At 40.5% G+C, this 144,179-nt stretch overlaps 3 protein-coding genes across 5 annotated transcripts in view; all 3 read left to right on the top strand.

Moving 5' to 3' along the window:
* BCAP29 (B cell receptor associated protein 29) overlaps positions 1-16,338 on the top strand; it is a 48,174-nt gene extending 31,836 nt beyond the window's left edge. For both annotated transcript variants that reach the window (XM_035020363.1, XM_035020364.1), the window contains exons 7-8: positions 9,246-9,346; positions 15,201-16,338. In XM_035020363.1, the coding sequence (XP_034876254.1) occupies positions 9,246-9,346; positions 15,201-15,236 (137 nt within the window). In that variant the 3' untranslated portion in view covers positions 15,237-16,338. The remainder of the gene's footprint in view (positions 1-9,245; positions 9,347-15,200) is intronic.
* Positions 16,339-38,198: 21,860 nt separating this feature from the next.
* Positions 38,199-86,996, top strand: SLC26A4 (solute carrier family 26 member 4). Its single transcript, XM_035020354.1, has 21 exons — positions 38,199-40,076; positions 40,176-40,357; positions 41,826-41,965; positions 48,670-48,780; positions 50,415-50,599; positions 51,166-51,330; positions 58,051-58,203; positions 58,775-58,857; positions 62,041-62,188; positions 62,828-62,941; positions 66,840-66,917; positions 67,059-67,154; positions 68,348-68,454; positions 70,507-70,576; positions 72,133-72,225; positions 73,158-73,253; positions 73,864-74,094; positions 77,483-77,537; positions 78,600-78,745; positions 81,157-81,240; positions 84,581-86,996. The coding sequence occupies exons 2-21, from the start codon at positions 40,194-40,196 to the stop codon at positions 84,602-84,604; spliced, it is 2,343 nt and encodes a 780-aa protein (XP_034876245.1). The 5' UTR covers positions 38,199-40,076; positions 40,176-40,193; the 3' UTR covers positions 84,605-86,996.
* Positions 86,997-117,568: 30,572 nt separating this feature from the next.
* CBLL1 (Cbl proto-oncogene like 1) lies at positions 117,569-136,012 on the top strand. Of its 2 annotated transcripts, none has more exons than XM_035020352.1 (6): positions 117,569-117,720; positions 124,438-124,605; positions 127,948-128,048; positions 128,444-128,527; positions 132,229-132,302; positions 134,571-136,012. In XM_035020352.1, the coding sequence occupies exons 1-6, from the start codon at positions 117,672-117,674 to the stop codon at positions 135,604-135,606; spliced, it is 1,512 nt and encodes a 503-aa protein (XP_034876243.1). In that variant the 5' UTR covers positions 117,569-117,671; the 3' UTR covers positions 135,607-136,012. The 2 variants fall into 2 exon arrangements, with proteins under 2 accessions (XP_034876243.1, XP_034876244.1); XM_035020353.1 differs by lacking the exon at positions 117,569-117,720 and adding an exon at positions 118,604-118,703.
* The last annotated feature ends 8,167 nt before the right edge of the window (positions 136,013-144,179 follow it).

Raw genomic sequence — 144,179 nt, 5'->3', positions numbered from 1 at the left:
TCCTAGTGACTAGGATATAACCAGGCTTCTAACTGAATCTGGCCAGTATTCTCATGAAATATCTCAGCATTCCCATAAAGCCACCAGCGAGTGATAGCAACTCATTTTTTGCAGATGAGAAAATTGAAATAGTGACGTAGATATATCACCTCAAGCCTCTTTGTTTAATAATGTCTTTCCTATAAATGCTGCTTCCAAAATAAAATGGCTCAAGATGAAATAAGCATATGCAAATGTCAGATAACAAGTTTATATAATCCCTTAGTCACGAAGGCAGTTCCAGAAGGAGGTGGAAGGCATCCAAAACAGAATATTATAATTTTTATAAAACAAGAGGTAGAGAAAGGACTGGGAAACAGTCCAAAAGGCTCCTAGACAATAACAGCCTCTCTTAATTGGAGTGAATTAAATAAGATAGTAATCATTAGGTTTACTAATATCTACTAAGATACAAAACAAAATAGGAAACACAGCTCATACCTTGGCTTGATAAGTGTCAGAAAAATAAGATTTGCCTGCATTTGTTTTGCCATACCTTCATACCAGTAGTGATCAGGAGAAATTTCTGGATAGTCTGCAAAGTGGTTTTCCATCTTCTTTTATAGATATGTAGGACCTTCTGACTCATTCTATCTCCTAACAGTTCATATCTTTAAATAAGGAACTAATGAGTTGGTATCTAAGATATATTGAATTTCCCAAATAATTCCTTCATCTCAGAAATTTAAGTATAAATCATTTTTAACATTAAGATCAACTCCTATTCAATATAAGCTCCTGGCCAATATTCTTTATTTTTAAGAATAATTGACATACAATATTGTATGAGTTTCAGATGTACAACATAGTGAATTGATATTTATATACATTATAAAACAGTCACCACAGCAAGTCTAGTTCTGCCATCTACCACCATACAAAGTTGTTACAGTATTATTGACTATATTCCCTATGCTGCACATTACATCCCCACATCTTCTTTATTTTATAACTGGAAGATTGTACCTTTTAATCCCCTTCAACTTTTTCATCCATCTCTCCCACCCACCCCTCACCTCTGGCAACCATCAGTTTGTTCTCTGTTTTTGTTTTGTTTTGTTTGTTTGTTTTTTAGATTCCACCTATGAGTGAAATTATATGGTATTTTCCTTTCTCTAACTTATTTTACTTAGCATAATACCCTCCAGATCCATATATGTTGCAAATGGCAACATTTCATTATTATGGCTGTGTAATGTTCCATTGTAAATATATACACCACATTTTTTTTATCCAGTCATCTATTGATGGACAGTAGGTTGCTTCCAAATTTGGGCTATTATAAATAATTCTGCAATGAACATAGGGGTGCTTTTGTCTTTTCAAAATAGTATTTTCATTTTCTTTGGATAATACCTAGAAGTGGATTACTTCATCATATGATAGTTCTATATATAGTTTTTTCATAGAGGCTTGAATGTTTTCTATATATAGTATCATGTCACCTATAAATAGTGACAATTTACTTTTTCCTTTCCAATTTAAATGCCTTTTTTTCTTTTTCTTGCTTAATTGCAGTGGCTAGGATTTCCAATACTATGTTGAATAAAAGTGGTGAGAACAGGTATCCTTGTCATGTTCCTGATCTTAGAAGAAAGCTTTCAGCTTTTCACTGTTGAGTGTGATGTTAGCTCTGGGTTTGTCATATATGACCTTTATTATGTTTAGGTGCATTCTCTTTGTATCCACTTTTTTTTGTTGAGAGTTTTATCCTAAATGGCGTCAAATGCTTTTTCTCCATCTATTGAGAGGATCATATGATTTTTGTTCTTCATTTTGTTAATGTGGTGTATCACATTGATTGATTTCAGATATTCAACCATCCTTGCATCCCTAGAATAAATAAATCCTACTTGATCATGGTGTATGATCACTTAAAGTATCGTTGAATTCAGTTTGCTAATATTTTGGTGAGGGTTTTTCTATCCACTAGGAATATTGGCCTCTAATTTTCTTTTTTTTTTTCTTGTAGTGTCTTGGGTTTTGGTACTAGGGTAGTGCTAGCCTCATAGGATGAATTTGGAAGTTTTTCATCTTTTTTTTTTTTTTTTTTTGGAATAGTTTGAGAAGGATAGGTATTAACTCTTCTTTAAATGTTTGATAGAATTCACCTGTGAAGCTGTCTGGTGTCCTGTATTTTAATTTGTTGGGAGTTTTATAATTTTATTAATAGTAAGTGGTCTATTTAGATTTTCTGTTTCTTTTTTTTTTTTTTTCAGATTTTCTATTTCTTTTTTTTTTTAAAGATTTTTTATTTATTTATTTGAGAGAGAGAATGAGAGAGAGAAAGAGCACAAGAGGGGGGAGCGGGAGAGGGAGAAGCAGACTCCCTGCTGAGCAGGGAGCCCGATGTGGGACTCGATCCCCGGACTCCAGGATCATGACCTGAGCCGAAGGCAGTCGCTTAACCAACTGAGCCACCCAGGCGCCCTCAGATTTTCTATTTCTGATTCAGTCATGGAAGATTGTATGTTTATAGGAATTTATCCATTTCTTCTAGGTTGGCCAGTTTGTTGGCATATAATTTTTCATAGTGGTCTTTTATAATCCTTTGTATTTCTGTAGTATTGTTTATAACTTCTCCTCTTTCACTTCTGGTTTTATTTGAGTCTTCTCTTATTTTTTCTTGATAAGTCTGGGTAAAGGTTTATCAATCCTATTTATCTGTTCAAAGAACCAGCTCTTAGTTTCATGGATCTTTTCTATTGCTTAGTCTCTCTTACACTAATTGCACTCTGATCTTTATTATTTTCTTCCTTCAACTAACTTTGGGCTATGTTTGTTCTTTTTTTTCCTAGTTCCCTTAAATTTTTCTTTTTTTTTTTGAGGGAGGCCTGTATCACTATAAACTTCCCTCTTAGAATTGCTTCTGCTGCATCCTGTAGATTTTGGAATGTTGTATTTCCCTTTTCATTTGTCTCAAGTATTTTTTTATTTCCTCTTTGACTTCTTCATTGACCTGTTGGTTGTTTAGTAGCATGTTATTTAGCTTCCGTGTATTGTGCTTTTTCCAGTTTTTTTTTTTCTTGTAATGTATTTCTACTTTTATACCGTTGTGGTCAGAAAAGATTCTTGATACGATTTCAGTCTTCTTAAATTTATTGAGACTTCTGGGGTGCCTAGGTGAGTCAGTTGGTTAAATGTCTGCCTTTAGCTCAGGTCATGGTCTCGGAGTCCTGGGATCAAGCCCTGCATCAGGCTCCCTGCTCAGCAGGGAATCTGCTTCTCCCTCTGCTCCTCCTCCCCCAACCCCAGCTTGTGCTTGCTCGCTCTCTGTCTTTCTCTGTCTCTCTTTTTCAAATAAAGAAAATCTTTAAAAAAATTTTATTGAGACTTCTTTTGTGGCCTAACATGTAATCTGTCCTGGAGAATGTTCCATGTATACTTGAAAACAATGTGTATTCTGCTGGTTTTGGATGGAATGCTCTGTATATATTAAGTTGATCTGATCTAATGTGTCATTTAAGACCGTATCAGGCTCTGTGCTCAGTGCAGAGTCTACTTAAAATTCTCTCCCTGCAAAAAAATAAAATAAAATAAAATAAAATTCTCTCCCTCTCCCTGGGCCCCTCCCTCTCCCCCGCTTTTGTGCTCTCTTTCTCTAAATAAAAAATAATAATAAAATAAAAAATAAAGTCTGTTGTGTCTGATAAAAGTATTGCTACCCCAGTTTTCTTTTCATTTCCGTTTGCATGAAATACATTTCCCGTCCTGTCACTTTCAGTCTGTGTGTGTTTAGATGTGAAGTGAGTCTCTTGTAGGCAACATATAGATGAGTCTTGTTTTTTAATCCATTCAGCCACCTATGTCTTGATTGGAGCATTTAGTTAATTTATATTTAAAGTAATTATTCATCGGTATGTACTTACTGCCATTTTTAAAATTGTTTAATGGTTTTGTAGTTCTTTATTCCTTTCTTCTTGCTCTTTTCCCTTGTGACGTGATAACTTTTTTTAGTGTTATGTTTGGATTCCTTTCTCTTTATTTTTTGTGTATCTAATACAGGTTTTTGATTTGTGGTTACTGTGAGATTCATGTATAACAACCTGTGTACATAGCAGTTTATTTTAAATTGATGATCACTTAAGCTTGAACAAATTCTAAAAACACTACATTTTTACTCTCCCCACCCCCAATATTTTATGTTTTTGACATCATGGTTTACATCCTTTTATTTTGTGTATCTTTAACTAATTATTGTAGTTATAGTTTATTTACTACTTTTGTCTTTTAACCTTCATACTAGCTTTATAAGTGGTGGTTGATCTACTACCTTCACTATATGTTTACCTTTACCAGTGAGATTTTTTTCTTTCATATATTTTCTTAGTTCTAATTATGGCCTTTTCTTTTCCTCTTAAAGAAATCCTTTTAATATTTTTTGTAAAGCTGGTTTAGTAGTGGTGAACTCCTTTAACTTTTATTTGGCTGGGAAACTTTGTATTTCCCCTCCAGTTCTGAATGATAACATTGCCAGTTAGAGTATTCTTGGTTATGTTTTCTCATTTCAGCACTGTGAATATATTGTGCCACTCTCTGCTAGTCTGCAAAGTTGCTGCTGAAAAATCAGCTCATTGCCTGATGGGGATCCCCTTATATGCAATTAATTGCTTTTCTCTTGCTACTTTTAAGATTCTTTATCTTTAGTTTTTGACATTTTATTTATAATGTGTCTTGGTGTAGATCTCTTTTGAGTTCATCTTGTTTGGGAGCTGTGCTTCTTAGACCTGGGAAGGTCCTCAGCTTAGGGAATTTTTCAGCTGTGATTTCTTTAAATAAGTTTTATGCCCCTTTCTCTTTGTCTTCTCCTTCTGGGACCTCTATAATGTGAATGTTAGTACTCAATGTTGTCCCAGTGGTCCCTTAAACTATCCTCATTTTTAAATTCCTTTTTTTTTTTTTTCTTTTTTTTCTTTTCTTCTCTGTTTTCTTTTTCTTTCTTTTTTCTTTCTTTTTCTGTTCCATTTGGGGGATTTTTTTTTTTTTTTTTTTTTTTTTGAGAGAGAGTGAGAGAACGCACGAGCAGGGTTGGGAGGGCCGTTAGGGACTGAGGGAGAGAGAGAATCTCATACAGGCTCCATGCCCAATGCAGAGCCCAATGCAGGGCTCAATTTCCCAACCCTGAGATCATGACCTGAGCCAAAATCAAGAGTCGGATGCTTAACTGACTGAGCCACCCAGGCACCCGCAGTTTGGGTGATTTTCATTACCCAGATCACTAATCTTTTCTTCTGTATTATCAAATCTTCTGTTTATCCCCTCTAGCGTATTTTTTTTATTTCTGTTATTATATTCTTCAGCTCTCATTGGTACTTTCTTATATTTTCTCTTTGTTGAAGTTCTCACTTTGTATTCACTTAGTCTTCTCCAGAGTTTGATAAGCATCTTTATGACCATTACTTTGAACTCTCTATCGGGTTGATTGCTTAACTCCCTTTCATTTAGTTCTTTTTCTGAGGTTTTGTCTTACTCTTTTGTTTGCAACACATTTCTCTTTCTTCTCATTTGGCCTAACTCTGTCTTTGTTTTTAGGTATTAGGTAGTTCAACTACATTTCCCAGTCTTTTTTTTCTTTTTCTTTTTGAAGTTTTTATTTAAATTCTACTTAGTTAACGTACAGTGCAATATTAATTTCAGGTTTAGAATCCATTGATTCAACACTTACATACAACACCCAGTGTCCATCACAACATATATTTCTCAGTCTTGAAGGAGTGGCCTTATGTAGGAGATGTCCTATGGGGCCCAGAAGTACAATCTCCTCTGGTCACCAGAACCAGGTGCTCCTGGGGTGTCCCCCATGTGGGCTGCATGTAACCTCCTGATGTGACGGGGCAGTACTGCCATGGGCACCTTGGTAGGTGGGTCTGGCTTCCAGCCCACCTGGCTGCATACCTGACCTTGACAGCTACAGATGTACTAGTGAGCAGAACTGACCAAGACACCAGTGGTTTGCACCCCCCGACTTTAGCAGTCTACAGGGCGGATTCCAGAATGGTGTCCACCAGTGCCAATCAGCACAGCAGAACAAGACAGCAGAAATGGCTGCCGCCAGTGTCTAAGTCCCAAGGAGAGGCCCAGCTACCTCCTGTCTCTCCGGCAGGCATTTCAAGTTTAGTGAGTGGGTCTCCTTCACCTGTAGTCCATGTAATTTTGATCTGGTGTTTTTGTGCTTATTTCTGGGTCAAGTAAGTCTACATTAGAGCTCTTTAAGAGGATTTCCCCCCCCCCCCCCGCCCCGGCAATTCTTTTTCATGGACATATTCCCTATTGGTTTGCAAAGCCAGGTATTTTGGAGGCTTGTCTCTTCTGTGCAGGATCTGAGGGTTTGCATACCTAATGTGGAGTTCAAATCTCTTACTCCTCAGGAAAATGTTCATTATATTTGAGATCCCTCTGTATCATAGAAAGCCACACCTAGAATGTGGCTTTTTTCCTTAGTGAGACTATATCTCTGCTCCTTCTACCCATCTCAGTGCTGCCCCTTGTTGTAGAGGGTCTGTTCATCCTGTTTCTAGGTCCCCTTCAGAGGGAATTATTCCACATGTGGTTATAGATTTGTTGTCCATGGGAGGAGGTCAGCTCAGGATCTTCCTTTCTGGCAGGACCCTCTTGGACCCATGTTGGACCACCATTGGAGGCTAGTCAGATATTACTAAGTTGTAGAATCTTCTTTGTTTTTTACATACCAGAAATCCAGGCTTTTAAACATTTTTGGTAAGGTCTTGAAATTAACACTGTGTTTCATATTTTCAAGTAGGCTCTAGGAAATGCCTTATAGATAACCCAAATTGAAGACTAATAAATAAATCTTCATGCTGTGGCTGTGGTTCCAGTGAAATCTAACCAGTATCAAAAATCTCTCTTCCATACCTAACCTATACTTTTACTAAGTGGCACATTAAATTTGTTAAATTTAGCCTTTAATACCTAACTTAGAGTTACAGATCTATAAAAGTAACATGGAGGAAATCATAATGTAGAGCTATCCAGTATAACTACCCACTAGCTACACATGGCTATTTAAATCAAAATTTAATTATAATTAAGTATAATTGGGGCACCTGGGTGACTCAGTTGGTTAAGCATCCAACTCTTGATTTCAGCTCAGGTCATGATCTCAGGGTCCTGAGATCAAGTCCCACAACAGGCTCTGCACTCAGCATGGAATCTGCTTGAGATTCTCTCTCTCCCTCTGCCCCCCTTGCACTCTCCAAATAAATAAGTTAATTAATTAATTAATTAAAATATGTTTAAAAATTAAATTAAGTATAATTTAAAATTCAGTTCTTCAGTTACACTAACCACATTTCAAGTGCTTAATAGCTGCTTTTGGCTAGTGGCTGCCATATTACACAACACAGATGTTCTACATCTGCATTGTCCAGTAAATGTTCTACAGTATGGGAGTTTAATTTGACAACATTGTCTAGAAAGTGCTTATACAAAAGCCACTTTAGTTGAAAGTGACTTATATATAAAAATGCCCATATGGTGGCTTTTCAAGAGGAAAGGTAACCAGATTGTTTATAAATAGAGCCTATAATTTCATTCCATTATGCCTAAAAAGTGACTCTTACTTTATAAATCCCACTTTCTTTTACTAAAACTTCTACCCTAAAAGATTTACAAATGCAGAATTTCTTAAGACTACATATGCAGAATTATATGTAGAGTTCGTTCAAGAGTCCCAGAATTTTTCCAGTCCATCTTGTGCTGATCTTCCTTTCTATACATTTGCTGACTTAAATGTTCATGACATATATGTATATTTTTTAAACTTCTATCTAATCTTCTGTCTTAGACTGTAGCTCCTTGGTAGACAGGCTAATATAGAGCCATTTTTGTGTGTCATATTGAGGTAAAGCCTTTAAGTGTCACACACCCCTATATTTTTCAACTTTGTATAAGAAAGTGATTATCTTTGCTTTGAAGGAAATATGGCCAATCATCCCTTGGTGAGAATGATAAAATATTTTTTTCTCCCTCAATTTTTTTCAAAAGCATACCCTTCTAATAAATTCTACACTGTAATGCTTGAATCCAGGATGAATCTGGGAAAAGTTGGGAAGAGCCTAGAACATCTTATGCCAGAAAGTAGAGTACTCAAAAAATGATAGGGGCCTAGTCAGAAGATGTAAGAGCCAGCCTGACAGCGTTCCCACTAGCTGTATCTGGGAGGAATTAAGTATAATAATGAATTATAAACTGTTGAAAAAATAAGAACCTGTGAGTTCATACTGATGATATATGAATTAATAGATAGTTGGATGGATGGATAAGAAAGGAAGGCCCTTGTTTATAGTAGAATGCTGACTGATAAATGTGGATGAAATGGTGAAGTTGGAAAATCACCATTGTGCAACCATCACAATAAAGATTGATTTAGGCAAGAATTATCAGTGGATGCTAACTATAAGGGGAAAGTTTTGACAAGGAGCAAGATACTTACATAGTCTCGTCTTCCCACATACTGCTTCTTAGTTATAAGGAAGAAAATAAGTTTAAATTGGAAAAACCCGTGAGAGGCAGATTGGCCTCTGATTGTGATACCTTGACAGACATTCAGCATCACTTATGTCATATTTGTATGTAAGTCGGATGCATAACCTGAATTTAATCATGAGGAAACATCAGACAAAACCAAAATGAAAAACATTCCATTTAAAAAAAAATGACCTGTATTCTTTGAAATGTCAGTGTTGCGAAAGAGGAGAGGAATGCAGGGGGAAGGCTGAGGAACTATTCCAGTTTAAAGGAAACCAAAGAAACATGACAATTTAATGTTAATCTTTGATCTAGGGCTGGATCTAGACTCGAAAAAAATGATAGAAAGGACATAATTGGGACAGTAGCCAAGATTGGAACATGAATGGTAGGTTAGATAAAAAGTATTATATTGATGTTAAATTGCCTACATTTGCTAACGATGCTGTGGTTATGTTAGAGAACACCTTTGTTCTTAGGAAATACACAAGTATTAAGGAGTAAAGGGGCATGAAGTCTGTAACTTATACTCAAATGGTTCAAGAAAATAATTGTGCGTGTGTGAAGAGAAAATACAGTAACAAATTTACCACATCTTAACAGTTGGTGAATTTGAGCAAGAGCTACAAAGGAGTTTTCTATTTAAGTCTTGCAACTTTTCTGTAAATTTAAAATTATTTCAAAATAAAAATTTAAAAATTCTATTCCATGTTTTCTAGCCCTCTCTAAGGCACAGAATGATGTGATGACAATGAGAATGCAATCAGAGCATCTTTCAAAAGAATATGACCGACTCCTGAAAGAACACGCAGAACTTCAGGTGGGTGACCTCAACTTTGGGGATCTAAGTTTTTTGAAATAATAATTACTGAGTAATTATTTGGGTTATTTGCCCTTCCCAAATCAAGAGGATGCACTCAGTCCTGGCTTCTTAAAAATGATTAAGGAAACCAGATTTTTACCTAGATGGTGAACGTGCTCGCTTCGGCAGCACATATACCTAGATGGTGAAGATGAGGACATTGCATGAAAATACAAGACAGTCATAGCATAGAGAATTACTGACATGCTAACATACAGCGTTCTAGTTTTAGTGAAATTTTAAGCCAAAGAATTGAGCCACAAAAGTGACAGCAGTGAAAAACAGACTGGTTCTGTAAACATTTCATTTTGTCATTGGCAGTGTTTGCTCTATTCGTGACAGAATATAAGGTCAAAATTTGAAGTCCCACCTCACACTACTTCTGTCCCAGTGTTTTAGACATCTTGGGTCAAAACCTATGGCATTCAAATGCATGATTTGCTTCCAACATGGATTTAAAGACAGAAATGGAAAAAACTTTTTTGTTATTAAAGTCACAGAGTCAAGGGATATCTATAGGTTTTCTTTCTCTTCCCCTCCAGCCCAGCAAGAGCCCGTGGCCTGCATTCATCCATGCTAAATGTGACTGTCGCTTCCCTCTTAATTTGGCAGCCCCTAATCTGAATTGATTTCCCAGCCACACTTTGACCACATGTGGGGAGAATTTGGGGGAAAGACCATTCCAGAGGCAGTCCTGCCCCCCCCCCCAGTTCCTCCTGAGATGATAGGCTGTGCTCTGCTGCTTTCAGTTTGGGTTTATCCTGAGAATTTGGCAGCTTTTGTGGCTTTCTTTTTTTTTTTTTTTTTTAAGATTTTTATTTATTTGCAAGAGAGAGAATGAGAGACAGAGAGCATGAGAGGGAGGAGGGTCAGAGGGAGAAGCAGACTCCCTGCCAAGCAGGGAGCCCGATGCGGGACTCGATCCTGGGACTCCAGGATCGTGACCTGAGCCGAAGGCAGTCGCTTAACCAACTGAGCCACCCAGGCGCCCTTTTGTGGCTTTCAATCAGGGCTTTTTAGCAATTACAGTTCTATAGTTACTTCACTATAGGAGAAGCCCTGGTCCCAGGACTCATTTGTGCCTTACTGGTCATTGTATCTCCAGGGTCTTGCACTGTGCCTGGCAAAAGGCAGGCAGGTACTATACTGATAGACCTTAGAGTCAGACCGACCTGGAATAACTCAAACTCTCATACTAACTAACTTAATGATCCAAGCAAGTTATGTTACCCCTCTGCAGCTCACTTTTCTTCATCTGTAAAATCAGAATAATAATAACACCTGGCCCACTGGGTTTTCAGTAGAATTAAATAGAATGTGTAGGGTACTTAGCGTTGTGCCTGGCTGGTAGGAGACACTCAAGAAATGATACCTATTAGAATTATCATTGTCATCATCAGCATACGTGCCTCTGTAGAACTTGTGCTGGAAGAATGACTTATTCTCAACCAGCCACTTTAGCCTTGATTTAGAGCCAGCCAAGAAGCAATCCAAAACACATTTGTAATCTAGTATCTTAGCTGAGTTGCATGTTTAAGTTAACTAACCTACTTTGACAATAGGGCAGTCCAGAGAAGGGCAGATACCCTGTGTGCTCAAACCTAGGACACCAAGAGCTCAGTTCACATGTTCTAGAGTAGGTGGTTAGATGTTCAGCAAGACCACCCTTTCCCCATCTCTGAAACACAGGTCCTGAAATTGCTGACTTCACCATGGCCTGATGAGAATTACTCCAGAGCATGCTTCAAGATCCGCCCTGGAAAGTGAAGGAATACTTCAGAAGCCTTTGGCCTAAAAATAGAACTTTTTCTCCCTTCCATTGGTGAGGTCAGGGTGTACTCAAAAGGATGATTGTCTCCCTGAATGGAGAAAAAAGAAGCAGGAATATTCCCTCATTTTCTTATGGCCAGTGGCCATCACTGAATGTCCCCGTTGTGGTAACAGCTAATGATCTCTTAATCCCTGAAGAGTATATGTGACAGTGAGACTCCCTCAACCCATTTTCTTTCCCCTCCCAGAAACCCCTTCTGTTGGGAGCTTATGCATTCTTGATAACAGATGTTAAAAAGTTGTTCGGAGTAACTCCTTCCCCAGAAAGAAGTTGTTACACCTGTTTCTTTGAAAAATGACGTGTCCCGGAAATGCCAAGTGCCACACTGAGAGTTGGGCCTTGATCACCAGTGCATTTACTTTCTTCTTTTATTTTTGAGATATGTAATGGGTGACATTTATTGAAGATGTGCCCTGGACCAAGCACTTCATTAATGACTTCATATATGTTACTCTGTTTACTGTCATCATAGTCCACTAAGTTAAAATATTTTAATACCCAATTTTTTCATGAGGAAAACAAGACCCAGAGGTGTTATATAATGTACCTAAAGTCACTGAACTAGAAGTTGGTAGGATTCAAAGCTGGATTCAAAAATCAGGAAATTTTTCTCCAGATCCCCCATCATTAAGAACTTTGCTGCTCGGCCTGTTCTGGTCATTGGACTGTGTTCTTGGATCCATTGTCTTCCTACTTCTGCTCTACTTGATCTCAGAGGGCTACATTTCCCAGCCCCCTGGCTCTCTTCTGAGCAGGTTCAGCAATGGGAGCACCAGTAGGAGACTGAAGGCAAGAGGGACAAAGCCAGGGATTTTTCCCACTCTCTCTGTTTCAAGTGGCATCTGCAGCAGCCCCATTTCTTTCCATGGTCCCAGTACCCACTGGGCAACTTCCACATGGTGACCCTAGCTCCTGGGTCCATAACACTATCTCCTCCCTTGTCCCTCCAGCCCAAAGAGTGGTGGTGGTTCTGTGCTAATCATTGAGATGTCTTACCACACTGCCCCATGTGTCTACTCTTTCATCACCTGTAAAACCAATTTCCCATAATAAATATCTGTTTGAAGAAAAAAAGACCTCTCAGCTCCATAGTTTGCCAGTTCTGTAAACCTCGGGTGGATGCTTTGACATCCATGCACCTTGGCTTCTTCATTACTTAAATGAGGGTTATAATACCTTATGAGTATTAAACCAGATCCTGTACAGTACAAGAAGGCACTTTAAATATTTTTAAACAAGAAAAGCTCTATGTTCCCATAAGATGCTAGTAGTTATTTTTGATTGGACACATTTTTTCCCTCTCACCCTCCATTGTCCATTGTGAGACCTTGTAGAAGATTCTGAGATTTAAGTGTCATTAAATGACTACCATTTTCTTTTTTTTTTTTTTTTTAAAGATTTTATTTATTTATTTGAGAGAGAGAGAATGAGAGAGCACATGAGAGGGGGGAGGGTCAGAGGGAGAAACAGACTCCCCGCTGAGCAGGGAGCCCGATGCGGGACTCGATCCCGGGACTCCAGGATCATGACCTGAGCCGAAGGCAGTCGCTTAACCAACTGAGCCACCCAGGCGCCCCAATGACTACCATTTTCTTAAAAGCGACTCATACACTTTGATATTCACCTTCTGAACTCTACTTAAGAACCAAAAAAATTGCTGTAGACCGTCTATAGTAAAAAGCTGTATCAACTTGCGTTTCATGAATTTTACTTCTGTTGTCAAACCAACCTTAATAATTGAATTTTATCTTTAAAGTTCCTTGGGAAACTGAGCTTTCTCAATTTTGCACAGTTGATTTGCTTTAAATAAAATAACCATAAAATGACCATTAAACTATTAAGGAAATAAAGGTGAAAGAGGGGAAAGCTGGTTTCCTTACCATAAATGAATCCCACTTTGCATTTTTAAAATCTGTTTGGATTTCCCCATCTGATCCCCTCCCTGTTATAAGCACTAAATAAATATTAGAAAACAATCCCTTCAGGATACAGTCTTTGCCTTTCCTTGTTTGCCCTGGCTCTCTTCTAGAAAAGAAAAAGCAAAACTAACTGAGGATTATGGGCAGCACAAAGCCATCAGCACTTGCCAGTTTTCAGATTTCATTTTGGAAAATCACCCTTCACTTAAGGGACTTATCCAGAATAACAGCTCCATTAAAGCAGTGATTTTTTTTTTTAATCTTCATGTCCACTTTTATTTTGGATAAGTACAAGATTATTTCCTTGTTTTTAATTAAGTATAATTAATATACAGTGTTATATTAGTCTCACACACAATATAATGATTCAACAATTCTGTACGTTTCTCAGGGCTCATCACAAGTGTACTCTTAATCCCCATCACCTGTTTCACCCATCCCCCCACCCAGCTTCCCTCTGGCAACCACTGGTTTGTTCTCTGTATTTAAGAGTCTGTATTTTTGTTTGTCTCTTTTTTACTTTGTGCATTTGTTTTGTTTCTCAAATTCCACATATGAGTGAAATCATGTGGTGTTTGTCTTTCCCCATCTGACTTATTTTGCTTAGCATTATACTCCGTAGCTCCACCCATGTTGTTGCAAATGGCAAGATTTTGTTCTTTTTCATGGCTGAGTAATGTTCCCTTACACACACACACACGCACACACACACCATCATCTTTATCTTTTTGTCTATGGATGAACATTTAGATTGTTTACATATCTTGGCTATTGTAAATAATGCTGCAATAAACAGAGGAGTACATGTATCTTTTTGAATTAGTGCCTTTGTATTCTTTGGGTAAATACCCAAAAGTGGAATTACTGGATCATATGGTAATTCCATTTTTAATTTTTTGAGGAACCTCCGTACTGTTTCCACAGTGGCTGCACCAGTTTACATTCCTACCAACAGTGCATGAGGTGTTTTTTTTTTCTTCACTTCCTTGCCAACACTAATATTTCTTGTGTTTTTGCTCCTAGTCATTCTGACAGATGTAAGGTGATACCTCATTGTGATTTTGATTTGCATTTTCCACAATGTGATGATAAGCATCTTTTCACGTGTCTGTTGGCCATTTATAGGTCTTCTTTAGAAAAATGTCTATTTTGGTCCTCTGCCCAGTTTTAATCCGATTATTTGAGTTTTTTGGTGTTGAGTTGCATAAGTTCTTTATATATTTTGGGTATTAACCCCTTGTCAGATATATCATTTGCAAATATCTCTTCCCATTCGGTAGGCAAAGCTGTGATTTTTACCTAAAGTGACAAGATACATACAAACATGTGAAAGTGGTACCTTATTCAAAATACCTCCTCTAATCCTGTCTTCTGATTTGGTTAATGTTAATATTGTTAAAGTTGCTCTGAAGGCATTACTGCTCAGCCTGAGCAAGAGCTTGGTGAACCTCTCATGTGCAAGCAGTAGCACTTCAACGCCATTTTATGAGGGTTTTTTTTTTTCTCAGTGTGGACTTTTGCTTTCTTAAGTGCAAATGATCTCTGAAGGTTCATTTCTATCCCATTTTCCTCCAGTTTTAAATGATATATTATAATCATCTTGCGATCAGCAAAGAGTATAATCTGAGAAGTCAGTTCTATTGGCAAATATCTGAAGACAAACACACAAAAAAGGCCATCCCATCTGGGGTTTGGGGGTCCCTTTGTTCTTTCCTTGCCAAAAATCTTAATTGGGTTTGTAAGAGGAGAATTTGAGAAATTTTGTTTTCCTGGTATAACCTGTGAAACAAAAGCAAAATAGATTAAGGCAGGGAAATAAATGAACTTATCAAGAGTGTTATTTTTCCCCTCGACTTTTTTTTCAAATAAAACTCACAAACTTTGTAGTTTTTTTTAAGTTTGAGACTTTCTCAATCCATGTTTTCACATTTGATTATCCTCATAATTAATAACCATACACAGAAAAGATCATTTTTAAAAAATTCCTTGTCATATCTATGAATCTGTTTTTCACTCTTTGTTGTAACTACTTACCTAAGTCTTTTTTTTTTCCCCCCTGCAGAATTTTTCAGGGAAAGACAGTAAGAAGGGCCTGTGAACTTTGAAAGAAGATTGTGTGACGCCATGTGAAGATCAGTTTGTTATCATGTTAGCCTCTAGAACATTTAAAATTCAGTTCGGAAAAAGGTACTATTTACAACCAGCCAATAATATTTTTAATGACACATATAGGCTATTATCATAACAGCATGGTAACAATATTTGATGATGTTTCAGATCTATTATAAAGTCTGTATTCCAACTTTCATGTAAAATGTAAGCATGATAAGCACGCTATTGAGATATCTCAGTTGAGAGTAACACTGGTGTATGGTTGCTGTTTACCAATAAAAGGACAAATTTATAACCAGTTACTTCCAAAACTAGATTTTCAAGTTGATGAAACCATTAATAGCCTTAAAAGTTTTGATGAGTTTTCAGTAATGATAATAACCTATTTAATGAGATGATGATAATGCTGATATATTTGAAAATAGTATTCAGTATCAGCAAATTTGTTCATAGGGAGATTAAATAAGGTTAAATGATCAGAATTAACCACTGTATGTATAGGGAAGGGTCATAATGAGCAAAAAATAAAAACAGTGACCTTAATTGTTTTTCATAAGCCTGATGATACTAGTTTACTCTTATAAGACAGCTATATTGATAATTATATTTTTGTTACTGTGCTTCTATATCTGTTGGACTGTTTTTGTTGACATTTGTGTTAATAATACATAATTCGTAGGTGTTACACCTTTTTGAGGTTCCTCTGGTATTGAAGTTTACATCTATTTGCATAACTGCCATACATTGAACTTAAAATTATTTTACAACAATGTGGAATTCTTGACTTAGAAAGCTAATGTACAACATATGCAAAGAGCAATGTTTCCCATCGCCATGAGAGTTACTAGTTATACAAATATTACCTCAAATATACATACAATGGGGTCACAGTTTCTCTGAGGTGTATCTGTATTCTGAAAACTAAATCTTAAATGCTACTTTTTCATTCATATTCCTTTAGAATCTTCTCTAGAACATGATAGTGATTGTAATAGTATTAATATGATTTAGGTTGTTCCAGTGTTTAGACATGAAAGTCATCTTCCTTGTCTCATAAAGACCTAAATATAAACAAAAATGGAAAATAATGACCAGAGTTTTTACTTTCCCAGTATCTGTTTCATCCTTTGTTGTTTATTTTCATTTTAACACTGACTTCATGCACATCTAATTTTGGTCATTGTAACATAGATGAAATGAGCAAATACATAAGAATTTTATTTCAGATAAAAGTCAGGAGCTGCTGCTAGAACACAGACATGCAGGAGACATTTAACAGGAGTGAGCTCTGGAGTGAGACCATATGGGCTGACAGTGCTCTGAATAACAAGGAAGGGGAGTGCTCAAGTAGGGAACTGAATAGGGACAGCTCAGAGTATTGCCTCAGAAATAACAGAGTGGGTAAATATGAAGGTACTGGGCGTTTGTGATCCTGGCCTCCCAGGCACAGAAATCAAGTCTAGTGACAAAATAATAGAGAAGGAGAAGATCCATAGCTTTAGAGTTGGCAGAACTAAAATCGAATCCCAGCCTTACCACTAATGTAGCTGTGTGATTTTGAACAAATTATTCAAACTTGCTAGACTTCCATTTCCTCATCTCCAAAATAAGAATAATAACATTTAGGTCAGGATTATTATGTAAACTAAGATGCCACAATGATCCTCATAGTTTTTCAGACTATGCAGCAAGGGGAAAGCCTGAGCACCCTTTGAAGAGCATGAGGATTTGAAAGATTACCAGAAAGCACTTAAGCTTTAAAGTGTACATTTAAGGGGCGCCTATGTGGCCCAGTCGGTTAAGCGTCTGCCTTTGGCCCAGGCCATGATCCCAGGGTTCTGGGATTGAGCCCCGCATAGGGCTCCCTGCTCAGTGGGGAGTCTGCTTCTCCCTCTCCCTTTACCCCTCCCCCCTGCTAGTGTTCTCTTGCTCTCAAGCTCTCTCTCAAATAAATAAATTAAAATATTTAAAAAAAAAAATAAAGTTTATGTTTAAGTAACCTTAGATCTCAACCCTCCTCAACCCAGCCGCTTACATGCAGCCGCTCTTGTTGTCTTGCTCTACTTCTGTGGGTTGGTCTGGTTCTGCATTCTCATTCCATTGTCCACTGCCTTCTCGCCGTCCCTCCCTACTCTGCCCCACCACAGCTAAATGGCCCGTGGCCAGCACTATTGACAAGGCCCGTGGGACACACCATGCATTCGAATGCCTACTTTATACTGTGCAAATATAACGGTCCCCAGAAGCACTGACTTCAATATCTAGAATGGATTTGTCTAAAGTCCATGAAGCTCTTTTTCTGAACTTTCTTATCCTTTGGCCTATCTTTCCTAGAATTCTTGAAAACTCCATTTACAAAAATTCAATTTTCTTTTCTTTTTTTTTTGCATTTCTTTCTCTAATCAATTTACTAAGTGGCATTTTATTATTCCACAGTAGTGCTTTCCACCTTATTCGCTAAATAAACATGTCTTCCTCAGGAAAGCCAAAGTGATTTCTAACACTGCAGTCCTGAAAGACAGCCCCCCAGAAATTATCCATGCCCTAATCCCTGGAAGCTGGAAATACTCTCTTCCATGGCATAAGTGAGTATTACTTTATATGGCGAACAATGTGATTAAGGATCTTGAGGTAGAGAGATTGTCCTGAATAATCTGGATGGGCCCTAAATATAGTCACAAACACACTTACAAGAAAGAGGCAAGGAAGATGTCCCCACACAGAGGAGAAGTCACTGTGACCACAGAGGCAGAGACTGGAGTGCTGTAACCACCAGAGCTAGAGGAGGCAAGGAACAGATTCTCCCAGAGCCTCCAGAGGGGACATGACCCTGCAGACACCAGTGAGACTGATTTTTGGACTTCTGGCCTCCAGAACTATGAGACAATAAAATTTTTTGCCACCAAGTTTGTGGTAATGTATTACAGCAGCCTTAGAAAGAAACTAATACAGAACAAACAGCACAGATCTATAGTGGGCTGGACTGAACTTCACAATGTGTGGGAAGTAGACCCCCTTTAACACCACTTGGCCTCCCCAGTAGCTATTTGGGTAAATCAAAGATTGCCATAGGCAGCTGCTATCTTCGTTCTTTTTCTCCAGCAATTTTATTTCTCACTATTTCCACTGCCAAACCAAGCCATCATCCTTTCTCACCTGGATGACTGTGACAGGTTCCTACTGGTCTCCCTGCGTTCTCTCTTACTCCTCTCCTAGTATGTGCTCTTGTGAATCATTATTCCCTGCTTAAAGATTCCATTACCAAGACCTCACCAGGGTCCCCATTTCCTTCCAATCACACCTACGCTCTGATTCTTCTTACGAGAAGCCAGCATCTTTTCTTTCAGGGCTTTTGAGTCCACAGTACATCCTGCATTCCAACCTGATCTGTCTTGACCTTATTTTATTTCCATCATAGCTCTTATCACTGTTTGAAATTATTTCACTTTTGGTTTCGTGTTGTCTCCTGCACAGTGACGAACATAGTTCCTACGCACAATAGAACAGTGTTTCTCAATTGGGAGTAGGGAAGTTGTTCCCAGGGAAGCATTTAGCAATGCTTCAGGAGGTTTTGGTTGTCACAAGTAGGGGAATGGTCTGGTGGGTAGAGGCCAGGGCTGCTGCTAAGCCCGCTCTACAATGCACAGGGCAGCCGATACCCACCAAAACCACCCAAAATGTGAGTGTTGCCAAGGTTGAGACACCCTGCAATAGATGCTTATGGCCAGGAGTACTACCTGTACCGCAATATCCATTCTCTCATTCATCTGTGGTAATAGATACCCCAGTATTTTTACACACAGCTACCAAGCACAAAGATGATATTTTCCGGTCTCCTTGTAGGCAGAAATAGAAAGGAATGTCACGTGATAGCAATTTCTTTTTTTTGCTTCCTCCATCTGCTACATGAAACACAGATGTCGCCATCTTAGACCATGAGCTTAAGGCCATACAAGCGAAAGCAACAAGGTAGGGCACCTGGGTGGCTCAGTCAGTTAAGCGTCTGCCTTCTGCTCAGGTCATGATCCCAAGGTCCTGGGATCAAGTCCCACATCAAGCTCCCTGCTCAGTGAGGAGTCTGCTTCTCCCTCTGCCCTTCCCCCCCACCCCGTTTGTGCTCTCTCTCTCTCCCCTTATCTCTCACAAAAATAAATAAATAAAAATCTTAAATTAAAAAAAAATAATAAGCAACAAGGTAGAAGGATATTGTGTCCCTGAGATGTGTCCCCAAACACCATACCTCCCCTGGTTTGCTGCTCAGTAAATAGTTGAATAGATGAATGACATCCGATATTTTTAATGCATTGTCTGTAGACATGAATAAAATCCGTTTGTTGGATATAGCACAAAACCATCAACTTTTTTCTTTCTCTTTCCTACTTGCAGAGTCTCATCACCCCTGCCTTTTACATTAGGATGATTTTAAATCATATCCTCTACTTTCTCTGCGTGTTTAACTTCATTAGTCCAGCGGTAGCTTGCAGTGTGCCCCCACAGCATCTGTGCATTTCACTCTGATGGTTTACAAGAGAAACAAACCTCTGGTCCATTCATGTCTCTTTTCTCTACTGTGACTCTTGCCACAAGGTGAACAAACTCCACAGAAACAAGAGCATTCTGCTACATCATGGATACACATGTAGCACATAGGGGCTTGAGGTATAATTATGGAAATTAGGAAAAATTTAGGTTCCTACAGAGAGTTCTGTTCTTGGTGAGCACCCCTTTTCCTACATTTGAACAAAGAGCATATTCGAAGTTTTGGCTTTGCCCACCCCACCCCCCCAAACCAGATGCCTTCCTGGTTAGCCAGGTTTCTCCAGAAAGTTATCGCTTTTCCAGAAATCTTTGTTCTCCCTGAAGCACCACCCATGGTAAAGAGTTTTATTGTCATTCTTCCAAGGGCTGACAATTTCCTGGAACACAAATAACTGCAAGACTATCACTTCTAAGCCAATGGCTCCCTGAAATAACCCTCCCCAGGGGTTTGCTTCCTGAACATTGTTTTTATTTAAGTTTGCTTGTTTTCTCTTGAAACAAGATAGATGGCAAATATAGAAAGCATGAAGATTACAGTTAGCAGTTTGGTTAATGCTCTTCCACACATATACCTACATATGTTTACCAAAATGAGATTATACCATACATACTATTTGGTGACCTGCTTTAATTCTGCATACCCCCCCCCCCCTTTCAGTGAGTATTCTAAACAACAGGATTCTCCAACAGGACCTTTATTTTTTTATTTATTTATTTTTTTTTTTTTTTTTTTTTTAATGAGAGAGAGAGCACATGAGAGGGGGGAGGGTCAGAGGGAGAAGCAGACTCCCTGCCGAGCAGGAAGCCCGATGCGGGACTCGATCCCGGGACTCCAGGATCATGACCTGAGCCGAAGGCAGTCGCTCAACCAACTGAGCCACCCAGGCGCCCCTCCAACAGGACCTTTAATAGGTCATATAAACATCACTTGAGGGGTCAGGGTTTCTTCAGACTACATCAAGTCATACTCCTACCACTGAGAATTGCTGACTCGGAGGTGCCCAGCTGGCTCAGTCAGTAGAGCATATGACTCTTGATCTCTGGGTTGTGAGTTCAAGCCCCATGCTGGGGGTTGAGTTTACTTAAAAAGAGAGAGAGAGAAAGAATTGCTGACCCAGGCAATGAGTGTCAGTGGTGGGGCCAGGCAGGAAGTACCCAGGTATGAGGGCCCCAAATGGGGATGAGACCCACTGTCTTATGACATAGAGCATTTAACTTACCCACTCTTGTTGGCCATTTCATGGGACTCTTTATTGGGAGGAGATACTCTAGAAGCAGTAGAGCATCATGACTACATGCATAGACTACCTGGGATCAAATCCCTCCTCCTTTGTTACCCACTTTGAGTCTCAGAATCTCCACCTGTAAAGTGACACCAAGACTCCACCTCCTGAACTGGCCAAGAGAAATAAGTGAGATGAAGCACATAAAGAACTTTCTCTGGCAATAAGCAACTCTGAACATCATATAAAAACTGGTACCTAGTGGTAAATTGCCCCCATTTAAAAAAAAAAGGATACTGTGAAAGAAGAATTAATAAATACCTTTTAAAAGTGGATGCCCTTGTTCTACGTATGACAAGGTACCATGGGGCAGTTGAGGACGCCTTTTCCTAACAACTAGGAGCAGCCGTTCCCCTGCCGCCCCAGACAACACAGGCTGCCTATCTGCTGAGGAATGCAATAAATATTTGCTTCTTTGGATTGATTTCATTTCAATTCTAATGTGTCAGATTCTCTTCCGATGACTCTTCCCATTCCCTCTCTTTAGAGTGTGTCCTGTTATCTTAAGATCATGACAGAATCAGCTACAGTTTTGACCAACTTTTTTAAAATATTAATTAGTAAGTCCCTATTCCTGGGCACTAACATACTTCCCTTCGGATCTCATTGGCAGAGTTGATGTAGAAGGTCCTGGTGTAGGGGGTTCATCAGCCTCTTGAACCTTAGCTACCACTCCTTTCTTTTTTCCCACTGATTAAAGTGTGTGTGTGATGTTTTTAACTCTTCTTTACAAAAAAAATGACAAAAGACACAGGTGGATCTAGGGTTTTGGGGGGCCTGGAGCAGATACAATTTGGGGAGTTTTCTGTAAGAAAAAGAATATAAAATTACCAGAGCAAAATTAGGTTGAACATGAGAATTTATTCAGAATGAGAACAGAAATCACAACAAATTGCTTGAAACTTGACAATCTAGATTGCCTTCTTCTAAGGTCTCTGGGTGATTTAGGAATGCTTCCTGGATGCACACCAGCTCTTTCTACCTAAAACACTCTATAACTTCAGTGTCCTGAGGATTCCTATGTACTTTAAAAGACCCAAAGCTTAAACTTCATTAACTCTAAATCTAGGCATAAATCTACCTCTAGTAAGAAATGGGAAGGCAAAAATAATGTAATCAGCTTGCTGAAACTGTCAAAATTTAAAGGCTATAAATGACAATCACTTATTTTATAAGAGGTATACCAGTTTCCTGTTACTGCTGTAACACATTACCACAAATTTAGTGACTTGCAGCAATAGCAATTTATTCTCAACAATTCTGGAGGTTAGAAGTCTGGAATGAATATTATGGGACTCAAATCAGCATCAGCAGGGCTTGTTCCTTTTGGGGGCTTTAAAGAAGAATCTGTTGCCTTGCTTTCTCCAGCTTTACGGTCCTCTGCTGCCTGCATTCCTTTGCCAACGGCCCCTTCCTTCACCTTCAAAGCCAGGAATGGCCAGTCAGTCTTCCTCATCCCAGCTTACTCTGACATTGACCTTCTGCTTCCTTCTTTCTCATTTAAGAACCCTTGTTTTATTAGGGGTGCCTGGCTCGCTCAGTCAGTAGAGTGTGCGAATCTTGATCTCTGGAATCTCTGGGTCATGAGGTCAAGCCCCATGTTGGGTGTGGAGCCTACTTAAAAAACAAAACAAAACCCTTGTGATTATATTGTATCCATCCAGATAATCCAGGATGATCCCTTTATCATAAAGTCAGTTGATTTGCCAATTTAATTCTATCTACTACTTTAATTCCTCTTTGCCCTGTAACTTTACCTACTTCCAGTTTCTGGGGATTAGAATATAGTCCTCTTTGGGAGGCCATTATTATGATGTCTACCACAGTGAGGAAATTATTTGAGTGCCAAGTACTTTTTTTTTAAGAAGTCCCGAGGCCCAATGTGGGGCTCAGACTCGCAACCCCAAGATCAAGAGTCGTGGGCTCCTCCGACTGAGCTATCCAGGCGCCTTGTGAGTGCCAAGTACTTTTGAAAATGTATTTTTGCAATCAGATTCCTGTAGCTTTTTATTGGTTCTCAATTTGGAGAATTTTTACTTTTCATTAGACGATCTGTGAGGGAAGCCAGAGCACAATTGTAGGTTTCCGAATGAAAAGGGAGCTGGTACTCGAAGCTCAACACGCCCAGAAGTCTGCTGCTTTTGGTTTTTCTCCAGTTGAAGGCAACTGCAGAACTCCCCAAATACTAGAAAATACCAGATGTAGGATTTTCACCTAAGAAAGCAGCATTGCAAAAAGATAGCTGATTGCACACATGCTTTTACTCTCTCCTACACTGCACTGAAACTATAGTAAAGGGTTTTTAAGGCATAAACCTACAGGGATAAAGTGAGCATGACAAGAAACTTTGTAAAGGCTGCAGAGCCGATAAACAAGTGGGACTGAGGTACTGGCTATACTGGAACTCAGGAAGAATGAATTCTGCTTCCTCAGGGGGGAAAGCTGAGAACAGAGTACGTTGAAGCTACCGAATAGTCAGGGCTTGGGGATCGGCCCAGCTGGTTCTGACAAAGGAGGGCAGATCCCTAGTAGATGCCCCTCTCTCCCTGCAGACTCCTGTGTGACGAGCCTCCCTCACCCTGGCACACAACAGCTTTCATCTTCAAAGAGGGGAAAGCAGAACGTCTGTCTAATCAGTGGAAAGCAGAGGAGTTAAGAAAATGACGTATACATGCTGTATTGCAGAACTTGTTCAACCCGGCACGACAGGAGCCAGTCTCTTACTTCCAAGCAGAAGACCAAACAAGCCTTTCTCCAGATGGGCATGTTAGACGCAAGATAAAGACCTAACGATGTCGACAAGGGTGACGACGTCAGGGCTTCCCCACCCAGCAGCGGCCAGCTCACTGGACAGGATATCACACCCACTCGGAGCCCCCAGGCAGCTCTGGAGGCCCCAACTTTGAAGTAAGAGCAGGCACTCAAGCATGAGGAGAATCTGAGAAAAGCCCCTAATATGAATACATAGAGACCAAAAAACGAACAGGAAAAAAATGTGGTGAAAATAGAAAACGTACAGGAAGAAGAAAAGTACATTTAAAAAAAAATAACAACTAAACCCTTAATGTCTTCAGAGAAGACATGGTTCTTATTTCATTACCCTTATGAAATCAGAATTGGAAGCTATAAGACATTTCTTGAAGAAAGTAAAACAGAGTCCTTAGGAAAAAATAGAAAAAGGGCCCACCAAATCCCTAGCATGGTGCCTGAAAATAGACCCACACCACTGAACCGAGTTCAAAGGGAATATTGTATACGTTTCCAGTGAAAAAGCTGTTTAAAAAAAAAACACAGGCCCAAAATGGTGTCACTTAGGTTAAGGCCCCAAACCTGTATACTAAGACTTAATACCTAGCCTAACTGCAGTTTCGACTCCACAGAAATGTAACCTTTAACCAGTCCACCTGGGAATTTCCTGGTCAGCACTAGAAGTTTACTGATAGACCCCTCCCCCTCTGCTCCCCTTAGGAGGGGGACCTTGCCTAAAACAATGGATCCTTTGCTAATAATTTTCTTTTATCTGCTCCCTCTCTACTTTTAAAAACCTTTCCCTTCCTGTAGCCCCTTGGAGCTCTCCTCTACTTGCTAGTTGGAATGCTGCCCAACTCATGAATCGATTAATAAAGCCAATTAGATCTTTAAAATTTACTCTGTTTAATTTTTGTTATTGAACAAATTAAAGGTGAAAGGGTCTGAATGTGTTCAGATTTCTCCAAAGGAACTCTGGAAGAGAGAAGACAATAGAGCAATGCTTTCAAAATTCTGAGGGAAAATTATTTCCAATCCAGAATCCTATATTCAATCACATTACAAATCAACTATAAGTAAAGAATAGAGATATTTTCAGGCTTGCGAGTTCTCAAAAACTTTACCTCCCACACATCCTTCATCGGGAAGCTAGTGGATAGAGGATGTGCTCCACCTAAAGGATGAGTAAACCAAGAAAGAGGAAAATGGGAAACAGAAGAAGATGAGCACAGGGGACAGACAGAGGGAACACACAGGATGACAGGAAAGGCAGATTTCTAGCTGTGAAGCTGTTCAGATGACCCTGGGAAAGGGTCTGTTTTTCAAGATGAAGTTAATCAAATGCTTGATGTGAATGAACATATGGAACATAATGAACATATTGAAAGGAAACTCCCAATTACACTGGAGGAGGGTTTGGGGTTACATTAGTGATATGTGTTAGTGGTCATAGAAAACTAAGCAAATAACACAAGATAAACAGAAAACCAAGACAACTGAAATTAAGGGATCACCAGAAAGAAAAAAAAAAAAGTCCAGGAAGTAAAAAGTAATAGCAGCTTACCACATAGCTCCTTTGTGAATAGAAAACATAATTTTAATAACGTGAATAGTCACTATAAATCTAGCCAAAATTATGGATAGGTGGAGAAATGCGGTATGCAGGGGTTTGGCAGTAGTGGGAACAGAGGAAACAGAGCTAAATCTTCATCTCACCTGGTGAGAAAACTGGAAAAAACAAAACCAAAAAACCAGAAATGCATGAATACAATTTAGAGATGTGGACATACACATCAAAGCATCAGCTACAGGATTTGAAATGTGGTCACCTTTGGGAAAGAGAACCTGGCAGAAGGAGCTGAGGATTGCTATTTATCTTATTCACCCTGTAAAACGAGTTGATTCTTCCCACTGTAACACTGATAAAATTAAAATTAAAAAAATGTTTTTAAAAGAAAGCAATATTACTGAGTGAAGAATACTATTCTACTTTTCTGGAAATACTTAGATTCAGATTAATGAGATGGTTTATAAAACATTACGAGCTCTTTAGAAGAAAAAAGCCTTATTTAGATTTCTTTATATCGGTCCTCAGCTCGTATTAGCATTTCCATTTATCCCCAGTGTAATTATATTAACATTACATTAGCATATGACTGCCTTTTCCAGAACTCTAATTAAGATTTTAAATAAGATGTATACCGGTGGGAATCTCTCATTCACCCACGTTAAACACCTTTCCTATTTGATTATAATTCCACTTACTAATTCCTTCTGGCTTTTGTCTTCTAAACAATTTTTGATTTTTATGACCCGAATGCAATTTGAACTGGTCCAGCAAATGGTTTACAAGGCCCAGGTGTAAGATAAATTGGCAAACTGAATAGAAAAGAAGACAGCCATTGGGTAGCGATCAAGGTTACCCCAGCTGATCTGTTTATTAAAAGAACCGTGCTATGAATTTTTTTCCAATTCATTCTAAGTATTTTTTAGGCACCTACTCTACACTGAGCATTATGCCAATAATAACGGCCAACATTTGTTAGTCCTCACCATGTGCTAGGTTCTAATTGCTTTACCTTCTCCTCATCATTTAATTACTGCAGGAACCCTATGAAGTAAGTACCATTATTATCCCAAATTTGCAGGCAAGGAAAATGAGACATGGAGAGATGAAGTATGTTTCCTGAATTCCTTAGGGAATGGCTGAGCAGGGACTCAAACCCAGAATCCACACTCCCAGTCAGTGCTGCATATCCTCTCCCATGGAGGAGACCACAAAACCAAAGAAGAAAGACAAAGAAATTAACCACGGAGCACTTTACTGTGGTCTAGAAAATTCTCTTACTATACTTAATTATCACAACAATGTGAAGAATGATTATTACTTCCTTCTATTTGTGAGATTGATTAGGAAACGTGCTCAGAATCACAGAGATAAGCTTCAGCCCTTAAGAAACTTATTTCTACTGGGGGTTAAACACACAAACACAGAAGGAATTGGCACAACCACAAGATGATGTCAAATGTGTGCAAGGAATGAAAGTATAGAAAGAGCTCCACGGAAGGAGCATTTAACCCAAGGGAGATGCTGGTGAGGTATCCTAGTGAAGGCTTGATGTGTTGATTTGGGGCAGACACAGGAGGAGTGAAGAGCATTGTCCCTGATTTTTGTTCTTTGCTGTAGTTGCAATTTTCCTCTTTTTTGTAAATGTTTATTTTTTTACAATATATTGGCTTTCGTGTTGACAAAAGTCATTTCCAATCGATTGCCCTCTTTTTAGAAGAGTTTCAAAGCAAGAACAAATCCCTATGTTTAGGAATGGTATGAATGGGTGAAAGAACAGAATATGGGAACTCAAGAGGAGGGAGACTGTTCTCTGCAGGTTAGAGAAGGCGAAGGAGGGGAGATACTGGGAGGTAAAGAGATGAAAGGAAGCTAAGCGTAGTTTAGGAAGGAGAGTGATTTTCCCTGAGGCGAGTCTGTTTTAAGATAGGACCTGGATTCAAGCCTTCCGGGGCCAGACCACTGACCAGTATGCTCTTGGAGAGGCTTTCATAAATAAGATGCTGCCACTTGCCTTTTTTTTCTTTTTCTTTCTTTCTTTTTTTTTTTTTAAAGAATGTCAGAGGTGTAGGTGAGAAGAAAGAAGAAAAGTCTCTTAGCCAAGACTTGTGCCAGTCCCCTCAGATAAGTGGCACATTGTCTCAATCCAGGGAAGTATTGCTACTGCTTAGCATTTGGGACAGAGCCAGTGGTGACACTCAGCAAATATGGGTTCCATCTACTTGCGAATAATTGCCTCTACATCTTGTGACATCTTCCATGGACTCTGCAATGAAAATCAATTATAATCCCTTTTGGTGGGAGAAACTAAATTAGAAAGAAAAATGATTAGAAACAGAAGGCAGCTTGATGCTTGTGATGCCAGATTTGTTCAACATGTGATTCAAAAGCCGTGGATAAGTTTTTCCTGGCCGTTCTCCCAATCAACAACCTTTAGCTTACTTAAAAGCCAAAATCCGTGACTCAAAAGAGCGTGCTAGGAAGAAATTTTTGACAGATAAAATTAGCTATTCCTGGCAACATCAAATAACATATATACATACACTCACGTACCTTTTTTTGAAATGAAGCTCAAAATATACCAAGATCTAACTCAATCTACTCCCTAGCCTCCAAAACTCAATTATAATAGCTAACGTTTATCAAGGGCTTACTATGTGCCAGGCATTGCATTTAATTCTCACATCAACATTATGAGTTAGGTACTATTCTCATATACACTTATTTTAAAGGTGAGGAAATTGAACCAAAGGGAAGCTAAGTAACTGCCCACAGGTAGAAAATGACAGAGCCATTTTCAGTCTGGACGACTGCAACTTCAGACAGTCTGACTCCAAGGCACTCCTGATAAAGTCTTTGCCTTCCAGGAGGTTATAGCCTAGTAGTGGGTTCAGACAAGCACCCTTCAGTGTGGTAAGTGCATGCATATTAAGAGTGCTAAGGGGCGCCTGGCTGGCTCAGTCGGTCGAACAAGCGACTCGTGATCTCAGGGTCATGAGTTCAAGCCCCACAGTGGGCGTGGAGCCTACTTAAAAAAAAAAAAAAAAGTGCTAAGACCTATGTAGGAAGAACATCAACCCTGGCCTTTGGCTATTAGGGAAGACTCCAGGGAGGACTCCATGAAAGGGGCACCTAAACCAAGACAGAAACTAGGCATGGTGAAAAGGGTCCCAAACAGAGGAAGAAGCAAACCTCCAAGGCAGAAAGAGCTCACTCGGTACCATGGGTGCATAAAAGAAGAGGGTGATAGAGAGCCATTTTGAGAAATTTTAAGCTAAGGACAAACCTGACCAGATATGCATTTCTAAAACTGTTACTGGCTGGTTTGAAGGATATCTTGTGAGTAGAACAAGAAGAGAAGCAGGGAGAACTATTAGGGTGCCTTTGGGGTAATCCTGGCCTAAACCCAGGCAGTAGCAGTAGAGATGGAGAGAACCAGAGGAACTGGAGAGTTATTTAAAAAGTAGACTTGACAGCAGAATGACATCAAAGGCATCAAAGAAGACTGAATTAGGAGGTGTCCTAAGTTTCTGCCTTAGGCAACTGAATGGATGGGATGCCATTCACAAAGATGGGAAATTCAGGAAGAGCAGCAGATGAAAAAATGGGGTTGAAAGAAGATCATTATTTCCATTTTGACCATGTTGAGGTACTCATGCAACATACAAGTTCATAGGGGGATCATTCTTTATGAAAGAATAATTCACGTGAGTCCTTTTAATCACCCAGTTGCCCTAATATATTTTTCCCCTAATATATTTTTAAAAGCTTGAGTCACAAAATTTTTTTTATAAAGATTTTATTCATTTATTTGAGAGAGAGAAAGTGAGAGAGAGCACAAGATGGGGAAGGGTCAGAGGGAGAAGCAGACTCCCTGCTGAGCAGGGAGCCCGATGCGGGACTCAATCCCGGGACTCCAGGATCATAACCTGAGCCGAAGGCAGCCGCTTAACCGACTGAGCCACCCAGGCACCCCGAGTCACAAAATTTTTAATAGAACTTTTTCACCTAGTAATCCACAACTATTAAGACATATATATGTGTGTGTATATATATATACAATTTATATTATCACTAGGGAATTTCAAACATCATATTAGTTCTTTTTAAATGATTGACAAACTACCATATGGCTATTATTTAAAAAAAATAATACAGTACAAAATAGCGTACAACAAAAATAAGTCTCTTTATTAGTATGAACTTATGTTAAGCTTAATAGAGATACAGATGGTTACATACAGAAGTACTATAGGTATGTTTATATACATATTTTATAATATGTAAAATGTTACCTAATATTATTTCATAATACACACATGTATTTCTTTGCTCTATCAGCAATGCCATCCCAGCAGCAATGAGCCCACCGACTGCCCCCATCTTGGTTTCTAATACTGTTTCCCAATAAAAGAAACCGGGTGGGCTTCCTTAGAGAAATGGCAGATTCAAGGACTGATACAGAAAATATACAAGATAAGCCTGGAGGGGCTCCTGGCTGGCTCAGTCAATAGAGTATGTGACTCTTGATCTAGGGGTTGTGAATTCAAGCCCCATGTTGGGTGTAAAGATTACTTAAAAAAAAAAAAAAAAAAAAAGATAAGCCTGGAGCATCTTACAGTGCCAGAAAGTAAGGAAGTGCTCTAAAAACCAAAATGAAAACCACCCTACGTTGATGGGGACATGTCAAAGGGGCATAGGAGCCAAATGAAAGAACTTTCAAGGCCAAACCTGGAGTAATTTGATGAACAAAATAAAGTAGTATTAGATTCTAATACAAAGGATAAAAGAGTCATGATTCCATATGGACATAAATAAATAATTGAATAAATGAATAAATGGAGGGGGCTGACACAAATCTCTGTTACAGAAGAACTCTAAGTAATCTATGTAGATACTCCACCCTCACGGAGATGGAGGTTAACTCCCCTCTCTTAAGTGTGGGCTGCATATAGTGACTTCTTTTCAAAGAATACGGTTATAGAAAAGGGGGTAGGGTAGGAGAGAGTCACTTTACAGTGGAGAAACCTAATAGGTGATCAAGCTCAATACCCTATCAACAATGATAAGTCATATTGAAACTGTGTATCCTTGATATGATAAGATAAAAATGTCTCTTGCCCTGTATGGTTTTCCTCCCCTCAGAAGCATAACACCAGTCTAAGTATGAGAAAAACCGGATAAATGCCAGCTCGGAAGTAGCCTACAAAATACTTAGTCAGTACTCCTCAAAACTGTCAAGGTCATGAAAAACAAAGGAAGTCTGAGAAACTGTCACAGCCAAGAGGAGCCTAAGGAAACAAGAAGACTAAATGTAATGTGGAACAGAAAACTAACGTTTGGTAAAAACCAAGGAAATCTGAACAAACTGTTGACTTTAGTTAATAATAATGTATCAATATTACTTTTTCATTGTGGCAAAAATACTATACAAATTTAAGTTGCTAATAGGAAAAACTGGCTATAGGGTACATGGGAACTCTCCATACTATCCCCTCAATTTTTCTGTGAATCAAAAACTATTCTAAAAATAAAATGTATTTTTTAAAAAGTCTCTTGCTTCCATCAGAACCTTGTTTCTGATGGATCTTTCTAGAAATACTCTGTTTATCTGCAGAGATATTGTTAGTTCACCCCTCACTATTCCTTCTCCACCTTTCTCTACTCTGCTCTGTGCCCTGAAGACTGACCTAATGAGCAATGGAAGAGCTGTCTGGCTTCTTCCAGTAGAATTTGGGCAATGGAGAAACAGAGGGGTGGGGAAGATCCAACCAGCAGAAGATGAGAGGTTAGGAAGGGGAGCAGCTTCTTCCTTGTTGGGCCCAGAGTTAGCCATGCATCCATTCTTCTCTTAAGGGCTACAGCTCCTGCTGAGCAGCCCCGTCCAACCGCTCTGGGTTGTGGTAACAGCTCCCACCCCCTCTTCCCGCAGGCTAGAATTGCTACCAGCAGTCTTCTCAGACGGTAGACGGCCGACAGCTCCCCTCAGCTAGCCCTGAGGTGCTTCACCACTGTCTTGTTGGTTTTCCTTGATCTGCCACACTTTTTATAAACAGTCCCCTTATTAACTCTCAGGGTCTTACCTCTTTCTTGCTAGGACTCTGATTAATATCATATACAAATGTATATTCCTTTCCTTTATACAGCTAGGAGCATGCTATACACACTTTTTGTACCTTGCCCTTTTTTCATCTATGATGCATTTTGGGTTCCCTTCCATGTCCATATTTATTGATCAACTTTGTTAGTATCCCATAGTATCCTATTGTCTTTAAAATATTATATCAAAAGAGAGGAGTTAAAAGCTGAAACCTAGCATAGGGACCATGAATGAAGCCTGGGATGGGGGAAGAAGATAGGACTAGAAATTCCATGATATTGTGGTGAAGAGAACTGACACTGCCAAAGCCTGGAGAGGTGAAGAAGGGGGAAGTTAAGAAGGTGGGCTCTGGAGTCAAACTGCTTGGGTTCATATTCCAGTTCAGCCAAACTATATGACCTTGGGCAAATTACTTAACCTTTCTGTGTGTACTTTCTCATCTGTAAAATGGGAATAACAATATCCACCTCAAGGTAATCCTTACGCTCAAAAGCAGTTAAGTTTTCAAGTTAGCTTTCAAGTCATACCACACTGGGTAATATGGGTCATCCAGTGGAAATAATGCCATGAACTTCCATCCCAGTCTCTCATCCTGGTCCCAATCCTTTGATTCTTTCTCCTCAACCTCCTTCAGCTTCTTCCTTCTCTGCTCTTCACACCAATCTCTCTCTTTATGCATGATAGGCTTTCTTTCTCTTGATATTGAAGATTTTGCTTTTAAATGAAGACTTCGTAGATTCTAGGATTAATTGTGTCGTTACTAATTTATAGTTCAATAGAGGTAATATAAATAATTTTAAAAACCATTTTTTAATAAAGGAAAATAGCTGTCAGCCAGCCAAAAAAAAAAAAAAAGGAAGATAAACTGTCTCAGATAATATGCCATTGTTTTCTACCAAAAGCTGTTAGAGTTGTTGTCTGGATCAATGTCTGCTCAGATCTAACACAAATTACCTTAACTACTAAGGAGAACTTACTGAGTGTAAGGCACCACCAGTCCCAAAAAAGTAAAGTTATTAAAGTTATTAATCATACATGGGATAATTAGAAACAATTGAATAAATTCTAAATACTAGAAGTTTTTCCTTTATATGTGTCATTTAAAAACATAGCTACCAAAAAACTTTATTCAGAAAATAGTTCTCCGTGATGAATCACAGACCTGTACCCCTGAAACAAATAATACATTATATGTTAAAAAAAAAAGTTCTCCAAAGAGTTCAAAGTATTGTATTTTATTTTATTTAAATTCAATTAATTAACATATAGTGTATTATTAGTTTCAGAGTTGGAGTTCAGTAATTCATCAGTTGCTTATAATAGCCAGTGCTCATTACATCATGTGCCCTCCTTAATGCCCATCACCCAGTTACTCCATCCCCCCCAGAGTTCAAGGTATTTTAGATTTTCTTTTCTCACCACCTGAATTCAAGGGTCATCTGCATTTTACAGAAGAAAAGAGGTCTTTCATCCTCCTTTATGACCTCTCAAGGGCTTGGTGCTGGCCTTTTTATCTGTCTACCCCGCCCCCCTCCCAAAATGCCTGGGTGTAATTGCTACATACAAATGTACGGAGGGCTCCCAGGTTGCTATCTCTAGATCTGACCTGAATTTCAGCCACACTACCTTCCTTTTTCTCAAGCACAGCCTGCTCTTTCTTGACTCAGGGTTTTTGCATTTGCTATTCCCTTTTCCAGGAAGGCTGTCTCCTCATCTTTCAGATCTCTCTTCCAAAGACATACCCCGTTTAAGGCAGTCCTCCCACTCTCCTTGCCATACATTTTCCCCACCAGCAATTCACGTGACATCGTTCTGTTTATTTCTCCCATAGATTTCATCACAACTAGAATATTATCTGATTTATTTCTTTGCTTGTAGTCATTGTCCCCCACGGGAGTATGATTTCTTCGGGGGCAGGAACTTTTTCAAACCTGCTCATTGCTGTATCCCTAACACTTAAGACGGGGTCTGACACAAGGGGTTCAATAAAAATTCACTGAATGAATAAATGGATGGATGGATGAATGCGTGAATGGAATACCTAAATTACCAACTATGACAACAAGGCACATTCCTCAAGTTTCCCTTTTCTCCCTCCATTGCTAACTTTAAAACTTCATGCTAGTGAGAGACAAATTTCCAGACCACATGTCAAATTTGCATTCATATTAAAGAATCTGATGCTTCCTCTACTATCTGAGACATTATTGAATTATATAAAAATACATTTTTATTGACACTGCAAATTGTTTTAAATTGGAATTCATGGCCGCATAGTTTTAGAAAGAATTCTTTTTTTTTTTTTTTAAGATTTTATTTATTTATTTGACAGAGACAGCGAGAGAGGGAACACAAGCAGGGGAGCGGGAGAGGGAGAAGCAGGCTTCCTGCTGAGCAGGGAGCCCGATGCGGGGCTCGATCCCAGGACCCCAAGATCATGACCTGAGCCAAAGGCAGACGCTTAATGACTGAGCCACCCAGGTGCCCCAAGAATTCTTTTTTTTTAGTGATTTTTTTTAAAAGCATGGGTTCTCAGTTTTTTTAATTAGTTTCATTCTTACCTCACAATTTCTCAAGATTCCATCATTAAAGATCAACCAATCAGGGGCGTCTGGGTGGCTCAGATGGTTAAGTGTCTGCCTTCCGCTCAGGTCATGATCCCAGGGTCCTGGGATCGAGCCCCACATCAGGCTCCCTGCTCAGTGGGAAGCCTGCTTCTCCCTCTCCCTCTGCCTCTCCCCCTGCTCATGCTCTCTCTCTGTATCTCTGTGTCTCAAATGAATAAATAAAATCTTTTAAAAAAATAAATAAATAAAGATCAACCAATCAATAATTTAACAAGTGTTTCTTCAGTACCTGTTACATCATCATGATTTGCCAAGGTCTTATCTGGAGACACAAAAGAAGACTAGCATTATAATCTTACAGATAGAAAAAAAAAAAAAAAAAGACAAGCAGGAAATAATCAAAAAGCTTAACAGTGGTTATCTGGGTAATGAGATAGGAAGTGAATACTGTTTTATATTTTAATATATTTTTTAACTCATCTGCTTATAGGCATGTCTTATTTTTAAATACCATAAAAGACATGTACAATATTATGTTATTTCTGTCGTCAAGCAGCATATTTTGTATCTAAGAGGGAAAAAAGTAACATACAGGAAACAGAGAACTATTGAATACAAAATTGTATGGTTACTGAAAAGAAGCCCAATCAGTTGTTCAGAGGAGAGATGGGAAAAGGTGAGAGAAAGTTAAGGTTCTTTTTGTGTATACTTATGGCAGAAATTTAGCATCTATTGTCTTGAGAAAGTCAACAAGCAAAATGAAAATAAATGCTCAGGATTAGAGTTGATTTTCCCAGTGAAAATGACCACTTCCCCAGGCAGCTGATTTTTCAGAATTTCTACTGATCACCCACACCAGCTTGAGATGTGAACAGTGTTTCTGTTTGAAATGTGGACAATAGTGAGTTCCAAACACTGCCTCCAAACAGAAGTGACTCAATTCAGTTCTAGAGAAAAAAATAATAAATGAGCTACACACATGACAATTCAAATGTAGAAGATGATAAACATCAAAGTCTAGGTTGCTTTTGAAAACAGATTGGGGCATTACTTGCACATTTCCATTAGTTTGTAGTTCTTCTGATTGGAAAACTTTTAAGTTGTTTGAAAAGAAGAAAGTAAAAATCTACACCATAAATTTGCCCTCTAGACCAAAAAAGAATAAAAAACTGCAAAAAAAAAAAAGGTTAAAAAATGCCTCTAAGTAAACTCTAGGATACCATCAATTGTAGGATGAGTCCCGATAAAAGGTGAAAAATACGCATTTTAGAATCAGTGAAATAGTGTATATATTTTGCGACCACTTGATGAATGTCTGCTGCCCCCACAGATAAGAACCAGTGTCCATGCCGATTTTGTTCATCATTATACCATAGCCGGCACTAATCAATTCTTAATAAATCCTTGAATGAGTGAATGAATGAATGAACGAGTGTGTAGATCGAATAGTGGAGTTTGTCTTACACTCCAAATACGTAAATGATAAATACAAAATGCATTTTAAATCAGCATTAATGGCTAAAGCAGTGCTGGAAAGTAACAACAACATTGTCTGACATTTATTTTGAAGTGACACATTATCTCTTTGGAAAGAAGTCCTTTTAGAAAGGATTAAATTCTGATAAATAAGAACCTCCCATCTCTACGTGAGCCAGGTGAAGCTTGATTTGTAAAGCCTAAGTGAGTAGTTTGAGGTGTTTAATATAACAAGTAAATTGGACAGGGAGAGCAACCTGTTATCACATCCTACTCTTCTCTGTTTTTAAAAGACAGCCAGATTCAGACCTATGAGAAAAGCAAGTCTCTACTTTTATAGAAACTTGTAAGGGAGATGTCATTCTGTCCGTGCAACATTTCTTTCTTTCTTAGAAAAGGCTTTTAAAGGGTGCCTGGGTGGCTCAGTTGGTTGGGCCGCAGGCTCTTGATTTCGGCTCAGGTCAAGATCTTGAGGTCCTGGGATCAAGCCTCCCCTCCCCCTACCTCCACACTCAGCGGGGAGTCTCCTTGAGAATTCTCCCTCTGCCTCTTCCCTCCCCCCTCAAATAAATAAATACATCCCTTTGTAGACAACCTCTTCTGTTTCAGGGTCAAAAGCCCTCAACACAAGGGTTTGTTAAAAAAAAAAAAAAAAAAAGGAAAAGAGAAGGAAAGAAAGAAAAGAAAAAGGTAAGAAAGAAAACGAAAAAAAAATCGTGAAGAAAGAAAAGGCATTTAACAGAAGAAAACAATATCTTTAACCGGGTACATAGAGCACTGTAATATTACAGTGTGATAATTATTAAACCAAATTCTTCTATAGAAATATGCAGTTCAAAGAAAAATTCTATTCTCCAAAGGAAGTTACCCTCTTGCCTTCTAGTGTAAGTTGATAGTCTATTTTCTCCTCTGTCCTTCTGACACCTCTAACCCACTCCTTATTCTGTTGATCTCTACCACCACCACCAAACCACCATTAAGTTCTGACACAAGTGGTCCACAGAGCTGACTGGCCCAGGTTACAGTGTTCAAAATCGCAAGTAACAGGGAGCAGAAGTTCTAGAATGGGATGTGGGTTATATATGTATTTGCATAGAGCCTCCACATTAACTCAACTAAGAATTGTGAATCATCTAGGTGAATGACTATGGAACCAATTAAATGAATTGACATGAAATCTTAGGCAGCCATTGGCAAAAGTTAGGAAAAATCCATATGTACTCACCTGGAAGATATCAGTGACATAGACTTAATTAAAAAAAAAAAAGTTGTAGACCAATATGTAATTTAAGTTTTAGTTTTTAAAAGAAATATGTTGGGCTCTAAGTATATCTGTTTAGAAAACATTATAGAAGGTAATGATGGTTGAGGGAGGCATAGTACTCTCCTTCAAAAAGTTTTGGTCTCCAAAAAAAAAAAAGTTTTGGTCTAGTGAGAGAGATAAGATTTGTATGAAAACAGAATTAGGATATTAAGGTAGATAGTGAAAGGCATCTTGAGAGAATCAGATAAGGGGCCAAGAGAATTCAGAAAAGGAACTGGATTAATTCTGACTGAGAGCATCAAGGAATGTTCCTGGAGAAGATAGTGTTTTAACTGGAGCTTGAAGCTATGTGTGAGGGTGTATAGAATGGAAACATTCAGAATCTACTTTAAGACAAATATTTGCCTCTATTTCAGTGTAGTTGAGTTACACATCCAATAATGTGTTACTTAACAGAAAATGCCTATACACTATATACACACTATGTATATATATGGAGAGAGATTCGTATGTTCAGTACATGTAGCGATTTAGAAATAGATGTACATTTTAAGTAACATACAGAACCTTAGAGGACTTTGAACCCCATCATAGGATGTTTAATAGCATCCCTGGCCTCCATCCACTAGATCTCAATAGCATACCTTCAGGCGTGACAACAAAAATGTCTCTAGACATTGCCAAATGCCCCCCTGCACCCAAGGGGCAAAATAGGCCTTAGTTAAGAACCACTGGTTTATACAGTTGACCCTTGAACAATGTGAGTGTTAGGGGTTCCAAACCCTGTGGAGTTGAAAATCCTCCAATAACTTTTAACTTCCCACAAACTTAACTACCAATAGCCTACTCTTGATTGGAAACCTTACCTGTAACACGATCAATTGACACATACTTTGTATGACTTATGTATTATACACCGTATTCTTACAATACAGTAAGGTAGAAAAAAGAAAATGTTGGGACGCCTGGGTGGCTCAGTTGGTTAAGCGACTGCCTTCGGCTCAGGTCATGATCCTGGAGTCGCAGGATCGAGTCCCACATCGGGCTCCCTGCTCGGCAGGGAGTCTGCTTCTCCCTCTGATCCTCCTCCCTCTCATGTTCTCTGTCTCTCATTAAAAAAAAAAAAAAATGTTATTAAGAAAATCATAAGGAAGAGAAAACACATTTACAGTATTGTACTGTACTTATGAGAAAAATTCCACCTATAGGACGTCCTGTGCAGTTCAAAGCTGTGTTGTTCAAGGGTCGACTGTACAAGCTAAACCTCCCCTGGGAGTGGGTAAGAATTCTCAGGTTCATGACCTGGATTTTTATTTTTGGGTCCCTTCTTCAATGGTTCTTAACTTTATTTAAAGTTTATTTTATTTAAGTTATCTCTACACCCAACATGGGGCTTGAACTCAGGACCCCAAGATTAAGTAAGAGTTGCATGCTCTTTCCACTGAGTCAGCCAGGCACTCCTTAACCTTAAGAATCAAGTAAGTTTTTGAACATCTGTTGAGAGCTGTTGACTCATTCATTTATCAGGAAAATGCACATGCTCACACCATGTGGAATACAATTACAGGGAATTTACACTAGGGTTCTCCGCAGAGGAGTTTTGTTTCCTGGAGCTTAGAGAATTTTCATGGTCTGTATTTTCCAGCTAAACAACTGAAGGCTGGTGTCCAGAAGGTCCATAGTCTCCTTTGGAGTCTCTTCTGTATTTACTTCAGAACACTGATAATCGGGCGAGAATCTTCCTGTTTACCAAACTCTCCCCTCCTTCATCTTCACCTACATTAGTCAGTGAGATTCATCCCAGCAGGAGACGGAACCCTGCTGAGGTAGGATAGATCCGACTGCCCCTCACTTCTTTCTAGTCTCCCTTCCTGTGGAGTCCAGCTGATTCCTTCCTTAATTGCCCAGCTGACTGAGAAGAAAGAAAGAACCAAAGAGTCAGCAGGGTAAGAAAGCCAGCCCCCTGGACACTTGGTTTTGATTGTGAAATATAACACACACAGGCACACACAGAGAGAAAAGTGAATTCACAATGTATCTAAAATTTATGAATAAATTATGAACTCTCTATAACCACCACCCACTGAGTACTTCCGAAGAAACACTTTCTAGAAATACAGAGCGTTATTAAATACAAAACTGGCCACTGCTCCCTTCCTCCTCCCCCCCCCCGGAGCAGTATGAGAGCTGTGTCCTGACTGTGGAGCTTCTTCATTCACACAACCTAGGAGCCAAGGTCAGCGCTCCAAGCAGTCGTGTTTTTCACGCAGGGCGGGGCTCTGCTCTCCTGTAACAAGTTTCCCTTTCCCAGCCCCTGACCTCGCAGCCCGCGTTAGCAATCGCGAGGTGAGCGACGATCCCACTGGCCCTTACGTGACAACCAGTAAGAATCTCGGCCTTCCCGGTTCGGGAACGGTAAAGAATGCGGGAGGAGTAGCATTTCTTTCCCAGTAGGATAGGTGGAGAAAGACCGCTGCCTCTGTATCCCTCTTTTCGACTAAGGTGTCTCTGTTGTTCCATAAATAAAACGTCTCACTGCCTTCTGCGAGCGCTATAAAGGCAGCGGAACGGCTGTCCCCGGGGGCATTCCGGGCGGGCCACCAGCCGAAACAGGTGAGCTGGCCGCTGAGGATGCAGCTTACTCCCCCAAGCTCTGGCTTAACTCCCGGGAGGCATCGCTAGCCGCAGATGGGACTAGTGTGGGGACACGGAGCGGGCGGGCAGGGGGCAGTACAGCCTTCTTTTTGAGAAGCTGAGAGCGAGAAGGAGGCCAGCAAAACAGGCCCGGGCAAGAGGTCTGCTCCACCTGCCCAAAGTTCTGCCCCCGGGAGAACTGCGACCCGCTGCTGGAATTTGCCTGTAGTGCATGTAGCCCCGGGTAACGTGGCCTGAGGTTTCCACGCCCGGCCCGGGGGCCAGTGCTTCTCTCCTGGTGCGCGCCTGGGGCTGTGCCCTGGGTCGGGTGCGACGCGAGAGGAGCGCTCCCAGGGTCCCCTTCCGTCCCCGCACGCGCTCGGGCTCCAGCCGGGATTTGGGGAGATTTCAGGATGCGGACAGCGCCCTGGCTGCCCGCGGGTGGGGACTGGGTCGAGCTGCGGAAGACCCCAAGGCGGGCCTCACCCTCTTCGGAGTCCGGGAGCCCCGGGCAGCAGGTGCAGGCTACGGGACCCGAAGGTCCTCACGTGCCCGGGTGCAGCCGGGTGGTGCGCGCCCGGGGGCGGCGGCCTGGAGCACCCGGGACGGCGGCGCGCGGACCAGGCGCTCCGGGATCGGCTGCAACAGGTGGGGCCAGGCGACAGCTAACGGGCGGTCGCCTCTTCCTGTCCCTTCCTCTTGGCCTCCTCTCCCTCCTTCCCCGCTCCATCTCCTCCCTCCTCGTAGTCCTCCGCCTCGCAGGTCATGGAAGCGCCCGGCAGCAGGTTGGAGCCGCCACCGCTCCCGGAGTACAGCTGCAGCTACGTGGTGTCGCGGCCGGTCTACAGCGAGCTCGCCTTCCAGCAGCAGTACGAGCTGCGCCTGCAGGAGCGCAAGACGCTGCGGGACAGCCTGGCCAAGGGCTGCAGGTAGCGGCCGCGGCGGGCTGGGCGCGGGCAGCAGTGGGGCCGGGCGTGTGGGCGCGCGGACCCGGCGTGGGATGGCGCGCCCCCCTGCCGGGTCGCCTGGGCTTCAACCATCCGCACTGCTGTCCTTCCTGGTCGCAGGGTGGCTCCATCATTCTCGGCCCGAATTGAGGTTAGCCCCGGAAACTCATCTTTGGGCAGAGTGTGTTCCGGGTGCCCCATCTCTCTTTTCATCCTCTCTTCGGGACATCTGGAGTGCGCTTTGGGGTACAGCACATCCCTAGGGTCTCCTCGTGAAGGTCAGGCTGAGGAGAGTGGAGAAGAAAGGGGCTCGATTGAAAAGACAGGATGGGTAAACCCATCACCTGGCCAGTCCTTGAAAGCCCCAAGTTCATCTAGGCAGGATGCCACTCGGAGACACGGAATAAAGGCTAGAACCCCGGAGAGTGTACTCCAAGGTCTTCCCTCTCTGGCAGTGGGACCCCCAGGGAGACCTGCATCACTCTCTAAACCCAAACGGGCCGCCTGTAATTAGATACCACAAAAAAGAACTAGAGAATTGTCAAGTGCTGCCAGATTTTCTTTCTTAAGAATCTTTTATTACAGAACGTAAGTATATACAAAAGTAAACGTAGTAGAATAATGAAGCCCCCTCCAAGTTTTTACCCACCACCCAGCTTCAACAACCAAGCTCTATCTATCTCCACCCACTTGCCCCCATTCCACTATGGAAGCAAATCCTACATAGTGTATCTTTTTGTCTGTATATATTTCAGTATATTTCTCTACGGACTCTTAAAAAAAATAACCACAGTCCCCTTATCACACCTAAAAAAATAATTCCTTAATATGAAAAACATCAAAATTTCCAAGTGTCTCATAAATATAATTTAAATAGTTCAGTTGAGTGAGAAGTCGGATAATGTCCACCCACTCTTAACATTTTTTTTCTTTTATCTATAGGATGCTGAATTAAAAAAATACTAAGTAGCAACGTACAACAAAGTGTACATTTATCATATTAAGATTTTTGCATAAACTGGCTCCAAGCTTGTTGTGCCAAAATAAAGAGAGTGTGTTTATTTTTCTTTAAAGAAAAAGAAGTAGTAAAAGAAGGTGCCTGGGTTAGAAGTGTGAAAATTAATCTCCTTTTGGAAACTCCACATTGATCGTTCTGTGGCTGGTCTAGAAAATGGGTCCGTGTGTAGGGATATTTTCTCAGAGGATTACAAAGGTGGGAGAGGGGAGGGAACACTTAATCCTGTGTTTTCTAGTACAGCGCATTTAAAAGGGTAGATAGAGTTCTTGGCAAAAGCATGGTAAACACTTGAGCGTTTGTATTTGCCAGGCAATTCTTATTCTTTTTCTAAATGGTTATAAAGATCAGCAGAGCCCAGCTCAAAACTTTGTGCTTTGCAACTGGTTGTGACTGAGATGGTATTGGAAACCCAGTTTTCTTGCCTTTTGACAGTTGTTCAAGAAAGAGAGGCCTTGGTGTGCTGAAGACTCTCCTGCCCATCTTGGACTGGCTCCCCAAGTACCGAATCAAGGAATGGCTGCTTAGTGACATCATTTCGGGAGTTAGTACTGGGCTAGTGGGCACGCTGCAAGGTAAGGTGTTGGTGGATTGGCTCCCAAGTGATTGAGAGTCACCATCTCCAGCAGCAGTTCATAACTTCCTCCTGAGTCCCAGGAGTCTGTACCAAATGTTTGCTTACCCTTCAAGAGCTTCATCTTCCTCTAGAGCCCCTTAGTGGACAGATTTGCCTCTTTTTTCCTCTTCCTTAGAGTTCTTTTGCTGGGAAACCCTGCTGCTTCTCGAGCTGCATGGCTTCAGCTAGAGCCCTAGCATCTGAGCAGTGGCTCCCCAGCTTCTATTGACCACAACTCACAGTAAGAAATAGACGTTACATCATGATCTGCACATGCATATCTCAAGTTCTGTGAAATAATATTAACCCCCACTACAAGTGATATACTCAGATAGTTTCTATTCCGTCCTCCTCTATTCTGCTTATATTTTTTAAATGATGATTGCAGTCCATTACATTATTTTGCATCCCACACATGGGTCTTGACCTGCAATTTGAAGGTGGCTTAAGGGAAAGTGAAGGAAATGTTTTAGCCTGGAGTGTTGTCCATAAGCTTTTTTGTCTGTCCTCCTTCCTTTTTTTAATCCATCCCCTCATTTTAATCTCTGGCAAAATGTCTTAACAGTGGTGTTTTGTTTTGTTTTCCTTTGTTTTGTTTTAAACAGGCTTTATATTATATTTCCATGAGCATCTTAGAAATCTGTCGCATAGTTGGTGAATCGCAGTATGGGCATTCTCCTCTGTCCGCCATCCCCATTGTCTTGCTTCTGCTATCCCCCCAACTCTACAAACCCCTGGACCATGAAAACAGAAGTCTCATTTATTTATTATAACTTGATGGGGCATCTAATTATAGTGCTCCAGGCACTAGGTATGCTGACGTGAATGAGCTGTACCACCTGCTCTCAAGGATCTCATGGTCCATGGGAAAGTGCATAATAACAATTCCACAAGGGCTGTGACAGGGGTAACAAGGCCTCGGAGGTGAGCTTGCACAGATGCTCACAACCCAGCCTTAGGGGACTGGGACTGGCTTCCTGGAGGCTGAGTTGTCAGATGGAGTTTCCGTGAAGGTTAAGTCTGAGACTGCCCAATGATGAGAAGTAGAGTCGGGTGGGGATGTGGGTAGAAAGATGGCTTGAAAATGGACTACTTCAGAAGTTAGTAACAGTTGTTGAGCAATGTCCAACCTTTGCCCATAGAGCTCTCAAGATTACTCAGAGCAAGCCAGGTAGACTTCCACAGAGGAGGGTATTCTGCGGCCTCAGTGTGGAGCCCCTGCCTGACCAACCACGGTTTCCACCACAAAGGTGGATGGGAGAGGAGGTAGGGCTGGGCAGTGCATTAGTTTGATGATGCCACGTGCCCATAGGGGACTGTGAAAACTATAACATAGCAACACTGTGTGACTCCTAGAGGACAGGAACCATCGAATTAATGGTGTTTAGCTAGTGCCTGACATGGAGACTGGCACAAAATAGATGGCTTCATAAACACTGAGTGAAGAGGACTGAATTGCTTTTCTGCTGATGAATCATCTTTATAGGTAAAAAAATGATATTTCAAGCTCTAGCTCCCAAATTTTCATAGACAAGTATCTTATAAGAATTAATCCTACTTTTAATTTTGTTTATTAAGTATCAGACACTATGCTTAAGGGCTTTGGCCAATTATCTTGTTTAATCCTCACAAAAATAATTATTAACTCCTTTTCAGTAGATGAGAAATCCGCTAAATCTTTTTCTATCTCTATAAAGTTATCTTTGTAAAGTAAATTTCTGGGAGGTCAACCTGGTTCATTCGTGCATTCATTCATCCTTCATTCACTTAATACTATTTATAAACCAATTCTGTATGCCAGGTGCTCAGCCATGAAGATTCAGTGGTTTATTGACAAGCACAGGTACTGACCTCACGGAGTTCCTTTCAAATGGTGGACGTTAATTTAATTAAATTATTAATTAAATAAATAAAGAGATAAAGCAAAAAAATAAATACAGATTGTAATAGATTTAATCCATTGTGTTGGATTAAATACTCTGTACTAAGGATTACTTTGAGGAGGGAGAATTTATTTTAGATAGAATGGTCAAGGAAGGCCTTGCTGAGGGGATGAAATTTAGTCAGCGATCCAGAGGATGAGGAGACGCCATGGAAGAGCAGAAAGGAGAGTGTTACTAGGCAAAGGCCCAAGGCCAAAAGGAGTTCAGTGTGTTTCCCAGGGAGTTACAAGAAGAATTCTAGTGTGGTGGGTGCAGTGTGTTTGGGGGGAGGGTGAACAGAACGAGATAAGATTGGGCAGGGCTGGGTTAGGATGGGGCAGTGAGGCACTTGCTCTCAGAAGGCTTCCTTACATATTGTGCCTCAGGCACCTGACTTGCCTCACCCTCCTCCCAGCCCCGGAGGACAGTTGTGTCAGCTTAGACCAGCTCGAGCAGGACACAGAGAGATCGGCACAGATCTGAAATGTACCTTGGAGCAACCATCACTGGTGTCTACTGATGGATTTGGCATGTGGATGAAAAATCCCAGATGGCTCCAGAGTTGTTGGCTTGAGCAACCGGGTAGATGGTTATGTTACTTATTAAAATGGCAAAGACGGGCTAAGGAGCAGGTTTGGGATGGAAAGTGAAGAGTTTCCTTTTGGACACGCTAAGTTTGAGATGTCTGTGAGACCTCTAAGTGGAAAGGCCAAATATGGAGTTGGAGCTATTACAAGTGTGCAGAACAGAGGAGAGGTCTGGGCCAGGCAGACATAGCAGGGAAGCATCCCTGTAGAGGCGATCTTTATAGGAGTGGGAATGCCTCAGACTACCCAGGGAGAAAGGTCAGAGGCAGAGAAGATGGCTGGACCATTCAGAGGTCAGGAAGAGAAGAGGAGGGCCACAGAGAACTGTGAGAAGGCTCAGGAGGTTGGAGAGAAAGAGCAATTGGAGGGATGTGGGGTCAGAAGCCAAGAGAGGAGGTTGTTTTTAAAAGGATTGAGGGGCGATAGTGTCATACTCTTCAGGGGAGAGTTTGAAGATGGAACACAGACAATGCTTTTAAGAACATTTGCTGTGTGGGGCGCTCAGTCAGTTAATGTCTGACTCTTGGTTTCGGCTCGGGTCATGATCTCAGGGTGGTGGGATCGAGCCCCACACCAGGCTCCGTGCTCAGTGCAGAGTCTGCTTGAGATTCTCTCTCTTTCTGCCCCTCCCCCTGATTCCACGCATGCTCTCTCTCTCTCTCTTTCTCTAAAATAAATAAATAAATCTTAAAAAAATAAAAAGGTTTTCTGTGAAGCAGAATAGAAAAATGGCTGTAACCAGAGAGAGGTAAGGGATGGAGGTAGAATGAGGGAGGATTTAGGTTTCTTTCAATAGAAGAGATACTAGAATATATCTGAGAACTGGTGGGAATGTCCTTGTAGAGAGAAAGGCGTCTATGGCCCCCGAGGTGGAGGAGAAACTGAAAGTGGCAAGAAGGGGGGGAACTGCAGCTGGGGCTCAAGGACAGAAGTAGGCGGGTTGCTTCTTAAAGACAGGAGGGATATCTCCTCCATTTTTAAAGGAAGAAAGAACAAATGGTACAAATACAGAGGGGTTTGAAATTATGGTGAAAAGCAAATTAGGAACATTTCTATGGATTCTTTGTTTTAGGCGGAGTCTAAGATTCATCTCTGAACCGTGTCTGTGTGCAAAAGGGGGAGGGGCAGTTTGAGGAAAGTACGGGAGATCTGAGTCTTTTTCAGAGCAACGGCATGGAGTTGAACCACCAGGCAGTCCTGGGGACACCAAGGATAGGGACAAAGTGAATGAGTTAATCCTTTAGAAGCCCCACAAGAACAAAGAAATGTTGCAACAAGGATTCTGGAGTAGGTAAGCTGAAAGGCTGGGAGGCTATAGTTTGAGAGAGGGAGCTCAAAATTGAGATTTCAGGGGCAGTCCATAGTCTCTAGTGGTGGCAAGATCCATGACCCATCTCTGGCTGGCGGGGCAGCTGAGGAGTGTGGGAAGAACTCACCAGAGAGTGCAGGCTCAAGTTACTGAGAAACCACTGGCTGCTAATGATAATGGGATCTTTTTGACTTTTGTTATTAAAAAAAAAAAAAATGTTACCACCAGGCAGCAAAAGGTCAATGCAGGCCTTTTAAGCTATCTTCATTCCCAACTGCAGGGAGACTGCTCTCCAGTGTCTACTTTTGCCTTCTAGAGGCTTTCAAATGTCTGTTAGCACCACCTTTATCAGCATATGCCACCGTCCTACACATGAAGGGTCTCAGCACAGAAGTTCTGTGGCTTAAATCAGTGGCTTAGATTTCCTTACAAATTGTGTAATTTCAAAATTGTTGCACCCAAATCCTTTATAAATAGAGGTGATTAGTCTATTTGAGTAGCAGTTGTCCCTAAGTAGGACACTGTATGGAAACAGACAAAGTCCCCATTTTCTCAGGCCGGTAAAAACTGCACAGTTTAGGGAGGTGAAGTTTGAGAAGGACTTGGAAAAGAACATAGAAAATAGGTTGTTTTTATTTTCTGCTCCTTCTTTGCTTGTCTTCCCTTTGGGGAGTTACCTTTCCACTCCAAGTTCTTGGGACGAGTGATTATTGCCATTTCTTGTTGTAAGTTATAGATTAAAACGATTGCATCAGTAATACAGATCATTCTAGAATGCAAATTCTGTAAGGGCAGACACTTTCTTTTGTCCACTTCCATATCCTCCCAAACCTAGAACAGTGCAGGCACATGGTAGGTACATAATCAACAGTTGTCAAATGAATGCCTGAATGCTTATTGTAGGAAACCAGAAAATACATATAAGGAACATGAAAAATACCTCCTCCACAAACTAGAAGTCTCCTTTGATCCTACCACCTAGACAACCCATTAATATTTTAGTAAATATCCTACTAGGCACATAAATGCATATCTTTTTTTTTAGATTTTATTTATTTGTTTGTCAGAGAGAGAGAACACAAGCAGGGGTAGTAACAGGCAGAGAGAGAAGTAGGTTCCCTGCTGAGCAAGGAGCCCAATGCAGGACTCGATCCCAGGACCCTGGGATCATGACCTGAGCTGAAAGTCAATGCTTAACTGACTGAGCCACCCAGGCATGCCCACATAAATGCATATCTATGTAAAAGAATAAAACGTCAGAATGATAAGCACTAAATTCAGGATAGTGGTTGCCTTCTGGGAGTGGAGGGTGGAAGGATGACGTGATTGAGGAAAAGTACACAGAGTTGCAACTTTACTGGCAATTTATTTCTTAAGCTGGACGGTGAATACATGGGTGTTTATTAATTATATAGTCTTTTTGTATATGGAAATGACTTTGTATAATATTGAAAACCTTTCCAGATTTTTTTGTACATGCAACATCTATGTTTACTTTTATAAAAGTAAGTGTGCATACTACCATGATTCTTTTAAAAGATTTATTTATTTGGAAGAGAGAGAGCATGAGTGGAGGGGGGAGGGGCAAAGGAAGGGGGAGTAGACTCCCCACTGAGCAGGGAGCCCCGCATGGGGCTCCATCCCAGGACCCTGTGATCATGACCTGAGTTGAAGGCAGATGCTTAATGACTGAGCCACCCAGGCACCCCCTTACCATGATTTTTTTTTATTATTATGTTATGTTAATCACCATACATTACATCATTGGTTTTTGATGCAGTGTTCCATGATTCATTGTTTGTGTATAACACCCAGTGCTCCATGCAGAATGTGCCCTCTTTAATACCCATCACCACCTTACCATGATTTTGAATCCTGCTTTTCCTTACTTTTTCCTCTGTTCTTTACATATCTCCATGTTAGCAAATGTATTCCTATACATCACGTCCATTTCATTTTACAGAATTACAGTATGTAAAATATAATTCAGTTAACCACTTTTCTGTTTTGAGACATTCATTCAATAAATAATTGGGGGCACTTGTGAGCCAGCATATTTAGGTTGTTTTCTGCCCTTTTTAAAACTGCTATAAAATGTAATCCTTTGTTAAGAACCCAGTGATCAAAGGGCTTGATTTTTCTCTCACTGTGGGTGAAGTGTGAGGAGGCAGTATGTAGTAAGATGTGCTGACTACCTAAGAAGTATTTAACCAGGGAAAAGAAGGCATCGTTACGGTCTTCCAACTCCCATGTACATGGAAAAGTTGAGATTTCTCCACACTGCGCCGTGTGGCCCCAGAGGCTGCTTGGGATGGACAGCCCCAGTGGACGAGCTACGCTCCTCGAGGAAAGCCTAGTAGAGCTGTCTCACCTGCTGCCGTGGACAGTTGTCATAGTTTCCTTTGTTTGGATCTAACTTCTGTTCCCCAACAAGGAAGGAGGAATCACAGTGCAACAATGACTGTGTCCCTCCAGACACAGAGAAACATGGCATTCACACGGAACGTCTGTGTACACACTGCTCTGAGCCTTTGGACTGAATTGATGAAGCTTTTCACCAATTGACTTGACTTCGTTTTTCCACTCGTCTAATCAGTGGATAATTGGATTACTGATCAATTCAATCAATCTATTTAAGCAGGTGTGCGTGAGGATGAATCATTATCTCAGCTGATCCCGATCATGTTCTGCATCCTAGCATAACCCCGGACTATACGCAAAATAAGGAAGACCATGCAGGGCAAGCTGCAAACTGGGGATATCTATGAAAAGGCCTTTCTTTGCACAGTAGAAAGAATACCCTAACTTTTGTTTGTGAATTTAATCATTTTGGATGTACTTTCAGGCATGGCGTACGCTCTGCTAGCTGCAGTCCCTGTTGGATATGGTCTCTACTCTGCTTTTTTCCCTATCCTGACATATTTTATCTTTGGAACATCAAGGCACATCTCAGTTGGTAATTATAAGCATATATTGCAATTGTATTTATTCACGTTTAATGTGTTTTAGCTATATATATATATATATATATATAAGATGTTTCCGTATCTTTCTTAATGTTTTCTGGGAAAATAGGCCTTCAGTGTTTTGCGAGATTATCCAATTCAATGATGCATGGTTCTTAGCTTTCAAAATACCATCTCTTTGGTATTAGGTTTATACGTCTCTCTCTCTCTTCTTTTAATAAAAAAGGATAAAAATGAAAGATTGTCAGAATTACAGCCTACCTTCAAATTCTAGCATGTTTTCATTTTAAGAAATGTAATAAATTTGACTCCATATTTAGAAAGCGTTGTCTTCCAAAATACAAAATGACAAGGGAAAAAAATCTTCAAGAGGTCCTCAAACCTACTGTTTTACTAGACTAACTTATCTTAAAATTACTTAAATTTACTAAATTATGTTCATCAAATACATATTCATCATTTCATTAAAAACTGTACTCATTTTAAGTCACTAATATTGGAAGACTGGCAAAATTGTGCCAAAACTATTTAGAAACTAAGCTTGGCTTTCTTTCTTGGTATGACTCAAAATAGGCTTATTTTCTGCTGTTCCTAAAATTTGAATTCTCTTTTGCTGGAATGTTCTAGTAAATGAATGTTTTAATGCTATTTTGTGACTCTGACATTTATACTTGAGATAATTTTGCGCCTACATCCATCTGTTGGCTAGACATGTCTACCTGGACAATCCTCTTCAGACAAACACAATCATCTCCAGCCCATATCCTCATCCTTAGCCATATTATCCCCAGTATCTAGCATATTGCCTTGGCTATGGAAGGAGATCAGGAAGAAGCTATTGACTGAAAGCATTTTCTCACCTGGGAGAATCAATCAGTATCAAATGCTTGACAACGTGAAGAACATAGGAGCTGATTTTTTTCTCTTTTGTATTCTATACATTTAAACACTCCAGGTTACTGGATTTGGGTACTGAGCCCTCCCAACTGTTAAGGCCTTCCATGAACAAAAGATAGGCTCACCATCATGGACAAAAATATCAGGAGTGATTGGGAGAAAAGGAATACTTTTAAAACACAGAATCTTATAGACTGGCATATGATATGAAAAAATAATTTGTCTTGAAAAGAGAAAAAGAGAAACTACATACTCTCTTTGCTGTTTCTTTATCCTAATCTGGACCTTGTGATATTGATCAAGGTACTCAGCTCCACAGAGATCAGGGCATTGGATGCTCTAGGAAATGAACTTATATGGAAATAAGATAGAACAGGTAAGGATTCAGCTTGTTTGCCACCTCTGTCAGGAAACCCTTCCTAGCAACTCCCCACACCCCTGCCCCAATACGCATGAAGACCTCGCAAAGACAGGCTAGACAACCTTCCTGTGAATTCACAAAGCATCCGGAGTGCTGTATTATAATTGCTACCTACATGTCTCTCTTGCTCATTTCTGGGTCACGAATGCCTTGAAACGTCTGCTTTGTAGCTTCCTTTGTGAACAAACAAGATTTTCCCAATCACAGCTAATAATTTCACACATCTTTCTAATCCTACGTAGACATGTTGGACCTAAACATTTGTGATGAATAATTATTAATCGGTAGAGGCTTTTTTTCCCCCAGGGCCGTTCCCAGTGGTCAGTTTAATGGTGGGATCTGTTGTGCTGAGCATGGCCCCGGATGAACACTTTCACGTATCCAGCGGTAATGGCACTGCCTTCAATGCCACCGTGATAGACTATGTGGCCAGAGATACGGCAAGAGTATTGATTGCGAGCACCCTTACTCTTTTGGTTGGAATCATACAGGTAATGGGATTACAAGTACAATATGGATCGGCATGATTTTTATTTGAAATAACTGCGTGTAAAGCATGTGGACTTCAAGATTCATTTAAACGCGAAACCGAGCAATTTATTGGATCCCCAAAGTTATTTTCTAAATTATATTGTTTTAGGTCAGATGCTGAAATAGTCAGCAAGACCCCACTTATGAAGGCTCAAGTATCATCAAAGTCAGAGACAGAAAAAAAAATCAGAATAACATGTGTGATTCAAATGAGGATGAGGGAGGGAAGTGTGCAGAGCCAACAAAGGAGGAAACAGTGTCCTGGTGAGCAGAGCCATGGGATCTGAAAGGCACAGAAATAAGCCACATGATTTTTGTTTTTCTTATTACATATCTAGAAATACTTCAAGGTTCAGATTACCACAGTTTTCAAATTTCAGAGTGGTGGAGGGGCATTCCTACAAGTATTTTTGTGTTATTAGCAGGCTAACCAGAGTTTTAACTGGTATTAAGTTTAACTCGTTAATAGTTCAAGAGAGTTGGTCCTTCTCTCAGGCAAACGTTAACTTTTCCTTTCTTATACTAGTTGATATTTGGAGGTTTGCAGATTGGATTCATCGTGAGGTACTTGGCAGATCCTTTGGTTGGCGGATTCACAACAGCTGCGGCCTTCCAAGTGCTGGTCTCACAGCTGAAGATAGTTCTCAATGTTTCCACCAAAAACTATAATGGCGTTCTCTCCATTATCTATGTAAGTGTGGCTTCTTATCCCAGGCATGGCTCACTGAGAGAACTCTCCTCTTTTCCTCTTTAACCTGCGTCTGGAGAGCGTAAGTTCCTTCTCCATCCCCTACTTTGGGATGCCATGGAAAACATTCTTCTTTGAAAGCAAGCAATAGAATCAGGAGTAACGCCGAAGACGGCACATTTTACAAATCATCGTTCTCAGCTGGTCAAAATGGTTTCAGAAGTGTCACTGCACTTACAAATATTAATGATAACAAAGGGGTATAGTGAAGTGAAGTCTCGTCTGGGAGGCCACGGACCTGAGTTCTTGTCTCAACTTGGCCTCTGATAAGTTGAGTGACCATAGACACACCATGGGGTATAGTGACTAAAAGCGTAGGTTTGGAGCTGAATGACCTGGAGTCATGTCCTCACTCTACTGCTTACTAGTTATATGAGCAAATCACCATGCCTCAGTTTCCTTCTCTGCCAAATAGAGTTGGTAATAGTATCTGTATTCATAGTTAGGTTAAATAAGGGTGTAAGAAAAGCATTTGGCCCAGAGGCTGGCACATAAGTACGCAGAAAAAGTAGTTAGGTTGGAATTATTATCTCATATCTCAAGGCTTCTTTCTTTTTTTATTTGTAACATAAAATGACTGGAGATGTAGCTCTAAAGCCCTTTCTAACTGCGAGAGTCCGTAAAATGCATAATGTAAATGTCTCAGCAATTATAGATGAAAAGGAACATTAGATTCGGAGATGATTCAACATGCAAAAGAGATGCAAAAGAAGGATGTAGATCACACTAATTAGATTTGAAAAAGTTCTTGGATCTAAATATATGTTCTATATAAAGCATGCTATTGATGCTTGAGAATGATAATGATAGTAACGTGATGTCATCTTAGCTTGGGGAGAATGAAACTATGCAAAAATAATGTGCTAGCCTTAGGAATGGAGTTTAAGTCCTTTAGTGACCCACGGATTAGCTTTTAAGACAACATAAGGCCATGCATCCATATGTAAAAGTTAGCGAGGTGGTCAGGAATTTGCTCGGTTTCACGACAGTGCCGTAATCCCACGTTGCCCTATCCATTCAGCAAATACTGCCCAGTGCCTGTGGCCACCTACCATGCTGAGCAGTGGGAACAGGTAGAGGAGGCAGTCTAACAGTGATCAGTCAGGGGCTTTGAATTTCAATAGAGCTGACTTGGAATCTGGGTCCCACTACCCACTACCTACGTGATTTGGGGCATGTCCTATTTAACGTCTCTACACCTCAGTGTCCTTCATTGTCAAATGGGAATAATAACAGTAGCTGTCTCTTAGAATTGTGAGGATTAAAAAGGAAAATCCGTATAAAGCACCTAGTACACTATCTGGCTCATAGTAAGAGCTTAGTTAATTATTGTTATTGTTATTTTCATTACTAAGGTGAATAGACCTCATGGAGCTTACTGTTCACTTCCCAATTAATGCAGGCTGTTTTTTGATTCAGAATTATTTTCGTCATTGTTGCTTTTTTTCCTACCGAGTGCTTGGTTCATTTTGAAACCTTCTGACTGCCTTTCTTGGACAGGGCCTCTCACCTTTGCTGTCCTTGGCACGTTTGGCTTTTTCTTGCTTTCCTACTTTTCCTGTCAATCGTTCATTCATTTATTCCTTCATTGTCATTCATACAATTCATCTATTCAACAGGTATTTATTGACTGCCTCCAATGGGCTAGGAACTATTTACTCCCCATACAAATCCACTGACCCCTGAATCCACCAAGAGACCCCTTACTGAATGTATTCACCTCTTCGTGAACATTGCTTGACTTGCATCCACACAGATCACAGGAGACTTAGGCCAATGGTTAACCTGGTTCCCTGGCCATTGGGGGACCTCTACAGATGATAATAGTTCTTCTGCTCTCCTAGAACTATGTTGGGTTTTTTTTAAGCTTTTATTTTAACTCCAGTATAGTTAAGATATGGTGTTATATTAGTTTCAGGCGGACAGTACCGTGATTCGGTACTTCTGTGTATCACCCAGTGCTCATCACAAGCGCATTCCTTTGTCTCCTCACCTATTTCCCCCAACCCCCACCATTTGCCTCCCTTCTGGTAACCATCAGTTTGTTCTCTATAGTTAAGAGTCTGTTTCTTGGTTTGCCGCTTTCTTTTTTCTTTTGCTCTTTTTTTTGTTTCTTAAATTGCACATATTTGTGAAATCATATGGTTTTTGTCTTTTTCTGACTGACTTATTTCACTTAGCATAATACCCTCTAGCTCCATCTACGTTGTTGCAGATGGCAAGATTTCATTCTTTTTTTAAAAGATTTTATTTATTTATTTGACGGAGAGAGAGAGACAGCTAGAGAGGGAACTCAAGCAGGGGGAGTGGGAGAGGGAGAAGCCGGCTTCCCGCAGAGCAGGGAGCCTGATGTGGGGCTCAATCCCAGGACCCTGGGATCATGACCTGAGCCAAAGGCAGACGCTTAACACTGAGCCACCCAGGCGCCCCAAGATTTCATTCTTTTTGATGGATGCATAATATTCCATTGTATATATATACCACATCTTCTTTATCCATTCATCTGTCGATGGACATTTGGGCTCTTTCCATATTTTGGCTATTGTGGAATTGCTGTAATGAACATTGGGGTGCATGTGCCCCTTCGAATCACTATGTTTGTATCCTTTGGATAAATACCTAGTAGTGCCATTGCTGGGTTGTAGGGTGACTCTATTTTTAACTTTTTGAGGAAACTCCACACTGTTTTGCAGAGTGACTGTACCAGTTGAAATCTGGAACTGTGGTACCTCCAGTTTTATTTTCTTTTTTCAAGATTGCTTTGGCTATTCAGGGTCTTTTGTGGTTCCATACAAATTTTAGGATTGTTTGTTCCAGTTCTGTTCTGGAACAAAATGCTATTGATATTTTGATAGGGATTGCATTAAATGTGTGGACTGCTTTGGGTAGTACAGACATTTTAACAATATTTGTTCTTCTAATCCATGAGCATAGAATGTCTTTCCATTTCTTTGTGTCTTTCCTAGGACTATGTTGAAGACAAAACTTGCTGCAAATGATCCCACTTTCAAATGGGGACAAAAGTAACCAAGAAATACTAGAGCAAGGTCAAAAAAAGTTTTGAAACCAAACACAATTGTTCTGTGACTGTTGAACATTATTCTTGAAATCTTAGGTTAAAATGTGTCATAGAATTTTATGAGAAATTCCTCCAGAGCACTCAGGTTAGATGAAGATATCTCAGTCTTCCCTGTGTCATCATGACTCTAAGCTCGTTCTTCAGAAAATTAAGGATCAGCAGGTTTGGAAAGGATTGCATAAGGGTTGAATGAATCCCTCAGTACTTGAACAGAGAATTTTGTTTATGACATAACCAGATGCAATCATTCGTGAAAGAATCCTTCAACAAATGCAGAGTAGTAGTGGATTCCTCCAGGAAAAATTGGAAGATTGTTGTAAGATACTTTCCCTGGCATGTAGCAGTTTAACATCTCTTTTGTTGTAAGGTTGTACTTTGGATTGTTTCCCTCCCCCAACTCCTCCCAAAAAAGAAAACAATACAAAGAATTGGAGGAGGAAATATCAGGACAGTAAGAAAAACTAAAACTTTAACTAACAAATGCCAGAGCCACTGAGGATAGGTTGCAGAAGGGGGAATGACAGGGTGTTGGCAGAATTCAGAATTCCGAATTCAGAATAATACTCCTCATGCCACCATGTAGCTGCTCAATTACGTAAGTAAATCACATAGCGCATTGAAGGGTGATTATGTTTTCCTGTCATTCACTTTGAATGGCTTGTCTCAATAGGCAAAGCAAGACTTACTGCTTGCTTACCGAAATTATGCCACCTCCTCATTTCTTCCTCTAACGAGGAGGAAGACCACACTGAAAAGTTCTGCCCGGATGATGAGAGTTGTGCAAGCCACTGTTAGGCTTGATCAGACACTCTTTTGAATCTGTTTCAGTTTGTAAAAATTAAACTATTCTAATAAGGAAAGTAACACTTTTAGGGTTGATCTACGTATGGGCAAAAATTGTTTCTGGTAAGAGGAAATGCCTGACTGCAAGGGGTGATTATAAAGGGTTTTCTCTATTTATAAAGATGGATTAAAATAAATTTGGCACCAGAAGTTAGCTGATAAGTTTCCTCAAATGTAACAGCAGGTATATATTTGTTTCTTATGGCTTCGTACCCCCAGGTAATGCTAGGCAAAGAAGGAAGAAATTATCTTAATGAAACGGTCCTAAACTTCTCCAAGCATGGTAGGAAATAGAGTAAAATATTTCCCATCACTGAAATGGTCATTATTATGATTTAGGTTAAAATATGGATTCATATGTGTATCCACATTTTAAACATATTTTAGTAAGTATTTTAATAGTAAACTAAATTAGAATTAGTTTTCAGTGCTTTCTTAGAGCCTTGTTTCTATTATCTTTGAGTACAATCTGACTACTTCAGTTTTATTTCTACATAGACTAAACTTTTTATTGTAGAACTTTACACAGGAGATACCTCAGTATATAAGCAACTAATATATTTATATGCTTGTTTAATGCAATTGTGTAATATAAACTGATTTTGTTTTTTGCAACCCATATTACATTTTTAATATACCAGAGGTGCATTTTATTCAAAGATTTAAGTGACTCTCATAGATTAAATGGGAATCCTGGAGTGATCATTTTTGTAAGGTGAAAATGTTTTTATGATTGGGAGAGTTATCTGATTGTTTATTTTCAAGTTTGGATTTTTTCCTCTTGAGTTGAAAGTAACCTTTTACTGTATAGACAATTAAGTGAAATATTGTATCCAGCCTGTGAATTAATGAGGCTCGTCATCAGAAAATTGATGATGGGAAGGACCGGACAGCAATACCATCATGACTCTGAGGCATGTAGGACTGTTTGCGCCTATGGCAGATGCCCTGAATTCTTGAGTTATTGTGCCCACTTGTGGTCCTCCTCCATTTTCTCTCTCTCTCTCTTTTTTAGAAGATTGTTTATTTTAGAGAGAGAGAGAAAGGGAGGGAGAGAGAGAGAGCACGTGAGTGTGTGAGCAGGGGAGGGGCAGAGGGAGAGAGAGAATCCCAAGCAGACTCCCAGAGTGGGGAGCCCCATGCGGGGCTCAATCCCATGACCCTGAAATCATGACCGGGGCTGAAATCAAGAGCCAGATGTGTAACTGACTGAGCCACCCAGGCGTCCCCATTTTCTCTTTTTCAACCTGCTATCATTTGCTTCATCTCTTGTTATCAGTGTAACTGCTTCTAGTAATTTTGACTGACTCCTGGAAGGCAAAGTAAATTTGTTGGTATTGGGTTTAAAGCAAGAGCAAAAATACTCTAGAGTCCAAGAGGCTTCCTGTAAGTCAAACGCTTGAACTTTAGTTCAGCATTTGGTGGATGTCTTCTGCTAGCATGAAAACTTCTCCTGTCATTCCCTTACTCTTGAATGTTTCCAGAAAGTTGGAGTTGCTGGCAAAATGACTGCTAGACCAATTCAGGTTCTTTATACACAACTGTTACTGGATTGTCATTGTAATTACTTTAAATATAGCTTGTCTATAAAATTAAGATACATGTTTTAAACAATAAGATGCTCCATCCCTTTATTTTCATATAAAGATAAATCTATAAAAGGACTCATTAAAAAAAAAGGTAACCTTCACTGAGAGATTATTACCTTCTTTTTTTTTTTTTTTTTTTTTTGATTATTACCTTCTTAAATCATGCCTTCTACAGGACTGAAGCTGCTGGAACAAAGGTATTAGTGTTCTTCCCTGGGATTCTCCCTTGCTAATTAATCTCCCTTGATTCCCAGAAACCTCCTATTTACAAAACAAGATGAGTTTATTCTTGAGTTGGCTTGTCTGCCCACTTAGAAAGAGTGGCTTTTTTTTTTTTTAATTTTTTTTTTTTAAGATTTTTTATTTATTTATTTGACAGAGAGAGAGAGAGACAGCTAGAGAGGGAACACAAGCAGGGGGAGTGGGAGAGGGAGAAGCAGGCTTCCCGCCGAGCAGGGAGCCCGATGCGGGGCTCGATCCCAGGACCCTGGAATCATGACCTGAGCCGAAGGCAGACGCTTAACGACTGAGCCACCCAGGCGCCCCAAGAGTGGCTTTTATTTAAGCCATCTCAGTTCAAGTTTGAACTAAGTACCAAATTAATTTCCAAAAATTTATATTTGAACTATGTTATCAGTTCAGTAGTTTTTCTTTGGCATGAAGAATGGATCAGTCCCTATGTATCTACATGTGAAGTATTTAGGTATTTTTATTACCACCCGTATCATTCAGGTTGGGGATGAGTTTTACCTAAAATACTGGCTAACTGAGACTTTTTGGTTTATCAGTTTTTAATCTCAATAATACCACATCAACATTGTGAAGTTGGGTCACTTAATAGTCCCTGTAAAACCACTTTAAGATATAAACTTTTAAAGCTTTTCTGCAAGTATAATTCAGTATGTAATGATATTTTTTCTTTTAAAACATCTCATTTTTATTGTAAAAAATGGAGATAAACAAAAAAAGTAGAAATCACCCATGGTTTTACCACTCCAATTAGCCATCATTAATAACTTGGTATGTATATTGCCAAGACTGGATGTTTTTAATGGTCTCTGTATTAGCCAACAGTTTTTTATGATTTTACATGAAATTTTTAAGTGCTGTTTGATGATGCTGTCATGACTTACAATTATTTTCTTTTTACAGACTCTGATTGAGATTTTTCAGAATATTGGCAACACCAATCTTGCTGATTTCATTGCTGGATTACTCACCATCATCATCTGTATGGCAGTTAAGGAAGTGAATGATCGATTTAAGCACAAAATTCCAGTCCCTATTCCTATAGAAGTAATTGTGGTAAGTAAAACGTGTAATTAGAAAATTTAGCATTAATGAGTTTGACAAGAAAGAAGTTGCAATATATGTGGAATATTACTCAGCCATAAAAAAGAATGAAATCTTGACATTTACAACAACGTGGATAGAGCTACAGAGTATCATGCTTAGCGAAATAAGTCAGTCAGAGAAAGAGAGATACCAAATGATTTCACTCATATATGGAATTTAAGAAACCAAACAAATGAACAAAGAAAAAAAGAGACAAACAAACCCCCCCAGATTCTTAACTACAGAGAACAAACTGGTGGTTGCCAGAGGGGAGGTGGGTAGGGGGATGGGGGAAAGAGATAAAGGGGAATAAGAGTGCTCTTATCTTGATAAGCACTGAATAATGTATAGAAAAGTCGAATCATTTTACCATACACCTGAAACTAATACAACACTATGTGTTAATTGTACTTGGATTAAAAAAAGAGAAAGAAACCAATAGGGTGACCTTCCTAAGGAGGAGATAAAAAAAGGGGGGGAGGGAGTGAGTTGTTAAAACATGGAGTTTTTTATTTTTTTAACCTCTTTTGTTTTATTTCAGACAATTATTGCTACTGCCATTTCATATGGAGCCAGCCTGGAAAAAAATTACAATGCTGGCATTGTGAAATCCATCCCAAGGGGGTGAGTGTGGAGTTCCTCTTAGGCAATACGAATATATTAAGTCAGTATTTTCTATTTAAAGGAAACCTTCTATTACAAGCTTCATTTCATTTGTGCTCCTTGAATAGTGGTCTCTGTGTATGATCTTAAAGAAGCACCCATTTGTGCAAACTATCAGATAAACTATGTGTATAGATAAGGTTCAAGCCATTTGTTGAAAAGCAGCTCCTATATGCTCTGTTTTTTTCTTCATTTCCTTAAAATGTGGCAGGACATGTACAGTTAACCACCAGACTCCTGACTTAAATTCATATGTATAATTACAATATAGTACAAATAGAATCATGGTTAGTAACATTTATCACACTGAGAACAATCTGCTTAAGGAATAAGGGACATCTGGCCTAAGTTCTCCACCAATGAGTTAAATCAATCTTAGATAATAATTGTCATTGATTCTTATGAATAAAATACATCATCTTAAGGGAGATTTTGTATATGTTTGGTAGTTTGGTGAATTAGAAGAGTGGAGGGCTGAGTTCCTTCGTCCACTTCTGTCACCACCTAGATGGGGTGATGGTGGAGTGGGGGTGGGGGTCTCCTATAAAACAAAGTAAATTCTTAATTTGGGCTCGTTCTGAAATGCCAGTGAGATCTCTCATAAAATGCACCGAATGGACCAAGTGCACTACACTGTAATTTTATCACACAGCATTAAAAAGGAAACCCAGATGTTTACTAGATTGGTAACATTAACTTCCAGCAGCTATGACCAGACTTACTGTTAGATAGCCAACAGGTGCTAGCGCCAGAGGATGTCCCTGTCATCATGTTTGTTACCACTGCTTTTGAAGTGATGTGCTTTGCACTTGTACTTGAGAGTGTGGCACAGGCGGAACAGGAAGGGGAGGTCAGCAGAATCACAGAGGTTTTCTCCCGGTTGCCTTCTGAAGGCCACTTTTCCCTTATAGTCGGAGTGGTGGTGCATTTGCCAAATGTTCAGGGCCAACCTGAAGTGAAGAGACGCACTTGGCATCATGTTTATCATGCCTGACTGTCTGTTATGGGTCCTCTGGCCCTTCAGGGACCCACCGCTCCCCACCCTTATCTTTTCAGAAACGTGTCCTTCACCCTCACTCCCCTTCATAGTGTTATCTCATGATAAGGCCAGAAGTGGGAGTGTTGGCTGTAGCCAAACGGGGCCACTGAAGAAGGGCAGGAGGTCGACTCAGAGGTCGTTAGAAGGTGTCCAGCCTGGGCCCCAAGTGAGCGACTAGGGGCAAAAAATCGGCACTGCTAGGTTCCAGCAAGGTAATTCAAATGGATGGCAGGTGTGCGGCAGACTTAGGGTCTCCCTACATTTACTGAGTACCTACTATGTGTGTAGGTACTAATTACTTATGCTTATCATACTTCCTTGACTCCTTCCAATAACCCTATGAGAAGAGTATATAGTCCCCATTTGACAGCCAAAGAAACTGGGACTTGTTAAGTTTAAATAATATGCCCAAAGTCAGTAAGTCAGTTACTTACCAAGCAATGGAGCCAGCATTCAGGTCCTTTGACTTCAAGTCTCTGTGCTTTACACTTTGTGATCCTGGGGAATCAAGGACCTGGTAGAAGGTCCTGGAATTGGAGAAGTAGGCAAGCAGGCAGGCAGGCACTGGGCATCAGGTCGCAATCAAAGCTGAACTCTTTGCAGGACTGGAAAGGTATCTGGACAGACCGAACTACCTGAAGTAGGACTGAATGGGTCTCGGGAATGAGTCACAAGACTGTTATATATATATAACAGTCTAATATCTAAGCTCACGCCCGGACAAGTAGAGATGTGGTGCTAATCTTGTGAGTCAGGATGGGATGTGGGAGAAAAGGAGTCTGGAAAATAACCTCACCTGTGGGGAGAAAAAGGCTCCTGGGGCAGAGAGCCAGACAAATCTTGTTATGCAGAAAATCAACATTCATGCCTGGACCCTACTAAATGACCTTGAGCAAGTCACTTCACTTTTCTGGACCTCAGTTCCCTTATCAACAAAAGGAGAGAGGTAGATTCAACCATTTCTAGGATATTAGATTAGCATATTAATTTGGATGATATCAGGATACTAGCTAGCTCTAAATTTCTATGGTTTTCTGTAATAATCTCATTTCTGCTGTAGCACTTCCCTCTAATTAGAGGGGAAAAATATAGTTTCCTATTAAAGGAAACTCAGACATAAGTGAAGTAGGTGAGAGATTGTTTCGGTGGGGTTTTTGTTTGTTTGTTTTGGAGGTTTTTTGGCTAGGGACCTCTGGATATACACTCTATGGATAGTCATCAAGATACAGGTACATGAAAGCCATTCCCCCAGTTTTCATATCTGGGGACAACTGAATGATTATAAACATGTAGGTTTCCTTCCTTCCTTCCTTCTTTCCTTCCTCCTTCCTCCTTCCTTCCTTCCTCTCTTTCTCTTTCTTTCCTTTATAAGTGGGCTTTTCCGCCCAACATGGGGCTTAAACTCACAACCCTGAGATCAAGCATCATATGCTGTACTGACTGAACCAGCCAGGTGCCCCTAGGCTTATTTCTTTACATGGTTTGTAGAATAGCTCTGGTATCTCAAACAGTAGTCGTTTGACCCCACAGTCACTGGGAAGTCTTAGTCATTGTGATTCTGGAACATTCTGATAATTACATAAATGTAATCTTTTCCGGACTCAAGATTTTAAATATCATGGCTCTTAAGATATGGATTTTCTACTTAGCTCTTTTAGTATCTTCTATTGTTTGTCTCTTTCATAGACCTGACCTCTCTTCATACAAGGCAAATCTCATTTTATGGCCAGACTATCTTTTAAATTCAGAGACCTTTAAGATAAAATTGTGCTAGGAGAAACACTAACGTGTGAAATGGCATGGCATGGGATTATATATTACAGAATCCATAATGACAGGCTTATTCATGTCAGGGGTCTAGATAAGGCAGCGTTCGTAGGCTCTCGAAGAGCAGACAATAAGGTCAGCCCATGAGATAGCACCAACTTTGAATTAAAAACTGTAAAAGCGATGCTACCACTTACTTGTCTCGATGTGCTTTTCCCCTCGGGATCAAGCACTTTCATGCCCGGCTTGGGGTTGGGTGGGTATAGCCTTTGGCGGGGTAGGAGCAGAGAATTGTGGTCAAATCCTCACTGCCCTTTTCTCATTCAAAAACTCACTAGGTTTTTGCCCCCCATACTTCCACCTGTGAGCCTGTTTTCTGAGATGCTGGCTGCCTCGTTTTCCATCGCCGTGGTGGCTTACGCTATTGCAGTGTCTGTGGGAAAGGTTTACGCCATCAAGTATGATTACACCATCGATGGGAACCAGGTATGGTCACCCTTGCGCTGACCCGCTTTTGTAGGGCTGCAAAGAAGAAAAAGGCATGAGCAGGATAGATTTTGTTGTCTGCTCAAGAAGGGATTGGTTGCTTCCACAGGTCCTTATTGAGCTGGTTTCCCTCTTATGCATGCTAATTTGAAATTATTTTGAAATATGCAGGCTGCATCTCTTTTCTTTCTGAAGTAAGCCGAATTTTAAGAGTTAATTCAGTCAGGTCATAAATAACATTCAATGCTCACGTATTAGGTCAGCATGAGAATTCTTCATGCAGTCCAGTGTCTCCTGATATATTTTATGTAATGGGAGCTATGATTTGGCAAAACCATGCACCAAACACCATCGATGATGGTTGTGACTGCTTTAAATTGAGGCGGTTCACTGCAGTAAATACATGCAGGGCCGTTTTTTGTTTTTGGGTTTTTTTTTTTGTTTTTTTTTTTTTTGCGGGCATATGCTACATTGCCAGGTTGCTTCTTTTAAATTGCTCACAAATGTGCAAGTGTCTGGGGCTACCAGACAGGGTGGGCTTGGGAGTTTGCCTTCTTCCTCTGCTTCCTTAAACACTGGGCGAGGGTCTTGCCAAGTGATTCTATTTGTAGCATCCCTGTCCCCCCGTCTCTGCCTTAGGAATTCATTGCCTTTGGAATCAGCAACATCTTCTCGGGATTCTTCTCTTGTTTTGTTGCCACCACTGCCCTGTCCCGCACAGCTGTCCAGGAAAGCACTGGGGGAAAGACCCAGGTAAGGTACAGCAGTGGGGGGGGGGGGGGGGGTCTGTCTCCTGCGGGGGATGGGCCAGGGGAGCGGCGCTCGGAAAGGCTTGCACAAGAACGAGCAAGGCAATTAGCCTTTGAGCACCTAGGCTTGTGCCTCTTGAGAGGATCTGACCCAGGCCTCCTCCATCTCCTCGATCCATCTCCTCACCGGAAACCTCTTAACCGACATTCATGGTTGCCCAATGCCCAGGTTCTCAAAGGTATCTCTTTGTGTCAGGGCTCAGTTGGCAGGTGGGTACACTCGACCTGCGTTTCCAGGGACAATAAGAACTGACAAGGAATCAGTGGTGAAGAATGCTGATTTTTATCAATTTGTTATCTGGGGATAGAGGAGGCCGAGCCCGAGCACTTCAGGGCATTAGTGAGGTATTGTATTTTCAGGAGAATCAAAAGTGTCTGTGTACGTTCCCTACCCAAGGATCAGGAACTTCCTCCGGAGGCCTTCATCCAATAGAACAAGTTTGCCAGCCAAGGATAGTTTGGTCATAACATTTGGCCTTCTTCTTGAGGATGATTTTTGTTCCTGAAGTTCCGAACATGGGTTTAATCTTGCCTTTTCAATGTGGTTCTAAGTTGTTGCGTTCACAAAGTGACCCGGAATCCGGCATCCCAGTTCGTCTCTGAATCACCCCGCCTTCGACTGGCCAGAAAGCTCAGACGCCGTTCTCAAAGGCTACCTTTCTAGCCACAACAGGTGGGGTCAGATTTGCCAAAGCAGGTGGATGGGGGCAAGGCATAGGCTCAGGAACTGTGTTTCTGTCGTGCCTGGGGGCAGGCGGCTCCCTCCCCACACAGAGCTATTGTTTCAGAGTAGAAAGGGCATTGAGGCTATAAAGGAGGTCGTCCTTGAATCCAAAGTAAGCACTACAACACACACACAGTCTGCAGATAGGGCTTTAGTAAGGCAGAGACTTAAGTGTACAAGAGATAATTGAGAAAACTAGTGACTCCCTGCAGTGGCTTGTCCAGGGGGAGCTTTAATTGTCCCCAGGGCGCACATGATGCTCCTCTCCCATTTATAATGGATCTCTGTGTGGGGGGATTGGAAGAATGGGCCTCTTCCAATTTCTTGGCTCCTGTTGAACAACAATTTAATTTTAATTTTCAGAATTTTTCTTTTTAAAATTGAACTTTTTTGGGGGGGGGGGCGGGCAGGCCTTTCTAGCTCTGAGGGAGCAGGGAAGACAATACAGCCTGTACCAGGAGGCTGAGCCAGGGGTCTGTGGTCCAGGGGGAGAGGTCAGAGGTGATTTCCAGAGCTGCCCCCGTGTTCTGATGGTGGCTGTCAGCATGAGAGTTTCCGCTGCTTTCATCGAAGATGGGGTATTGACAGACTCTCCAGGGTACGGGGCTGGATGCGGGTGCAGGTGGGTCCCCGACTGGTGATGTCCACTCTCCTGCTGTGGCCTCCAGGCTCAAAGGAGGCACGGGCCAGCCGCCCCAGGAAGAATGCCCATGTAAAGCGATTCCTTTGAGGGGATAATGGTGTTCTGGTAAGCTAATACCCACCACCACACACAGGCATGTATTATATTTAGGAATGAAGGGTGCCAGGATTTCAGTAGTGAAGAATGAAGCAAGTACAGAAGTGGCTTGATATTTAATTACTGAAATGTATACTAAGTTCTGGGGTTAAAAGTCTAAGTGCCTGGACTGAAATCCAGGGACTCATGACCACAGAAACCGGCAGGTCTTCCCTTGTTGTGTGCTTCTCGTGTTTTCTCTTCTGTTGGGGCCTCAGTCTCAGCATCTGTACAATGGGAATGTTAATTGTATCCCCCTCAAAGGGATGTTGTGAGGATTGAATAAAAACATCTGTAAAGCCCTGGCTCATACTCGTAAATGCTGATTGTTCCTGAGGAGCCTCGTAGTCCCAGGGTACAGATGTTGTGCCTGAGACATCAGAAAGCAATGGTTCCCGAATGAATGAACGCAGTAATGGGGGTCAGTGCTCATTAACGGTTTGCAGCACATCCTCAGATTGTAGCAGAGCTTAACGTTACAACCTGTTCTTTCTCTCGCCCCACCTGACTCCTACCGACTCACCAAAAACTAATTCTGGGGACGCCTGGGTGGCTCAGTTGGTTAAGCGACTGCCTTCGGCTCAGGTCATGATCCTGGAGTCCCGGGATCAAGTCCCGCATCGGGCTCCCTGCTCGGCAGGGAGTCTGCTTCTCCCTCTGACCCTCCCCCCTCTCATGCTCTCTGTCTCTCATTCTCTCTGTCTCAAATAAATAAATAAAATCTTAAAAAAAAAAAAACTAATTCTGATTACAAACTATTCTCAGCTCTGATGATCTTCTCACTTATAGAAGAATCATTAATTACCTAGTGATTGAATGTGCTCATGGACATAAAATCTACAGCAATTCCCACAATCCAGCCTTATAAAGTAAGTACAAGTAATGGATCCCTTACAGATTTTAACAGAGTGACCAAAATTCATCTCGGTCCACATCATTGGCAGCTTACGGTTACGTGTAGTTGGCGAGTAGGTGGCCATTCTCCTGGCATGAGCTGGGCAGCTGGCTGTGGTCTCTGTCCGCAGATCTCCATTTCTTGCAGCAACTTGCAGAGCCCCGCATCCACAGCAAGATGCAAATGGCTCGTGATAGGCAACCAATGTTGGTTAAGCAATTGTGAGGAAGGAAGGAAAGGAGGAAGGAAGGAAGGCAGGCCCTTAGTTTTTCTGCCCCGATAGGGGAGGGAAAGGTACCGAGGCACAAGGGTCCTGGAGGTGTGGTGCTAAGAGCCTAAAAAAGAGCTCTGGAAGTACAAAGCAAAGTGTTTAGTCCATCAGATATGTAATGTTGCCTCGGGCTGGTCTAACCATAATTAGAACGTTGAATGATCCATTTGCCAGGTGGAAAGACTGTGACTTTGAAATTTCCTGAAGCTTCCGGAATTTCTATTGATGTTGGCTTTATCTGTCTCTCTTCCGACTCTTGGGGCAGGCGGCCCTTGTGCCCAGGCCCGTCTTGCCTGTTGCTTTTCCCACCGCTTTGCTTCTGGTGCTCTGTCTCCTTGGTTCCTCTGTTTCAGAGCATCCGGTCTTCACCTCGGCCATGCTCCAGCTGTCTCAGCCGAGTTCACTGGTGAGCTAATGGCGCCAGAGAACAGCCCCACCCCCTCAGCCTCTCTCCTAACTATTTACGATCTTAGGAGAGCTTTTTGGCCCGCGAAGGTACAGGTTCTGAAGGTCCTTTAACCCCTGCACTGGCCCCATCATCCTGGGGCCACGCTCTGAGCCTGCGTCTGCGGACACTCAGAGGAGCCGGGGACGCGGTCCCGCGTGTCATCATGCTCATGTAGCATTTTGAATCTGCAGCAGGACTGGTGCACTTATTTCACCCGAGACTTTTGTGGGAGTCCTGTGCCGTAAATACGAAGTGTTGTCCGAGTTGCCATTATGGCTGCTGGTTCCCTAAGGCAGGAGAGTCCGACGTGTGCCGTGAGAATGTATTTCCCAAGAACATTCGGTGATTTGCTGTTGGGGGGGAGGGGATGGCCCAGGTTCCCTGCTATGGCAAAGGATTGCAAGTCTGGCCTCCCCAGTGGACACCAAAGCTCTGGGTCTGTAATACATCCCGATGAAATCCAGGTCCCACTGACTTTCCCTTAGCAGGCTTGGTCTCCTGTTTTCTTTAATTCCTCTGCCGTAGCTCCCCTAGGTATGTTTCCCATTTTTCCTTCCGTTGTGTAGTTTTAGGAAATAATTCTCATTTCTCTCGACAGTATTGAGCAGAGGGGGTGAGTAGGGAAGTGTCAGGTGCCCCCACGAACAGACTCTCTGCCCGCATCCAGCAAGCTGGAAGACACGAGAGGAGGAGGAGCCCTGCTCACGGGAGGTGTGTGTCTTTCAGATTGCCGGCATCATCTCGGCTGGGATTGTGATGATCGCCATTGTTGCCCTGGGGAAGCTGCTGGAACCCTTGCAGAAGGTATAGCCCTGCTTCTGGGCACGCTGATTGCATAATCTCGCTTCACTGCTCTGCCACCAGAGAAATAACAGGAGATTTAAAACTCGTCACATGGAATGCCATTCCCCCGAATAACACAGCCTTCCCTGTCTCTCCTGGCAGTCGGTCTTGGCCGCCGTTGTCATTGCCAACCTGAAAGGGATGTTCTTGCAGGTGTGTGACATTCCTCGTCTGTGGAGACAGAATAAGATCGATGCTGTAAGTCACTTACCACCCGTTTTTGTCTGAAATAAGATTTGGTTCTTTTTTTTTTTTAAGATGTTATTTATTTATTTGACAGAGAGCGCACAAGCAGGGGGTGCGGCAGGCAGTGGGAGAGGGAGAAGCAGGCTCCCCACTGAGCAGGGACCCCACGATCATGACCTAAGCCGAAGGCAGACGCTTAACTGACTGAGCCACCCAGGCACCCCAAGATTTGGTTCTTATATGCTTCCGGCCACATCATTATATCCTAAATCTCACTTGCATTTTGGGATTCCCAGAGCAGAAATTAGAATTCTGTGGATAAGCCAAGGCTCTGAAGCCTGCCACATGGACCAAGTTTTGTGAAGGTCCTGTATCTCTGGGGAGATCTATTTCCATCCAGGAAGAATCCCATACAAACAAATTAAGCACCAACCAAACCAACCAAACCAACCAACCAAATTAAAAAAACAATTAAAAAAACAAAAAACACCTCTGTAGTATAGAAGGACAAACAAAACACAAAACAAGGTAAAACCAAAATACAAAACCCTGGTGAGTATAACTGACCAAAGTAAACTTTGCAACGGGTCTGAGGAACTGTAACAACCACAAGCTAAGTCCTTCAGAGTCCCGCTCTCATTTAAATCAGGACAAACAAAAAGAAGGAGAAAACTATTGATTGATATGGAAAAGTTCTCCAAGACACATTGTGAAGTGAAAAAGAGACCAGTGCAGCATGGCATAGTGTGTACAATACATTAAAAGATAGGAAAATAAAATACTGCTGTTCAGTCGTATTTGCAAAAAGCAATGCTGGTGAAAAGCGCGCACATGTGTGTGCATACAGACACACATGGAAATAGAAGAGAACACAAGTAGGGAGGGGCGTTGGATGGATGGAGAGGGGAAAGGGTTGGAAGCAAGACTTCCCACTGTAGACCTTTTTTATATTAATTCCACTTTGAACTATGTTCATATTTTCCCTATTTAAAAATTATATGAAAACACATTGAAATGGGACAATTGGTTTTTATCAGAAAGGTCAATTTCCACTTCCACTTCAACATGAAATGAAGTCAGAATATTAAAAAAAAAAAAAGGCTGAAATTTGTTCATGGACAATTGATCTTATTTCCACAGGTAGTCTCTCACTTGATGGTACCTGGCAGATTAATGCAATTCTTCCCATTTCCATTTTGTCCTAGGTTATCTGGGTGTTTACGTGCATAGCATCCATCATTCTGGGGCTGGACCTCGGTTTACTGGCTGGCCTCATGTTTGGACTGCTCACTGTGGTCCTGAGAGTTCAATTGTGAGTAATGTAAGACCCAGATTTCCCACAAACAGGACCACACACTCTGTGGTTTCTTATACCATTTTGATAAAATAAAGGGAAGCCACTCCCTTTCATAATAGTTACTGTATATTGAGGGCTTCTGTGAATTAAGCCCCTAGTGCTTGACACATGTTATTATATTTAGTCTTCGAAAAAAATCCCATGAATAGGTTTTATTATTCTCATTCTACAGGGAAGCAAATCGAAGCTCAGAAAGGTTAAGAACCTTCCCCAAGATCACACAGCTAGTAAGTCACGGAGTCAGGATTTAAACCCGGGTGTATCTCATCCCCAAATCTGTGCACTTAGTCACGGGCTCTTTTGCTACGCTCTCCTTTTGGTGGTTATAAGACTCAGAAATTCGTGACACAGCAAAGGACCAAGGTAGCCACGCGGTTCCTTCTGCAAATGAGATGCAGTGTGTGGGGCACTGGGCCCGAGGCTTGGGACAAGGTAGCTGCTAAATAGACTACAGGCCATTTTCTCCTGAAGCTAGTAACGCCGAACAGGAGACTTTGAAAGCGTTGATTGTAGCTAGCTATCCTTCAGATTGGCCAAATGAAGCATGCACCCCATAGGCCACATGATCATATGAGGTAGGCGTCATTAGGTCACATGAAGAGGGAAGGCAGCAGAGACATGGCTTGACGTCACCGAGAACAATCTGTGAGGGAGCCTGAGTGTCTGGTGTTTTGTTGCTTCTGTTTTGACTCTTGAGAGGCTTTCGGTATGTGCCCTCCTGGGTCTATGAAATCCCAACAGAGAGGCGAACAGAGCCTGTCTCTCTCCTCAAAACCTCTGTTAGCTTCCCAGACTTCTGGCCTCTTCTCTGCCTGTGCTTGGGCCGCACAGGAATAAGAAACCGGGAAAAAGATCAGCCGAGACCCCTCCCGCTTTGCATAAGCCCACGCTTCTCATTCCACTGGCCAGTTCCCCTTCTCCTCCTCCTTCCCTACACCGGCACACTGGAGTCTTCCCAAAAGCTTGTGTTCACTGCCTCTGCATCCTTCCATGGTTGCCCACGGGCTGAGAGAGTTCCCAAGCTCCCAACGTGCCCAATTTGCTTCTGGGAAGTAACTCCGAACCTGGCCTTGGAAGATGCTGCTTCTCATGCTCTCTTGGTCTTGTGGGGGTGTGGTTGGGTGAGAAAGTTTTGAGGAGAGAGACGACATAGCTTATGAGCATTACATGAAAATCCAGCATAGCCCAATAAGCTGAGGATAAAGCAGTGGCACATTTTAGCGGCTGATTTGGTAACTAGGCTTTTAGCCAAGCGAAAGCAGTATCCTCCACAGTGTTTCATTGCCAGTAATTATATGGTTGATCCGGGGAACACGTTGCTGAGAGTACCCCAAACAGATACTCTTTCTTCAGGAATTGTATTTAGCATCTGTCCCCGGTCACACTTGAAGAATCACGGGATTTATTTGATTACATCAGGAGCAGGAAACCAACAGTCTGGTTGATGGAAGAATTTCCTCCTGGTCCCGCCAGGCTCCCATTTCTATCAACTGAGACTAATTTGATCCCTGAAGACTCGCCATACTTCCCCAGAAAGTTGCTATACCTCACCAGTAAGTTCCAGGCACTGTGCCAGGCAGTGAGGACCCCTGGGTCAAACATAAAGGCTGCCCTGCTCCTTATCTCTGGGGCCTTTTTGACCTTACCTGACCCCCAGCTTAGCCATAAAAATGAAGATAGGACCGCTGACCTTCCAGAAGGATGGTGGCACTTAGATAAAATTCACCATGTATGAAAGCTCTTTGCTTGTCCTCTAAAGTGTTATACACATGGAAGTGGGATGCTCATGACTTCTGTCAGCCCTCAGGAAAGTCCTCCTTCTCCCAGGGCCCACACAAACACCAGCTGTTCATTTCAGAGTTACCTGCAGGAAGATGTCATCTGTAATGAAGACATGGGCCAAAAACACCAGAACGACGGGCTCTTTCCTATCTGTTATTTCTTCTAATGTTTTATTCCAAAGGAGGCCTGTTCCAAAAAATCCTGACCTAATTTTTCTTCTTCTAGTCCCTCATGGAATGGCCTTGGAAGCATTCCTAGCACAGACATTTACAAAAGTACCAAGAGTTACAAAAATGTAAGTGCCTTTGTGAGACGTTTGCTGAATGTGGGTTTTCTGGCCTGGATTTTCAGGGGCAGTGTATTTCTTTTTTTAGTGTATCAGGTAGAAGGTAGCTAAGGGGGAGGCTTCTGCCAGGAACGTCTAGAAGTCCACTGGGGTGTCATAAAAACTTTGACCCAATGTACCTTCTGATACGTGTGGTTTGGATGAATTGTGTCCATGCTAGTTTGAATGTTCTTTTCATGTAAAACCATTGTAAGAGGAATTTTTTTTAAATAGGCAATTTGATGATTTCCAGAAGTTGCCTCAAAATTCTATTTATCTACTATCTAATCCTTATCCTCTTTGAAATTACCTGAAATCATCATAAGGTGATTTTCATTTAATTCTAACACGAGACTTTTAAGTTCTCTGTCACAAGGAACCTTCTTTGACATGTTGCTCTAATCTTGGAAGAAATAATATATAATACCGGAAATGAAAAAACAAAGGAAAGATACAGCCCACTGATGGGCTTTTGTTCCGTGCAAATAAAGTAGCTTAGTGGTCACCAGGGGAAAAAGCAGAGAAAGAAAATGCAGAAAAAAACAATTGAGTATAAAGAATGTTGGACACTGACTCTGGAATTCCATTAGCTGCTACTTAATTTATTTCCACAATCTTTCTCAGTTATGTTGAGCCAAGTGCTGACCAGAGCTAACCATGATGGTAGAGAACCTTTTGGCTCAGGGAACCATGGGCTGAGTTTGGGAGTTTACAGTTCTAGGCTCCACCCTGGGGAGACTCTGCCTGTGTTGCTCAGCCTCCCAGCACCTGCTTGCTCATCTCAGGGGCTGGACTGAAATTGCTAGGATTCCTAAAGACTAGAAAAGTCTAGGATTCTGTAAGCTTTATTTTTGGTCTGGCCACTCTGTCAGGGTAAGAACAAGCAGATGACATCCTAGGCCTCAGTTCTTGCAGATCCCCTCAGTGTGCTACCTTTTTTTTTTCTTGCTATTTTTAAAGAACTGTAGTCAAAGAACAAAGGGGGGCGGACAGTGGTATGAACTTGAGGCAAAATCATGTCACTGTTCTCAGCCTCAGTTTCTCCATCTGGAAATCAGAGGGTTGAGTAACTGCTTATGAAGGCCCTTCCTAACTTGACCCTCTCTGGGTTGGTAAAGTTCCAGCAGTTTGAGTAACCTGTGGCCTCTAAGTGGGGGAAGCCCCTATTCAGGGAGAGGTGGGTGCTACTGCCCAGCTCCTTTGAACAACCGTAACTCTCCTCCTAGCGGAAAAGCCAGAATTTTTTTTAAAGATTTTATTTATTTATTTATTTGAGAGAGAGAGAGAGAGCAAGGCGGGGAACAGAGGGGGAGGGAGAGGGACAATCAGCCTCTGCACTGAGCACGGAGCCCAAGGGGTGGGGGGGTGGAGCTCCATCCCAGGACCCCGTGATCATGGCCTGAGCTGAAACCAAGAGTCAGATGCTTCACCGACTGAGCTACCCAGGTGCCCCCCAAAGCCAGAAATTGAATCAAAATGTTTGAAGCCCAAGATTATTTAACTTCACACTTTTTTTTTAATGCTAGATTGAAGAACTCGAAGGAGTGAAGATTCTTAGATTTTCTAGTCCTATTTTTTATGGCAACGTTGATGGTTTTAAAAAGTGTATCAAGTCCACAGTGAGTATTTTATCCCTAGCAATTTGGTTTCTAACCTCCTTTGCGACTTCATTCATTCTACAGGTATTTATTGGCTCAAACAGGGCTAAGGCCCTACACCCTATTCCATTTGTATGGGGCGTTAAGAATTATAACATCCCAGTAACTTACAATCTATTGGGGGATAGGAAAACACCAACAATACCATATGTGTTAAAATCCAGGTAGCAATAACTATGGAAGACAAAAACAGTAGAAGATGTCTCCCGGTAGAATTTGAGTTCCAAATAAGTAGTATACACAGTACATGTGAAGAGTTTCCAGAAGGGAGCAATCCCAGGCAGTTGGACAGATCAGGCTGGGCGTGACAGTTGGGCAGAAGAAGGGTTATGCCAGGTGTTTGGGAACTCTGTGAGCTGAGAGTCAAAGGTAGGTACACATCTTTGGGCTGGGGGAGGGGGGATATTTGCCCAGTTGGAGTAAAGGGTAAAAAGTCTAAGTGGAATATGTCAGCAGGAAATTGTGGTCTTGAATGCCGTGCCAAGCTCTGATGCTAAGTCTCTACATCAGTGTTTTCTGAGTGAGGTCCAGAGCAAACTCGTTCACAGGAATGGTCCTATGTGATTTTGCAATAACAAAAGGGCTCTGTGATGTCAAGGAAATTTGTTAACACAGACTTAAAGCTAAAGAGGTTATTCTTTGCTGTTTTTTGTTTGTTTTTGTTTTTGTTTTTTACCGGCTTAGAGCCTTTAATATGAGAATATCTTTCCTGAGTCTCTGGGTAGGTGGGGTAGAGCTGATAGGGGAGACCTCCCCCAGACCTTAGAATTTCTTTTTCCACGGGATGTCTCAAGGAATGATACCACTTGAGAGATAACCTTTCCAGATAACAATTGCCATTAATGAGCATTAGGAACCAGACGTTTTAAGTAATTTGACATTTCTTTCCAAAGGTTGGATTTGATGCCATTAGAGTATATAATAAGAGGTTGAAAGCACTGAGGAAAATACAGAAACTCATCAAAAAAGGACAATTAAGAGCAACAAAGGTGAGGTGACATCTTTCTTTTCCTTGTTAAATTCTTTCCCTGTTCAGATAGAAATGAAAGCAGATAGTCAAAATTAGATTTATTCCCATTGGTACCCAGATATGTACAAGGAGACAGTGGAGTTGTTCTTGTAGGCAAGAGGGAATGGGAGAGAATTTGAAAATCAGCAGAACTCTCTGGAAATGCAGGGTGTGATTTTTCAGGGTGTATTTTTTTTTTTTCCCATCGAGAAATAAACCTTATTTTTACTGAAGGGAACAAAATTAGTGCTAATTTGATACCAGAAAATTACTCACAATAGAAGACAGTTAAGTTCATAAACTTTTAGATCTATTACCTTTTATTCAGACTCTCCTGCCAATGTATCTCTTGGCCAAGTTCCACAATCTTCCAGAAATCAAGAGTTTCCTGGCTCCTCTGCTCTTCCATTTTTCTTCCTAGGGAACATCACAGTTTGGACTGAGGTAAATCTCATTCCTTTAGAGTTCACCCCTTTGATGTTTTGCTTGCCAAGGAACAGTGTATAGGACTTTTAAGTAATTTGAGATGAATCATTAAAAGATGTCCCCCAGTCATTGGCACTTAAGTTGGCAGTGTTTTCTTTGTTTAGAATGGCATTATAAGGGATGCTGGTTCATCAAATAATGCTTTTGAGCCTGACGAAGATATTGAAGATCCAGAAGACCTTGATATCCCAACTAAGGAAATAGAGATTCAAGTGGATTGGAACTCTGAGCTTCCAGTCAAAGTGAATGTTCCCAAAGTGCCAATCCATAGCCTTGTGCTTGACTGTGGAGCTGTGTCTTTTTTGGATGTTGTTGGAGTGAGATCACTGCGAATGGTAAGGTTTTGGTGCTTTGGATTATAGATTTGGAGCTTTGGCAGTAGTAACGTGATAGGGGTTACCTGGTCTTGCAAAGGGACAATTGTTGGATCTGTAATTTTTCTAGAGGAATGCTTTTGCAATAAAATGCAATATTTTAAAGCATGGTCTGTGAGGCCACACGGGGGGTTGAATCCCGGCTCCACTACTTACTAGCAGTGTGACCATGGACAAGTCGCTTAATCTGTCTGTACCTCAATTTCTTCATCTGCAATATGGGGGTAATGATGGTGCCTACTTTACAGGGTTTGTTATGAGGGGACTAAACAGTCTAGAGGGGAAGCAAACATTAAGTAACCTTTTAAAACCAACTGTATGAAGTGCTCCCAAATAGACTAACCAGTGTGTCAACTTGACTAGAGGGGTCAAATTTAGGTGAAGCTTCAGGTAGGTATTAAGAGGGCCAGGGAGAAAAACAGGTTCAAGGCACCGACAATCAGATGTAGTAAGTGGAAATGACCCCAATAGGTGAAGGGGATTGAGAGTACACTTATCAGGATGAGCATTGGGCAATATATTGGACAGTTGAGTCACTATAGTGTACACCTGAAACTAATATAACACTGTATGTTAACTACACTGGAATTAAAATTTTTTAAAAAATTAAGTCTATTAAAAAAGTATGGCAATGACCCCTAACTGGGGTTTAGCTTAATCGGGGCTTCCTGGCTACCTCGGCAAGGGCAGGCAATGATTCTGCGGTGTGGGTACAAGGCTGGTAAGGTAGAAAAGTGATTATACTTGACAGAAGAGCTCAAGAATATGCTGGCAGTTTCTACTCCAGTTCTTTTAGAAAGCCTGGCTATTACAGTACTCATTTGAGAACAGAAATGAAGACATAAATCTTGTTCTTCATTGTGCATTTCACTCTCATCTGTGGCTCAGCTCCATTGTAGATTGTATTGGTCCAAGGGTTTAATGAATTACTTTTGGGGAGAGTCGTAACTTATTTAATGCCAGAATATTTTCCACACCTAACAAATAGTTCTTTCAAATCCTGTAAGGGCAATTATATCTCCAAACATTATACTTGTGTAGAGGTCTTGATTTTTTTCCCCCCAGAAATGTCAAGTTCTGTTTTATTATTGCCCATAGTTCTTGTGTCTTGGTTTTTTGTTTTAAATTTTTTACTAATTTGTATATTTTTATTGAAGTATAATTAACATACAGTGCTATATTGGTCTCAGATAAACAATATAATGATTCAACAATTCTCTACATTACCCAGTGCTCATCACGGTAAGTGTGCTCTTCATCCCCATCACCTATTTCACCCATCCCCTACCATCAGTTTGTTCTCTGGATTTGAGACTCTGGGGCAAAAAAAAAAAGACTCTCAGGTTTTTTGTTTTTGTTTGTTTGTTCATTTGTTTTGTTTCTTAAATTCCACATATGAATGAAATCATATGGTATTTGTCTTTCTCTGAGTAACTTATTTCACTTAGCCTTATGAGTGATGTTGAACATCTTTTTATGTGTCTGTTGGTCCATCATGTTGTTGCAAATGGCAAGATCTCATTCTTTTTTATGGCTCAGTAATATTTGTGTGTGTGTGTGTGTGTGTGTATGTGTCCACACTACTTCCTTACTCATTCATCTATTGATAGACACTTGGGTTGCTTCCATATCTTGGCTATTGTAAGTAATGCTACAATACTAACAGAGGGGTGCATATATCTTTTTGAATTAGTGTTTTTATTTTCTTTGGGTAAATAAATACCCAGTAGTGGAATTACTGGATCATATGTTATTTCTACTTTTAATTTTTTTAGGAACCTCCATACTGTTTTCCACAGTGGCTGCACCAGTTTACATTCCCACCAACAGCACACAAGGGTTCCTTTTTCTCCATGTTCTTGCCAACTCTTATTTCTTGTCTTTTTGATACTAGCCATTCTGACAAGGTGATACCTCATTGTGGTTTTGATTTGCATTTACCATGATGAGTGATGTTGAGCATCTTTTCAGGTGTCTGTTGGCCATTTATAGGTCTTCTTTGGAAAAATATCTATTCAAGTCCTTTGTCCATTTTTAATGAGATTATTGGGGGTGTGGGGGTGTTGAGTTCTATAAACTCTTTATATATTTTGGATATTAACCCCTTATTGGGTATATCATTTGTGAATATCTTCTCCCATTCAGTAGGTTGCTAGGTTTGGGTTTTTTGTTCTGTTTTGTTTTTGTTTTTTTGATGGTTTTTGTTTTGTTGATAGTTCCCTTTGCTGTGCAAAAGCTTTTTATTTTAAGGAAGTCCTAATAGTTACATTATGCTTTTGTTTCCCTTGCCTGAGGAGTCATATTTAGAAAAATATTTCTATGGCCGATGTCAAAGAAGTTACTGCCTATATTTTCTTCTAGGATTTTTATGGTTTCAGGTCTCACAGTTAGACCTTTAATCCATTTTGAGTTTATTTTTGTGTATGGTGTAAAAAAGTGGCCCACTTGCATTCTTTTGCATGTAGCTGTCCAGTTTTCACAACACCACTTTTGAAGAGACTGTCTTTTCCCCATTGTGTATTCTTGCCTCTTTTGTCGTAAGTTAGTTGACCATATAAGTGTGGGTTTATTTCTGGAGTTTCTATCCTGTTCCGTTGATCTATATGTCTGTTTTTTCGCCTGTACTATACTGTTTTGATTACTAGAGCTTTGTAGTATATCTCAAAATCTGGGATTGTGATACATCCAGCTTTGTTCTTATTTCTCAAGATTGCTTTGGCTGTATCTAGATCTTTTTCATTAAATTTTTTATTTTGAGATAATTGTAGATTCACATGGAGTTGTAAGAAATAATACAGAGAGAGCCTATGTACCCCTTACCCAATTTCTCCCCATGGTAACATCTTGCAATACTAAAGTACAGAAATCACAATCAGGACATTCACAATGATAGAGTCAAAATACAGAGGACTTTTTAGGTCAGTTTTTTACATTTGGCATCCAGTGACCACATATCCATACTTACATGTCTTCCATTCAAAGATACAAATGTATACCCTTGTCTCCAATCAGCAGGGGCTGTGTTAGGAAGCCTCCTGTATTTTCTTCCCTTTCTTGTGCAAATATTGTTGAAGCGCCTCTGTGCTGTCCAGCACTGTGCTATTATTGTGTGCTAGATGCTGCCACCTCTGGAGACATGGCCTTTTCATCCCTCGTCCTACCATCATTGTAGGTCAGAGAAAACCTCTCTGGTTTTCCAAGAACGAACTGTTCTCCAATAATCAACTTTCCTCGAAATCCTGGTTAACCATGAAAGTGTTCACATTTCTCCTGAGGAAGTAATGGAATGCTACTGAATTATGGGCAGATAAAGTCCCTCACTGTTACAAATTCTTTTTTACATTTTTAGATTGTCAAAGAATTTCACAGAATTGATGTAAATGTGTACTTTGCATCCCTTCAAGGTAAGTGCATGTACAAATGTATCTACCCCTAAGACTTTCTCCTAAGCCCTTTCTTCTACCTTGGAATGTGGGTGCATAATGTCCAAAGAGGGCTTTTTTTAAAAACTGTGTTTTGTTGGGGTAAAAGATGTATAACATGAAAGTGGCCATTTTAGTCACGCTGATGTATACAGTTCAGTCAGTGGCAGTAAGAAGAGTCACAGTGTTTTTCAACCATTACAATGACTGGGTCCCAAAATTTTTCAGTGCCACAAACAGAAACTCTACCCATTGTGCAATTCCTCTGAGGGCCTTTTGGAACCTGGAAAGATATTACTTCCAACTTGTTTAGTAGAGCTGGTGAGCCACGTCCTGACAGCAGTGTGGGGTCAATGGGAAAAATTTACCATGGGGATGATTTGGATCCCTTAGAAGTAGAGAATCCTCTAGGGTCTGAGTCTGTGTCTGTCTATGCACAAGTGTATGTATGTAGGAAAATGCTAGTGCTTAGGCTGAGTTGTCTAGAAGCAGGCCCTGAGATAAGGATTCTTACACAAGTGATTTATTGAGAGTATGCCTGAGAAATTCGGGAGGGGCTAATGGAAGAGGCTGGACAAAGCCATGGTTTTAGAAGTCTACCTGAGCCTGATGTCACAGGGGGCACACAGCAGGAAGAGCATCACGGGGTTATCCTTCCTGAGGCAAGCAGGCCAGTCTTTGTACCCCCATATCAGTCAGTCAAGGGCTGTAGGCCACCCAAGTTTGGGGTATAAACTGGTGGCCAAGGAAAATTCTTCAGAGAAAGCCCAGCTGTGAGCCATTAGCATCCAGGCTCCTAGCAGCCTGAGGACGGGTTCACTGGCAACAACAAGGTGGTCGGGAACCAAGGCTGTCTAAAGCAACCAGTTATGGTACAACCATTCCAGGTGCTTTTGGAATAGAAACTCAGCCAGTTTAGAGCAGGGTCACGTTTTGAAAATGGGGGGAAAGCAATTAAAAGGAGGAGCTGACAAAATGTAGTATTGGCTGATGTTACAAAAATGTGCTTTCCTAGAGACTGAACATTCTTTCTTTCTTTTGAAGATCATGTGATAGAAAAACTGGAGAAGTGCGGTTTCTTTAATGATAACATTAGAAAGGACATATTCTTCTTGACCGTCCATGATGCTGTCCTCCATCTACAGAACCAGGTTAAATCTCGAGAGGGTCAAGATTCCATTTTAGAAACGGTAAACATTTAACCTTTCTACATATGTATCTTTCCTAAACTACCACGATTTCTGTAAAGAGCAAAAACTGCACAAATCTATTTTTGAATCCCAGCCTCCTAGGATTTAGAGCCACCTGCTTAACTTCTCGGAGCCTCACTTTTCTCATCATTAAAATGGGAGTAAAAACATTTACCTTACTAGGTTGATATGATGACTAAATATGATAGTTTATAGGAAAGCACCTGGTAGTACCTGATACATATCAATTTTATAATGCGTGGGTTTACCAATAAAAATAGACATTAGCTGTAATAATGCCTTTTTAGAATATAGGTGGTGAGTCTTGGATTTTCTGTGATTTGTGTATACGATGCACAATACAATTTAAATCTTCAGCCATCTGGAAAATCTCGATGATAAATGTCTTTAAATAGGATCCATTAGGTCATAAGTGATTTTTGAAAAAGGAAAAAAGAAAAGTCATGAATCAGCCCAGAGTTAATTCTTTCCAACAAAATAGAATAGACCCTGGTTTCCCATGAGCCTCCCTATTTTGTCAACTCTCCAGACGTATCCCCCAGAGAGCCAAGCATTCCAGACTGGGTCATTGGACAGGGCATTGGGCTGGGTCACTGGGCCTGGTCCAAGAACCTCTTCTTTCATGGACCTTCTGACAGTGAATCTGGGCAACTAAAACAAATACTTATAAAATAACAACAATAGTAATTAGTCCAGTGACACAGTGTACTATATTTTCAATTGGTTCCTTCTTTTTAAAAATTAGGATGAGTAGATTTTTATTGTAGATTGGAAGTTGATGTTTGAAGTAAAATTAATTTAGAAAACAATGGTGCATTATTCTCTTCAGCTCTTGTTAGTGGAGAGACTGCTTAATGCTGCTGGGGAAAATATTAGTACTAAATACCAAGGTGTGGATCTGAAATACATAAAAGAAAAAAAGTAGTAAAACCACAAATGTCAAAAAAAAAAAAAGAAGAAGAAAGCAAGCAAGCTGCATGCAAGATGCTCATCTTTGAAAACTCATAAACCTTTTTCTATTTTCTAACTTAAAATTCTCTAACCCATAGGTAACAGCAACAACAAAGCAGGATCATACACAGCATCTAAAAAAAAAAAACCCTCACATTGGAAGTATTTAAAGTGAGGTGTCAAATTCTTTCTCAACATGAAAATGGTTGTTTCGTTATTTGTTTTTACTCTATTTCTGATTCAAGGTCTCAGGCCAGGAATGCCGCAGAAACCACTGACCAAGAGTGCCCCTTCCCGGGTTAGACTCAATCTTGTCTGCCAACAGGGAGGCCTTGTGAGTGGCTGGGATGGACTTTTTTGGCCCTGAGCAAGTGTTAGACTGAGTATCACTGAACGCTTATGTCATACACTTACTGGTTCACTGGGTAGAGGGCTGAGCAGTCCTGATGACCTGTCACACCAGGAACTTTTACTTCTATATGCCCTCACTGTCTAGCACAAAGCCCCATACCCGGTAGATGGACAGCAAATGACGATAAATCTTGCCTGTGGTACTTTCCTTCCCTTAAAGAAACATAACTTGCGTGTTTGGATATTGCGGATGCAGTGGTGTGACCCTCTCCCTGTCCTTTTATTTGACCACCACAAGGATTATCCCAGGATAGCCTCAACTGGTGGTTCTACCTGTCCCCTAACTTTTATGTCATGACCACCTGCACAGGGACTTAAGTCTCTAATGCATTTCCCCTGAGCAAAGAGAATTGGGTTATTTATTTCTGAGATGCAAAGTCACTCAAAAGCACTTTGAAACACTACCCTTGCCTTGATACACATCTGGAGTTGCTTTAGAAATATCCTTCTTCATACATAAGCCAAGGCCCAAGTTGTTATTGGTCTCCTCTGTGTGGAAGATTAAATTGCATACTACTGCTAAAAAGCAGAACTTCCCGAACAACCAACCTGTGTGGTCCGTACACTCTGGCTTCCATTTCCAATAAAATTAATTTTCATCCGATTCAGCCGGGGACGGCTTATTGTCATCAGTCACAAGCCCTTCACTGGGCACTCACTGCGTGCTCGATGGGGTACTAAGTGCTCTCAGCTCCACCACTGAAGGAGAAACACGATTGGCTGCTGAGTCATTTAGGCAGACAGGGTGACTCGGGAAGCAGTACACGCTTCAGAGGTTGGGGAAGAGAGCTGAGAAGGAGCTGAGACAGTGGAGAGCCATGCTAGTTCACACTTGAATGTGAAAAATTAGTACGAGGAAAAATCCTGAGGTGGGAAATGTAAAAGAGCAAGAAAGCTGAAAAGGATTATGCGGTATGGAGATTATAGATGAGAAGCACCAGCAAAGCTTCGAATGATTTTCAGAGGAGTATCAGGGTGGGCTGATGTCATTGTCTTTCCAATAAATATTCTCTGTTCTCTTGGTCAAGATTACTCTCATCCAAGACTGTAAAGATCCTCTTGAATTAATGGAAGCAGAGCTGATTGAAGAAGAACTTGATGTCCAGGATGAGGTATGATCATTATTTCCTTTCAGTGAAAATAATTTGGATTGAACCTTGACTGAATAGCATAATACAAAGAGTGACTATGTCTGACTAAAACCATTCAGGGAAAATGATTTTTAAAAATATACCAAAAGGATGGCTTCATAGAAAGGGGAAAATGGAAAACAAGAATTGTCCCTTGAAGACATTAAGTACTTAGGGACCTTTTGCCCCAGACATATAGGCACAATCAGTGACTGGGAGCAGCCAACACACTGGGCCTGATTTTATACCTAAGCCTCTGCATATGTCTTCTTCCTTCCCCACCTAAGGACCGTGGGATGGGGGAGAGGTAGATGGAGGGAATTTCTAACCCAGGAGTTTTATAAGCTTCAGGAGAAGTATGTGAGGGACAGGAACCTCACGGAACTTTCTTCATCTGGCTGATAATGGTAAACAAGACACTTCCTCCATTTGAGACTGAGCCCATGTATTTCTGATGCTCTTGGGACATCAGACTCTTCCTAGGAACCTTGACCTAAACGTAGTATCTGACTGAATCTTTGTGGCTCCACCACCAAGTAAAAGATTTTAGTTATTTATTTGCCAGAGAGAGAGAGAGCAAGAGCACAAGCAGGGGGAGGGGCAGGCAACAAAGGAAGATCCTAGGAATTTTAAAGTTAAAAGATGTCTTGGAATATCAAGACATCCACATCCTAGCCCCTGCAGAAATCTCTCCTACTTCATCCCTAAGGATGTTCACTCAGCTTGTGTGTGAACATTTCCAGATATTGGCAACTGAGAGCTTTTCAAGGGAGTTTGTCACATGATTGGATGTCTCCAAGTGTTAGTTTTGCTTCCAAAACTAGATGCAGCCTTTCTTTAATAACTACCCAGTGGGGCACCTGGGTGGCTCAGTTGGTTAAGCGACTGCCTTCGGCTCAGGTCATGATCCTGGAGTCCCTGGATCGAGTCCCGCATCGGGCTCCCTGCTCGGCGGGGAGCCTGCTTCTCCCTCTCCCACTCCCCCCTGCTTGTGCTCCCTCTCTCGCTGTGTCTTTCTCTGTCAAATAAATAAATAAAATCTTTAAAAAAAAAAAAAAAAAAACAACTACCCAGTGGACTGAGGTCTGCCTTCTTTAGCAACACAAGCCCTCCCACTGAACAGCCTTTACCTATTTGAGAGTAGCTCTCAGGGGTCCAACAGACTCTACCCCAGGCTAGATTCCTCTCGCTCCCTTTATTCCCCATGGGCGCAAAATTTGTCAAGAGTGGGACACAAAATCCCAGGTGGAGTTAGGTCAGCATGGAGATTACACAACCACAATCAACCTTGATCTTGTCAAAATATGTCTATTACTGTGACTTTAAAATGTGTTTATTTTCATTGCAGCCACATCAAAATCTTGGCTTCTTTTTTCTTTTTTAAAGATTTATTTATTTATTTGAGAGAAAGAGAGAGTGAGCACGGGGGAGGGGCAAAGGGAGAGGGAGAGACTCTCAAGCAGACTCTTGCTGACCGTGGAGCCCAACGCAGGGAGCTTGATCTCACGACCTTGAGATCATGAACTGAGCTGATATCAAGAGTCAGATGGGGCGCCTGGGTGGCTCAGATGGTTAAGCGTCTGCCTTCGGCTCAGGTCATGATCCCGGGGTCCTGGGATCGAGTCCCGCATCGGGCTCCCTGCTAGGCGGGGAGCCTGCTTCTCTCTCTGCCTCTGCCTCTCTCTCTCTCTCTCTGACTCTCATGAATAAATAAAAAAAAAAAAGAGTCAGATGCTTAACCGGCTGAGTCACCCAGGCACTCCTCAAAATCTTGGCTTCTGTTGAGCAGGGGCCAACAAAAAACTTGGTCATTTTACACAAACTATGGCCCAGCTAGGCTCCCCATTTATAGTTATGTAATTGGTTTTTTACCCTAATGCAGGGTTACACATATTTTTGCTAGATTACATCTTGTTGGTTCTAGTTTACGGATATAGTTTCAAATTCTGAACTCATCACCCAGCATATTAACTATCCATCCTACTGGTGTCATAGGCAAATCTGATTAGCATGCCTTCTCTGCCTTATTCCAGATCTTGATAAAAGATGTCGAGAAGAATAATATTTGAACCCTTATGGTATAATCAGGCAGTGAGGATGACAGGCAGAGATTTTTGTGGAGAAAATACATTGCTAGGGTGAAAATCAGAGGTCCTGCATCCTTAGTCCACCAGCTTAGTGAGTCTGGAAATGTCATTCTTTTTTTTTTTTTTTATAAGATTTTACTTATTTATTTGCCAGAGAGAGACAGCGAGAGAGGGGACACAAGCAGGGGGAGTGGGAGAGGGAGAAGCAGGCTTCCCGCGGAGCAGGGAGCCTGACACGGGGCTCGGTCCCAGGACCCTGGGATCATGACCTGAGCCGAAGGCAGACGCTTAACCATCTGAGCCACCCAGGCTCCCCTGGGAATGTCATTCTTGAGCGTAGAAGTACTTCCAGCTTTATTAGTTTATGAGTGTGGTTATAAGGCTTAGTTGAGTAAAAACTCATCAAATTCAAACTTAAAGGGATGCCTGGGTGGCTCAGTCGTCAAGCGTCTGCCTTCGGCTCAGGTCATGATCCCAGGATCCTGGGATCGAGTCCCACATTGGGCTCCCTGCTCAGCGGGGAGCCAGCTTCTCCCTCTGCCTGCCACTCCCCCTGCTTGTGCTCTCGCTCTCTCTCTCTAGCAAATAAATAAATAAAACCTTTTAAAACAATTGGAACTTAAGAACTTGCCACATTACAGAAGTATTTTCGGATTGCCACATAAATTAATGGCATCATTATTCAGGTAACATAAAAGGATCATTTAGTTAGGGTTCCTGTAGGTAGCAAAGGAGTAGAGTGGAGTGGTTTCGAGGGTATGAGCTGTATTTTTTAAATTTTTTTATTATTTAAATTCAATTAACCAACATAGAGTCCATCATTAGTATCAGATGTAGAGGGTATGAGCCTTAGAACCAGACAGATATGTGTGCCACCCCTGAATCTAATAGTTACTGGCTGTGTAGCCTGGGGAAAATTACTGATCATGTCTTCATTTCAGCTTCTTCATGTGAAATGGAAATAGTAATACTTCACAGAGTTGTGAAAATTAAAGGATGCATGTAAAAGTACTGTGTACTCTTGTACATAGTAAAGTGCTTGATAAATAGTACTTGTTGCTTTTAAATAAATCTAAGAATGATGAGGTACAAAATTAAGTTTTTACCCTACACACACCTAAGATGAATAATGTGAGTAACCCAAACTATCAAATCATATTTGTAAAAAACAAAGAGCATTAGACTAAAGGAGAACTCATGTGTATGAACACTTTGTTTCCCCTTCGTTTCCACAGGCTATGCGTAGTCTTGCTTCCTGAAAGCCGGCTCAGGAGATTGCTATAAGCAAGGACTGCAAGGCAGAATTCACCCACCAATGTCATTCTATGCAAACATTTTCTGCATTGACTATTTCTTTGGACTTGAAACACTCATTCTCTTTCCATTTGATTTTCAAACCTCTTCAATTTTTTTTAACCTCTTAACCAATGAAAGAGAACCACTAAGAATTTTTTTTAAAGGCTTTATTCATAAAATAAATAGCCTACCTCTAAGATGTGCAAAATGCTGAGGAGAATTATCCAGGTGATTCAGCCGTGTCCAGATCTGCTAATGTTATGCTGCTTCCCCCCCCCCCCCCCCCGCCCCACAACAGATTTGCTAACTGTGTTCTCGTGGATACTGGTGTACCTCTGTTTAGTCGGGCTAAGTGTGCCCCAGCAGTCTCCGTGGGCAGGTAAATCAGGAAGGATTATCCTAAAGAGAAATCCATTTCTGACTGACCTTGATACCCATGAGCTGCACTGGTCAGTGTAGGGCGACACTGAATAAATGCAGAAATTTAATTATTAACGCGTTTATCAAGAAAAATCTTCAAAAATCACTTTTAGTGAATACATCAATGAAGTTTTTTAAATGCAAACTTAGTACTTAATAATCAATGTGATTATATGTGACCAGATATGTACCCAGAGTTCAAAATTAAAAAAAAAGAAAAAAAAAGGTTCACTTAAAAGCTGATCTAGTTTCGAAACACGGATTCAGAGAAGCGAAGCAATAAGATTATTGTGGTTTGTAGAAATCATTTTTTGATATGATAATAGTCATGGATCACAATTGCGATCAAATAAAATATACGACAGACTGTCTCTAGCTTAAAAATGCAGCTTTAATTTATCTTAGTTAATCGAAATGATCATCGTGTATAGGTCTATAGAGGTATGGTCTTTTTAAAATCGAATGCAAAAATTGTGTTATTTTGAACCAAAAAAATTTTGATATGACTGAGTTTATATTTTTCTCTAAAACTTTAGCAGCATGTGAAATATGTGATCTTTAACAGAATTCTGACTACCTTTCCAAAAAAAAAATCTAAAAAGTGAACATCCTGTATATAAATCTATGTTTAAAATGAGTTTTTTAAGACAGAACATTCTAAATGAGCTTAATATCAAAAGAAAAACATTGGTTTGGAATATATACATTGAATATACTTAGGTTTTTAAAAATCCATATTTTAAACCAGAACATTTTATATCTTTTATTTTTACTTAATCTTTTCTGAGTACCAATGATTTTCTAGGTATTATATATAATATATAGTCTTTAGTCCTGAGGACTATTTCCATGTATTTCACACTGAAGTGAATGAAGTTGTACTTAATTTCTAGGGAGAAAGAAATGCTCAGGTCGCCAACTAAGATACTGTTTTGCCTGGTTGAGATTTATATTGTACCTTTGGCACAAATGTGTGAAATTTCCAAATGTGTTTGGCTATCCAAAGGCAGCATGTCTTATCTTTCTGTTTCTTAAATACAATCAGAAACAAGTTATCTACTTCTGACGGATTATTATCAGTGGTCATATCAAACTGGTTAACTAAAAGCATCCCTGTCATTTCCCCTTACGCAAATCATTCTGCATACTGGAATTTGAGTGACTTGCAGTGGATTGCAATGTTACAATATTCTTTCATTTATGGGTTGTACTGTCCTTCACTGATTTAGAACAGATGTCTCCCCTGTTGGGAACAGCCTAACCAGGATTATATCATCCAATTTCCACACCAATACCTGCCTATAACAGGACAAATCTTCTAAGAGTGAATATAACAGTCTTGCAGAAAATGGATGAATACCTCTGTTTAATAGAGGAAATATGCACTGCCCTTTTTTTTTTTAAATTAGTTGAAGGAAATTCCAAAGTTCCATTTTACAATAAGGCTAGAGTCTTGTAAAGTCTTGGGTCCACTTGTGACTATTACAAGACCACAGTCTGACTTGCTTCCCAAGCACACTCTAGGTATACTGTCTTTTCTGTGCATTTTGTGAATAGTAACCAAACTTTTAAATCTGTATTGTCAATGGAGATTTTACTTGAAATTGAAGTTGTCTTTTGTTATGTTTTTAACCTATAGGGTAAGATTCCAGTGTTTGTATATGAATTTCAATAACAAATGAAAAAAATCAAACATGTACATTTGGAAATATTTGCACATATTTTTTATTAAATGTAAAGTAGCCTTTCAAACTACTCTGAGGCATCCTTTTTGAACAAAACTATTAAGTATAATAAAAATGCTACATTTTAAGTTTGCCATTACTCTCATCAGCCATCAGTTTGCTGTATTCTTTATAGCTCCACTTCTGTTTGTGCACAATGTCTTTTTGTAAAGACTTTTCAATGCAATAAACAATGTTACGAATAATCTCAGTTAATTCTTTTTTTTAAGATTTTATTTATTTGAGAGAGAGAATGAAAAGGGGGCAGAGAGAGAGGGAGAAGCAGACTCCCCACAGAGCAGGGAGCCCGAAGCTGGACTCGATCCCAGGACCCTGGGATCATGACCTGAACCAAAGGCAGACGCTTAACCAACTGAGCCACCCAGGCGTCCTAATCTCAGTTAATTCTTGTAATTCTTACCCAGGTATTTCCAGTTTATTTTGTGCAATGATTTTCATTATTTTAAGCAAACTTTTTTTAAAGATTTTATTTATTTGAGAGAGAGAAATCACAAGTGGGTGTGAGGGAGGGGCAGAAGGAGAGGGAGAAGCAGGCTCCTCGCTGAGCAGGGAAACCTACATGGGGCTCGATCCCAGGACCCTGAGATCATGACCTGAGCTGAAGGCAGACACTTAATGGACTGAGCCACCCAAGCACCCCTTGAGCAAACTTTCACACTGGTACAACATACGTACATATCAAAAGGATACAAAGTATAGTGTGCTGCTTAAGGAATTTTCACAAAACAAGGACACCAGTAGAGCCAGCACCCAGGTCAATAAGCAGAGCACAACCAGCAGCCCAGAAACCCTCTCAAGCTTCCTCCCAAGGGCTAACTACTAACACCTGTGTGATGTCTAAATGTGGTGTCTGTCTGATCGGATGTGGGCCCCCAAATTGGGGCAAGGATTGGTGGAAGCAATGGCATGGAAGGTTGAAAGAATTCACTTGAGGAAGAACAAAGGAGATAGGAGTTTATTGAAATACACACAAGGGAGTGGTGGGCAGGACAGCAGAAGAGAGGCTCTCTGCCATGAGGCAGTGTGTAGGGGCTGTTTTTAAAGGGGGAAGGGAAGGAGGTATGGTGACATACGGTATCTTCCCTTTTTTGGTAACTGCCTAGTTGTAAGTAGCCCATTGGTTAGTTAGGGCCTATCGATATTTTGAGGTGGGTCACTTGACGGGCCTGCGAGGGGGTCACTGTGGGCCTTTTCTACCTTCCATCGCTCAAGCCTGTTTCCCTAAAAGCAGCTTCCACAACTTGTTTTTTTGAAGTTCAAATAAAAGGAATCAAACAAGATTATCTTTTTTTCTCCCTCTTTTTTGTGTCTCACTCCATTCAACATTACAATTGTGAGATCCATGTTATTGCACATAGCAATCCTTTGTTCTCACTGCTGTAAGGTATTTTGCTGTCTGAATTTATGACCACTTATTTATCCATCCTACTGTTTATGAACATTTGTGTTTTCATCTTTTGGCTTTCATGAATAGTGCTCCTGCAAACATTCTTGTTTTTGTTCTGTTTTTTTTGGTGAAAATATGCACACAATTTGGTGAAGTATCCACCTGGGAATGGATTTGCTGGGTCGTGTACACATTTTGCTTCAGTAGATACTGCAGTAGATATCTAGTATCTATAGCAGACTGTTTTCCAAAGCATTGCACCAACTTATACTTCTTTCAGCTGTGACGTTAGAGTTCCAGTTGCTACACATTTTTGTCAACACTTGGTTTGTGTGTCTTCTCCATCTGAGATATTTTTTTTTAAAAGATTTATTTATTTTTTGAGAGAGAGAGCACAAGTGGGGGTAGGGGCAGAGGGAGAGGGAGAGAGAGAATCCTCAAGCAGACTCCCTGCTGAGTGCAGAGCGCGACATGGGGCTCAATCCCAGGATCCTGAGATCATGACCTGAGCTGAAAATCAAGAGGATGCTTAACCAACTGAGCCACCCAGGTGCCCCTCCATTTGAGCCATTCTTATGGGTGTGTAGTAGTATCATACTGTGGTTTTAATTTGCCTAAAGAAGTTGAGTGTCTTTCTCAGATGTTTATCATTATTTAAATATCCCCTTTGGTGAATTGTCTGCCCAAGCCGTTTGCCAATTTTTCTTTTTGGTCATCTGCCTTTTTCTAATGGCCTTGTAAGAGTTTATATGGTAAGGATACAAATCCTTTGTTGTGTAGGGGCCAAGGGCGGGCTGCCCCAAAATGGGCCACTTTGGCATGAAGATTATTTTTGAATTAAAAGCAATCAAAACCCAACAGATTCAGGAAAAGCTCTTTACCTCCCCTACAGCTGCCTAAAAGAATGTAGATAGATGACCTACTCAGGAAGAGAGCTGTCACCATAGATAACTATATTATGATATGAACTAGGTAGGGTAGACAGGGAGAGACCCAGCAAGGCCTATTTGATCAAAGTCCTCTGTGTCCCATTGTTTCTGAGTGGCCCTGCAAACATTTAACACTCATTTACTCACTCATCTTCCTTATTGCATTCCATCCCTTTGAGGTGCCAGACCCCTACCCCTTTCTCCTTAGTTCAGAATGACATATGTCTCTTTTCACCTGTCTTTGGAATCTCCACGCCTGTGTGGATTCCCTGTATGTATGAAATTAAATTTAATTTTCTCCTGTTAAACTGTCTTAAATCAAGTTGATTATTAGTCCAGCTAGAAGGATCTTGAAGGGCAGAGGAAATTCGTTCTCCCCAGCAGGTAGAAATACGTATTACAAATATCTTATTCTATTTGATGGGAGAAAAAGGAGCAAAGGTTGGACTTTGCTGCAGATCACAGTCTCCAGCCAGGATTCCTGAAGCATACAGATTGTAACACTCCTACAGTTCCCTCAAGGACTCTCTTTAATGTTTTATCACTATAGCTTTGCTCTGGTGTTAGTCCCCCTGAGAATCGTAAACATCCCCCACGGGATGTGATTAGCAATCATCCTTGAAACATATGACCCACTGATACACATCTGAAGGGTCTCATGACTACTGTCTTACTAGACAGTAGTAAATAACCTTATCTTAACAGCAACTAGCCCCTCAAGGTCCTGGAAGCCTTGCTTCCAAATTCCTTGAAGGACTTATGCTATCCCTAACCCCCAATAACCAAAAGTGTATAATCAGTCATTCCTCACAATCTCAGGGTAGTTCTTTCTACCCACCGGCCCTGTCCCTGTGCTATAATAAAAGCCCCTTTTTGCACTGAAAATGTCTCAAGATTTCTTTCTTAACCACTCAAGGCGGCCCCACATCATATCCTGTGGATTAGCTTTTCAGACTTAATCGTGCCTTTTTAATTTTAATGTAGTTCAGTTTATCATTTTTCTCCTTAATGGTTAGCTTTTTGGGGGGGGGGGTTAAGAAATCTTTGCCTAAAATAATGAAGATATTTTCCCATGTTTTCTGACAAAACCTTTTTTTACTTCTCACATTTAGACATATATCTGGAGTTGATTTCTGTATATGGTGTGAGGCAAGGAGTGAAGAATGCAGGGTGCACAGTAGGTGCTTAACAAATATTGCTGGAAGACTGAATTAAGCTGCAGTGATGCTAACCAAGGCCAATATGGGTTGGGAACAGCAATCAGATTAGTATACAGTGGTTCAGAGTTTCCTGGGCTTGCAGGCCTGTTCCTGGGGCTTACCACAGCTCACCTGCCTTATCTACCTGCTTGCCCTATAGGTTTCCAGAAAAGGGGCTGGGGATCCACTTGGATGCACACAGAGCCTCACGGAGCTGGAGGCTCTCCTAGGCTCTATACTCATTTTCAATCTGCTGACAAAGGTAGCCCACTTCATCCTTTTCTTCAGGGACATCTTTGGGCCTGGACACGGAAGAACTGTTTTTGCATGAGATCTAGCCTGAAGGTCATCCCCTGTGCACTGTTTTAGATCAAGTGCTCCAGTATTGAGTACCCCCTGCCCAACTTAAACAAACAACTTTTTGAAATAATTATGGATTCACAGGAATTTGCAAAGAAATGTACAGCCAGATTCCACTGTACCCTTCACCTAGCCTCCCCCAGTGTTAACATCTGGCGTAACTACAATAAGTACAATATACAACTCATGACATTGACACTAGTACAAACCACAGGGTTTATTCACATTTTGCCAGTTATACATACACTCATTTGTGTATGTGTGTGTGTGTGTGTGTGTAGCTCTATGCAGTTTTACCCCATGTACAGCGTAAACCCCACCACAATCAAGATGCTTAACTGTATCTTCAGCACAAGATTCCTTCTGAGGGCCCATTTTAAAAAACACTCCAGGGGTGCCTGGTAGCTCAATTGGTTAAGCTCAATTGGTTGAGCGTGGGCTCAGGTCATGATCCCACGGTCCTTGGATTGAGCCCCACTTCAGGCTCTGTGCTCAGCGGGGAGCCTGTTTCTCCCTCTCCCTCTGCCCACCTCCTCCCCCCCGCCCCCCCACCCAGGCTCCTGCTGTCTCTAATAAATAAAATCTTCAAAAAAATAAAATAAAAATAATAAAAATAAAATAAAATAAAAAGCACTCCAAGCACAGACATGCCTCTCCACATTGCACCAGATATCCTGAGTTCTTATTTAGAGGAGCACCTCTGATAATACACTTCCTACAGCCTAGATAAGTTGAGCACTTAATATTCTATTTAAAATTTGTTTGCAATTTTTTTTCATTCTTACTCATTACCATCCCGGTCACGGAGGAGCTCTACACCTCACAGCAGGAGCATCTGAAGGTCACTGTTTAGATGAAAGAGAATGGTACAAATTCTTGACCGACCAGTGCTACAAATTGGCAGAGATTCTTCAGAAGGGAAACCAGGTATGGCTCTTACCTTAGTTCAGGCTGCTGTAACAAATTACCATACGCTGGGTGGCTTACACAACAGACATTTATTTCTCACAGTTCTGGAACCTAGAAGTCTGAGATCAGTGTGCCAGCATGGTCAAGTTCTTGGCCAGTGCCCTCTTCCTTATTTACAGAGGGTTGTCTTCCTGTTTCGTCCTCACCTAGTTAGCTCTCTGGCCTCTTCTTGTAAGGGTACTAATCCCATCTTGAGGGCTCCACTCTCCTGATCTCATTATCTCTCAAAGTTCCCACTCCCAAATACCATCATTTGGGATTTATGGTATTTTATGGACATAAATTTGAGGGAGACACATTCAGGTCACTGCAGCTCTCTTCAAAACAGCTGTGAACAAGGTGGCATTGCCACAGAGCTGAGGAAGGGCTCTGATCTTTGCATGTTGATCCAAGCAGTCAACCCTACCCCTTCTAGGTGAATTCACTTCCTTGCTCTTCCATTTGTGGTGAATCTAGCAGAGCAGGATCCTTGAACCCATTCCTCCAAGTCTATACCATATACAAAAGGAGGTTTCAGCATCCTTCTCTACCTGGCACAGAAGTACTCAGGTGAACAGGAGAGATCTGTACCATTAGACCACATGATCTTTCTCCACTTAAGTGAGTAAGGGGAAAAGTGGTGAGCAGTGAGGCTGGGGTGGGGGTGGGGAACAGGGCCAGGTTATGAGGGGCCTTGTGGAGCACATTAAGGAGCTTGGATTTTATCCTCTACTCTGGTAAGAGATAAAGGCCAAATGGCTGGGTCCCATTACCTAGTTAATCCAATCAGCTGACCCGGACACCTAGAGATAAATTCCGAAGGTGAAATTAAAGTAGAGATGAATGAACCTTTGTTGTTTAGTTTCCAAGGAGAGAGTGACAGATGAAAACAGACGTTATTAATTAGCTTTTGTGACTTAAAAAGCTTGTTCAAGGGATGTGATTTTTATTTCTCCAGTTTATCCTTAAGACAATTTTAGTATTCTATTATCTATAATGATAAATGTAATCATAAAAGTAATGAGGAAAACATGTGCTATATTAAAACATTTAAGGCAGAAGTAGATCCTGATTTGATACCGTAGAGTTAACATTCCTTACAAACATGTTGTTGTTTCAGTGTGGGAATCACTGTCTTTTCTGGTGTTACTTGCTTATAAAAAACAAAACAAAAACAAACAAACAAACAAAAAGAACTTTTGGTCCTTAAAACAAAGGAAGACACGGCGGAGCAAGATGGCGGAGGAGTAGGAGACCTGGATTTTGTCTCCTCTCAGGAATTCAGCTGGATAGGGATCAAACCATTCTGAACACCTACAAACCCAACAGGAGATCGAAGAAAAGAAGAGCAACAACTCTCTCATCAGAAAAGCGACCACTTTCTGGAAGGTAGGACGTGCGGAGAAGTGAATCCGATATTCGGGAGGATAGACGGCGGGGGAGGGGCCTCCGTCGGCCGCTTCTGGCAAGTGATAGAACCACGTAGCACAAAATGGGAACTTTTAAAAGTCTGCTCCGCTGAGGGACGTCACTCTGGTGGCTAAGCGGGGGGTGGAACCCTCCGGGACAGTGTGGTCTCAGGACCCTCGGGGTCACAGAAAGACCGGGCATGCCTGAGGGCGGCAGAGCTCCCAGGTAACGGAGCAGGGAAGCCGGCTGCAGAGGTGGAGCCCAGACGCGGGTTCTCAGCTCGAGGTCGCCATAAACCGGGATCCGCGGCACAGTCGGGCCCCTGCTCCTCCAGCAGGGACCCAACAAGCGGCAGATCCGGGGAGACTCACCTTCCTCCCCCGGGAGGAGCCGCGCGGGAGGGCACCGCAGGGATCTGCTGGGTTTGGAGACTCCACCCGGGGTCGGGTGCCAGAGATAGAAACGAGCGGTCACAGGCCGGGTGAGCACGGAGTGCGGCCGGAGAGCGGGGAGACGGGAGTGACTGACGGCTTTTCTCTGGGGGCGCACTGAGGAGCGGGGCCCCGAGTTCTAGGCTCCTCCGGGTCGGAGATTGGGAGGCAGCCATTCTCACTCTCCGCCTCCAAAGCTGTAGGGAAAGCTCGCAGGGAACAAAAGCCCCGGAGAGCAAACCTGAGCAGATTACTTAGCCGGGAGGGGGCAAGGGCGGGGCACTTCCGCCTCCGGCAGAGACATTTGGAAACCACGGCAACAGGCCCCGCCCCAGAAGATCAGCGGGAACAGCCGGCCAAGACCAAGTTTACTGATCAATGAGAACGGCAGAACCCCAGCGCTAGGGGAATACTGCACATAGAATTCATGGCTTTTTTACCATGATTCTTTAGTCTTTCAAAGTTAATTTTTTTTAACTGTCTTTTTTTCTTTTTTTTTTTTTTGAATTTTTCTTTTTCCCCTTTTCAACCAACATCTTATCAATCCCTTTTTTTAAAAAAAAAAAAAACATTTTTATTTTTCATTTTTAGAGTCATATTCTATCCCTTCCTAGTAGTTACCCGTATTTTTGGCTTATATATATAAGTTGTTCTCTCTCTAAAATTTTGAGATAGTTTCTTCTAACAGATTAAAATATACCCTAAATCTCTCTAGTATATGGTGTTTTTTCTATTCCCCTGCCTGATCACATTCTCTCCCTTTTTTTTTCTTTTTTCTTTTTTTAAATCCTCTTCCTTCTTTTTTCAAACAACTTCTTATCAATTCCTTTTATAAAATTTTTTATAATTTCCATCTTTACAGTCATATTCCATCCCTTCATCATATCAACCCTTATTTTTGTACATATATAAGTTTTTCTTTCTTTAAAATTTTGGGAGGCACTTTCTTCTAAAAGACCAAAATACACCCAAAATCTAGTGTGTGGCACTGATCTATATACCAGCCTGATCATATTTGATCACATTCTGTTTTTTTGTTGTTGTTGTTGTTTTGTTTTGTTTGTTTTTGTTTTTATCTTTATCTTTTTCTTTTTTTCCTTTTTCTTTTTTCTCTCTTTCCCTTTCTTTTCCCACTGCTTCAGGTCTTTTCTGATTTGTTTAGAGTATATTTTCTGGGGACGTTGTTACTCTGCTAGCATTTTGTTCTCTCATTAATCTATTCTCCTCTGCACAAAATGACAAGACGGAAAAAATCACCTCAACAAAAAGAACAAGAGGTAGTACCGACTGCCAGGGACCTACTCAATACGGACATTAGTACGATGTCAGATCTAGAGTTCAGAATCATCACTTTAAAGATACTAGCTGGGCTTGAAAAAAATATGGAAGTTATTAGAGAAACCCTTCCTGGAGAAGTAAAAGAACTAAAATCCAACCAAGTAGAAATCAAAAAGGCTATTAATGAGGTGCAATAAAAAATGGGGGCTCTAACTGCTAGAATAAATGAGGCAGAAGAGAGAATCAGTAATATAGAAGATGAAATGATGGAAAATAAAGAAGCTGAGAAAAAGAGAGATAAACAACTACTGGATCACGAGGGCAGAATTCAAGAGATAAGCGATACCATAAGACAAAACAACATTAGAATAATTGGGATCCCAGAAGAAGAAGAAAGAGACAGAGGGGCAGAAGGTATAATGGAGCAAATTATAGCAGAGAACTTCCCTAATTTGGGGAAAGAAACAGGCATGAAAATCCAGGAAGCACAGAGAACCCCTCTCAAAATCAATAAAAATAGGTCAACACCCCGACATCTAATAGTAAAACTTATGAGTCTCATAGGCAAAGAGAAAATCCTGAAAGCAGCTCGGGAGAAGAGATATGTAACCTACAAGGGTAGAAACATTAGATTGGCAACAGACCTATCCACAGAGACCTGGCAGGCCAGAAAGGACTGGCAGGATATATTCAGAGCACTAAATGAGAAAAATATGCAGCCAAGAATACTATATCCAGCTAGGCTGTCATTGAAAATTGAAGGAGAGATAAAAAGCTTCCAGGACAAACAAAAACTAAAGGAATTTGCAAACACAAAACCAGCCCTACAGGAAATCTTGAAAGGGGTCCTCTAAGCAAAGAGAGAGCCTAAAAGCAACATAGACCAGAAAGGAACACAGACAATATACGGTAACAGTCACCTTACAGGCAATACAATGGCACTAAATTCCTATCTTTCAATAGTTACCCTAAATGTAAATGGGCTCAATGCCCCAATCAAAAGACACAGGCTATCAGACTGGATTAAAAAACAAGACCCATCGATATGCTGTCTGCAAGAGACTCATTTTAGAACCAAAGACACCCCCAGATTGAAAGTGAGGGGGTGGAAAACCATTTACCATGCTAATGGACACCAAAAGAAAGCTGGGATGGCAATCCTTATATCAGACAAATTAGATTTTAAACCAAAGACTGTAATAAGAGATGAGGAAGGACATTATATCCTACTTAAAGGATCTATCCAACAGGAAGATCTAACAATTGTAAATATCTATGCCCCTAACATGGGAGCAGCCAATTATATAAGGCAATTAATAACAAAAGCAAAGAAACACATCGACAACAATACAATAATAGTGGGGGACTTTAACACCCCCCTCACTGAAATGGACAGATCGTCTAAGCAAAAGATCAACAAGGAAATAAAGACTTTAAATGACACACTGGACCAAATGGACTTCACAGACATATTCAGAACATTCCATCCCAAAGCAATGGAATACACATTCTTCTCTAGTGCCCATGGAACATTCTCCAGAATAGATCACATCCTAGGTCACAAATCAGGTCTCGACTGGTACCAAAAGATTGGGATCATTCCCTGCCTATTTTCAGACCACAATGCTTTGAAACTAGAACTCAATCACAAGAGGAAAGTCGGAAAGAACTCAAATACATGGAGGCTAAAGAGCATCCTACTGAAGAATGAATGGGTCAACCAGGAAATTAAAGAAGAATTTTAAAAATTCATGGAAATCAATGAAAATGAAAACACAACTGTTCAAAATCTTTGGGATGCAGCGAAGGCAGTCCTGAGAGGAAAGTATATAGCAATACAAGCCTTTCTCAAGAAACAAGAAAGGTCTCAAGTACACAACCTAACCCTACACCTAAAGGAGCTGGAGAAAGAACAGCAAATAAAGCCTAAACCCAGCAGGAGAAGAGAAATAATAAAGATCAGAGCAGAAATCAATGAAAAAGAAACTAAAAGAACAGTAGAACAGATCAACGAAACTAGGAGCTGGTTCTTTGAAAGATTAACAAGATTGATAAACCCCTGGTCAGACTTATCAAAAAGAGAAGAGAAATGACCCAAATCAACAAAATCATGAATGAAAGAGGAGAGATCACAACCAACACCAAAGAAATACAAACAATTATAAGAACATATTATGAGCAACTCTATGCCAGCAAATTAGATAACCTGGAAGAAATGGATGCATTCCTAGAGATGTATCCACTACCAAAACTGAACCAGGAAGAAACAGAAAACCTGAAGAGACCTATAACCACTAAGGAAATTGAAGCAGTCATCAAAAATCTCCCAACAAACAAAAGCCCAGGGCCAGATGGCTTCCCAGGGGAATTCTACCAAACATTTCAAGAAGAATTAATACCTATTCTTCTGAAACTATTCCAAAAAGTAGAAATGGAAGGAAAACTCCCAAACTCATTTTATGAGGCCAGCATTACCTTGATCCCAAAACCAGACAAAGACCCCATCAAAAAGGAGAATTACAGAACAATATCCCTGATGAACATGGATGCAAAAATTCTCACCAAAATACTAGCCAATAGGATCCAACAGTACATTAAAAGGATTATTCACCACGACCAAGCAGGATTTATCCCTGGGCTGCAAGGTTGGTTCAACATCTGCAAATCAAACAATGTGATACAATACATTAACAAAAGAAAGAACAAGAATCATATGATCCTCTCAATAGATGCAGAAAAAGCTTTTGACAAAGTACAGCATCCTTTCTTGATCAAAACTCTTCAGAGTATAGGCATAGAGGGTACATACCTCAATATCATAAAAGCCATCTATGAAAAACCTACAGCGAATATCATTCTCAATGGGGAAAAACTGAGAGCTTTCCCCCTAAGGTCAGGGACACGGCAGGGATGTCCACTATCACCACTGCTATTCAACATAGTATTGGAAGTCCTAGCCACAGCAATCAGACAACAAAAAGAAATAAAAGGCATCCAAATCGGCAAAGAAGAAGTCAAACTCTCACTCTTTGCAGATGATATGATACTTTATGTGGAAAACCCCAAAGATTCCACCCCAAAACTGCTAGAACTCATACAGGAATTCAGTCAAGTGGCAGGATATAAAATCAGTGCACAGAAATCAGTGGCATTCCTATACACCAACAACAAGACAGAAGAAAGAAATTAAGGAGTCGATCCCATTTACAATTGCACCCAAAACCATAAGATATCTAGGAATAAATCTAACCAAAGAGACAAAGGATCTGTACTCAGAAAACTATAAAATACTCATGAAAGAAATTGAGGAAGACACAAAGAAATGGAAAAACGTTCCATGCTCATGGATTGGAAGAACAAATATTGTGAAGATGTCAATGCTGCCTAGAGGAATCTACACATTCAATGCAATCCCCATCAAAATACCATCCACTTTTTTCAAAGAAATGGAACAAATAATCCTAAAATTTGTATGGAACCAGAAAAGACCCCGCATAGCCAGAGGAATGTTGAAAAAGAAAAGCAAAGCCGGCGGCATCACAATTCCAGACTTCCAGCTCTATTACAAAGCTGTCATCATCAAGACAGCATGGTACTGGCACAAAAACAGACACATAGATCAATGGAACAGAATAGAGAGCCCAGAAATGGACCCTCAACTCTATGGTCAACTCATCTTTGACAAAGCAGGAAAGAATGTCCAATGGAACAAAGACAGTCTCTTCAACAAATGGTGTTGGGAAAATTGGATAGCCACATGCAGAAGAATGAAACTGGACCATTTCCTTACACCACACACAAAAATAGACTCCAAATGTTTGAAAGACCTCAATGTGAGACAGGAGTCCATCAAAATCCTAAAGGAGAACACAGGCAGCAACCTCTTTGACCTCAGCCGAAGCAACTTCTTCCTAGAAACATTGCCAAAGGCAAGTGAAGCAAGGGCAAAAATGAACTATTGGGACTTCATCAAGATAAAAAGCTTTTGCAAAGCAAAGGAAACAGTCAACAAAACCAAAAGACAACCGACAGAGTGGGAGAAGATATTTGCAAATGACATATCAGATAAAGGGCTAGTATCCAAAATCTATAAAGAACTCATCAAACTCAACACCCAAAGAACAAAGAATCCAATCAAGAAATGGGCAGAAGACATGAACAGACATTTTTCCAAAGAAGACATCCAAATGGCCAACAGACACATGAAAAAGTGCTCAACATTGCTCGGCATCAGGGAAATCCAAATCAAAACCTCAATGAGATACCACCTCACACCAGTCAGAATGGCTAAAATTAACACGTCAGGAAACGACAGATGTTGGCAGGGATGCGGAGAAAGGGGAACCCTCCTACACTCTTGGTGGGAATGCAAGCTGGTGCAGCCACTCTGGAAAACTGTATGGAGGTTCCTCAAAAAAATGAAAATAGAGCTACCATATGATCCAGCAATTGCACTACTGGGTATTTACCCCAAAGATACAAAAGTAGGGATTCAAAAGGGTACGTGCACCCCGATGTTTATAGCAGCAATGTCCACAATAGCCAAACTGTGGAAAGAGCCAAGACGTTCATCGACAGATGAATGGATAACGAAGGTGCTACAATGGAATATTATGCAGCCATCAAAAGGAATGAGATCTTGCCATTTGCAACGGCGTGGATGGAACTGGAGGGTATTATGTTGAGTGAATTAAGTCAAACAGAGAAAGACATGTATCATATGATCTCACTGATATGAGGAATTCTTAATTGCAGGAAACAAACTGAGGGTTGCTGGAGTGGGGGGTGGGGTGGGAGGGATGGGGTGACTGGGTGATAGACACTGGGGAGGGTATGTGCTCTGGAAAGTGCTGTGAATTGTGCAAGACTGTTGAATCTCAGATCTATACCTCTGAAACAAATAATGCAATATATGTTAAGAAAAAAAAAGAAGAAGAAGAAGAAGGTAGCGGGAGGGGAAGAATGAAGCAGGGGAAATCGGAGGGGTAGACGAACCATGAGAGACGATGGACTCTGAAAAACAAACTGAGGGTTCTAGATGGGAGAAGGGTGGGAGGATTGGTTAGCCTGGTGGTGGGTATTGAGGAGGGTACATTCTGCATGGAGCACTGGGTGTTATGCACAAACAATGAATCATGGAACACTTCATCTAAAACTAATGATGTAATGTATGGGGATTAACATAAGAGTAAAAAAAAAAATCTAAAGAAAAAAAAAAACAAAGGAAGACACGACCGCTTAATATTTCTGTTTAAACCAGTTATTAAATGTCTGTGACAAAATACAAGGTCTGAAAAACCTTGGAAACCACCTCCTCCCAAAGAACTCAAGGCCTTGAACCTTTGGGAGCGGTGTTTTGCTCTTCTCTTCCTTACCTTCCCTTTTCTGTATTGGGTAGCTGGCCTCACCAGAGACACAGTGAGGAAGCTCAGGATAAAAATCTAAAATCTATACTCGGGGGAGAAACAGTATGGAGGCCAAATTTGCCTGCTTACATAGGTGAAGCTAGTTTCTTTTTTTAGTTTCATCTGCCTTTTCCCCCCCTTTTTTCAGACACTAGTTTTTCCATCAGTTCCTTATTCATTCATTCATTCACTGAGCATCTATGTTGTGATAGGCGCAGAACTAGAAGCTGGGTATATAGTGAGAGGTAAACCAAGAACACACACAACCTCTATTCTCATGGAACTTAGAGTCTAATGTGGGAGATGATCAATAAACAAGTGAACATCCCAGTAAATATACAACTACTACTTGTAGAGGCTGGAAGGCGACAAGAAGAGGGCCGTCTGTGATAGAGAAAAACAGGGGTGGGAAGGCTGTGCACTCTCCCTGAGGAGGTAATATTTAAGGAAAGAATTAGCATGCACAGATCTGTAGGAAAACTGTCCAAGCAGAGGGAACAGCATAGGGAAGAACCCGGAGGTGGGAAGGATTTCAACAGAGAAGGGAGTTATCTGGAATTGAGAGATCAGCAGGCTGAGGAGACTGCCAATGTAGGGTCCTAAACACTCAAGAATCTGTACTGGAAAGGCACAGAAAGGTTTTGTGTTTCTGGAAGATGACTCTGACAGACACACAGACTTATTGGTTTCTACGTGCAGCTAGCTCTGAAGGGATGTACTTAAGGATCTGGTCATTTTGGAACTAGGTGGCCAGGGGACAGAGGTGGGAGGCAGAAGTTTTACTATGGACCCTTTATTAACTTCTGACCTTGGAGGTATCATATATATCCCAAGACTGGAAGCAGGAACAGAAAGAAGGCTACTGCAGATGCCCAGGACAAATCTGAAACATACTTGGGGAAACTCGGTGATCAGACTGTGGGAGTGAGGAAGGGAGAGGCATTAAGATAATCCCTGTTTTTGGATTCAGGATTGAGCAACTAAGTGGATGGTGATGATAACTGAAATTGGGGAGAGGTGAAGAGGGACAGTTTGAGGGCATGGACATTTCCAGAATTTCTATTTAGGAGAGGCTTAGGGGTGGTGAGCTAGTTGGAAGTAGAAGCTGGAAGAGATGTGTCTTAAATATGCATTTGTATTGCATTTCTATCATTTCTAGTTTCAATTATAGTGCAGTAACCTCAAATATACACACAACACGCACACACCTCAGAACTAAAAAACAGTAAAAACCTCAGTGACTTATACAACAGAGTTTTTCATGTTTTTTTCCTTGCTCACAGTTAGTTACAGGTCTAAATGACTCTCTGGGCAATTTTCCTGCAAGTGATGGCTCAGCATTCCAGGCTGCTTTGATCTTAGGCATCTGCATCTCAACACATGATAACTTTGGGACAAAAGGGGGAAAAAAAGACAGCGAAGAGAATTGTGCACCTGTTCCTAAATATTTCCACGCAGATGCAATATGTGTAATTTCCCTCTCACATTTCAGTGGCCGCAGTAACTGCCATCACCAAGTCTAATTGCAAGGAGACAGATAAATAGAATTCTCCCAAATGTCTAGGAAAGGAAGGAGAGCTGGAAGTATTGGTAAAGCTCTAGTGATGTCACTATGATACTTACATAAGAATGAAAAAACCTCCAAAGTTTGTATAAGAATGGGGTACATAAAAAAAAGGGGGACCTGGCTGGCTCAGTAGGTGGAGCATGTGACTCTTGATCTCAGGGTGGTGATTTTGAGCCCCATGCTGGGTGTAGGGACTACTTAAAAAAAGAATGGGGTATAGGTTATGAAGAGAGTTGAAATGTGGGCTATCAATGAGCACCCCCCTCCCCACCATTAGTATTGTGTTTTGTGTTTGTGTGTGTGTGTGTGTGTGTAGGGGAGACCCAAGAATCCCAATTTCAGACACATTAAATTCAAGAAGCCTCTATCTAAATGGAGGTGTCAAATAAGCAGCTAAATCAGGAGGTCAGAGGATAGGTCAGAAGATAGGTCCAGGCTAGAGATAGAATTGGGGAGATTAAAAATATCTATCTACATTTGGGCACAAGAGTGTGAAGTCCAGTGGTCTAGGCCAGTATGGTTAGGGATAAGATGGTCTAAGGAACATGTAGAGGATCATTCAAAGGCAGTTGTTGGACAGAACCCTGCTAACAACCACAATTACCAAGGGGTCTGAAAAGGAGACTGGGAAGGAATGATAGCAGGAGAAGGGGAGAGTCAAGAGTGACTTTGTTACAACTAAGGGGAAGAGCTTTAAAGGGTGTATTTCTGCTCTTGTCAAAGCAAACTCCCCCACCTGCATGACAGATCCCTGCCCCTTCTGCATCTCAATTCCCCTCTCTGCACTGAGTCAGATCTAGCAGCACTTTACATGCTCGAGTGACTTCACTGTGTCTTTTACGGGGTGGAAGGGGGCAGGGGGTCTCTGTGGGCTCTCTTTTACAAGAGCACTAATCTTATTATTTGCGAGGGCTCTGTCCTCAGACCTGATCACCTCGCAAGGCCCCATCTCCTAATACCATTACCTTGGGGGTTAGGTTTTCAACATAGGAGTTTTGGGGGAGAACATGAACATTCAGATCATAGTAGTGCTTTCTATCACATTGCCCTGCTTTGTTTCCTTCACATCATTTACAATTCTACACTTGATCTTAGGCAAAAGGCCAAGAAGTGATACGGCATTTACAATTCTAATTATTGTTTACTTGTATACTGTGAGTCTGACCTCATCACCCCAATACAAAGCAAGCTACAAGAAGATATAAGGAAAGCTCAGTTGGTGAAGGGGATGAGGATTGGGGAGAATAAGCGGTGTTTATTTCCTCTGGAGTATCACATTTTCAGCAACTTTAAGATAGTATGTTGATAAGAGAGTTTTTAATAATATGATGACAATAACACTGGAGCAGGCATTCTGAAATTCCGATTGTGAAGCAAGCAGAGAAGTTAGTCAAAGGTTGGCACCTTTATGAGGGCTTGCTGTCCCATCAACCAAGGTCGTGGGCTCCCCATGCCCCCTGACATGGCCCTGGGACAGAGAATTCGGATGTTATGACCTGGCTACAGCCCTGAGACAGGATCTCATCTACTTCTGCATCACAGGGCCTAGAACAGTGCCAGCCAAATAGTAGGTGCTCAATAATTACTGAATAATTTTACATAACCTTACATAAATTATTTTGTCTACATAATCATATAACATACATTATTTCATTATTTATATAATAAATAAAGTTGCAAATGTTGCTGACAACTTAGTTAGGTTTGGGCTGAATACTACCCAATGATTTGGACATGAACTTCACCGGTAACCTCAGTGGGAGCGTTTGTAGTCGGGGGTGGGCAAAATGGCCAGATTGCAGGGAGGGAACAGCAAGGAAAGAGAGGAGTGGGGCCAGGGAGACTGCTCTTTCCAGAAGCTGACAGCAAAGGGAAGTAAGAACAAGACAGTGAACCATAAGATGCAAAATGAACAGTTTTGTTTTGTTTTAAAAGGCAGAGACTTCAACATTTTTTGTGTGTGAGGAGAAAAGAGCCAGTAGAGAAAGAACTGAAGATGCATGAGAAAAGAAAGCTGGTGGTGTGTGGACAAGAGGAGATCTGGCATCTACAGAACCAGGAGTTCCTTTTCCCACAGGATACAAAGGAAGTAAGAACAGGTTGGGGGTAGAGGTCAGGAAGCCGAATGGGTGGGCCTGCCAATGGCCTTCATTTTCCTTCTAAGCATGAAGTACAGAAACATCACTTCTCAAACTACTCTTTAATTTCTCCTCTTTTTTTAAAAAAGATTTTATTTATTTATTTGACAGAGACAGCAAGAGCGGGAACACAAGCAGGGGGAGTGGGAGAGGGAGAAGCAGGCTTCCCGCTGAGCAGGGAGCCCAATGTGGGGCTCCATCCCAGGACCCTGGGATCATGACCTGAGCCAAAGGCAGACGCTTAACAACTGAGCCACCCAGGCGCCCCTCAATTTCTCCTCTTAACCAATTCTGTTCCCCATTTACAGATCCTCTTCACTTCTGCCCTGTTAGACTATCACCTCCTCCCTGCTCTGGAGTGGCCCTGCAGCCCCTAGGCCTTCAGCTGGCTAGGCGTGTGACCATGGCCAGTTGTCTGGGACTGTCCTGCTCTTTGATACCAGATGACAAAATCTTCCATCTTATGAAACTGTAGGCATTCCAGACTTTTATCTGATTTCCCTAAGTATTAGTGAGGATTCCCATGGAGTGTCTGCACATTTCACAAACCCTATCACCCTACTTCTGAAACTCCGTTCCATTTGGTATAATTATTCAGCCCAAAGATGGCCACAAACCTCTCCCTTAATTCCCAAAAATATAACTAAGTTATCTGAAACAAGCTTGTATTTGAAGGCTTAGAGGTAACAGAAGGGAGTGACAAGAAAGAAAAGTTAAAAAGTGCTGTAATTCAAACGCCCAGCCCATTTTATTCTTGCTCTACCTTGAGATCATTTTCTCAGATGTCAGAAAAGCTTATCTAATTGCAAAAGCACTGTTGATATTCCTTATCACACAGAAAAACTTGCTAAAAACCCTATTCGAACTCTTCTGCACTTCCAAGTTTCTGTTCCTACATCAGCTGTCCGTTCCCTCATCTGTCCTTCCAGAAGTTTCCTCCCACAGTGCATGGAGATCTCTGGCCTTCAGCAGAGCCCTTCTCCAATCATACCAGCTCAGCAGAACAAAAGCTGGAGGAGCAGATGTCTGCAAAACAAAAGCCCCCATTGTTACTCACACCTGACCGAGCCTCACACCACCACACCTGCAAACAGAATAGGAGGTTTTTCCCAAAGTTTCTCTGTGAATCCCCAGCATCAGAATCTCCCAGGGTCTGGGAATCAAACCAGAACATGTTTGACTTGTAACTGTTTTAGATGATGGCTTTAGGAAATTATTATGAATCAAATGCTTAGTTTGGGAGCCAAACTGTATTTATATCTATGTATGCACATTGCCTTATTACCATTACCAATGCAGTATTATTGCTGTCTCTTGATGTAACTTCCAAACTGAAGAAATAGTGTTATGGGGGAGATTTTATTTACCCATGTCTGGTGCCACCTAGTGGACATCATCTCCTCAACAGCTTGGAGTCGGGATTTTTATCCACCTGGCAAAGGTAGTGATGAAGATGAAGATGGCTAACGCTCAGGAAGTTACTGTTAGGCATTGTGTCAGAGGTAATGCTAATCTATTTAAATTCATTGGCGAACTTAATCTCCAAAACAATACTAAGCAGTGGGAATCACTATCCCCATTGTGTAAAATATGGAAACTGAGACAAGGAAAGCTTAAGAGAGTTGCCTCTCAGGAAGTAAACGGCAGAGCGACAAGTCCAGAGTCCAAGCCCTTAACTACTGAGCTGAAACAGTGAGGAAATTCTATTAATGAAAGAATTCAATAGTGTGTGTTTATATATTGGAAGGTGATGTTGCTGGTGTGGTTTAGCACCTGGTTGGGGGGCGGGGGGCGACTTAGACGACTTAGGTATTAACAGGTTCCAAGGAAGTAGCTCAGTTGTCCCCTGAGGCGTTAAGAAGGGGCCAAAGAAATGTCCTGCACTGGACACTGGGCAGACGAGATTCATTCCTCTGCGTCCTAAATTCCGAAACTCCTAAAGTCTGGAGTCCACAATGCAGGTGGGCCAGGCCTGCATTTTTTATTGTCTTTCATTGCGAGAGATTAGCAAATATTCACAGTAAATGGGGTAGCCGAAGGCTGATACTCTCCCTCCCCACACATCAAATTAGAAGCCTCAGACTCTATTCTGACAATCCTGAGTCTTTATTCCTGACAAAGGGAGAGTGTATCACTCTCCAGCATCTCAGTGAGAAGTTCAATGCAGAAGAGGGTCTTTTTTTCTGTGGAGTAGACCATAGGTGCCGTCAGGATTTTTCTATGTAACTCGGGAAAATTCAGTCATTCCCAGATGTCTTAGTCAGCTGGAGTTGCCATTACAAAATACCACAGACCGAGTGGCAGATACTGCAGAAATGTATTTCCTCATAGTTCTGGAAGCTAGAAGTCCCAGGTCTGGGTGCCGGGGTGGTCAGGTTCTGGTGGGAGCTCTCTTTCCGGCTCATGGAGCCTTTCCTGGGTACGTGTACAAGAAGGGAGAGCAAGTTCTCTGCCATCTCTTCTAAGGGAACTAATCCTATCACAAGGGCCCTACCCTCATGATGTCAATCCAATCCTAATTGCCTTTTAGGGGCCCCCACCTCCAAACATCATCACATTGGAGGATAGGACTTTCAATATATGAATTTGGGGAGGGCACAGATATTCAGTCCATAACATTCTGCCATTGGACGACCAAAATTCACTTCCTTATCGCATGCAAAGCACATTCATTCCATCCCAAGACTCTGAGTCTTACCTCATTTCATCAACTCTGAAGTCTAAAGCCCAAAGTCTCATCTAAGTATCACCTAGATCAGGTATGGGTGAGGCTCTAGATAGGATCCATCCTGAGGTAAAATTCCTCTCCGGCTGTGAACCTGTGAAACCAGACAAGTTATGCACTTCCAAAATACAGTGGTGGGACAGGCATAGGGCAGACACGCCCATTTCCAAAGGGAGAAACAGGAAAGAAGGAAGGGGTGACGGGTTCCAAGCCAGTCCAAAACTTAGCAAGGCAAATTCCATTAGCTCTTAAGGCCGGAGAAGAAACCACTTTGGTTCGATGCTCTGCCCTCCAGGCCCGCTGAGGCGGCAGGGTCACGCCCTCAGTGTGGCCGAGCAGCCCTCCCCATGTGGCTCTCTGTGCCGTCACTGTCCATGCAGCTCTGCTGAGCAGCCCTGCTCTTTGAACCCAAGGTGGAGGCAGCCTTGTGCCCCTTGCACCCCCTCTCCTCAGGGCCTCAGGGCCTGTGGTGGGAGTGGCAGCCTTGCTGATCTCTGAAATCACCAGTGGGGTCCTTTTTTTTCCTTTTCTTGGAGGATAGCATACACTCCCACAGCCAAATAACTCCATGGTCTCCTCTTGTAAAATCCAAGGCTTCCAAAAGCCATCCTTCATTCCATCCCATCTTCTCTACCCCCTTCAAGTCGCACGGGTCGTGTCTCTGCTGGTACTAATCCCACCTCTATGTCTGGCTTCTGTTGGAATGGCTGATGAGGTCCACAAGTTACTGCACCCATGATTTCTGCCAGATGACTGTTGAGCCCCACCTTTGGTGTTCTCCTCAAAACAAGCTTTGTCATTTTATGCAATATGGATAGGCTGAGAATTTCCCAAATCTTCACTCCTTCATCTCTCTCATTTTGCATTTCACCGTGAGCAGTTAGGAGGAAGCTGCTCTTCTCTTAGTTGCTTGGAAATCTCCTAAGTATTCCAATTTCATCACTTGCAAGTTCTACCTTCCACAAAACATTAAAACACAATCTAGCCAAATTGTCACTTTACAATAAGGACCACCTTTCCTCCAGTACACATACTGCTCTGATAACATGTTCATGTGTCTGTGACCTCACCAGAATCACCCTTACTGTCCATATGCCTTGTGTGCACCTCAAGAAAACAACAGTACTCCACTGCCTAGATTCATTAATTGCCATATTTGCCTTCTCTATATGTCTATATGCCTATCTAGCTATCCATTTGTTGTTCAAAGTATCTTGTGGACATCATGATACTCTATCTCTGTCAGCATGCATCTCCCAAAGCTACTTCCACATATTTAGGTATTTGATATAGCAGCACCCACTTCCTGATACCAAAATCTGTTAGAAGTCAGCTCGGGCTGCCATAACAGAATACTGTAGACTGGGTGCTTACACAGCAGAACTGTATTTCCTCACTGTTCTGGAAGCCAGAAGTCTGAGAACAGGGTGTCAGGCTCCGCTCAGAGCTCTCTCCTGGCTTCCTTCTCACTGTGCGCTCACACGGCCTTTGGTGAAGAGAGAAGGAACATGTTCTCTGATGACTCATAAGGATACTAATCCCATCATGAGGGGCCCACCCTCATGACCTCATCTAATCTTAATTACCTCCCAAAGGCTCTACCTCCAAACACCACCACCCTGGGGTGTCAGGGCTTCATCATTTGAACTTGGGGGCAGGGGGACACAAACACTCAGTCCATAACACCATATATTATTTTAATGTCTTTGGCTTACATTTATTTTTATTGCAAATGAGTCTGTCTAGAGGTTTTTTTCCAACTTTTTATTATTTTGAACACCTGAAAAGTTGAAAGAAGAAAACAACAGTACTCCACTGCCTAGATTCATTAATTGCCATATTTGCCTTCTCTATATGTCTATATGCCTATCTAGCTATCCATTTGTTGTTCAAAGTATCTTGTGGACATCATGATACTCTATCTTTGTCAGCATGCATTTCCTAACCAAAATATCATTATTTTTTAAAAGATTTTTATTTATTTATTCATGACAGAGAGAAAGAGAGAGGCAGAGGCAGAGGCAGAGGCAGAGGGAGAAGCAGGCTCCCTGTGGAGCAGGGAGCCCGATGCAGGGCTCGATCCCAGGACCCTGGGATCATGACCTGAGCCGAAGGCAGACACTTAACTGACTGAGCCACTCAGGAACCCCAAAATATCATTATTACTCTTAAGAAAATAATTCCCTTATGTTATCTTTTAGCCAATTCATATTGAAATTTCCCCAATATATTTCATAGCTGTTTCCCTCTGAATTTGGATCAAATGAAGCTTTAAGCATCGCATTTATTTGGTATAGGTCTTTAGTCTTATTAATGTAGAAAAGTCCTCCTACACATTTTTCCCCCATGACATTGACTTTTTGAAAAAACAATGTGATAATGATATTGTGACCATATTAACTCTTTGAGATACACAAAAATATTTACCAATGAAATGGGGGAAATGCTCTTATAAAAATACAATGCATAATTAACTGGCCTCACATTTAATTTAAACTTACCTGAGTGGATTCAGAAAGCTTATCAGTTGCAGAAATTAACATATTGTTACATGGTAATAATACTGGAAAACACTATGTTCATGATTCAAGAACTCTGCCTAAATTTACCATAGTTTTAAACTGATGTTCACTGATGGTTCAGCTCATCAAAATATGTGGATGAAAATTTTTTAAAAATCCAACTTAAAAAAAATCCTCAAACAGTACAGAAAAATATAAAGTTGCAAGAATCACTCAAAATCAGTCTATCCATAAATAACTATTATTAATACTAGGTAAACAGCATATACAGCTATCTATACATCTATTTGGAGAGATAGGTAGCAATACTTTTATAAAAATAACATGTATTCTTGGGGCGCCTGGGTGGCTCAGTCATTAAGCGTCTGCCTTGGGCTCAGGTCATGATCCCAGGGTCCTGGGATCGAGCCCCACGTCGGGCTCCTGGCTCAGCGGGGAGTCTGCTTCTTCCTCTCCCTCTGCCTCTCCCACTGCTCGTGCTCTCTCTCTCTCTGTGTCTCTGTGTCTCAAATGAATAAATAAAATCGTAAAAAAAAAAAATGCTGGGCGCCTGGGTGGCTCAGATGGTTAAGCGTCTGCCTTCGGCTCAGGTCATGATCTCAGGGTCCTGGGATCGAGTCCTGCATCGGGCTCCCTGCTCAGTGGGAGCCTGCTTCTCCCTCTCCCTCTGCTGCTCCCCCCAACTTGTGCTCTCTCTCTTTTTCACTCTATCAAATAAATAAATATTAAAAAATAATAATATGGTACTCTATACTTGATGCAAGGCCTGTGTGCCCACTCGTTGCCCTACCTCTGCTCCATCAATATTGCTCAAGTTTTGATCCTAACAGGCTGCATATCCCAGCCTCCTGTGTTGGCTGGCATCTGGCTGGGGTCAATTAATGGAAGACTGTTGGGACACTAGAGGGTACAAGGAAGGGAGAGGCGAGGGATATGTTCTTGACAGCAGTTGTGTTTTTTTCTGCCCCCGCCCCCCCAACTGTGATTCAGGTAATGCTGCTTTTTCCCTTAGTCCCTTCAGCCTATGGGCTCAATGGCTTCGGGCCCTTACACTAATCACCGGGTTATCTTGTTGGTCACATTTGGCTTCTCAGCTTTTCCATGTTCCATGACCTGTATAATCCATTCCTTGCACTAAATTCCCCACACTGAAAATACTTGAGGCAGTTTCTGGTTAGACCCTGACTGCTCTATGGTAGATGCTAATTTTAATGAAAATATTCTAATTTTAATGACTTTTACTTGAATTTAATGCAACAAAAGACTATGAATTAGAAAACTTTTTCCTTTAACGCGAGGGGTGTTACGTTCTAAAAGCTCTTTCTAGGTTAAGAAAAGGAATTATGAAAACCTCTCAGAAGTTGGGAGTTGTTAAGCTTAATATTTTTAATGGTTTTTAAATTTTAGACAGTAAAAGTAGACAATTCATGAAAAACTAGTACTCACATGCTTTCTGGGACCTCTTCACAATTGTTTAGTTATATTTATTTTGTTCAGGCTTATAACATTCACGTTCTAGAAAAGATAATTTCCACAGTTGCTTAGTAAAGTTACATATTTAAACCAGCTCTATTTCACTAAAAAGTAAGTCTCACACAGCCAACATGGGTTACTTGCTTTGTTCACAGAGCTATTCAAGCAACAAGAAGAGTGTCTGACACAAACAAATACTGGTTGAATAAATCATTTACCAAATTATTCACTTTCTTAAGCTTTAAATTAGAATTTCCCTCCTAATTGGCTGGATTTCATTGTTGTGTATGTAGATACGTATAAACACACTTTTTTTTTTTTTAACGATTTTATTTATTTATTTGACAGAGAGAGACACAGCACGAGAGGGAACACAAGCAGGGGGAGTGGGAGAGGGAGAAGCAGGCTTCCCGCTGAGCAGGGAGCCCAATGTGGGGCTCGATCCCAGGACTCTGGGATCATGACCTGAGCCGAAGGCAGACGCTTAACGACTGAGCCACCCAGGCGCCCCTAAACACACTCTTATACATAGTTTTTTTCTCACTCAAAGAGAAGCTCGGCCATGTAGTGCTGTTTGAGTTTCTTTGTGTTTGAAGACCTGGGCCACTGTCTTCTGGTATTATACGTTCTCTGCTCATTTAATCCAATGAACTTGGAATACTGGTGTGATAAACTGTCACGAATTCTTTACAGTCCTAGTGGTCAGTGCCCTCCTATCATAATTATTTTATATTGTAAGCTTTGTCCAGTTGTTTGTCACATTTGTGGGCAGAAGTTTTAAATGTCTTTTTATTTTGACAGGGCCATGTTATTTTTGTTGACATTCGTCAATAAGTAAACAAATATTTTATGAGCACCTTCTGCTACATACTGTGTATGACACAAATATGGATGGCCAACGGACCCTATACTCAAGGAGCTGGTCCTGTGGGGCAGATAAAATACACCTGCTGATACAGCATGAAGTAGAGAGTCAGGTCTTAGGAGAAACAATGCCTGGATGTTTGGAAGAGACAGTAATTACCAAGAGGAATGAGGGACATGAACATTTACAGAAGGCCTGTTACCTGGCAAGTAATAAGGAGCCTTCAAAGATGTCATCTCCTTTTACCTTCAGAATAATTCTGCAAGAAAAATGATTATCCCCATTTCACTGAAACAGATACTGAGCTTAAGTAATTGTCCAAAATAATGCAGGAAGAGTTGAGATTGGAACCCAATTCTGCCTGATTCATACTCTTTTCTCTACTACATACATTACCTGTTGCAAGAATGAATCAGAGGAGGCTTGATGGAGAAAGTAGCACACGAGCAAGTGCCTTGATGGGTAGGGAGGTTTTAAGGTAGGAGTGAGAATTCCAAATCTATGCCCAGCATTTTCCTCAACTGAGGTATGGGTGGGTGTTCAATCGACTGCCAAGAAATTGTTTTTGTTCATCTGGAGACCCAGTTCTGAGGAGGTGGCTATTACCAATTACAGGAAAGAAACTCCAAGTAGCCTTGCTCTTGAGTTTCCTGGCATTCTTTGGTCTTGGATATCTATCTTCTTCCTCATCACCCCTTTGCACAGCCACACAAGAATTAAGTCCTCCTGGTGGTAAGATTTATCCTTTCTCTCGGACATGTCTAGAATAGTATAAATTCTTCAAAACACCACGGGAGATATAAAGCAGTGGTTTTCAAACTTAAGTTCCAAGTCATTAGTCCACTTTGACATTTTTAGTGAGTCATAACCAGCAATTTGCTTTACAGGGACAGAGAGAATAGAAATAGCAGAGGGAATTGCATATAGTAAGGGTAAACATGGTTTTATGACACATGTGTGATTTGTATGTGGGTTTTTTTTTTTAGGTACTGGGCTATGATGTAAAATATATTTCTGATAGTGATAGACATTTATTTAAACAGTAACAGGGCCTATTTACAAGCCATTTATACCAGCAAAGCCTGAAAGTCTTTTCTAACCAGCATGGAGTAGCAGCTGGGCTTAGGGTCAGGGAGCCCTTGGGTGAAAGCTTTCTCAGGTCCAGGAAACAATATCACAGGCTGCTTGCTTACAAACATGGCATAGCTATCAAGCAGTGTAATATCCTAGGCATTTTTTCAAGAGTAAGCTTAGTAGAAATGTTGAGAGAAAAAACTAGGCAATTATCTCTTAGCAGAGGCTCTGGAGGGAGGAGTAGCCTATCCAGCTCAACGGTTACCCAGTGCAAAATCTGCCTTCTCAGAAGAGGAGAGAGGCTGCAGGACTGCTCTAGATTAAACGCCTCCTATCCACTTGGGTTATGTATATTTCCAGGACTCAAAGGATGACAGTGGGGGAATGCCTTCAATCAGCAATACTCAGTCCTTGGAATCTTTAACTTTCTTCTCTTTCCCTGAATTTGTCTCTTGCCCAGTTTTTGATGGTCTTTGGAAAGCGGGCTGCCATACTTGATAAGGCTTGGCTGTGGTAATGTGTTAGGGCTCAGGTTCAAAAGCTGGTAGGGAGAGGAGGAAGCTGGGGACTGCGTGGGGCTAGAGTTAAGGCTGGCTACTAACCCAGTTTGAGGGCAGATCACTCAACTGATTCCAATACAGAGAAGTCAGAATCTGAGCTAAACATCAGTTTTGTGTATCAGTGTGCTAATTGGTTCAAATCAGCCCTACTGACCCTGTCTCAAAACCTATCTCCAATCCAATTTTATAGGTAATAATAAAATTGTAGCTAACATCTAGTATTCATTTAGTGATGTGCCAGCTGCTATACTAAGTACTATCTCATTTAATCTTAACCATCACCTTAAGAAGCAATGACTATATATATGTTAAAAAAAAAAAAAGAAGAAGGAGGAGAAGATAGCAGGAGGGGAAGAATGAAGGGGGGGAATCGGAGGGGGAGACGAACCATGAGAGACGATGGACTCTGAAAAACAAACTGAGGGTTCTAGAGGGGAGGGGTTGGGAGGATGGGTTAGCCTGGTGATGGGTATTAAAAAGGGCACGTATTGAATTGAGCACTGGGTGTTATACGCAAACAATGAATCATGGAACACTACATCAAAAACTAATGATATATGGTGATTAACATAACATAATAAAAAAAAAGTATTATAAAAAAAAAAGAAGCAATGACTATAGTAATTACCCTGGTAATATGAATTACTATTTAACGAGGGCTTACTGTATGCCAGAGAGTACTAAGTGCTTCAGATTGATAAAAACATTTAATTCTCGGGCGCCTGGGTGGCTCAGTCGTTAAGCGTCTGCCTTCAGCTCAGGTCTTGATCCCAGGGTCCTGGGATCGAGCCCCACATCGGGCTCCCTGCTCTGCGGGAAGCCTGTTTCTCCCTCTCCCACTCCCCCTGCTTGTGTTCCCTCTCTCGCTGTGTCTCTCTCTGTCAAATAAATAAATAAAATCTTTAAACAAAACAAAACAAAACAAAAAAACATTTAATTCTCACAACCCCAAAAACAGGTACTATTGTTATCCCCATTCTACAGAGGAAGGAAGTCAGCCACAAAGATTAGGTCCTCTGCCTAAAGGCTTGCAGCTGGGAAATGACAGCACCGGGCTTGGAACCCCCAGTCTTTAACTCTCAAGTTCATCTACCTAATCACTATATTCTACTGCCCTTCCCAGCTACTTCTACTTACCAAACTTTTTTTTTTTTTAAGATTTATTTGAGAGAGCGTGTGCATGTGCACACCAGGGGAAGGGCAGAGGGAAAAGGAGAGAGAGTATCTTTTATTTATTTATTTATTTATTTATTTATTTATTTATTTATTTATTTAAAAGATTTTGTTTATTTATTTGACAGAGAGAGAGACACAGTGAGAGAGGGAACACAAGCAGGGCGAGTGGGAGAGGGAGAAGCAGGCTTCCCGCCGAGCAGGGAGCCCAATGCGGGGCTCGATCCCAGGACCCTGGGATCATGACCTGAGCTGAAGGCAGACGTTCAACGACTGAGCCACCCAGGCGCCACCAAGGAGAGAGAGAATCTTAAGAAGACTCCGCACTAAGGACAGAGTCAGATGTAGGGCTTGATCTCACGACCTGAGCTGAAACCAAGAGTTGGATGCTTAACCGATGGAGCCACCCAGGTGCCCCTACTTATCAAACTCTTTAATGTATAGTGGACACTACTCTAGTTCTTCTCCTATTATCAGTTCATTCATACTAACAAGCATTTTGGACCTCACGGCAGTCTCTGGTTTCCTGGCCAACTGTTCTTTCTCTCCTCTCTTTAAAGATTTTATTTGTAAGTAATCTCTACACCCAACATGGTGTAGATTATGACCCCGAGATTAAGAATTGCGCACTTCGCCAACTGAGCCAGCCAGGTGCCCCGGTCAACCATTCTTCTCTTATAGGTAATAGTATTGATTCATTCCCCGCCCCCTCCGCCACAAATTGAAGTTCTGCTCATTTTTAAAAAATATACCTTGCTGAACTATGCTGTTTATATGAATAATATATCATGCTAGGTTTTGTTTATGTACTTTTTTTGGAATTAGAAGTTTTTTTTTAGTAAACTGCACACCACATGTGGGACTTGAACTCATGACCCCGAGATCGAGTCACATGCTCCACCAGCTGAGCCAGCCAGGAATCCCTATGTGCTCTTTCTTAACTGTTACTCTGGAATCTTACTTTTCAAGGTTCTGTACAATCATACCTTAATTTTATTTTTCAGTACTCCCAGACATGGACCAACAATACAAGTCAAGCTGATCACTGTCCTCTATAGAAGTTACAACAATTCTCATTCTGCGCCCTTGCTCTTACCTGTTTGATATGCCTCTTTCATTGCTCTCCTACTCTCCAAATCCTATTCGTTCATCAAGGGTCAGCTTAAATCCCTCCATAAAGTCTACCTAACTACTCTCAGTCCTACTGCCATTATTTTCTCGGAATGTATGTAGCACTGCATTGCCTCAAAACACTTAGAATTTAATTATATGTGTTTTTAATTATTTCTATAAATGCTAGCCAGTCTGATCCTTGTAGGGACCGTTATTTATACAGTTCTTGCCTTCTGCAGTCTTAAGCACAAAAGTGTGATACCACTGAAAGAGCATTAAGGAGATATCCTGACCTGGTACTGGAGTCTCAAACAGGCTCCTGGGACTTGAACTCATGACCCTGAGAACAAGAGTCACATGCTCCACCAACTGAGCCAGCCAGGCACCCCTATGTGCTCTTTCTTAACTGTTACTCTAGAATCCTACTTTTCAAGATTCTGTACGATCATAGCTTATTTTTCAGTACTCCCAAACATGGACCAACAGCACAAGTCAAACAAGCCCTCTGATACCCACCCTATTCTTCTCTTAGTGTAAACAGTGCTATGTAAGTGGAAGGTTATGAAAACATCTTAAAGAACATTAGCTTATATAATTCATGGGCCAGCAGACACGTCTGTCAGATGAAAATATGCACCTCAGTGCTTCAGATCACCCATTACTACCATGTTTCGTTTTTATAAACCTCAGGACAGCACCAAGCTATAAAATAAATATGAATGTCAACTTTTTGTTGTTGTTTTAAATCATGCTGCTAATTTTCTTTTTATCTAGTTTTTTCCATTTTATAAAAGTTGTTTAAATATAGTAACAATCAATAATAACAGATTATTACATAGAAGGCATGTAGGGCATACTAAGAATGTTGACTTTTAATAAACTGTCAACACAGCACAGAGGTCACCAACAATGGATATCAGAGAGCAGTAATCAAATAAAAGTCTATGTACAGTTTCAGTTATCAGTTTAGGTAAAGAGATTAATTTGTCACACTGCTACTGCCCTGATAAAGTGAGACAACTACAGCTAAGGGGAAATGAATATAACATTTTTTTTTTAAGATTTTATTTATTTGAGACAGAGAGAATGAGAGAGAGAGCACTTGAGAGGGGGGAGGGTCAGAGGGAGAAGCAGGCTCCCTGCCGAGCAGGGAGCCCGATGCGGGAATCGATCCAGGGACTCCAGGATCATGACCTGAGCCGAAGGCAGCCGCTTAACCGACTGAGCCACCCAGGCGCCCGGGGGAAATGAATATAGAGCATAGATGCTACAAGCAGTGCATGAAAGCAACAGATGTCAAATAATTCAACAACTGTCTGTCTAACATTTATCAACAGGAAATCTAAAACAAGTGAGTGTTCCTCAGGAAATTTTCATAACTTGATGAACCATAAAATGCTGACACAACTTCTGATCTGATTTACAGACTAAATGATGTAAAATACAGTTTGAAGGCTCTTTTTTATTCTAATTCTTTAAATATGAGCATCAGCAGATGTTAATAATACCATTATGAGCCTGGATTTGTATTAATTTGAAGTATGGCTGACAGGCTAAATATGAAGAGAAAAAAACAAAAAGAGCACCTCCTAGGTGAAAACTACCTTCTTCTGTACCTCGAACGGGTGAAAAATACCCGATTATATCAGCACTGTATTCAGAGAAATGGGAAAGTATGGTTAAACTTCCTCCAACCTCCAAAACAAAAAGCTCAGCAATTGAAAGCATCTTGGAAACCACTTAGTAATACAGAAATGTACATTTCAACAAAAGCAGGGGTAACTCTGATTCACAATTATCCTTAGTTGTAACTGTACCTACAAACTTGCTTATAAAGCTTCAGATATAACGGGGAAGTCTTTTTGAAGACCCCAATAAAACAGTCACCAGATAACACAGAGCACTTACAGTTTTGATCTTTATGACTCAAAGCTGTTACTGCATAACTATAGATACAACACATCGCTGCACACCCTTTATCCAGAATTCAGTACCGCGGAAACATTTCTATTAGTAGGGCAATATAATAATAATCTCCTATTGATCCAGGAACTCTGGCACTGAAAGCGTGAACAACCCAAGGTAATGATGTCGTCACCAAGGGACGACAGGAATAGAACCCAAATCCCTCGGCTCCCAAGCTCGTGTTTTCTCCTAATTGTGCTCCTTTCTACTCATCCGAGAGCACCAAGTGTAAAGGGTCGGAGAAGGGAGTGGACACAAATGAGCCGAGTCGGCGAGGTGGAGACCGCAGTGAAGGTCCCCAGGAAACACTCTGTGGCACTTTCCTTTGTTTTGGCCGAGGACGATGAAGGCAGCCGCAACCACAACCCCCGGGGACCAAGAACTGGAACTAGGTACTGCCTGTTGTGCTAACTCTCTCTTCCTCATCTTAGGCCCTTCCTTTTCACCCTCTCCCTTCCGGCCAGCCCCGCCGCTCTCTCCGCCTCACTGCGCGTGCATCCCCTGCTCGGGCTCCGCTCCGCACTTTCCTGCCGCTGTCCCCCCCGGAGGGGCCGCTGCGGGTCCCCTGCGCCCTTAGGTGGTCAGGGCGCTCCTAGCTCTAAAAAACGAGTGCTAGTCACGCGTTCTGTGTTTCAACTGTTAGAAACTCAAGCGGTGGGAACAGGGGTGTATACCAAGCCGGCCCTGCGAGGGTCTGCGGAGCTCGTCAGGACAAAGCAAAATTTAGACAATAAGCAGAGAGCCTTTCTCTTCTCTCTCCCAGCTCAGCCATCCCCTGGGAAACCTCCCACTGCACGACGCCTTCCGGAGCGCGCGTGTTTACACTTTCCCTGCACCGGGTGGAGGAGACTGGCGCTCGCGCACTCTGGGGGATTCCAAACCGTTACTCCGCCCGCCGGGGTGGGGCCAGCCCAACGGCCGAGCCTGCGCAGTAGACCTGGCCGGCTCCGGGGCCCCAGCGCACTACAAGTCCCAGAAGGCAACGCTCCACGGAGGCGGGGAGCCTCCTTACCTGCCGCGAGCTTATGCCTCCGGCTGCTACTGCTTTCCCCATCCCCCGTTCCCGTGGGTCTCCTTTCCATAGTTAAAGGCTACTCTCTCTTGAAGCACGTGAGGAGAAGGCTTAGCAACCTCGACCTGGAAGCTCTTCGCGTACCCTCTTTGTCACCCTCTCCCCGAACTATGCCTGACTCCCTCACCGGAGTTGGGTAGTGGATAAGAGAGAAGGAAACCTGGGGAGGCCGAAGCCGCGGCAACTTGGTCGCACTTCCGCCTCCCGGGCTCCGGAAGGTAGAGCGCACGCGCTCTCTGCGACTCCGGCGCGGTTGACTTCCGCTCCCACTGTGCCCTGCGAGCCGAATCATGGATCACACTGGTAAGGAGGCGGAGGCAGTGGGGGTCCCGGTTCCATGCCCCCTTGGCCGGCCTGGGACTGGCTGCCCAGCGGGCAGAGAGGGGATACGCTCGCCCTACAGCACTGGGGTGTGGCGGTGGGAAAGAAATCTCACGGACCCCTCCCCGTGCCCGGTAAGGGCCTGCTGCTTCCCGGCCTACCGTCCGGTGTGGTACCTACAGCCTCGGTGCCGGCAACAGCCGCTTGCCTGGTTCTGCTGAGCTCCCAGCCGAGACGGTGGGCGGCGCGGGCCTCGTGGGGACGAGAGAGCGCTGGTTCCTTTTTTTCTCATCCCGGGTGCTCTGCTCTGCGTGTTGGGGACTGGCGGGTAGATTCCAATCTCAGAGTCGGGGAAGCCTCATTACGCTGGGAGTCGATGCGCGGCAGTGGGTTGGAGACTTCCTGCTGTCTCAGTCAGCCTTGGGCGGGTGCTGCGGTGGTCACTGCCGGTCGTTATTGTCTCTCCGGTCCTTCATGGACTAGAGGTGAGAGAAGGGAGTCGGATATGGTTTCCGGAATCATACTCGGAGCGGCTTTTCTGCCTGAGCCCAAAGCGTGCCCCGCGCTTCGGCTGTGGTCCTTACTCATCATTTGGGGGCGTTTACAAAGGAGAGTTTAAATTCAAGATATTCTCATCTCTTTCCTCAAGTAAGAATGACTCCGCTCTTCGTTATGTGTTGTTTGGCTTTTTCTTCTTTGTGGTTTTTGGATATTGAATGGGTGCACTTGGGAGTTAGTGTTCCGTACAGTTTTATCACCCATATCGTAAGTAGGAAAAAAGAATATTCTTTGTATTAAGTATTGGTTAGGATGTTCTCAGTCATCAAATACCTACTTAATTTTGTACATACAGGTATGCCTGGGTGGCTCAGTCAGTTGAGCGTCTGCCTTCGGCTTGGGTCATGATCCCAGGGTCCTCGGATCGAGTACCATATTGGGCTTCTTGCTCAGTGGGTAGCCTGCTTCTCCCTCTGCCCGCCGCTCCCCCTGCTTGTGCTCTCTTTCTAAAAAAAAATAAAAAATTTTGTACATAGTGATATAAAATTATATCTCTCTATAAAATGTAGTGAGTGCTAGTCAGCATAATATATGGTATGCCTGGAGATGGAATGATGGAATTGTAAACAAGACGGACTGAGTCCCTGTCCTCATGGAGATTACATTCTGTTGGGGAAGACACGATAGACAAGTTTTTTTTAAAAACCTAAACATTACAGATCATGATGAATGCTTTGAAAAAAATGAAACCGTGTCTGTGGTAAAGACTAATAGGGAGCTTCAGAGAGGGTGGTCAGGGAGGGTCGTTCTGTAAAGGTAGTATTTATAAGCTGAGATCTGATGGATGAGAAGAATCCATCTATGGAATTAGTCAGGAGGAAAGCATTTCTAGCAAATACAAAGACTCTGAGGAAGGAAAACTTTTAGAGGTCAGTCAGTTGCAGCTTAGCAAGAAGAGCAGAGCCCTAAGAGTTTGGAAAGGAAGGCAGGAGTCAGATCGTGCAAGACTTTGAAAGCCATGGTAAGTGCAATGTGAAGCCATGGAACAGGGGTACATGAGGAACATAATTTCTTTTAAAACTAACAGTAAGTTGTTCATGGAGAATGACAATTTAGACGGTGATTGCAGTAGACAAGAAGAGAGGCTCAGCTTAGTGAAGTTGGCTTGGTTTAGGGAGAAGGGGAGTGTGCAGATTCAATATTTGGTAGTAGAACTCAAATAGGAGCTTTGTGAGAGAAAGGAGAGATGCCTAGGTTTCTGGTTTGAGCAGCTAGGTGGTGCCCATTATTAAGTTGGGGAAAACTTTGGAGGAAAATGGACTTTTTTTTTTTTTTTTTAAGTGGTAAAGGTGAGACCTGGGAACTTGGGAACAAAATTTTGGACTGCTAAGTATGAGCTGTTTACTGGGACATACAAGGGGTGCTGTCAGGTGGAGATCAGAGGAAAGATCTGGGTTGAAAAATACATATTTGAGACTTAGGACCAGATAGCTAATATTTTAAGGAATGAGGATGGATGAGATCACTCCAAGGAATGAGAATACAGAGGGGAAGAGGGCCGAGAACTAGGCTGTAGGGAACTCTAGTATTTGGAAATTTTGTAGAATTGAAACAAGTTTTGCTCAAGCATGCAACTTGAGCAAAACATTTCCCATTAGAGCCTTTTGCTAGAATTTGGGGTCAAGCCCCTTCCACAGTTTAGAGGGTGTTATGTTAGGAAGTTGTAGTATTGCTGGGTGTGTCTCTGAGTATTTATTATCCTAGTTCTCTAAGTTAAAATGTTGCCTAAGAAAGGAAAGAGTCATCCTGACATGAAAATATTCACAAATGAGCCAACCACTTAAAAAATTAGTTCCTAGTCAAATATAGATATCACTGCTGCTCCTTTTCTATTCTTTTTTTTTTTTTTTTTTTTTTAAGATTTTATTTTTAAGTAAGCTCTACACCCAATGTGGGGCTTGAACTTACAACTCCTAGGTCAAGAGTCACATGTTCTACCAACTGAGCCAGCCAGGTGCCTCTTTTTTCTGTTCTTTTAATTTTGTTATAAGTCACTGTCCTTGCTTCATACCAGGAAATGGTATCATATGCTATATATTGGTTGTGATTATAAACCTTGCAAAAGATACAGGTTTTCATGGAATTCATAAACATGAATTTGATAACTATTTGAAGTACAAATAAAAATCATTGGCAAGTGAGGAAATGCCAGTTGATTGAAGACATGATTAGGTAGGCATCTGAAAAGAAAGATTTTAATGTCAAAGGATTAAGAGAGGCTCTTGGGGAAATTGAAATCCTTGAATATTATATGCAAAAATGACTGAATTTATGGTCATGCTGAAAAGTCAAACATAAAATGAAGGCTATCTTGTAGTGTTCTAATAGAATTTTGCTAGGAAAAACTACTCCCAAGAAACTCTGATTAACACTTGATTCATTCTTTGGTCATTCTAAGAGTCAGCACTTAGTTGTAACTGAAATCTAAATTTTGTAAAATATTTCTTGGTTCCTTTAATTCAGGATAAAATTCTAAATGAATATTTTTTTAAAAAAACTATAATATAAATTGTTTTTCCTTTTTAAAGCGGATTCACCTTAAATGGCCTCAAAGTTAAAGAGGTGCCTGGCTGGCTCAGCCAGTAGAGCATGTGACTCAGTCTTGGGGTTGTAAGTTCGAGCCCCACATTGGATGTAGAGATTACTTAAAAAGAAAATCTTGAAAAAAGAAAAATAAATGGCCACTTACAGTGTTACTTCTCATTTTCTGTGTAATATCCAAGGACTTTTGTGCTTAAAGGCTTTATATTTTTAGTTGGCATACTCAAAAAGAAATTGTGCTGTATTTTCTGATATTTAATAAAAAAAAAAAAGACAAATGCAGAGTGATGTCACTCTTAAATGCTGTACTCTGTTTATGGGCTTACAATCTGTGAGGTAGGTGGCAAGGTGTTAAAGGGCAGTGGACTTCCTAAAAGTTGTGGTAGGCTAAGCAAGCAACCATTGTGACAAGTGTTCAGGGTGGTGGGAAAAGGATTTGCAGTAATGAAGTGTTGGCATTTTGGTCATTCGTCTAGGCAAAACTGTTGAGTCCTTCTAATATATGAAGGACAACATTGAACTGTTAAATCTGTCTACATTAATTTGCTTTTTTAGTTTATTGAAAAATCAGGAATACCTTTTGAGCAAGAAAAAGAAATTGATTACATTGCTTGTAGGTACTTTTACATAAATAACTAGAGTGGAAGCAGATGAAATACATTATTCAACTTGTTAATACATTTTGTGAAGTGTTGAAAGTTGACCAAGTTGAGTTTAGGGTTAGGGTTAGGGTTAGGCCCATGTAATTCCTTTCCATGAATTTTTTCTTTGAGGATTAGCTATTGTAAAAGTAATAGTAGAAAGTAGACTGAAAGATATTTAAATTAATTATTAAGGACCTATTTTGCATTTTGTTCTAAATATTGTTCAGAAAGAGGGGCACCTGGCTGGCTCGGTCAGAAGAGTGTGTAACTCTTCATCTCGAGGTTGTGAGTTTGAGCCCCATGTAGGGTATAGAGATTACTTAGATAAATAAAACTTAAATATTGTTCAGAAAGAGTGCAAATTGATGTCAGTCTAACATGTGTCTATGATCCTAGTAGCGTTGGAGGTCATTAGTACCAGGTTACTATTTCCAAATTTGGCTTTACTGAATGTAATGTGAACAGTGTGCCTATCAATCTTGATTGTACTGTCTCCTGCAGGGCCAGTTCAATAATTTGTCACATTTAAAACATTACTTTTTAAAAATTATTTTATTTGGGTGGCACCTGGGTGGCTCATTCGTTAAGCGTCTGCCTTCGGCTCAGGTCATGATCCCAGGGTCCTGGGATCGAGCCCCGCATCGGGCTCCCTGCTCAGCGGGAAGCCTGCTTTTCCCTCTCCCCCTCCCCCTGCTTGTGTTCCTGCTCTCGCTGATTCACTCTCTCTGTCAAATAAATAAATAAAATCTTTAAAAAAAATTATTTGCATTTCCTATTTTAGGGCATTTCCCTTTGTGTCTTTAGTAGGTAAAGGTGAATTTATTTTCCGTATTGTAATATTTTGTCATAGACTTGACACCTTCAGATGGAGTCAGTTCTATGAAATAATGCTCCTATTACTCATGAGAAATGAGTTAATTTATTTCATAACTAATAACAAGCAGGGACTTAGAAAGTGTCCCTATTTAGATCTAATTTAATCACAGAACCCTTGCATCCACCTAAACTCTAATGTTTAGAGTTTCCATTATGATGCTACTCAGAATAACACACTCTCATTATATATCTAGAAAGGTTATAGCACAAATACATTATTGCATGTTTCTGCTATTAAGTGGTGTAGTAATTTTTGCTATTCTTGAATACTTTTTATTTTTATTTATTTATTTATTTATTTATTTTTTAAAGATTTTATTTATTTATTTGACAGAGACACAGCTAGAGAGGGAACACAGCAGGGGGAGTGGGAGAGGGAGAAGCAGGCTTCCTGCCGAGCAGGGAGCCCGATGTGGGGCTCTATCCCAGGACTCCGGGATCATGACCTGAGCCGAAGGCAGACACTCAACGACTGAGCCACCCAGGCGCCCGTCTTGAATACTTTTTAGAAAAACTATTTTACCCCTAAGGAAATAATCACCTTCCTTAAAACTAACTTCGTTTTCAAGTGCATTATTTCTTTAATTTTGTCATTGTCAGTGTTAGTTTTGTGTTTTGTTTTGATTGTCCTAATGTAGATTCACTTCACTGACTTAAAAAGTGTTTTGTGTGCTTGATTGAGAATAGGGATGATTTTCTTTCTTTTCCTCCTTCCTCCTCTTACTCTTTTTTTTTTCTTTGAAAAAAATCTCTTCTAGTTAAAAACAGAAGTTCTTATCTTGGGCTTATGAAGAGTTTTTTATGTTTTCTGTAAACTCTTCTGGAATCATATGAAAATTTTTATTTTCTACTTTAGGGAGAGGTTCTATAACTTCTGTCAACTTTTTAAAGGGTTCTGTGTCTCAAAAAGCATTGCATTAAGGTTTTATCCAGTACAGAGAAAGTTAGTGTTTAAACTTACATAACATTATATTTAAAATCAGAGCCCAGATATCTAGCCCTTGATAATGTTGGGTATGTAACTTTAATACCTGTGGCAGAATAATCTTCAAAAAAGGAAAACTAAAAGAAATTACAACTTTTTTCTTCTGACATAGATAATGAGTTACAAGGCACTAATAGTTCTGGATCGTTGGGTGGTCTTGATGTTCGAAGACGAATTCCTATAAAGCTCATCTCCAAACAAGGGAACAAAGCCAAAACTGCACCTCGAACTCCAAGGACTATAAACAGGATGCCTGCAAAGGCTCCACCTGGTGATGAAGGTAATTTGTTTTAACTGACAAGTCCACAAGTCTGTCTTTTGTATCTCATTCCACCAAATAATCCATGTGGTCTTATTTATTTCTTTACTTAAGATCTTTTTTTTATCTTACTGTCTTCATTTTTTAGTCTGTTTGTTTGACTTCTCATTTTGGCATGTACTTTTTCTCTTCCTTTATAATATTTTTGGTTTTTTCTTTTGTTATTGAAAGTAACACTGCGTGTTGTTAAAAAAAAAAAAAACCTAAATAATATTGCAGAAAACATAATATTAAAAGTGAAATTTGTTCCTCTACCTTGACAGTACTTCACCAAAATAATTTTTTATAGTACCTTTTAATGTATAACTGCCCTTTTTGCATGTAAGATGCATTTGAAATTTTGCCGTTTATCAGTATGTACAGATGTACTCATTTAAGAAAATAGGTTTAGATATTTTTTTATGGATATGCCATAATTTAGTAATTTTTCTAACATTTTTGCTGTTAAAAACAATGTTGTAGTAAATATTCTTGTACATATAGCTTAGCATGTATACTTGGTGTAGAATTTATACTGCCTGATTTGGGTATTTTATAACTTGATGGATACTATGCATTTTAGAATTTAACTGATATTGTCAAATAGCTCTTCAAGAAAATACATCAGTTTATATTCCCACACACCAATACTGGGACTATTACCCTTTAAAAATTTTTGTTTTGATATACATTTCTTTAATTATGAGTGGGGTTATGTATATATCTTTTCATAGTATATGTGTTTTGCCTAGGATCTACCTGTTCATATCCTTTAACCATTTTTTTTTTCTGTTTTGTTGTCTTTCTCCTGATTTTTATGAGTTCTTTACAAATTATTTTACAAATTGGCTTTTATGAGTTCTTTACAAATTAATGTACAAATTGGCTGTTTGTCATATATTGTGTATATTCACCATTTGTCTTTTGCATTTTATATATACAGTTTTTATTGTATAGAAGTTTGAAGATTCTTTGTAGTCAGATACCAATCCAGTCTTTTCTGTTATGACTTCTGGGTTTTATAAAATTCATAGAAAGGCCTTTCCCCTATTTCATGAGCATAAAATAGTTTTCCCCTCTTACCCTTTAGTACAGGGTCAGCAAACTATGGCCTGTGGACCAAATCCAGCCCAGTTTTTATAAAGTCTTATTGGATCACAGCTATGCCCATTCATTTAAGTACTGTTCATGGCTGCTTTCACACTATAATGGCTTAGTTGAGTAATTACAAGAGACCAACACAGCCTAAAATACTCACTTATCTAGCCTTTTACAGAAAAAGTTAGCTGGCATTGGAACACTTATGGACATATCTTTGGTTATTAAAAAAATAAAATGGAGTTTGGCTCTATTTATTTTTTCTCTAAAACAGCTAGCTGTTTGTCCCAACTATTGAGTGATCTTTTCTGTGCCAAATGGTATCCCATCATTATCATACATTAAACGTCTAAACGTGTTTATTTATGTCTGTTTCTAGATTTTCTGTTCTTTTCCAGCAATGTGTCTGTATTTCTTTTTGGAATCAAAATATTTTAATTATACCTCATATTATGCTTCCTTGTATTGTAGGGTATCTCTCCCCATCTGAACAAGTACATTTGAAGTCAAATGTTCTAAATCGTAGTGGTAGCAACTTAGGGCTGCTGCCTCACTATCCATAACCTAGGGTGCCCTCTCTTTGGTCTTTCGGTTTCTTTTAATAATTTCTAAAAACTACCCACTAATATGCAAATAAATTCTTGTTGTAATAATCCAAACAAGGCAAAAAAGCTAAAAACCCCTTTCTGTCTTTTTCCTCTCAGATGTCCCTTTATTCCCTCTCCTCTCACTCCCCAAGCCCACACCCCTTTCTAGAGGGAACTACTGTTACCATTCTCTCTCTTAATACAGCAAACTGAGGCTGAAGATAATTTTTGAATACTTTAGATTCACTTACTTGGGGTAAAAAAATAATAAGTGATTGGTGTTTTTCCTAGGCATTGATCAAAATAGGGAGTTTTGGGTGCTGATATATCTATGTGAATGTATGTATGTATGTATCTATGTGAATAGTATGTAGTTTAAGGATGGGAGTACAGGTTGAACTACTCTGAAAAATGATTATGGGTTCCTTATTTCCTTGTTTGTTGCTTTCTGCATTTTAGATAAATAAGAGAAATTGACTTTCCTTATTTTGAGTTTTAGATGACAGCAGCTTTTATAAGGTATAAATGGGTCATATAAGAGTCTGTGGTCACTCATTTGTAACTTTATAACTTTGAACTTTATATCTTTATATCTCCTTTGTATTGGAGGTAATTAGCAGTGCACTGAATTGTCTATATCAGCTTTGAAAAATTCTTGCATCATTGTATTTGTGTGTCTGTCCGTGTGCCTATCCATACACAGGTGCTTAATTTAGCCATGTGGGTAAAGTTAAAACTTGTGTGCTTGGGCTACTCTGTTTACCAGTTCTAGGGCCAAAAGAGACATGAGAAGCCTGGCATTTTGGAGGGATAGATGTGTCTTCTCAGCTTTACTTTAGGTGATTGGATTCTACCTAGAATTACCATCAGACTATCCATTGGTTGTCTGTTCTTTTGTATGAGATGAGAAGATTATGATCAGGGTCAGAGAAATTGAGCCCATTTGATCTTCATAACTTTATTGGTACATGCAGTGTAGAAGAGGATACTTGGAAATAGATATGATATGGCTTCTGCTGTTTGGTTGATAAACCAGGGAGAGGTTTTAACTGAAAGGCTGAAGTATGAATATGTTGTTGTTTCTAAAATCAGGCTCAGTTTTAAGACTGAAGGAGAGGATACCTAATTTACTAAGTCGTAAGAAGAAAATCTGCAGAATTCTTTGTTCCCATTATATACTTATGGCAATAAAATCAGCCTCTTGCAGCATGATACCACTTTTGTAGGTAGATTAGAATAAGTGGTGATCAGTATCTTAAAAGTTTGTGCAACAAGTGTGATGGTAATTAGTGAAGTTTAAACTAGAGATAGTCTGATGAGTTAATAAGAGCACTTGAATGGGAGTGAGGAGTTCTGAGGTCTGTTCTGGCTCTATCACTAATCTATGTGTTGAGTTATTATGGGTCTCAATGCTACAGTATTCTCAATTGTGGAGTAAGAGTGTTGGACTAGATGGTTGCCAAGATCATTTCTAGCTGATATTTTAAACTCAAACTAGTCTTGATTATCTTGTCCTTAGAAGAACTTTGAAAGGCTTCAGATAGACTTTTCAGTGAACGGGTCTGTGGTACCATATACACGTACTTCCAAAATGAAGTTTAGGCTTTGAAAGTTAATCTTTAACACTTTCTTTTCTCAGAAGGATTTGATTATAATGAAGAAGAACGGTATGACTGTAAAGGGGGCGAACTTTTTGGAAATCAGCGAAGATTTCCTGGACACCTTTTTTGGGACTTCCAGGTATAACTAAAAATAAAAAATACTATTAGAACAATAAAATACCAAGTATTTTATTAGAACAATCAGAATAAAGAATGGTTTGAGCTTTTATTGCAGCTATTAAGCTTTTTAGAGAACACTCAAATGATTTGTTTATTAATGCCCTGTTTCCACTATTTTCAAAAATAATTTGAAAGTAATTTTCAGTAAAGTGAAGGAAAATCAATAACCATAAACACTAAGAGAAAAAAACCTAACAGTGGCACAGCTAATGATGTGGAATATATAGGAACTATACCAAGAAACCCTTAATTGTTCTAAGAACTTTTAGAAATACTAACCAACTCATTGCATAATTATAAATATAATTTTTAGAAATGCTTAAAAAGGAAATTTTAATTATATCATTTCAACAGATAAACATCTTAGGTGAAAAGGATGATACACCAGTACATTTCTGTGACAAATGTGGATTGCCTATTAAAATCTATGGGCGAATGGTAAGTATTACTAAAATGTTTTAGTAAATGTAAAATTTGCATAGAGATGGGATTCTGAAATTTAAGTAGATCGGTTTATCACTGTTTAATACTGAATTTGTGACATTTTTAAATAAGTATGAAATGGCTAAGGGAAATTTTGGGATAATGTGTATTTAATTCTTGACTTGCTATAAAATACTAAGGAAACTAACTTCTGAAAACTTAACTTCTTTGGACTGTTTGATAGTTGTTAGTATACATTTATTATAGTTTATTAAGGAAAAATGTTTTCTTGTTTAAAGAATAAAATCAGTTACTCATTTCTGAAGGTTATAATTTTTAATGTAAAACTAATAATATTTAGAATTTTGGAGAATTGAATTCTAATCATTAAAAACAATTACAACCCCCTCGCTGTAATTTTATAGTAATTTTGACACATCCTCCCTTAAAAAAAGATAGTTTTACATTTGTGTTTGAAAAAAAAAATTGAACTCAGTAACATATCTGCTAGAGGGCATAAATTGTACACTCTTGCTTTGCTGTATAACATAACTAAATAACAGTGATGGATTGTGAATTTTAAAATGGTTTAACATCGTTTTACCCTGTCCTTCTGATTTATTTTTGGATTTTTATAAGTTTATTAAACTGCCAGAGAAAAATGCTACTTATATGAAATGTAGGAGATATTTCTTATTTTATTGCTTTGGAATAGTTTCAGGAGGAACAGGATAAGATAAAACACGGTTATGGTATTTTTGGGGATTTTTTTTTTTAAATTTTAAATTTTTTAATTTTTAATTGTATAGTGACATTAAATTAGTTTCAAGTGTACAACATAGTGGTTTGACAATTACATACATTACACTGTGCTCACCATGATAAGTGTGGTTACCATCTTTCACCACACAAAGTTATTACAGTATTATTGATTATTGTATAATATAATTCAGTATATTTCAATATTGATTATGCTGTACTTTTCATTCCTGTGACTTGTTTTATAACTGGAAGTTTGTACCTCTTAATCACCTTCACCTATTTTGTCACAACCACTAATGTGTACTCTGTATTTATGACTGTTTCTCTTTTTGTTGTTGTGTTTGTTTTGTTTTTTATATTCCACATGTGAGTGAAATCATATGGTATTTGTCTTTCTCTGTTACGTTTTTTTAAAAGATTTATTTATTTTAGAGAGAGAGAGAGCGCATGTGCTCATGGAGGGGGAGGGCAGAGGGAGAGAATCTCAAGCAGACTCCTGCTGGGCATGGAGGTTGATGCGGGGCTCAATCTCATAACCCCGAAATCTGACCTGAGCTGAAATCAAGAGTCGGTTGTTTAACTGGCGGAGCCACGCAGGTGCCCCTTTCTCTGACTGACTTTACTTAGCACAACACCCTCTGGGTGCATCCACATTGTTGCAAATGGCAAGATTTAATTCTTTTTAAGTGTATTTTTTTAATTATATGTATTTTTATTTTTATTTATTATTTTTTTATTTTATTATGTTATATTATTATACATTACATCATTAGTTTTTTGATGTACTGTTCCATGATTCATTGTTTGCATATAACACCCAGTGTTCCATTCAGTATGTGCCCTCTTTAATACCCATCACCAGGCTAACCTATCCCCCCACCCCCTTCCCCTGTAGAACCCTCAGTTTCTCAGAGTCCATAGTCTCTCATGGTTCGTCTCCCCTTCCGATTTCCCCCCCTTCATTTATCCCTTCCTACTATCTTCTTTTTTTTTTTTTTTAAGATTTTATTTATTTATTCATGAGAGACAGAGAGAGAGAGAGACAGAGGCAGAGGGAGAAGCAGGCTCCCTGCGGAGCAGGGAGCCCAATGCGGGACTCGATCCCAGGATGCTGGGATCATGACCTGAGCCGAAGGCAGACGCTTAACCGACTGAGCCACCCAGGCGTCCCTATCTTCTTCTTTTTTTTAACATATAATGTATTATTTGTTTCAGAGGTACAGGTCTGTGATTCAACAGTCCTATACAATTCACAGCGCTCACCATAGCACATACCTTCCCCAGTGTCTGTCACCCAGCCACCCATCCCTCCCACCCCCCTAATATAAATATTTTTAGTATGTGTATTATTTATTATTACTTTTATTGTATTATTATTTTTGTATTATTTATTATTTTATTATAATTTTTAAATATTCCATTGTGTATATGTACCACATCTTCTTTATCCATTTGGCTATCATTAGACACTTGGGTTGCTTCCATATCTTGGCTATTATAAATAATGTTGCAGTAAGCATAAGGGTGCATATGCCTTTTCGAATTAGTGTTTTTTGTTTTCCTCAGGTAAATTCCCAGAAGTGGAATTACTGGATTGTATGGTACTTCAAGTTTTAGTTTTTTGAGGAACTTCCATACAGTTTTCCACAGTGGCTGAACCAATTTACATTTCTACCAGCCGTGCAATGAGGGTTCTTTTTTCTCTACATCCTCACCAACACGTTATTTCTTGTCTTTTTGATACTAGCCATTCAGACAGATGTAAGGTGATATCTTATTGTGGTTTGATTTGCATTTCTCTGATGATTAGTGATGTTGAGCATCTTTTCACTTGCCTATGGGCCATCTGTATGTCTTCTTTGGAAAAATGTTTATTCAGGTCCTCAGCCCATTTTAATCAGGTTATTTGGTGTTTGGTTTTTTGTTTGTTTGTTTTGGTGTTGAGTTGTATGAGTTCTTTATGTGTTTTAGGTATTAACCCCTAATTGCATATATCATTTGCAAATTTCTTCTCCCATTCAGTAGGTTGTCTTTTTGTTTTGTTGATGGTTTCCTTTGCTGTGCAAAAGCATTTTAGTTTGTTGTAGTCCCAGTTATTTATTTTTGCTTTTGTTTTCTTTGAGGAGACATATCTAGAAAAATGTTGCTAAGATTGCTGTTCAAGAAATTGCTGCCTGTGTTTTCTTTTAGGAGTTTTATGGTTTCAGGTCATACATGTAGGTCTTTAATCCATTTTGAGTTTATTTTTGTGTACGGTTATAAGAAAGTGGTCCAGTTTCATTCTTTTCCTGGCTGTCCAGTTTCCCAACACCATTTATTGAAGAGACTGCATTTTCCCCATTGTGTATTTTTGTTTCCTCTGTCGTAGATTAATTGACCATATGAGCGTGTGTTTATTTCTGGGCTCAACTCTGTTTCATTCATTTGTATCTGTTTTGTGCCAATACCATCCTGTTTTAATTACTACAGCTTTGTAGTTTAGTTTGAAATCTGGGATTGTGATACCTCCAGATTTGTTCTTTCTCAAGATTACTTTGACTGTTCGGGGTCTTTAGTGGTTCCATACAAACTTTAGGACTTTTTGTTCTAGTTCTGTGAAAAATTGCATTGAATCTGTAGATTACTTTGGATAGTGTGGGCTTCTTTAGGAGCTTTACATGCTAGGAACCACAGGATGAAACTCATAGCGTTTATACTCCCAGAAAGTGTAAGCAGATGCACATGTATTCGTTTATTGGGGAAAGGGCCAAAGTTTTCCTTATATTCTTAAAGGGCTTTGTTACTGAAAAAGGTTAACTGTTGCTTTTCTGTGACTAGTACTTAATGTTTTTGTTTGTTTGTTTTGATGAATCGTTCTCAAGTGCCTTCTGTGTCTAGGTTACTGTGCTTACAGTTACTTTTTATGGAAATATTTAAAATTCTCATGTGCTTAACTATTACGTCTCTGTTCACAGATTCCATGCAAGCATGTTTTTTGCTATGACTGTGCTATTTTACATGAAAAAAAAGGAGATAAGATGTGTCCAGGGTAAGATTATCATTACATTTTTAAATAATAAAGTTTGTGATGGGATGAATTGTAATCCAGGTTAAAGGTCAGGGTATGATGTAAGTCAGCAGCAGGATATCAAATATGCAGACGTAGCTAATCTTTCTTCTCCTTAGGATAGGCCTAGGTAGCTATTATCTGTCAGTTCAGATTGGCCAAAACAAATATATTTGTCATCACAAAATTAGTGTTATAAACCAAAACAGTTGTTCTGTATTTTTGTTTTTTGTTTTTTTCTGATGGGACACTAGAGAGAGAGTATCAAGCAGTGATTGAGAACAGAGACTTTGGAATTAGAATTCCTGGCTTCAGATCTATTCTGCCACTTACTGGTTATGTGACAGGTTGTTTCTTCATCAGTAAAATGGAGCTGATAATAGTATCTACCTCTGTGTGTTGTTGTTAGAACTAAACTAGTATGTATATATGTAGTAGCTAACATACAATAAGTACTATGTTAAGTATAAGCTCTTATTTATTAGCTTCAAGTCTTATTATTTATATCTCGAGTATATCTTAGGACACCATCATGGCGTCAGCTCAGACAAGTTATGAAGAAGATCTAGAGGTATTTTGGTTGATATTGATCCAGTTTGGGGTGGTCTTGAAAGATCCAGAGTAAATTGGGGATTTTTATATCCATTTAGAACCCCTGATAGAAGACTTGAGAAAGCTGTGAGACAAACTTCCTTAGAGCAGTTGTAGGCTTCTGAGATTTTATAACCTGTGTCAGAAGCTATCTCAAGATTGGTAGTATTGGTTGATAACAGAATTATGGACAGTTGCAGGGGCTGGTTTCTTTTTGTGGTGTAGGAAGATTGACATCACTGAGAGAGAAAGGATGATTCACTAAGTGTTCTAATATTAATGTTTAAAAGGGAATTTAGTTTTCAAGATATTAGGTGTAACTCCCAAGTAAGCACCTCACTGGTTGGCCCTTAGCTATTTGAGAACATAAGCCTATCTGGCTGTTTAACAGACTCAAATCAGGAAGAGAAGAAATGGCAGCGCACGTTAATATAAATATCTACTGTTGCTTTTAAGCATCACCCAAAACAAAGTGCCTTACATCCTGTTACTATAGAGATATTTCTGAGTTTACAGCAAATTAGAAGCAAAAAATGAGAACTGTGCCAAATGGCCACTCAGGGGAAGCCTGCTAGGATCAAGGAGTGCCAGCCTTACAGCTAGGATGGAAGTGTGGACCCAGCTCAAAATCAAGAATAGAGAGCCATTTAATATAGTCTCAGATGACCTGACACACATGTTCAGTGATCAGAGCTTCTATTTGTGCCTACGTAGTGCTTAACTAGTGATTCAATCCTGTCACTTTTATTGTTTCATTTATCCTAGAACATTCTTTTAAGTAGGGCAAAGTAGATTAAAAAAAAAGAACATTGTGATTAGGTAGAGGGCATGTTTTAACCCCATATGGCAGATGAAGAGATAAAAAGATAAAAGACTTCTCCAAGTTGACAGAGCCAGTGCTTAACCCCAGTTCTTCTGATACCTGGTTCAGTCGTCTTTCCACTATTTCTTCAAAGACACCAAAGGCAAGTGTGGATTAAATACAGTGAATGAAGAAAAGTTACAACTTGACCCTGAGTCAGTAAGAAAATGTTGAGTTAAATTTAGTGCTTAGAGTTTAGAAGGGTGTGTGTAATACTTTTTCGTAGTAAAATTGTCTGGTAATTCTTCCTTAAGGGACTCTGGATAGTCAGGGTTTGAATTTAAATTGTTCACGTTGTTGAATTTTAGGAACCCTGCTGATTAGGATGATCTTACTCATTTTTATAGTCCTTGCAGCATCTTTTACTTCGTATTGTTTGCTCAGCACATACTTATTGCTCAGTAAATACCAAACAAGTTTGGATTCCATGACTAAGACACATCTTTGGCTTATCCTTTCTGGATATTTTTGCAAATGGATGAAAGCGTAGAGGTGTTTGAGACAACCAGATCATTCTAGGTCTTAGGAAGAATAGGTCTTTTCTTAAAACATATTCTGTTTGATGAGCACTTGTAACTTACAATGTTTTTTTGTATTAAGAGGTCTGAATTTGGTGGAAAGCTGATGCTTAATAGGGAACAGACCACAGAGTGGGAGAGATGAAAGGTTCACTTACAGTAACTACAACTTTTAATTGTGAACTCCTGCGATATTTTCCACAACCGATTTTAGAAACAGGCATATATTATTTTTATAGTCTGCTTTCAGTAAATCAATTTTTTCCTCTTCTAATTTAGCTGTAGTGATCCTGTGCAGCGAATCGAACAGTGTACACGAGGTTCTCTCTTCATGTGTAGCATTGTTCAAGGGTGCAAGAGAACATACTTGTCTCAGAGAGACTTACAGGCTCATATCAACCACCGCCATATGAGAGCTGGAAAACCTGTTGCCCGCGCTTCACTTGAAAACGTCCATCCGCCTATTGCCCCACCACCAGCCGAAATCCCCGATCGCTTTATAATGCCGCCGGACAAGCACCATATGAGCCACATTCCACCAAAGCAGCACATCATGATGCCACCACCTCCTTTGCAACACGTGCCACACGAGCACTATAATCAGCCCCACGAGGACATCCGCGCGCCTCCTGCAGAGTTGTCCATGGCTCCACCTCCACCTCGTTCGGTCAGTCAGGAAACCTTTCGTATTTCAACAAGAAAACACAGCAATTTAATAACCGTCCCTATTCAGGATGACTCAAATTCAGGTGCTAGAGAACCACCACCTCCTGCCCCAGCACCTGCTCACCACCATCCTGAATATCAGGGTCAACCAGTGGTTTCGCACCCTCATCATATTATGCCTCCACAGCAACATTATGCACCACCCCCACCTCCTCCACCACCAATAAGCCATCCAATGCCACATCCTCCCCAGGCCGCAGGTACTCCTCATTTGGTTTATAGCCAAGCTCCACCTCCACCAATGACCTCTGCTCCACCACCAATCACCCCTCCCCCTGGACATATTATTGCCCAGATGCCACCTTATATGAATCATCCTCCTCCAGGACCTCCCCCACCTCAACATGGTGGTCCACCTGTAACTGCACCCCCTCCTCACCATTACAATCCTAACTCTTTACCCCAGTTCACTGAAGATCAAGGAACTCTGAGCCCTCCATTTACACAACCAGGGGGAATGAGTCCTGGTATATGGCCTGCACCAAGAGGGCCACCTCCTCCTCCACGAATGCAGGGCCCGCCTTCTCAAACCCCACTTCCTGGACCACATCATCCAGATCAGACAAGATATAGACCGTATTACCAATGATTAATAGTACTTTGAACTGAAGATTTGATGAGGGAAAAAAAAAACTTATGTATAGTCAATCTTTTAATTAAGCTTTGACTGTTTTGGGGAAGGAAAAGTACCTCTTCCTGAGGTGACCATAAAACACTTAGGGTCTTGTCTCTTAAAATGGTTTTAAATCTTGACCTTAGAATTGACTTCAAGTACTATACTGTAGTGCAGATAAGGCGCTCAGTTGAGCACAGCTATATTTTAACAACTTTGTTCCCCTAGTGTGGTAAATTGACCCAGAGGTGACCATTTGTAAAAAATTTGAGAAGAATTTTTCATTGTTCCACTTTCAGAAATACGGCTTTTGTTAAATCCAATGTTTAGTTTTTCTTGTGATACATTTTGTTAACCTGTGTAAAAGGATTAAATTTCAAAATGGTTGTAAAAATGCTATTTTTATGTGAATTTAAGTGCAGCCACATACTGTTTTTTAAAACCATATGTTTTACCACTAATTTCCCAAAGTTACAATAAAATCCTAAAAGTAAAAATCTACTAGAATTTACTGTAAGGCAGACTGTTAAATGGTAGAGAATTATTTCACATTTTAGGCACTGAAATTTTGAGGTATATTAAGTATATAATGCACTTCACTTGGATGCCTTTTCATTTTTAGGCAGCCTCAGGAGCACCAAAATACATTGGAATTCCATATTTATGTTCATAATATTAAAAGGCATTAGTAATTATTTGGAAAGATACAGCCAAAGCAATGGACTCTGCAGGCTCCAAGCTGTTGGGGGTACTGTTACTCGTTAGTGCTTTCTACCGAATGGTTGGAATCACATGATGCACCACATTTACTAATCTAAAGTAACATTATTTTATAGAACTGTTTAAATTGTGTTATTTAGATGAAGTGTGTTCTACTCTGCTCATTGTCTTAAACTAAACATTTAGGGCTGAATAAGCTTTGTATAATTCCTCATTTCCTGGTAGAGTTTGATCTGTGCTTTGAGTGGGTTCTTGTCTATTGGGTTTTAAAGTACAGTAGGAATGCCGTTGAGGAGTACTGTATTAATGAAGGACGTTCTTGTAATCACAAACTTGGCGTTGCTCAGGTTTCATTACTGTGTGATAAGGTTTTTTTCTCTAACTTGAAATTTTAAAACTATTAATTATTTCCTATTCCTTTTATTGGTTAAGCACTATAAAGTTTGGAACGTTTTAAAATGGAGTCAACAGTGCAGACTGCCAGATGATTTTGTATAAGAGAAAAGTAATGACTAAATTGTGAATTTCAGAGCTTTATAAGGTGCCTTTAGAGTCAGCTTTTGCATTATAGGGGCTTGTTACAGTCCAGCTAAGATGACCACTTACGTTTTATACAGAACTCATATGTATAAATCAACACTCTTAGGATATCATTTTATATCCTTTGAATAAACCCCTGTGAAGTATTTCCTCCCCCCTAAAATGGTGCATAATATAAACATGAAAAGTGTAGTATGCAGATATCATTTATTAACTAGTTTGTAGTGCATAAATTTAGAACATTTCTTTTTGACAAAGGGTGAACTGATGGCTAATTGACCATTTAATTCTGTCAGATACAGGCCGAGACCAGTTTCTCATCTTGGATCATCAGATGCAGAGGCATCTGTGAACTGAGAGCTGAAGTTAGAGATGATATCAGTGATCATTTCAACCTCGACCAGCTGAAAATAACGAATACACTTTTTTTTTTTAAAGTTAATTGAGTGATTTTTCACATCTAGCAATTTGAGAGTCCAGTGTTAATGCAATAGATCTAGTGAGAAATTCTTATTAGAAGCGTGGGAGTGAAGTATGAACTAGTGTGAAATGGTGGTGGTGAGTGCTTCTATCACATTACTGTAGGTACTTGGACTGGTGCAAACTTGATTCCTTTTCATGCCCCTGTTTAGGAGCTGTTAAAATATTACTGTTGAAAATCCAATACCATTCTTTGTTTCTCGTAATAAGAAAATAGCCAAATTCACTTTAGAGCTTTTCAGCTATCTGTGAGGAGCTCTCCTGTTTTTATTGAAATTCGCTAGAGTTGAACGTGGTGTGAAACCACTTAGCCTATGTATTGGACAAAACAATTAGTATCATGATAAACTTCCACATGTTTAAGAGAATTCTCATAGACTTTTAAGAAAATGATTTCTTTTCAGTTAGGTTTAAAAAATATGTGTTATGCAGGGAGGCAGATCAGATGAATGTGTTATAGCAGACAAAATTTTTAAATGGTGTTAGACTTGAATTCATCCAGTTATTGTTTGAATGAGGGTGGGTGGGTAGAAGGATAACAAAATTACTGTTAGTTTTTCTTTCCTTAAGGAAAAAGATGTGAATCCCAGCCTTATTTCAGGGAAGCCTTTGAAGCTATGATGGACATAAGTCTAAATTAAATGTATGTATGTTTCATTATATTGCTCTTAAGACTACTGAGGTGGCAGTTTAATTCTTAAAAACAATAAAATGGAAGCATAAATACTATTTTGCCTAGATGAATTTTTACTTAATGATGACACATTTGGGAGAATGCAAAATTTTCTGTGTTTATGTGTTGGTACAACTTCTACAGTACAATTAGATGCACTTATTTTGAGATGAAAACCAGCAGGTCGAATGTTAATATTTCTTCAGTGGCATGCTTGTTCTCAGTATAATACAGTATTTGGGGAACTATCAGTTGCAAAAACCATGAGAAACTATATCCATTTTGCCCTGTAAAAACCATTTGCTCAGAATTATTGTGTAAATACTAACTAGATACCACTGAAATATGAGAGGAAAAGATAATCTGAATGTAATTTTTTAACTCACATTAAGTAACTTTACTATATGAGGTATACAGAGCTGCCGTAGACTTTGTTCTGACATACTGGAAGAGTGTCCTGCCTCTTTCTGGAAAAGTCCTTATAGTCCAATCTCATGAAAATTTTGAAAAAGTCCTATATTATAAGTACAGTTGACTCTGAACAATGTGGGAATTAGGGGTGCTGACCCCCCCCCCGCACAGTCAAATCCACGTATAACTTTTGACTCCCCCCAAATTTTAATAATAGCCTGATTATATACACAGTTGATTAATACATATTTAGCATATTATATGTATTATATGCTGTATTCTTACAATGTAGCTAGGAAAAAAATGTTGCTAAGAAAGTTACAAAGAAAAGAAAATTCAGGGCGCCTGGGTGGCTCAGTTGGTTAAGCGACTGCCTTCGGCTCAGGTCATGATCCTGGAGTCCCTGGATCGAGTCCCGCATCGGGCTCCCTGCTCGGTGGGGAGCCTACTTCTTCCTCTGACCCTCCCCCCTCTCATGTGCTCTCTGTCTCTCTCATTCTCTCTGTCTCAAATAAATAAATAAAATCTTTAAAAAAAAAAAAAAAACAAAAACAGAAGAGAAAATTCAGTACTGTACTGCATAGAAAAAAAATCTGTGTATAAGTAAGTGGACTTGCTCAATTCAGACCCCTGTTGTTGAAGGGTCAGCTGTACATGAAAAAAATAACAAGTACCTAGAAGAAAAATACACTTTTCTAATTATTAGATTAGCCATCAAATATTAATGTTAATTGAGGAAGTTTGACGTAATCATACTCAAACATACTATATTTTGGCCAAAGTGGATTTATTTTTCTTCACTGGTTTGTAACTGTAATCTGTTAAATTTTGGCCTAGAAACTAAGTAGAATTTACTTATTATGATACATGTACAATCTAATAAAGCAATATTGGATATACTTCGCTTAAAGGGGACAGAGAGGTAAGCCAGTGAAAATACTTGATATTAATAAAAACATTTGGATTTTCAAACAATTTTCGTTTTGATTCATGCCCCTTCAGTATTCTGTTGTTGAGAGGAAAAGTGTTAAGACAATTTTTTTTTTTAAAGACAATTCTTAAAGCAATATCTTAGTGTTAAAGTTTAATATTTCCGTCTCCCTATCTTTAAGAATTATGAATTTTTAGGCATTACGGTATCCCAGAATTGAAGTGAATATGAATAGGTCATGGGTTTAGCTCTCACGTGTGGGCAGGACCATGTCTTGTTAAAAATCTAATATTTTGAAATGTTATTCTATAACTCAGAATATCCCATTTCTATTATGAGTAGTTGTAGGCACCAATTTTCATATTGCATTAAGCCCATTTTCTGTTAATCTGCCTTTAAAATTGCTCTCCTTTTGCCTGCCTTCAGATTGAAAAATTCTGCTCCCTTTTACTTTTCTTCCTAAATATTACTTTCAAACCTTTAATTTTTTGTTTTAAAATTGGTATTTCAATTACATAAGTAATCTTTTGGGAAAAATATAACACATTAATGCTACAAATAAAGGTATAGATGCCCTTGCAATGAACATTGCCCTTCCAGAGATAAGTACTGTTATAATCTTGGTGTATATTGTCTATAATCATCATAGTTGCAGAGCCGACAACTATAAATAGGCTCCATGCTCTGGTTTAGCATCTTAATCCATGGTAAATGTAGTATTTCATGACCAATAATAAACCTAGACTGAGCTCCTACCATGTGGAATCTAAACCATTCATCCACTCATTCATTCATTCAGGTATGTGCTTGACAGTATTCTAAGCACTTGGGGTGCACAAGTCTTTAGAGATAGATGATCGACAAATTTCATTAACATGTTAGAACTGTGATAAAATTCTATGGGATAAAGGAAAAGGAAGGATAATCAGGCGGTGGGAGGTTTGTAATTTTAAGGAGTGTGGTCTGGGTAGAATTCACTGAAGAGAAGACATTTGAGCAACGATTTGAAGTAGATGAGATTAGTTAAAAATTTTAAAAAATTCTTTAAAATGGGGTGTCTGGCTGCCTCAGTCGGTAGAGCATGCGACTCTTGATCTCGGGGTTGTAAGTTCGAGCCCCACAATGGGTGTAGAGATTACTTAAAAAAATAAAATCTTTGAAGTAGGTGAGAGTCATGTAGATACCATGGGGCAGAACTTTCTAAGCAGGCAGAGTCTGTAAAGGTCAAAGTGGGGGCTGCACCTGGCATATTTGGGGAGCAGCAAGGAGATTGGATTGAAATGAGTGAGATGAGCAGGAAGAGGAGGTCAGAGAGGTAATAACAGAGGGAATGGGGAAATCACAGGCTTTCTGGGCCATCATACACTTTGACCTCTCTCTGACCTGGGAAGCCTTCGTGGGGTTCTGAGGAATGGAATGATCTGGCTCTTTCTGGAAGCATTATTCTGGCTGTGTGTTTGGAAAAGATGAGGAAGGTAAAGAGAAACTAGTCAGAAGGTTTTAATAATTTACACAAGAGATGATGGTGGTACTTGTGGATGACTATAATGAATACACATGATGTATAAAAATGTAAATTTATGTGCATAAATTAAGCACTATATATGAGATAGGTGTATATAATGGTGAAGTAGATATGGTCACTGCCCTTTAGGAGCTTACATTCTAACTTACCTAGAAATTTTTCTTGGTAGTCGTTCCTAAATTTTCCTCAAAAAATTTCTTATATTCTTTTTCAAAGGATATAGCCAAAAAAAAAAAATTATCTTAAAAAAATATATCATGAAAATACACGTACAAATACAGCCATAATGAGAAAGAAGTATTAAGTTTATTAGATTCTGGACATTTATGTTTCCTAATAGCTTTTCTGGGTACATTTTCATTGTACAATGCTAAATTAGCAACTTTGGAACAAATCTGTAGAATGCACCTATATTGTTCCTGAATTTAGTCTGTCTTGTGCTAGATCAGTTTTTAGACAGGTGTTAATTTCTTTTGTGAGGTAATATTTCCTAATGATTAAGAGCCTGGCTCTGGAGTTGGACTGTCTAGGCTGAATTCTGACTCTACTACCTGCAACTATATAACAGACTAATTACTTACCTTCCTGGAGCCTTGCTTTATTTTGCTTTTCTAAAAAATGGGGACAAATGTAGTACCTACCTTATGGGTTCTATTTTGAGAATTAAATGAATTGATTCTAGATATATCTTAAAGGTAGAGTCAATAGAATTTCCCGACAGATTTTTCAACCGGAGCCGCTGGAAGGATGGAGTTGGCATTAGCTGGGGTGGTAGAAGATGCTGGTAGAGCAGACTTGGGGGAGAAGGTAGTGGATCGATGTTCAGATGAAGAATGCAGAAAAATGAATTAAAGATTCCTATGGTCTGTTCTTGTTTATGCAGTGTATGGTCAAGCTTGCATTTAGAACATTGCATTTACATTTCCAAGTGGTAAGCTCCCGCGTTTAGACAAGAATGTGTATCAAATACTTAAATAATCATTAGAAAAAATTTAAGGATAAACTGCTCAGCATGTATTAGCCTCAGCCTTTCTTAATTTCAGTAACGTATCTGTCTCTTCACACGTTACTCTGTCTTCCAGTTGCATCACTGGATATCCTCTCCCCTTCAGTGCTTGCTCTGACTTATGTAAGTTTTCTTTTTGTCTTCCAACATGATCTCTTGGCCTTTTCCTAAATCGGGGATCAGATTTTTGTACCAGTTTCCAATATTTGCTCTGAGTCAGGCAAGGAGAGGCCCAACCCCATGTGTTCCCATTACCCAAAGCATATCCACCTTAGAGGCCTAGGAGAAAAAATGTTTAAGGGTGAGGATAAGTGAACCTCTAAGATGTTAAGGTTGACTAGATTGAAATGGCACAATGCTTGGAGTGTTCCATGTTACTTTGATTAGCAAGAAGGGTGTAAAGAGCACCTTTATTTGGGAAGATGCAGACATCAGCCATAATCCTACATCAGGCTTTTGCTCCACTCCCAAGCCAAATGATCGGTAAAACAGGCTTATGTTTTCAATGTCCACTCCCTGACCTCTACAGAGAAAGAGCTCTTAACCTGACATTCATGGAGTAGCCTTACATAAATGCATGGTGTATAAATCCTATATAAAGTGTGTGTGTGTGTGTGTGTGTGTGTGTTTTCCCTAAAGTCTGTAGGGTGGATGAAGCTCTGTAAGAGATCCATAACTCAAAAATTTAAGAGCTGTTGCTTCAAAGAGTGCTTATTTTCTAGTTTTTAAGAGCAGCTATGTAAATAAACCTTTGTTTTACCTTACTGTCATTGATTTTAAGTCTAATAGACTCAGTAAAGACACTAATAAAGGATAGAAGGGTACTTTGACAGTAAACTTTTAGAGGTGAGATCTAAAACAACTGGGACTTTTCCCAGTGATGAAGTTATTTTTGACAAAGTTACAAAATTATCTATTACATAAAATAAATACAACTTTGCACCAAGAACAATGCCAGCAAAAAAGAGAAGCATGTGTGCTGAATCTCATTCTCCAGCTAAATTGAGCGCTAGAGTTGTTATTCTGCCCTGTGGGTTGCAAATAATCACCAGCAGTGAAGAAAGAGTCAGACTTTCTTTTCTTTCCTCTAAGACCAGGAAGAGCTGGTTACCCATCATGTTTTCTCTTTGCTTTTCACCTTCTTGCTTTTTCATTTTATATCTTCATTAGCTTATATAATTCTCATACTAAGAGGTGGAAGGAGAGGACTTGTCTCAAAAGCTAACTATAGTTACAGATATGGCATTGGAAGGATTGTGTCTAGATCTGGGTAGGAGGTCGTTGGGTGCGTTAAAAAGCTGTAGTGATAAATCACCAACTTAACTGGGCAAAGTTAAGTGTCATTGCAGAGTTTTCAGATGATTCTCATGTGTCAGGTTTCCAGCCAGACCATTACAGAGGGAACCCACAGTGGGCGTATTTCAGAAAGCCAACAAATTTAACACAACAAGACATGTCCACTGTACAATGGGATTTTTTAAAATGGAAATATATCCATATGAACTGTATAAATTACAAGATTCAAAGCAGTGGTGTAAATAAATACACTGCAAAACCTATGCATGAAGGTCATGACTTCGATGGGAATCTGTCAGTGCTATAAAAATACATATAAACAAAACATTTTCTTCCTCTGATAAACCTACAAGATATTAAATTAAGAGTATTTACACAATTTTATACTAGACATGTGAAAAATATACCATGCTAGAACAATCTTGTTCCAAAATTTGAAACGTAATTCTGTCAAGTAAAAGTATTCTTCATACAATGTATGAACTTATCAATAACTTCCTGGGTATAAAGTTGTTCTTTATATGACAGGTGAGGATCCATCTGAATTATATTTTGATTAGAATTTTGTTTCATCTGGTACCTGGAAGAAGATAGAAAGTTCTTGTCTTAAAAGATTTGTTAAGTACTGTCCCTTTCAATAATCCTATCTTGTACTTAAAAAGAGCAAATGTGGTCCATCTTGTTAAAATTATACCTAGAATTTACCAGAGTCATCCACAAATTTTTCGTCTTGAATTTTAATGATCACATACCTTCCATTGCTACTTGGTTAACATAGACCCATGCGATACCATGTTGTGATGTAAGTGTATCTTTCAAAGGCCTAATTTAACTTAATCAAAATGATACTACAGTGGTTGGAGCAATACACCCCTTCACAACTGTGTCAGAGGCCACGCAAGCTCCAAGCGGCTGTGTGTGCTGGCCAGGCACCTTCAGCCTTCATGTGAATCACCCCCGGTGGCCT

Source organism: Mirounga leonina, unplaced genomic scaffold, assembly GCF_011800145.1.
Source record: "Mirounga leonina isolate KUSES-001 unplaced genomic scaffold, KU_Mleo_1.0 Mir_174, whole genome shotgun sequence".
Lineage (NCBI taxonomy): Eukaryota > Metazoa > Chordata > Mammalia > Carnivora > Phocidae > Mirounga > Mirounga leonina.
The sequence above is the reverse complement of the archived record's forward strand: the minus strand, read 5'-3'. Positions and strand labels throughout refer to the sequence as shown.

Bases quoted from the DNA above. Each gene is read 5' to 3' on its own strand.
- SLC26A4 (XM_035020354.1), top strand. From the start codon at position 40,194: ATGGAAGCGCCCGGCAGCAGGTTGGAGCCGCCACCGCTCCCGGAGTAC. The intron at 48,781-50,414 runs GTAATTATAAGC...TTTTTCCCCCAG, and splicing joins ATCAAGGCACATCTCAGTTG to GGCCGTTCCCAGTGGTCAGT. The intron at 51,331-58,050 runs GTAAGTGTGGCT...TTCTTTTTACAG, and splicing joins GCGTTCTCTCCATTATCTAT to ACTCTGATTGAGATTTTTCA.
- CBLL1 (XM_035020352.1), top strand. From the start codon at position 117,672: ATGAAGGCAGCCGCAACCACAACCCCCGGGGACCAAGAACTGGAACTA. The intron at 124,606-127,947 runs GTAATTTGTTTT...TTCTTTTCTCAG, and splicing joins GGCTCCACCTGGTGATGAAG to AAGGATTTGATTATAATGAA. The intron at 132,303-134,570 runs GTAAGATTATCA...CTTCTAATTTAG, and splicing joins GGAGATAAGATGTGTCCAGG to CTGTAGTGATCCTGTGCAGC.